This window comes from Ichthyophthirius multifiliis (assembly GCF_000220395.1).
Source record: "Ichthyophthirius multifiliis unplaced genomic scaffold scaff_1120509251414, whole genome shotgun sequence".
Classification (NCBI taxonomy): Eukaryota; Ciliophora; class Oligohymenophorea; order Hymenostomatida; genus Ichthyophthirius; species Ichthyophthirius multifiliis.
In genome coordinates this window covers 1-118,652 of record NW_004085897.1, presented here as the reverse complement: position 1 = coordinate 118,652, position 118,652 = coordinate 1, and the positions used below count along the sequence as shown (strand labels likewise).

Below are 118,652 nucleotides of genomic sequence, written 5' to 3'. Positions count from 1 at the left end.
ATATATATATATATATATATATATATATACATATATATATATATTTTATTTTAATATATTAATATTAGTTATTTTTAGAAGATAATCTATTAATATAAAGTGAAGGAGATATATAGATAAATACTTGTAATAATAATATAGTTTAATGTGAAAATTAATTAAAATTAATTATATAATAAAAAGAATAATAATAAGATATTAATATTTAAGATAATAAGGAATAAATAAAATTAAATATAAATACTATAGAAGAACAATAAAATATTTAAGAGAATCAATAAATATGTTAATTTAATAATAATTCTACATAAATTAATTAATAAAAGATTAAAGCATATAAGATGAAAATATTAATAGTGAAAATTTGTAAAAAAGAACAAAAGAATAAAGATAAAGATTATATTTTAAACTTTCATAAATGTCTATGGCAACAGCAAATATGATGAGCACTAAACTAGATTATAATTCTTTAAAAAATATAATTTAAGAATAATTTAAATGAAATAAATAATTGTAAATTTTTATATCTTATTTAAAAGAAAATTATAAATATACATAATATGGAAATATAAATTTATAAATTTAAAAAAAATAAAATATTATTAAAAATTATTAACAATAATATAAATAAAAATTATAATTATGATATGTTTTTAGATAAGTAATATAAATTATCTAAAAAAAAAATATAAAAAAAAAATATACATATTATAAAAAAAAATATAAATATATATATGAATAATATATATATATATATATTTATATATATATATATATATTTCTTTATTTATTATATACATTTATTAAATGATTTCTTTATGTCTTTAAAAACTTTTAGATAATTCTAAAATTTTAATACATTGTAATATTTATAAATTTATTTGTTTTTTCTAAAAATTTCTATAATATATATAAGTATTTTGAAATATTATTTATTCTTTTATATACTTATAAATTTAGTGCATAAATTAAATAAATATTAATTATTTACAAAGGAATTAAATTATTTGCTAAAGACTTTTAACATTTAAATTTATTAAAATCTTTTTTAATAAGTATATTTTAATTAAATGCTAATATCGGAGATTTAGTGTTTGTCGAAGTTTTAAATGTTATAGAAAAGTAATTATTATTTAAGAATTAAGTATATGATATCTGCGAATAAATTTTTTTCGTTTATTTTTTTCAAACTTAAAAAAAAATAAAAAAATTAAGAAATATTCTATAAATTTATAATTATTAAAATAAATATAATAATTAAACCTTTAATTGCGGAGGTATATATATATATTTTTTTTAATATATATATAATAATAATTATAATTTTTTTTTAATTAAAATAAAATAAAAAATATGATTTAAGGATAACATCTGAAAGCTTTGGTAATGAATGCGCTTTAAGATTTTTCTTTTTTAGAAGAAATTTTAATGAATTAATAATGGTAAAAATTTAAAAAAACTTTTCAAAAATTATTCTATATTATAAAGCAATACTATTAGTAGTTAAGAAATCACATGTATATAATAAAGTTTATAAGATAAACAGAAATTAAAATTAGTAAAATTTTTATTAGAAAGTTGTTCATTAACTAATTAAGATTAAATTTATATATCTAAAATATTATTAAATAATAATTAAAAAAGCTTTTATTTGAATATAGAAGGGTATATATTAAATATATATATAAAAAAAATATTAATAGTAATAAATTTAATTATAAATGAGCATCTTTCTTGGGGCAAGGAATTGCTAAATTTCAAAATTTATAAGATCTAACTTTATAATTAAATGAATTAAATAAATAAAAAGGAATAGCCATTTATTACTTTTTAAAATTTCGTAAAAAGTTATTCTATAGTGCGAAAAAGTAAATATATTTTTTAATATAATATAATTAATATTAAAAATTAAAAGAAATGAAACTAGAATATAAAATGAAGATTTTAAGTAATTAAAAAAAATATAAATTTTACTTAAAATAAATAAGTATAATAAAAATTAAATATAAAAAATATTAATATTATAAATATTGATATTATTATTATTATTATTATTATTTTTATTATTATTATTATTATTATTTTTATTATTATTATTATTATTATTTTTATCATTATTAGTATTTTTATTATTATTATTACTATTTTTTTACTAATAATTAATTATTTATTAAATATTTTAATTAATAATTAAAATATTATATTTAATGTTATTTGAAAATAAGAATAATTTTTAATATATTATATGATATTAAATTTTAATAAAAAAATATTATTTCTTTTTTTTATATAAAAATTAATATTTTTTTAAAAATATATACCTATTTAGTTTTTTTATTTTTTTTAATTATTTCATAATTTTTTTTAATTATTTCAATTATTTTTTTTATTTATTATTTATATATTTTATTTTTTATATTATTATAAATTTTTATTTATTAAATTTTTATTTTTATATCTTTATAATCTTTTTTTTTTTTGAATTATATTTTTTTTTTATTTAAACATTTTATTTTTATTTTTCTTTATTTTAAGAATATTAATTATACAATTTTTTTTTTATTAAGAATAATAATTATTTATATTATTAATTTTTATATAAATAATTATTAAATAATTATTTTAAATAAAATTATTTTCTACTTATCTTTAATATATAATATAATTTATTATTTTATCGATAAATAAGTATTCATTCTATTAAAATTTTAGCCATTAATTATCCGAAATTACAAAATGATTTAATAAATATTTTTTTTGTTTTATAAGCATTAAATTTTTTCATAAAAGAACTAATTATATATTTTCTATATGTAAATATATATATTTGTTCTTATATATTTATCATGACATAAATTTATTAAGATAAAATAAGAATTGCAAAAACTGCTTATTTATTAGGATTAGCAATTATAATAAATATTCAAACTTGTTTGTTTTATATATATTAAACACGATTATTAAAAAACTTGTAAAGGATTATATTTTTTATAAATTATATAAGAATAAATATGATTTAAATTTATATATTTATATTAATCTTATTAAATATTTTTATTAGATTTTATTTAAAAATAAAAAAAATATTTTTAAAAAATAAAATAAATTATTATAAATTAAATTATATTTATATTTAGTAAAAATATTTATATTTAAAATAAATTTAACAAATATTATAAATTGTAAAAACTTATAAAATAAATAAAAATAAAACAAAATAATAAAATATGTATTTAATATTAAATATAAGAAAAAAAAGTGAAATATAGGTATATAAACAAAATTAATAACAAAAATAAAAAAAAAATTAAAAATAAAAAAATTAAATAAATAAATAAATAAATAAATGAATATATAATATATAAATATATATATATTATATATTATAAATATAATAAACATATATATATTAATTCATTTATCATTTATTTTCTTTTATAACTATCTATAATTATACAAATATAGATATAAGTTTTGTTGTCGGCCATACTAATGTGAACACACCGGATCCCATTCGAACTCCGAAGTTAAGCGCTTTAAGGCTCGGTTAGTACTAAGGTGGGGGACCTCTTGGGAAGTCCGAGTTTTGACAGCCATTTTCTATTTTATTTAAATATAAAATAAATAAAAAATATATAATTATTTTTACTAATTTTTTTTTTATAAATATATGATAAAAAATGGGCTTTCGACACTTTGACTTTCCAGCGGTCCCATCCTTAATACTAACCGAGACTTAAGGCGCTTAATTTCGGAGTACGAATGGGATCCGGTGTGTTTACCTTAGTATGGCCGACAACAAAACTTATATCATTATTTTTTTATATAATAATAAACATATTATCAATATTTTTAATTTTAAACATTTTTTTTATTTATATTTAAAAATTTACATAGAAATAAAATATATTTTTTTTAAGTTAATGTTAAAAATAAAGGATTATTTTAATCTAAATTATAATTAGATTTTTTACGTCTAAAAATTATAATAATATTAAAATGGAATAATATTTGTGAGATAATAATATAAATAAAAATATTTTATTTTTATTATTATTTAAAATATCTTTAATAATTATTTTATTATATTATATTCTAATTTATATAAAAAAAATTATTTTTAATAAAAATATATATATAAATAATTTTTTCATTATTTAATAAATAAAAAATAAATGTTTAATTTTATAAAAATTAAAATTAAATATATAAAAGATTTTAATATTTTTATATTATAAAAAAATATAAATTTCAATATTTAGTCGATATTTTTAAATAAAATTCATTTACTTTAGAACAAAAGTTATTAACTCTATCATTATAATTCAAAGAAATTATTTCATCTAAAAATATTTTTAAAATATTATATATATAAATTAAATAAAAAATATAACCTTAAAGAAAAGTAATGATTTAATCTATTTAATCAATATTAGCATTAATTCTTTTTTCTTCAATCATTTTTTGTACAATAGATTCAGTCTATTATAAATATAAAAATATATATAAATTTATGTATATATATATATATTTATATATTATATATATATATTATATATATATATATATGCATTTATTTTAATTACATTTTCTTCATCAGATTATATTAATTAAGATAATTGTTTTATTGAAATATCTTCATAAATTTTAGAAACAGCAATTATATTATGTTAAAGTATAGCTTCGTCAAGAATTGTATAACCTTCTCTAATTTCTATTAATTAATGTTTTTTTAGACTTTTTTAGAATTTTTCTTTTTAATTTTTATTAATAATCATTTACATATACCTTTTTTTTTTTTTTGATTATTTATTATAATAAAATTAATATACGTCAATTCTAATATTTCGAAATTTTAAGTTGTATGAATTCTATCATCTTTATAAAACTTTGCCATTATTGCAGTTCTTTAAGGTCCTGCATTACCTAAAATTGCACATTAAACTGCACTATTAAGCAATTAAGAAACATCATCATGATCTATATTAGGTATTGTTGTCACACTATAATATTTTTGTGCAGCTTAAAGGAATTTTTTTTAATAATCTTAGTTTTTAGCAAATAATACTTCATATTATAATTTTAGTAATTATTGTTTTTCAGAATTAATTGAATTATAATTTATCATCCCTGCTTTAGTTACCCATGGATCAGCTGAAATATCATCATCGTCTTCATAAAAATATTATATTATTTAAATATATCTTTAAGCTTTTTCTTCTATTGTTAGTTTTCTTTATAATTTTTATAATTTAAAAGAAATAAATTTATATTTTTTTATTTATTATAAATAAAGAAAAGAAAAATAAACAAAAAATTACAATTTGGGTGATTCATAATTAATTTCTGTTAATATTTTTCCAGCTAAATAATGCTCTTGCAATGCATCATATACTTCTGCAAGTTAACATCTTATTTTATATACCTTTTTTAGTTATTTTTTTTTTATTCCTTTTTTTTATTTAAAAAAAAAAACTTCATCTTCGAAAAACATTTTCTCCTTGAATAATTTAACTAAAAATTCTCCTTGTGGCTTAAGTATTTTATTTGAGAAATATTTATTGTTATTTTTAAATGAGTTTATTAAACTTCTTAATAATTTTTATGTGTAAACTAACTTTTAATCATCTTTACTTACTTTATTATTAAAAATTATAATAAAAATAATTTATATAATTTGTTAATTTAAATATATATTAAATGATTTTATTTATTTATACAAATTTCTAAAGCTTATTTTAATAAATATAATTAGTCTTAATTTATTATTTGCTAAATAATATTATCAGTATCTTCATTACCTGATATTATTAAATTTAAATTAACCATTTTTTATTTATTTAAAAAGTTAACTTTTTATTTTTTATATGTTAATATACTTTTATAAAATAAAAATATCAAAAATAGATTTATTTATAAAATATTAGTTTTAAATTTTAGTATATTAAATAAAAAAATATATTTTTAAGAAATAAATAATAAAAAATGATTATATATTAAATTATAAAAAATTTATATATTAAAATATAAATTTGAAAAATTCAATCTAAAAATACTTTGGACTATAATCTAATTAATTATAAATTGTAGTTAAAAAAATATAATTAAAATAAAAAATAATAATAATAATAATAATAATAATAATAATAATAATAATAATAATAACAATAAAAATAAAAATAATAATAAAAATAATTATAAAAATAATAATAAAAATAATTATAAAAATAAAAATAATAATAATTATAATAGTAATTATGATAATAATTATGATAAAAATATTACTATACGTCTACAGAAAAACAATAACTAAGTATTTTATCTTTTTCTAATTCTGCTTCTTAATTAGGTAATCGAGGTAAATCATTAAATATTTATTCGGAATCTTATATATTTTTGAAAATTGTATTATTTTATTAAATTAATATATACAAAAAAATAAAAATACTTTTGTAATTTGCATATAAATTTCCGCAAAATGCACCTATTTTACAATTATAAATATTAAAATATTTATATAAATATATTTTTTAATACTTAAAAAAAGCAAAACTACTCTTTAATGATTAGCTGTTTTTCTTATTTTAAAAAAAAACATACTTGCAAAAGCAAATGCAAAAAATCCAGTGATTGAAGGTGTTTTATATTCCATAATTTTCTAAATTTTTTTATTATATTTTAATTTTTTTTTTATTTACTTATTTTATTATATTTCTAGTTTATATTTTTTCTTATGTTGTCGGTTCTATTTTGCTAAATTTTTTCCAAAATTCCATTTTTCTTCTTTAACATTTTTTATTTATTTCTGCATATTTTGCATAATTATCTAAAGTTTTATTTGATACAAAATGCTAATTAGCCCAATAAAAGTAATTAGGGAATATTTCTAAAATATTTTTTTTAATATTGCTTAATTTATTTATATTAAAAATAAAAAATAAACCTTCTTCTTCAAGTTTATTTTAAAATAATATTTCCCTATTTTAAAAATCTGTTTTTTATAAATTTCGATTTTGTAATCTTACCATCATATCAGAATACTCTTTTGCTTATGAAAATACACTTAAAGATGTGTAATAATATTCTTTTTTCCATCTATCTGTTATTATATTTTCGATATCGAAAGGATTATAATTCATTAATTTAAGTTTCTATTATACTTAAAAAAAATTTAATTATAAAAACTTGTAATAAATTGTTTTATAAAAAAAATTATTGAAAAAAAAATAAATAAAAATAAAATAAATTAAACTTAAAAAAAAAATAGATATAAATACTACATTTAAAAAAAATTAAAATATTTATAAATAAATTCTAAAAGATAAGATTAAAATAAAATTTAAAAAAAAATATTAAAATAAAATGATATTTATATATTATAAAAAAAAAAGTATAAAAGCAATATATATATATATATATATAAATATATATTTATATATATATTTAATTATATTAATTATTATATTTATATTTTATTATAATTATTTTTTATAATTTCTATATAAATAAAATAAATCAAAAATTTATTATAAAATGGATTCTATAAATAATGAAACCTAATAATATTTAAATTAACCAGATTAACTTGAATAAGAACAATAATTATTACCATTAGAATAAGAGTAAGAATATAATATGACTTTAGATTACATAATAGATAATTTTTTTTAATACGAAGATTAAAGAAGAAGATTTAAAAATGGTTTATAAATTAAATTAATATATTTCTTATAATATTAAATATTATAAATATATATAACAAGAATTAAGTATTTTACTAACAAATGCAGGTCAAAAAAATGTAAAAGTAGATTTAGAACATTCAGAAAATAATATTTCTATAATAATTGGCATTTAAACAGAATATTTTAGTTTTTGTAAAGAGTTAACAAATTAATAACTTATAAACTTCGAAATTTTTATTAATTAAAAGTTTTATCCACAAAAGGGGACAAGAATTTATTGTAGAACAAACGTATAAAAAAAAAATTATATATAAAAAAATAATAAAAGTTTCTAAATCCTTCGCTTTCAGATGGAAGAGATTTTTCAAATGATATATTAAACCATAAATGGAATAATTAAATAACTTTAATATATATAATTGAAAAATTAATATAATTTATAGAAAATATAGCTTAAAATAAAAGAAATAGTTTATACATTTAGAGATTGGGTAAATTTTATATCGGACATGATTATAAATTAGAAGATTTAAAACATTTTGACGCTCTATTTAGACATCCATGTGTATAATTTGAAGATAATTTCTTTCTAAAATTAAATGTTAGGTATTTTACATAAAAAGAATATATAAAAAAATAAATAATTACAAAATAAATAATAAATAAAATAATAATATATATATATATATATATATATATATATATATATATCAGAATTATTGGAATTACAGACGCTCATTTTAATTTTGATGCTGAAGAAAAGAACAATGGAAAGTAAAATTGATTTTCTGATTTGTAAAATTTGGTTGAAATAAAAGAAAAAAGAAGAGCCCAATAAGCTTTTATTTAAATGGAAAATTATTAAAAAGTTAATGGTTATTATTAATATTATGAATAAACATTTTAAATGGCAGAACCTGATATTATTATTAAATAAATTTTAAAAAAATTTAATAGTTTTAATTAATTAAAATATGGAGTAATTCCTACATGAATTTCGGATCTTAATGGGATATTAAAAAACAATAAATTGAAAAATTAACTTAAAGCGTTTATTAGTATGAAGAAGAAATTAAGCATAAATTCAATATTGAAAATGTATTGAAATTAATTGATTGCTATAATTAAGTTATTGAACATTATTCGGCTTTAAATGATTATTTAGCAGATATTTATTTAAATTCTTTACATAATTTGTTAAGTAGAGTAGATGTTTAATGCTTATTAAGTTTAACTTTCATAACATATATTATATTAATTAACTTTTTAAATATTTTTTAATTTTTTAATTATAATAATAAAATAGATTATAGATAAGAATAAAAAAATTCTAAATAAATTGAAATTAAAAGAGATGATAGTAAAGAAGCAATAGATTTATAAAAAAGCTAAGATTCTTTAAATTATAAAGATTCTATATAATAGAAAAAATGAAAGAAATAATTCGTTTTATAGATATAATTTAATATAATTATAATAAAATATAAATAAAATTAAGGAAAATTTTTTAATTTTATTCAATAAAATTATATATATATTCTTTTTAAAGAAATAAAAATAACTTAAATTAATTAAAAATAAAAAAAAATATTTTTTATAAACAATTAAAATTATAATATAATATAATTTAAAAAAAAAAATATAATAAATTAAAATAATAATACATATAAAGAATAAATATATATTTTTTTTATTTATATATAATTAATTAAATAAAATTAAAAAAAATATTATTATATATTAAAATATTATAATAGTTATATAAATACCTTATTTAATTAATAAAATAGTTTTAAATAAATATAATATATATATATAAAGATATAAACATATAAAAATATAAACATATTAACATATAAATATAAAAACATATAAATATAGACATATAACAATATAAACATATAAACATATAAACATATAAACAAATGAACATATAAACATATAAAAATATAAAAATATAAACATATAAACATATAAACATATAAACATATAAACGTATAAAAATATAAACATAAAAACAAATAAACAAATAAACAAATTAAATATAAACATATAAAAATATAAACATATAAACATATAAACATATAAACATATAAACATATAAACATATAAACATATAAACATATAAACGTATAAAAATATAAACATAAAAACAAATAAAAAAATAAACAAATTTAAATATAAACATATAAAAATATAAACATATAAACATATAAACATATAAACAAATAAACATATAAACATATAAATATATAAAATATAAACATATAAACATATATACATATAAACATGTAAACATATAAACAAATAAACATATAAACATATACAAATATAATCATATAAAAATATACTTATATAAAAATATAAAAATAAAAACATATAAACATATAAACAAATAAACATATAAAAATATACACATATAAAAATATAAAAAAATACACATATAAAAATATAAAAAAATAAACATATAAACATATAAACATATTAAATATAAACATATAAACATATAAACATATAAACATATAAACATATATACATATAAAAATATAAACATATAATCAATTAAACATATAAAAATATACACATATAAACATATAAAAATATCTCATATAAAAATATAAAAATAAAAACATATAAACATATAAACAAATAAACATATAAAAATATATACATATAAAAATATAAAAAAATACACATATAAAAATATAAAAATATAAACATATAAACATATAAACATATTAAATATAAACAAATAAACATATAAACATAAAAATATAAAAATATAAACATATAAACATATAAACATATAAACATATAAACATATAAAAATATACACATATACACATATAAACATATAAACATATAAACATATAAACATATAAACATATAAACATATAAACATATAAACATATAAACATATAAACATATAAAATATAAACATATAAACATATAAACATATAAACATATAAACATATAAAAATATACACATATAAACATATAAACATATAAACATATAAAAATATACACATATAAACATATAAACATATAAACATATAAACATATAAACATATAAACATATAAACATATAAACATATAAACATATAAACATATAAACATATACACATATAAACATATAAACATATAAACATATAAACATATAAACATATAAACATATAAACATATAAACATATAAAAATATAAACATATAAACATATAAACATATAAACATATAAAAATATACACATATAAACATATAAACATATAAACATATAAACATATAAACATATAAACATATAAACATATAAACGTATAAACATATAAACATATAAACATATAAACATATAAACATATACACATATAAACATATAAACATATAAACATATAAACATATAAACATATAAACATATAAACATATTAAATATAAACATATAAACATATAAACATATAAACATAAAAACAATAAACATATAAACATATAAACATATAAAAATATACGCATATAAACATATAAAAATATACACATATAAACATATAAACATGTAAACATATAAACATATATATTTATATATATATATACATATATTTATTTATAATATATTATTATTTAAAAATTGTTTTATAACATATATATCTTTTTAAATTATTATTTATACTTATATATTTCTAAATAAATGTAATATAATCTTTTATAATATTAAAATTTATAATATTTTGATGAATTATTATCTAATAAAATAAATTTAGGAAAATCTTAATATTTAATAACAAGTTCATTTTTTTGTTTATTCTTTTACGATGGTGCTGAATCTATTGTAGTAGCATTTATTCTTCCTATAATAAAAAATGAATGGAATCTTTCTTAGGAAAATATACAATTTATAGGTTCTATGATATTTTTAGGATGGGGATTAGGCTCTCTAACTGCTATATAACTTACAAATAAATATGGTAGAAAAAATATGGCTTAAATCTCAGTAATAATTTAAATAATAACCGGTTTAATATCTGCATTTAGTACAAATTATATTTAATTTACTATCTTTCGGTTCTTATTTGGAGTAAGTACAGGTTTAATAAGTCCTCTAATATCTTGTTACACAACTGAAATCGTACCAATGGAATCCCGTGGAAAAGTTATTACTTTAATAATGAATATGTTTGCTTTATGTGAATTATCTGTTATATTTTTAGCTATGATTTTCTTGTAAAGCCTTACAAAAGGTAACTGGTTATAGCTTATTTTATGTCACAAAAATACCTAATTGAAAGTCCAAGATTTTAACTTTGTTGCCAATAAGAGAATCTAAATGAGGTTTTTGAGAATTTAGATTTAATGGGAAAAATTAATAATGGTTAATTTTATATACCTTTAAGTTTGAATGAAAAGGAGAATTTAATTTAATAGTCAAAAACGATGTATTAGATGTAAAGTAATTAAAAAGATAAATAAATTATTTAGTTATTTAACAAATAGAACTTTTAGTTGACTATAAAATTAATGGTGATGTGGTTTAGTTTAAGTTTTATTTATTATGGGATCATGTATGTTTTGCCATTTATAATTATATAAATTAGAAAAAAAGAATAAGTATAAACTTAATAATAATAAGAAGAAAATATTGATTTTATGGGAATTTTTTTTTCCTCTTTTGCTTCTATTCCTTCGAATTTATTAGTCTATTTTACTATAGATAATCCTATATTTGGAAGAAAAAAAGGGCTTTTATTTAGTTATTCTTTATGTTCTTTAATTTCATTATTAATCTATTTTAACAATGATGTTGATTTTCTCTTTTTTACACTTATTGGTTTAGTCAAATTTTTTATTAATTATTGTTTTTGTATTATGTACCCGTTTACTGCTGAAATTTATGTAACTACATTAAGGGCTACTGGATCTGGGTTTAATAATTTAATTTGTAGGCTAGGAGGTGTTTTTATGCTTTGGATTACTTTTTGGTTTTTTAGTTTTGGAGATAAAGGACCGTTTTTGTCGTTTTTTATTGTCAGTGGGTTAAGTGCTATTAGTGTATTTTTTATTAAATATGATACTACTCATAAATGTTTGGATATTTATGGCAAAGAAGAAGAATAATAAATTGAAATTTAACCTTATAAATGATTGAAAATGTTAGCGATAAATTGATGGATATTTTTTTCTTCTTTCAGTTCTTTTATTTGTTTTTTATTTTGATTTTATTTACTTTATAGATAAATTAAGTTTGACTTTAAATTTAATTGTGTAAATTATGTTATAATTTGATAAATTTAATAATATAAATTATGAATTTTTTTATTTCTTTGTAAACAAAAATCTTTATTAATTGTAAATAAATAATTAATTAATATAAAATTTTATTTGACTAAAACTAATATAATTTATTTTAATATAAAAATAATTAATTTTTTTTTTTTTTTTTTTTTTTTTTTTTCGTATTAATTATTTATTTTAATGTAATTAATATTTTAAGCTTTAAATAAATAATAAAAATATGAAAAGACTATTATTAAAAGACAAAAACATATAGCTTTTTGATGAAATATTATCAAAAAAAATAGGTTTAGGAATAAGTTAATATCTAATAATTAGTTGTTTTTTTTCTTTATATTTTTATGACGGAGCTGAAGTAATAGTAGTTGCATTTGTACTTCCAATAATAAAAAACGAATGGAATATATCATAAACATAAATACAATTTATAAGTTCAATGATATTTCTAGGGTGGGGTTTAGGAGCATTTATATTTGGTTATATATCAGATAAATTTGGTCGAAAAAAGACTGCTAAATTTGCAATAATAATGTAAATTTTTACAGGTTTTTTAAGTGCATTTAGCAAAAACTACATGTAGTTTACAACTCTGAGGTGTTTGTTTGGAATAAGTACGGGGTTAGTATGTCCTTTAATATCATGCTATACAACAGAAATAATACCCAAGGAATCTAGAGGAAAAACGTTCACATTAATTTTAAATATGTTCGCTTTAGGAGAAATAGGGGCAATATTATTAGCTATGATTTTCCTAAAAAACCTCACATAGGGAAATTGGAGAATGATGCTAATATTAAGCACTATTCCATCCATAATAGCCTTTTTTTTGTCGTAAAAATATCTTATTGAAAGTCCAAGATTTTTACTATGTTGCAGATAGAATAATTAAGAAGAAGTTTTTGAGAATTTAGATTTCATGGGAAAAAAAAATAATCCTTTAGGGTATATATAATTAAGTTTAAATGAAAAATAATAATTAATTGAGTGGTCGAAAAATTAATATGAGGAATAAAAAAAATAATAAGAAAAATAAATTCTTTAATTATTTAATAAACAAAATTACGCTTTAACTATAAAACTAATGGTAATGTGGTTTAGTTTAAGTTTTATTTATTATGGTATTATGTATGTACTACCTTTTATTATTATTAAATTAAGAAATAATAATTAAGAATAACATACCTAAAAGAATAACTCGATTGATTTTTTCGGAATTTTCTTATCCTGTTTTGCTCAACTGCCTTCTAATTTGTTGGTTTATTTTACCATTGATAATTCTAAATATGGAAGGAAAAAAGGTCTTATTTTTAGTTATTTGTTATGTTCTTTAGTCTCTTTATCTATTTATTTTATTAATGATATTAATTTTATTTTCTTTACACTTATTGGGTTTGTTAAGTTTTTTATTAATTATTGTTTTGGGATTATGTACCCTTTTACTGCCGAAGTATATGTAACTGCGTTAAGATCAGCTGGGACTGGACTTAATAATTCAGTTTGTAGAATGGGAGGCGTTTTAATGCCTTGGATTACTTTTTGGTTTTTTAATTTTGGGGATAAAGGACCGTTCTTGTCGTTTTTTATTGTAAGTGCATTAAGTGCTGCTAGTGCGATTTTAATTAAGTAAGATACGACTAATATTAGCTTAGATGTTTATGGGAAAGATGAATATAGTGAAATGTAGTCACCTATTATTAATAGGTGAAATTATTTATAAAAGCATTAAATTTTTTCAATTTTATAAATCTATTAAGTTTATTTTTTAAAAAAATTAATAATTTTATTTATTTAATTTTTTATTATTATTATTATTATATTTGTTTATAGGCTTTTGTTTAAAAATAATAATAATAATTTCTAAATTTCTTATTTATTTGGGTATTTTAATAAAAATATATTTTTAAAAAAAAGTTATTTATAAAAAAAAGTTATTATTAAGATGATTTTAGATAATATTTATTATTTTTTTTTTAAGAAAATTTATAAATAATAAGCCAAAGCACATTTTTTTATCAAAATATCATAGCTATTATTTAATTATATAAAATCAATAAAAAGTTATAGTCAATTATACTTTAAAAATATATAATTTTTAAATAATTTATTCTTTATATTTTCTATTTTTATTATTTTTTTAAATTTTTTATTAATAATTCAAAATTTAAAAAAGGCTCACAAAAAATATAAAAATATAAATAAAACAATATTTTATATTATTTATATCTGCTTTGTATTTTAAATTTACTTAACATTTATTAAATAAAAAAAAAGAAAATCTAATATATAAAAAAAACACATTTTAAAAAATAAATAAATAATAACTTCAAGAAACAACATTTTTGTTTTAGTAAATTATTTAAAATTTCATTTTAAATAAAAACTAAATAAATAATATAAAATAGTGAATTTCAAACAAGTGATAAACTAATAGAAAATAAAATATCTATAAAATTGTTTAAACTAAGATATCACTCCGCATTTATCAATTTTAAACATATTTAAAGAATCATAAAATAGTAAAAAAAAATTAAATTTATAAAATAATTTTTTAATTAAATTAATTAAAAGATTAAGTAGTATACATTAATATTTATCTAGCAAATTAAAATCTTAAAGATTGTGATATTTATCCATTTATTTAAACAATATAGGTAATATTTTATTTTAAAAAAAACAAAACAAAATATATTTAATGTTTTTTATTTTTTTAAAAAAAAAAGTATGATTAATTTATATAATCACTTGATTTGAGTTAAAATAAATTAGAAGTAATTATAATATTATTTAATAGTAATGTTATATTTTTAATATATATATATATATATAGAAAATAGAATAAATTTTCGATTTAATAAATGATAATAATTAAATAAAATTGCTTAATTTATCTAAAAATAGTAATTTTAAACAAATATATTTGTTAAAAAAATAATTTATTTAAATATTTATATTTAAAAAAGATATAAACGAAAATTACATATAAACATTGAAAAAATTTGCATAATAAGCAAATAAAGATATAACAATAATCTCTAATAATAATTCATTAACACAAAACAATGATTAATAAATAAAAACAAAAAATATTAGTTTTTTAAAAAGTCAAATTTAAGAAAAAATTAAACTATCAAAATCTAAATAATAAAAATCTTTAGTTAGCCCAATAAATATTAAGTAAATAAATTCATAAAAACTATTCAAAAACATATCTCTTTCAGATAAAAATATAATAAAATAATAATAACAAAATATGGATAAGATGATGAGTAGAATAGATTGGTTAATATAAATTCGATAAATATTTTAATAAATATAAAATGATGGAGAAATATTAATAAATTAATTAATAAGCACATTATTAACAAATCAAGAAGTAATAAAAAAAAAATATTATATTTTTATATTATTTTAACTTTTATAAAATAAAAAAAAGAATATATAATTAATAGAAGAAGCTTAATATAGAAAAAAATATACGGAAATAGGATTAAGTCTAAAAGAAATAATAAATGAATTAAAATAACACACAAAATCATCAATAAATTGTAACTAGTTATTCGATTTAATAAGCAAAATAAAACATATAGAATAAAAACAATAAAAGCCTTAATTTTAACACAATCTATTAAATTCATAGGAATAATAAAGTGCTGAAAATCTTTATTATATTTAATAAAATGATTATTTTACACATTTTACTTTGGATAAAAAATCATGTCAATCATCAAAAAATTAATAAAAAAAATTTGAGTTTTTTGATTTTAGCGAAAATTTTAAAAACTTAAATAAAAATAATTCTTTTGAAAGATATAATACACCATAGTAATTCCATAAGGATGTAAATGAAAATAAAAACTTAGAGTAGGATATTAATATTGCAAATAACTCAATTGGAGAAGATGATAATAATAGCTAATAATTATAATTTGACCATTATAAACCTAATATCTTTCAAAATTAATTAATTTAATCCCAGAAAGAATTAAGTTCTTTAAAACATTAATAAAAACTGGTCAAAGGAGATGAAAATGATAATGAAACAGCTAAATTTATTAAAGAAGAATCGAATTTATAAGAATCTAATTGTGAGAATAAAAATTCACTCAATCATTCATTAGTTTAAAATTAAAAAAATAATAAATAAGTTGATAGTGAAATAAAATAAAAGATTTATTATGAAACTAAATAATCAAAATTAAAAGATAAAAATAATGTAAATATTATTAATAATAATAATATAAATAATAATAATAATAATAATAACAATAATAATATTAATATTAACATAAATTAATATAATAATCAATTTATTTTAGGTTAGGAATAAAAAGAGAAAAAAGAAGAAATAAAATAAAATAATGTTTTTAATTAATAAAATATCATACCAAAAAAATAATTAAAAAATAAAAAAATATCTATTAATTAATAGACTATAAAATAATTTATTTAAAAAAGTTTTTAAAATGATAATTAGAAATAATATAGATTATCTAATAAAAATAAATAAAAAACTGAAAGTAATTAAAAAAATTCTTTTTCATTTAATTAAGATTAAGGAAATAATATTTTTAATAATGCTATGGAAAAAAATGATAAGATAAATTAATAAAAATTAACCTAATGTATTTAAGTTTAAAATAAATAAAAACTTCTTAATTTAAAAATATAAATAAATTAAATCGAAGAAAATATAAATTAAGAAAAATTGTTTTTAGAAGAATAAATTAGCCCTAAAAACAAAAAAGAGTTTGTTTTTTTTGGAAAAATTAATAGCTAAAGTAGAATAAAAAAGAATTGATAAATACATATTTATTTAAAAAAAAATATATAAATTTTATATAAAATAATAATAAATTGTATATAAACTTAAAATGATATATTACTATAATTATTATATATATATATATATATATATATATATTTGTTTAATATATATATATTAAAAAATAAAATTTTTTTAATTAAATATAATAATGTATAAATATATTTAATATCTTATAATTAATTATTTACTTAATTAAAAAATAAATAAAATTAAAAAAAAAGGCTGTCGACACTCGGACTTCCCAAGCGGTCCCCCACCTTAGTACTAACCGAGCCTTAAGGCGCTTAACTTCGGAGTTCGAATGGGATCCGGTGTGTTCACCTTAGTATGGCCGACAACAAAACTTATATCACTATTTGTCTATTTATAGATAGGAAAAATTATAATCAAACAAAAAGATACATTTTTTTATTTAAAATTTATTTGTAAAAAATAAAAAATATAAAAATAAAATTTTTATAAAAAATATAATATTAATTTTTATAATTTTATATTCGTATTTATAATTAATATATATAATAATAATATAATTGTTTTACTAAATATAATATTTTTATAATAATTTCTTTAAACCATTTTATTTATTTTATGTATAAATTTTTCTTCTTATTTATTATTAATAATTATAAACTATATTTTTAATAATTCTTAAGATTGATAATTTAGTATTTATATTTATAAAAATAAAAATTATATTATTTATTTTTTAAATATATATATGAAAATTTTCAAAAACATTTTTATATATTAATAATTTGATATTTATATATTATTAATTATATATATATTTTAAAAATAAAATAAATATTTATAAAATATATTATTATATTTATTTGTTATATATTTTTTAATATAATTTAAAAAAAATATAAATTAAAATAAATAAAAAATTCTATAGATATTACAAGTTGTTAATTTATTAGGTTTTTTTTTTTTCTATATATTGAATATTATAGTTCATATTATATTTTCATTATTTATATCTTATTTATTATTATTTTTAATATATGTATTAGTACTTATAGCTTATTCAGATTAAACTCTATTATAATTAATTTTATTTGCTGTTTCTAAAGGATTTTATTTATTTAGTAAGTGTTAGTATTTTTCTTTGAATGAGTTTTCAAATTTTTACATTTATTAATTAAATTATAAGCTTTAATTCCTAATTTAAATAAAATAAAGAAAGATAGTAATATTTATTTATAAATTTATAATTATTACATTTAAATTTAATCATGAATTTATATTAAATCACCTTCTTGTTACATAATTTAATCTTATTAAGCAGATATTCTTTCTCTTAGTTCTTATATTTCTTTATTTTTTTTCTCTATTTCAACTTTTCTATTTTCAAGAAGTCTAAATAATTTATCTTTTTCTGTTATCATTGCTTTTTATTCTTATTCAAATTTATTTATTTATACATTTAAATTTCTAATTTATTCATCATTTAAAATTTATTATTCTTCTAATTCATACACATATTTTTTTAAATTTTCATATTCTTTTTATAAATTTTCATTATTATTTTCATTTCCACAACCATATTTTAACTAAAAAAAAAAAAAAAAAATTATAAAAAAAAAAAAAACTAAAAGATTTTTACTTTCCATTCTTCAATTTATTTTATTCTTTCTTTTGCTTATTTATCAAGTTCTTATTTTTCTTTTTCTAAAATAAATATTTGTTTTTCTAATTCTTTAACTATAATTTAAAATTGAGTAATTTCAGATTAATTTTTAGAATTTTCAATAATATATTATTCAATCATAGTATTCATTTTTATTTTTTATTATTCTATTTCTTACTCGAGATTTTTTTATTTATCATGGTTTTCTTCTAATTATAAACTTTATTATTTAAATTGGTTTTCTAATTAAATAATGCATATCACTAATTATTCTTTTTCATGATTTGATTATTCTAATTATTATTCAGCAGAAATTAATTGTTTTTTTACATTATCAATTTAAATATTCAAAGATTCATTAAATTATTCTAAATTATCGTATTATTATTAAAGAATCATATATTATTATTGTTTTTAGTCATACAATTGAGTTTAATGTTGTTATAAGAAAATGTTTTCTGAATAAAGTCTTTCTAATTCAACATTCGATAAAAATTGTTTTTCTAATAAAAATACTTTCATCTAAGAATATGTTTATAATGCTCTTTAACTTTCAAGCATTTCACTTTAGACACTTTAAGAGTGTTCATTTTCTTTTTGTATTAATTATGATTTTAAAAATTCATATTAATTTTAAAATTATTAATTCATTTGTGAAAGTTGTTATATTTATTCATCTTTTTAATATTGAATTTATTCATATTTTTATAATTTTTTATTTAAACGTTCATTTTCTGTAATTGACATTGTAATCTTTTTTTCATAATAAATATTAACAAAAATATTAATTTATATATAATATAAATGTATAATATTAATATTAAATATATATATATATATTTTATATATTTTTTTTTTTTAATATTTTATTAATTATATTCATTACTTTATTTTCAAATTTTATAATTTTTTCACATAAATCATTTTTTTTATTGCTTAATTCATTTATTTAATTTTATGACTAAGTAAGTAATTATTGTAATTCTTATATTGTTTAATTTTATTAGTTATACTAATTGTTTTATTTTTTTTTTAAAAAAAAAATATAAAATTAAATACTTAATTTTCTTTCATTTACATACATTCTATTATTTAAGAATTTTATTTTTTAAATCTTAAATTTCATTATCTTATTCTTATATTTATTTTTAATGCTATTAATTTCTTTATTATAATTTATTTTCTTAACTTCTGATCTCTTCTTCATATTAATGATTATTTTAATTAATTTAATTGTTTAAGTTCCCAATTTCTTTACAATGAATTTAATAATTTGTATTTAAATAAGTAACTTATTCATGTAAGAATTCTAAACAAGAGCACTTTATAACATACTATATTAAAAATGTATTATATCTATAAGTAAATTCCTCTACTAATTTATCTTATTCATTTAGCTATTTATCTTAATTTTTATTGTTTTATAAATCTTCTAAGTTTTTTTACAGTTTATAAAAATCTTCATTAGTACAATTAAGTTTGCTTTCTAATTAAATAATTACATGATTTTTTTCACTAATTTATTTCTCTAGTTATTGTTTCTCATTTTCTAGTAAATTTTTTTAATTTTTTATATTTTCTAATTAAAATTTTTCATTTTCAAATTAATTTTCTATTGTACTTTTTTAATTTACTAATTAAAATTTTTCATTTTCGAATTGATTTTTTTCATTTTCGAATTAAATTTTCATTCTATTAGTATTTTCTTCCAAATTATGAATTTATTCTTCTTTTTCATTTAGAATTTCTTTAAAATTAGACAAAGAAGTTTCATAATTATTAATTTCCTAATTCATTTATTCCAATTAAGAATTCAAAAAAATTATTTTTTCTTATTAAGATAGTAAGATTATATTTTATTAATTTAAATTTTCATTAAGATTATTTATTTCATTTTCATTTTAGATTATTTTTTATGATAATTCTTATATTTTCATCTCATATTAATTTTTCATTTCTTCCGAATAACAGTTTAAACGTTAAATTTCTTAAATAATTTTTTATACGTTTTACTCATATTATTGCATATTTTCTTATATTGTGACGTTTTTTTGTTCCAATACAAATTTTAAACGCTCAATTTCGCATGTTAATATTGTTATTTTTTCCTCATGTTTTTATACTTGTTTTTCGTCAGGATATCCTTGATTGATATTGGAATTTATTGTGCATCCTTGTACTTGATTTGAAGGATTTTTCGAAGAATTCATTGTTATTGCACGCTATTTTGCTACTATTTTTTAACCTAATTACTGTTAAATTTGTTAGTATGATATTTAAGCTATTCGTATAGAAGTGTCGGGTATGTCTATATTTGAACGAATTGGAAGGTCTTGTGAAGGAATGTTTTTTTATTTCAAATATTGACTTTTTGTTAAATGTCTTATGTTTACTTTCTAATTATTTACTTAATTATTCATTTTAGGTTATTTTTTTTACTTTATCTTGTTTTGTAATTAATAATTAATTTTTATGTTATGTTTAAATTTAAATAGCAAAATGATTTATAAATTTATTAATATTTTTTTTATTTTAAAGATAAAATTTTAATTTTTTTTTTTATTTAATTTCTTTTCCTCAATTCCTCCAAGTTCCTTAAACCTAACATTATATAAAATTTGAAATTAAAATAAAAAAAAACTATTAATATTAGAAATTTAATAATCAATCGAATTAATTATAAATAATAAACTAGATTATTATAAATATTGAATATTAATATTAAAATTAAATACATTTTTTTTTATATAACTAAATATATATTTAGTATAAAAATTAAGAATTTAAAAGTAATAATTTTTAAATTTTGTTAATTTAGAATATTAAAAAATCAAATTTATATATGATAAGAAGCTAAGTTTAAACAATGTATTTGATACATTATTATAATAATTAAATATTAATAATATTTAAAATATATATATATATATTTTTAATTTTTTATTTTTTTGTAATTTTTTTTTTTAAAAACACAATTTCTGAAAAAAAATGTATTATTTCTTGCTTATAAAATCAAATTAGACAATTAAAAAAATATACATATTAAAAAGTAATATATAATATATTATTAAAAAATAAATAAATACAAAAATTAATAATATTAATTAAAAAAAAAGGCTGTCGACACTCGGACTTCCCAAGCGGTCCCCCACCTTAGTACTAACCGAGCCTTAAGGCGCTTAACTTCGGAGTTCGAATGGGATCCGGTGTGTTCACCTTAGTATGGCCGACAACAAAACTTATATCACTATTTGTCTATTTATAGTTCCTATAAAACATGAGTCTAGAAGAATTATATAAATAGATTTACTGTTATTTTTATTTCAAATGACAAAGTATTAAATTAAATAAAAAAATATTATTTTAAATAAAATTTAAAATTTAATTTTTGATTTTGATATTTTAAATATATTTAATTTATATATAAATTATAATTTCTTTATATTTAAATATTGTTAAAATAATTATACTTGTTTTGGCTAATAATATCATTTTTATGAAAAAATATATTTAAGATATATTCTTTTTTTTTTCAGTTTTAATATAACTTTAATATTTAAAAATTTATATCATTAAACATTATAAAACAACAATAAAAATTAAAATAACCTTGTATATATTAATAATAATATTTGATAAAATAAATTTATTTATAATGATAATTAAATATTATATAAAAAAAAAAAATATTATTTATTTGTTTATTATATTATTAGATTTTAAATTTGAATTTCTTAAATAATTCAAAAATTTTAAAACTAATAGATTTACATAAATATTTTAAGTAATAATTATATGAATAAGAAAAACTAAATAAAATAAGAATGTAAAGTTAATACATAAAAAATAATATATAATAATTAATTTTTATAAATATATAATATATATTAATAATACTTAGTAATTAACAAACAATAATTAATATATATATATATATATATATATATATATATATATATATATATATATATATATATATAATATATTATATATAATTTATACTATATATAATTAAAAATTAAACTTAGTAAATTAATATAAAAAAAAATAAGTAAATAAAAAATTTATTACAAAATAATATAAATAATGGGAAACATATGCGAAAGAACCCAATAAAATTCTTTATAAATAAATTCTTCTTTACAACCAAAAAAAATATTATCTGAAAATCTCGAAAAAAATTTTATTCATTTAATAGTTAGTAATTGTGAGACAATAAATGAAACAAATAAAACAAATATTTCTTAAATAGGCATTTTAATAAGAAAATCAAATAGTTCCTGTAGTAGTGATTTTAAACCTAAAAAACTAACAATATAAGATTTTATAGTATAAAAACCATTAGGAAAGGGAGGATTTGGTTAAGTATATTTAGTTATAAAAAGAAATTCAACGAATAAATATGCAATGAAAGTCATAAAGAAAATCGATATATTAAATTAAAATTTAATTTAATCAACTATTATGGAAAAAAACATTTTAACAAATTCAAATCATCCTTTTATTGTTAAATTAAAATACTGTATATAGACTGAAAAGAAGGTTTATTTAATAATGGAATATATAGAAGGCGGCGAATTGTATAATTTGCTAAAATTTTATGTATAATTTTCTGAAAAAACTGCTAAATTCATTTTCGCAGAAGTTCTTTTGGCGATTTAATATTTGCATGAAAATCTCAAAATTACATATAGAGATATTAAACCAGAAAATATTCTTTTGTCAAAACAAGGACATATTAAACTTATTGATTTTGGATTGGTTAAAGAAATTTAAGATGATAAACTTACTTTCACTTTTGCGGGTACTACTGAATATTTAGCACCGGAAATTATTCTTAATTAGGGTTATAATAAAAATGTGGATTTATGGGCTTTAGGCGTTTTATTATATGAGTTAGTGGCTGGTTATCCTCCTTTTTAAGATCCTACTAGAAATTTCGATAAAATTTCGTAATTAATTATTTAGAATCAAATAATTTTACCTGAGTTTTTTTCACTAGATTTAAAAGATATTATATAAAATTTATTGCAAAGTGAACCTGATTAAAGATTAGGGGCTAAGAGTTTTGATTAAATTAAATAACATTAGTTTTTTTCGGATATTAATTGGAATGATTTGTAAAATTAAACAATTTAATCTCCTATATTGTAATATACTTCTATGGATAAAATTTCTAAAGTTACTAGACCAAGGGCTATTTATGAAAGTCCAATTAATTCGAATATTAAATTACCTCATTTTTAAGGAATGACTTTTGGGCAAGATGAAGATGACTTTGTAAAGAATTTTAACTAAATTGATTTAAATAAATGAAATTTTTAGTACTATATTTTTTTTTGTTATTTTTTTTTTTCTTTTTTTGTTATTATTTTTTTTTACTTTTTTTTTATTTGTAGCTTTTATAATATAATATTCCTAATAATAAGTATTTTATTTTGTTTTAAATATAGGGTGAAATGAAATATGTTAAAATAAGAAAATTGTATTTAATCAGATAATCTACTCAAGGTAAAATATTGAAATTTATAAATAATTGTATTATTAAAGTTATTTAAAATAAATATAACAAAAATTAGAATAAATGTATATTATATATATAAATTAAAATTTCTTATATATATAATTTAGAAATATTTTATAATAACTTAAGATTAAAAATTAATATAGATTTTTTGTATTTTTATATTGTCAAAAAATAATTTATTGCTATAATTAAAATATTATAGAATTTATTTTATAATTAGAGTAATATTAAAAAAGAATTAAGAAAAAGTCAATAAAAAAATAAATAATATTTTATATATATATATATTTTAAATTAATATAATAAGTTAAATATTTATTTTAATAAAATAATTTTTATATATTTCAGATTATATTTCTTTATAAATATACATCATTTATATTTTTATTTTTTATTTTTAATAAATGTATATATCAGAATATATTTTTTAAAATTTTAATTGTTTTATAATACAGTTTTAAATATAATCTAATAATTAAGGATTTCTTATTTAAAGAAATTTTAAATTTATTATAGTTAAATTTCTCTTTGATTTATTTAATAATTAATGTTATTATATCTTTGATTTATATTTTCTTTTACATATTTTTAATTTTCGAGGTATAAATTAATATTTAGATTAATAATACGTTTATTTTCGTAATTTTAAATGAATACTAAATTTCCAAAAGGTTTATTTTCATGCATTAAAAAATTATTTCTTGGTTTTAATCTTTTAATGAATTGTTAAAAATATTAATAAAAGAATATAAGAATTATTAAAATTATGTATTTAATTATTCTTCTTATTAATATTAAAGAAATAGAACCTCATCGAATAAAACTGAATAGTTAAAAAAAATATCTGTTTCACTCGTAATGTTTATTTTTATATATTCATATATATCTATTTAAATACTTTATTTATTTTATTAATATTAAACTAAAATTATCAATTTAAATTTATCTTAACAAATATTCTTTTCTATTTAATTATTTAATAAAATTCTTAATTAAGAATAAAATTCTTTTTCAAATACAATTATACATTTATCTTTTTAAAATGTAGTATTCATAAAAAAGAATAAAAAATTATAAATTTAATTTTAAAAATAAATTAAATAATTATTTACTAATAACATAATAATATTATATTAATTTTTTTATAAATATAAAGAAATATATATAAATAATATTTTTTATATTATTATTTTGATTACTATTTTATCTTATTATTATTATTATTAATTTTTCATATTTTTTTTGTCAGAAAAATCTATTGTTCTATTTTATTTTATTTAATTTTTATTTTAAGTTTATATTTTTTTTTAATCTGTTTTTTTTATAGCATTTTTATTAAATTAGTTTTATAATTTATTATCTGCAATTTTTTTCTTTATATTTTTTTCAGCTTTTTTATTTTCTTTTTAAGAAATATTCTTAAAAAAATTAAAACTATTATTTAATGCGAATTAATCTTATTTTTTATTCCTTATGTCATTTTTAATTTCCATAATTTTTATAGATTAATTTTTAAATGCATTTTTTCTTAAAAATTATGCATTAGATTCTTTATTTTAATAAATTATTTAAATTATATCATCATTAATATTTTCCATATATTATTGATATTTTAACATAATACCATTTTTATTATCTATATTAATTTAATCTTAAAATTTTAAGCTTTCCTATAATCTAATATCTATTTTATTATCAAAATACTAATTTTGATTATATATACTATTTAAAAAAATATCATCTATGTTTTAAATTTTAGAAATATTTTAATATATATATAATATATCCTATATTTCATTTCCTTTTTGTAAACTTTTTATTTTTTCGATTATTTCTCCTATAATCCTCTTTTTTCTGAAAAAGGCATATTTTAAGTATATTTATATTAGTTTAGAATCATGTTTATTTGATTTGTACTTTTTGCATTTTTTTATTAAAATTTTGTTTTTGTATTATTTTAAGGTTTTATTTTATTACCTTTATTTTATTTTATTAGATTTTTTGAAAGTATTTCATAATATGATTTTGAAGCAATATTTAATAGCGTAAATATGCTTTTTTATAATTTTTAGTTTTGGTCTAAGTCTAATAAATTTTCTTGAGATTAAGAAATATCAAATTATGATATAGATGGGATGAGGTTTAATCTTTTTTCTTTGTTTTTGATTATATTTTTAGTTTAATAATATACCGGAAGTGAAGAAAATTGCTATTTGTTTTTTTAGTTTATTTATGGTGATTTTTATTTGGACTATTTGAACTTTTAATTGGAGATATTTATTTGGAAAAAAAGGGATTATTTTTTTATTAAGGATTAAATCTTTTGTAAATTAAGTTTTTTTAAAAAAAGTTTTTCTTATTGTTTTTTTATTTGTTTATTTTAAGTTATTTTCAATTTTAATTAATTAATAATACTTTTTAACTTTTTTTAAAAAGGAAACTATTCCTTTTTAAATTAATCAATATATTACCTTTATTACAAACTGCTTTTATTAGAATTAATTAATTTATTTTTTGATATTTTTTTTTTAAACTAGAAAAAATAATTTTAGTTTAGTTTATATTTTATTAAAAATTATCTATTTTTTGAACGTTTTCTTTTATTTATTATTATTTTTCGTTTTCAGTTTTTATTTTTATAGTATCTTTTTCATTATTTGAGATTAATATTTAAACTTAACTTAGACTTCTACTACTTTATTAAGATTTTATTTTGTCATAAGATATTGTTTTTTATGATTTTATTTATTTTTAAAGTTCTAATTTGTTTGGAATTTAATTTATACTTAAAATTGATATAGAAGGTAAAACAGCTGCATTTGAAGAAATGCATTTTTAGAGTTTATTTTTAGATTTAAAATCAATTTTTTTTAAAGAACTTTTACATTTATTTTATATATTAGAATCCATACTTTGAGTATTTTCTTAATGGGAAAAATTTTGTAAACTTTAGAATTAGAATTATTTTTTTAAGTCTTATATGTATTTTTCAGATTTTGTTCTTTTTATTTTTTGGATACATTTAGGCTTTTTTATTTATTAATTGAATATATTTTTTTTATCTATTTATATTATTTCTTATTTTTTTTATCCAGAAGTATATGATTAAGTTTATGCTTATTGCAAAGTTTCTTGTTTATAATTATAAATTAGTTTATTGTTATAATTTTTCTCATTCTAATTCTGAGTTAAATATTCATCTTTTTTTATATTTTAATTAATTTCTATTTAATTTATTGGTTATTATTATTCTTTTAATTATTAATTTATTGTATTATTTATTTCTAATATATTTTATAAGCTTTTACTTTGTTAAATGTTTAATTCATTTACTTCTTGAGTTAATTTAATTTAGTTATTGTCAATATTTTTCTAATTATTATCTATATTTACCGAAATAATGTTGTTATATTTAAATTAAATTTTATTAATTTAATTTGGGCTTTTGTGTTTGTAATAATATTATTTTATAGTATTTCTTTGAAATGTAATTTATTTATTTTATTAAATTTTTATATTATTATTTTATAAGCCTTGTTTTGTAAATTAAATTTTTTCTTAATTAAAAAAATTTGGTTATTTATTTATTTTTACAACAAGAAATTTTTATTAATCGCTTTTTATTTAATTTATTTGTTATTATATTTATATATTTTTAATATCTTAATCTTATATTGTTTTTTATTAATTTTTATTTGAATTTTATTAATTATAAAAAGATTTGGAAAATTGTTTTTTGCATTATTAGCTTTTTAAATATATTTACTATTTTAACTTTATCAATTTTTCAGTATCAGTTTCTTCCAAATTTAAATTATATAAACTCAAAAAACATTTTTTTAATTGAATTTCAGCTATTTTACCTTAACTTTTTTAATAATTAAAATTATTATTGTCTTATTAAATCTAATTTTAATTTAAATTATTTAAGCTTATAGCATCAACCTTTGTATTTAACTACTATATACTTACTTTATTAAAAGATAAAGACTTTAATTTTTTTGGATTTTTAAATATTATACAGGCTCTCATTTTGTTTATATTTCTAAATCTAATGATAAATATTTTTATTATTTGTTTAAAAAAAACTAGCAGATCTTATAATATTTTACTTTTATTAATTATTTGATTATTCGTTTTCATTATATGAATTTTATAAAAAATTTTGAGTTGAATTAAATTGACTTTTTTATGTCAAGTAAAATAGCTTATTTCCTTTTAAAATATAATTTTTATTTAAATAATATTAATTATTAATCATATTTATTGTTTTTATTATAAAGTATAATAATAATTATTAATTAAAATAAATAAAAACCAAAATACTATAAATTAAATATTATAATTATTAATAATATTTTAAAAATAAATAAAAATTAATTTATACATAAATTAATAAAAAATAAGTATATTTCTTTAGGAGATATTAATTATTCTGAATATTATTACATTTAAAACAAAAAAAACCTAAAATAAACTATAATTATTTGATTATATAAATTTATTTACCAATATTTTTTTTTAAAAAAAAACTCTTCTTTAAGTAGCAAATAAATAGCTTCTAGTTATATCTACTCATTTATATTTAATAATATAATAGTTTAAAAATTATCCATAAAGGAGTTCCTTTAATATTTTTCTGAAATAAATCATGCTCAAGAGATCAATTTCAACGGATTTCGAATAATTTTTTATAAGACCAAGAAGTTAATATACATATTTTATTAATTCTAAAATAAAATAAAATTCAAATTTCAGAAGCAATATATTGTGTCTGGAATGAACTATTCTTAAGTATGATAAAAACCGTAATTCTTAGGCAAGATTATATATTAAATTTTTTTTAATAATTTTAAATCTTTATCAAATCGAAAATAATAATTATTATTGTAAATCAAAATATTTAATTAGATGTTTTTTAAAAAAATAAAATTTTAATTATTTACTTATTTTCTAATCCTTTTTTTATTCTAAGTATTTTAAATCATAAAATTAAGTAACTAATGATTATCCACAAAGTTCGTTAATTATCATTACGAAACAAATGATTTTATTCCATATTTTAATATATTACATATATTTTATTTGTCCTTATAATTCTTATATTTCGTATAATATTTGTAAAGAAAATATTAACAAAACCATATTTCTTTTAAAGTAAGATTAATGAGTGTCTAATTTTAATATTTATATTATAGTATATTTATCTTAAGTTTATTATTAACTCCTAAGCATACAATAATAAATATTACTTTACACAATTAAAATAATTTATTTTTTTAAATTAAATATTTTCCTATCAATTTAGTTTTTTTGGTTTTTTTTGTTTTATAATTTTTGAGAATCACAAAAATTTTAATATTCTTTGATAATATTACATTTATTTATACTTAATAATTTTTTAGTTACTTTTTTTGTATTTTTAAGAATAAATTTAATATTTTTTGGATTTTATTTTAAAGTAAATTTTTAATTATCTTAATTTTTATTTTTTTAGAACACTAGTTTAAATTATACAAAATCATATTTGATTAGTATTTATATATATTGAAATTTTAATTTATTTTTACATATTTTTTTTTAATGACTGTAAGCTATTTATTTATTATTATTTTTTATAATATTTATTGTTAATCTTTTAAAAAGAGTAAATATTTAATTTTAAAATAACCTTCTTATTCTATATATTTCAATTTATTTACTTTTCGAATTTGATAATCTTAATCTTTAATATCAATAAATTAAAATATATTTTTTTAAAGGTAAATGCTATCATATATCTTTGAAAAAAGAATGATAATAAATTAATCATCCAATATTAGTTTATGTACTATTTAAATGTTTAATATAAATTAAACAAAAATACATACTAAATTTATTTAAATGAAATTTAAGTTTTCAAAAATAAAAAAAATGGAATTCTTTAAAACAAAAAAAATTATAAAATAAATAATCATAATTTGTAAACAATTAATTAAATAATTAATATATTATTTATAATATTAAACTTTATACTAATCAAAATTTATACTAAATTAAAAAAATAACAATAAATTGCTTAGTTTAAATAAAAAATATATATAATAATCTCATTTTAAATATAAATAATTTATATAGAAAATAATAAAATATAGAAAACTTTATCTTAATATACAAATTCAATACAATTTTTATTTTTTTGTTGGAAAAAATATTTTAATTGAAATTAAAATAAAAAGTATTTTTTATAATAATTAAATTTCTTAAATATGAAAAATAATAACACATAAGTAATTTATAATAATAGTTCTTTATTTTCCTTAAGAAAAGGAGATAATTAACGAAAAATTTTATTTTAATCAAAAATAAACTTAGACAATTTCGTATAAAAGTATTAAAATAACGATTAAGAAATATTATATAATGAAGATACACTAAATAATAAAAGATAAAGAAGATAATCGTTTAATTATTAATCTAACTTTTCCACGTCCAACAAAAATCCATATAATAGTGAAATAATAATATTAGATAAAAAGAAAGAAGAATTAGAAAGTCAAAAATTAATTGAAAACAGATAAAATAAAGGATTTTAAGGAGTCTGGAAGAAAAAAGCATTGAAAATATTATATTTAGTTCGAAAATTTACAATGGATTTGAAAATTAATTCAAGTAAATGGAGATTGAAAAATTTTAATTTAAAATATTTTTAAATTATATAAGACAAATGTATTGTTAATGAAAATTTTTATATGAATTAAGAACAAAAATAGAATAGTATAATTAAAAATATTAAAGGATTTTTTTAGTTAATGTTATAGGATAAAACTACTATTAAACCAATTTCTGCATTTAAACTAATATGGGATGCTTCTATATTCTGCTTATTATTAATTAATATTTTTTACGCACCATTCGAATAAGCTTTTCTGTAAAGTTAAACATAAAAGAATAATGATGCATTTTCATTTTTTATAAGCGATTTACCTGGATGGGTATTATATATAAAAATATATATTTATATATATATATATATATATATATGTATATATATATATATATATATATAAATACTTTTATTTATTTATTTATATTTTTTATAATAATGATATATTTAAAATAGTTCTTTGTTATTGTACGTTTTTATTAAATGTAATACAGGATTTTACATCAAAGGTTAATTAGTAATGGATAAAAGCCGGATTTTATAAAATTATTATAAATAATATTTTCTAACTGATATAATTGTTTTAATTCCATTTATAATATCTTTGTATCAACAAACTCCTTATTTAAAAAGTATATTGATTTTAAGGACTAATCGATTTATTTAAATTAGTGCTAATTTTGAAGAATTGTTTAACTTTTCTTAAAAAAAGAACGCAATATTGTAATTATTAAAGTTGGTTTTTACAATTATATTTATATCACATTTTTGCGCTTGCATTTATTTCTTTGTTGGTATTTAATAGGCTTCTAATAAAAGTTGGGTAATTAAATATGAATTACAGAATGCTACGATTTTCGAATAATATATAACTTCTATTTATTGGGCTGTTGTGACTATGATTACTGTTGGATATGGAGATTTTACACCTTAAACATTATATGAAAAGATAACTGTTATTATTATTACGCTTTTCAGTTGTGGAGTTTTCGCTTATTCTTTGAATTCTATCGGATCTATTGTTTAGGAATTTACAAAAGAAAAATAGGCTTTGAAAACTAAAATGAATACTCTGATTTCTTATATGAATAAAAGAGGAATTTCAAGCGAAAAGTAAGTCTAAGTGAAAAAATATTTCGATTATTTACATTAAGAAGATTTAAAATATAATGAAGGGAGCGATATTTTTCATAATGAATTAAAAGGGTAACTCAAAAATGATATTTTGGCCGAAATTCATTTAAAATTGTTGAATTAAAATAAACTGTTTTATTTAAATTTTTCTTAAGAATTTCTTTAATAATTGGCGTATAAAATGGAAGAAAAGAGATTTCTTGGGGATGAAGTTATTATTGATATTGGCGAGTAATTTGATTTTTTGTATTTTCTAGTTAGAGGGTATTTTTTTATTATATATATATATATATATATATATATATATATATATATATATAATTATTTATTTTATAAATTATAGAAATGTGAAAGTTATATTTAAAGGTGGAGAAGTATTTGAGATTAATGAAAAAGGAAGTATTTTTGATGAAATACAATTTTTTAGTTAAAAATAGAGCTATTTATAATATAAAAGTAAAGAAATAGTAACTACTGCTTATATTTCAATGCCTAATTTTCTTTAGATAATAAAAAACTATTCCAAGGATTATGAAAAATATATGATGATGAAAGAAAAAATTACTCTGTATCAAAATTATAAAAACCTCGGACATAAATGTCAATTATGTAAAAGCTATAGACATATATTACTTAATTGTTTTTTTGTAAATCCTATTTTTTAGAGAAGGAAAATATTATATAAATATAATAAGGAAGATTATTAATAAAGAGATGAGAAATATATAAGAAAGTCTATGAAATTAAAGAATTAAAAAAAATAAAGAAAAGATATAAAAGAAAGTATAATTTAATATATAATAGAGTATAATCCTTTATAATAAGATGTAGAATAAATACTTGAAATTGTTTAAAGTAATATAGAATATGATATATAGGAGAATCGCATTCGCAGAAATACAGATTAGAGTGAAATTAATAATATAAATGTAGATGATTTGAATATTCATGAAATGGAAAGTGAAGATAAATAAAATTTAAATAAAATTAAAAAATTTAATTATTATTAAGGTTTTACTAAAAAAAAAACAATTCGGAATAAAATAATTCGTATAATAATGATAGTAATTGTTATGCTAAAAACATTTTTAATAATAATAATTTAAAAATATAAAGTAAATAGACTTATGATGTTTTAAATGACTTTGAAAAAGGTTAGAAGTTTTAATATTATTTTCCTGAGTATAATTTGGAAAATGTTATTGCTAAATATTCAAGAAGTGTTAAAATTAATATTAATTAATTAAGAAGATAAAAATAAGAGAAACTTAATATTTTAAAAAATAATATGTTTTAAAAAAGTAAATGGTTTGGCTTCTAAAAAAAAAAAACTACACTGATTATATGACAATGGGGAGAGATGAAATAAATACATTTTTTTAAATAATAAATCATATTTAAAATTAAATTTATAATTTTATTATTAAAATTTATACTTTTTTAATAAAAACAAAAAAAAACAAAAAAAGTAAATATTGTAAAAAATAAAAAATATTACAAAAATATAAAATTAATAAGAAAGATAAATTTAAATTAATATATAATTCAATTTTATTATATTTCTTATTATTTGTCTTAATTGTTTATTTATTCGAATAAGGCAATATTAGGTTATACTTTTGCATCCTCTTATTCTTATTAAATATTTAATTATTCGTTTTTTGAATTAGATGTCTAAATTTAAGTTGATTATTCTTCCATTTGTTAATTTAATTAATTATTTTATTCATTTTTTTACTCATCCTATTATACTTATTCTTATATTGTTTATTCTTATTATTCTTATTCTTATAGTTTTAATTATACTTAGTCTTATTATTATATTTATTCTTATTATTTTTAAGAAACTTCTTCTTAGATTTATAAATTTTCTGTAGTTTTTTATTCTTACAAAGTTTTATCTTCTTATTATTTTTAAGTACTTTTTAAAGTTTTTTTGTTTTATTAAGAATTCTTTTATTATTTTGGTACTTTGTTTTCCTTTTAAATTTGTTTTTTCGGTTAATATAATTGTTTTTCTTCTTATTTAGAAATAACTGAAGTACTTTCTTCTTTTTTTGATTAGCTTCTTGTTAATCTCATTTTTTAGTTATATTTTATTATTTTTATTTTATTTATTTATAAAAAAAAATTATTTTTATTAATAATAACTATTACAATTTAATGATTATTTTTTTTTTAAATTTAATTTTTTTGTGTTATTATGCGTATTTTTTAAAAAAATAAAGTGAAATTATAAAATAATTTTATATTTTATTTTCTTTTTCTTTTTTATTCTATATAAATAAATTTAAAATTCTTTGTAAAAAAATTTTATATTAAACATAAAAATATATATTTTTTAAAATTATTAATATTATATATTTTTTAAAATTATTTATATATAAAATTATAATATAATATAATAATTATAATTTTAATATTATTATTAATATTATAAATATAATTTTTATATATTTATAAAGTTAAATTATTTAATTTATACATATAAAAAATAATTAATTTTGATAATAATAAAAAAAAAAGATTTATATAGTTAAATATATATATTATATAATTTATATTATAATAATATTTATTTTAAGAAAATAATAATAAAGATATAATATAAATTAAAATATATATAACTAATATATTATAATATAAATATGGTTTTTACAGTAACTGAATTACATAATATTGAAAATCATTTAACAAGTCATAATTTTTTATCTGGAAAGGAAAAACCTAACAAAATTGATGCAAATATATTTTCAGAATTAAGGGGCATAATATTTATAAATAATTTTTTATTTTATTTTTTGTCATTTTTAATTAATCTTTTATTTTAATAGATAAGAAAGTCAAATTTACTGTTGATTCTCACCCTAATATATATGTTTGGTATGGTTGGATTAATACTTTTACACCTGATGCTTAAAAATCATGGGTAGATTTGTGATTAGAAAAAAACATTTAATAAATTAATAAAAATGAAATATATATTTTAAATAAAAATTAAATAAACATAATATTTATTACAGTTTGTTTATATTAATTTTGAATTTTAACTTTTTTATGTTAATTTTTGTTTTCTCTATTTTACTTTTTTAAATATTTGTTTTTAATGGTTTCGGTTTGTTTTCATTTATATTTTTTCAATATCGAATTATATATATATTTATTTATTTTAATTTTTAAATTGTAATAATTATTTTTAAACGAATTAAGAGAAAAATAATTTTTTAAAAATGTATTTTTAAGCAAATGCTTATCATTTTATATAAAATTAAAAATTATATTTTTATTTTATTGATGATATAAGAAAAGAATATTGTAAAGAAAAAAAAAAAAAAAAATATTTAAAGTATATTGCTAAAACAAAACGTTAAAATAAAAATAAATATAAAAAATTAAAGTTTATTCAATATAAAATATAAGAAATTAAAAAAAATTAAACAAATAAATATATACAAATACATATATATATATATATATATATATATATATATATATAATTTTATAAGTTAATTAATAAAAATAAAAAAAAAATAGTCATCAAGCAGTGAATGTGTAAAAGTAATGGTAAGATGTCGTCCTATGAACACAAAAGAAAAAAGTTAACAATGCCAAAAATGTATAGACATCGACATGTAAACAAACTAGATTTCTTTAACAAAAATTAACGAATAAGACAATTTTAAAACATTTACTTTCGACAATTTGTTTTCTTCGGACTGCACTTAATAATATATATATGAATAAAGTGCATTTTAGTTAGTAGAAAGTATTTTCGAAGGATATAATGGGACAATATTCGCATATGGACAAACCGGATGTGGTAAAACGTTCACAATGATGGGAGATCCTTAAAGTGAGATTATGAAAGGCATAATTCCTAGGTCTTTTAGTCATATTATGAATATTATACAGAGCGAAAATAAAAAAGAGTTTTTAGTTAGATGTTCTTTTATTGAAATTTATAATGAAGAAATACACGATTTATTAAGTAAAGATGTTAAGGCAAGGTATGAATTAAAAGAATCACCAGAATAAGGAATTTTTGTAAAAGATTTAAATAAAGTTGTGGTAAAATCAGTATAGGATATGGAAAATTTGATGAATACAGGAAATAAAAATAGATCTACAGGTATTTATTATATTTAATATATATATATATATATATATATATATATATATATATATATATATATATATATATACTGCTATGAATAAAGATTCTTCAAGATCACATTCTTTATTTACTATATATGTAGAAATTAGTGAAGAAAATGAAAAAGGAGAATATAAAATTCGAGCTGGGAAATTTAATTTAGTTGATCTTGCTGGAAGCGAACGTCAAAGTAAAACTTAAACATCAGGTGAAAGATTAAAGGAAGCTAATAAAATAAATCTATCTTTAAGTGCTTTAGGGAATGTTATTTCTGCATTAGTAGATGGGAAACATTCACATATTCCATATAGAGATTCTAAATTAACTCGTTTATTGTAAGATTCTTTGGGAGGAAATACCAAGACTATTATGATAGCGGCAGTTTCTCCTGCAGATTATAATTATGATGAAACTTTGGGTACTTTAAGGTATGCTTCGAGGGCTAAATGCATAAAAAATAAACCTAAAATTAATGAAGATCCTAAAGATACTATGCTTAGGGAATTTGCAGAAGAAATTTAAAGATTAAAAAAAATATTGGAGGGTTAAAATTAAAATAATGGAGGAGGAGGAGAAGGTGAAGGAGAAATTTAGAAATTAAAATAAGGATTTGATGCATTGAATATTGATAAATAAAGAATGGAATATGAATTAAAAGAAAGGGAACTTTAAGTTGAGAAAGAAAAAGAATAAAGAAGGCAAATGTAGGAATTATTAGAGTCTTTGTAATAGTAAAAATTAGTTGGGGGTGTTGGGAATTAAAATAAAGGCGAAAATGATGATAAAGCAAGGAAAGAATATTTAGAAATGAGAAAAAAACTAAAGAAATAATAAAAAGAACATGAAAAATTAATACTTAGTAATAAAAAAAAAGAAGAAGAAATTTTGTTAGCCGAATAAAATTATTAATCTTTATAAGAAGAAGTGGAAGCTTAAAGAAAAATAATTAAAAAATTAAAAAATAAATACAAATAATCAATAAACGAAATTAAAGATATTGAAAAGGAAGGGTTGGAAGAAAAAGAAGAACTTTTGGGAACTATTAGGATTTTAGAAAAAGAAAATAACCTTTTACAAGCAATTATAGATGTAGCATTAAAAAAAGAAGAATTCGATATAATAAAGGTTTACTATTATTTAAATTTAAAATTTAATAAAATATTTTAATTTAAAATTAAATAATTAATATTAATATATAAAAAAGAGTTAATGTGAATGGAATGATGATAAAAATACTTACAAAGTTCCTTAATTTTATTTTAAAAATAAAGAAATTAAATTTCCAAAAATTCCTTTATAATAAGGTAAATAAATTTAAATAAATAAATATTATAAATAAATATGAAAAATTATATATCTATATATTTATATATATATATATATATATATATATATATATATATATATTCTATATTTTTTACAAATAAATATATTTTTTTTAAAAAATATTTTTATAATTATCTATAAGCAATTGAATAAGTATAAAATGAAAAAGAATTAAGATAAATAGAATTCTAACATGATAAAAAGAAAAATAAAATAAAAGATAATCGCACTTAATATGAATAAAAATAAATTGAATAGTAACAAACTAAGATGACATCATTATTAGATGCTAATAAAATATAATTAATAAGTATAAATATAATATTTTATTTTTATAAATAATAAATTAAGATAATAGTTATAATATATTTGATAATTAAAATTTTATTAAGAATTTAAAAAAAAATACAAATGGTGTATTTTTAAATCCTTTAAATAATCCTAATGCTATAAATCTATTAGATAAAATTGAAAATAAAAAAAATGATTAAAATGATGAAAAAAAAAATTAAAAAAGTAAAATTAAAATATATACAATTATATATATAAATATATATATATATATATTAATTATATATATATATAAATATTATTATCTATTATATTCTTCTATTTTATTAAATATTTTTATATTTTACTTATATTATACATTTTAATTTTTTATTTATTTTTTTATTCTATATTTTTTTTTTTTAATTAAATCATTTTTATTTATATAATTAAGATTAATAACTTTAACCATTATAATATTATATTCATTGCTCAAAAAGTGTAGAATCTAAATGTTGATGATTATTTAACATTTAATCTTATTAATAAAATATAAATATATATATTAAAATATACTTAAAAACCTATAAATTTGTTCTATTTATATATCATTTTTTATAGTTTAAAATAATTTTATTTTTCTTTAAATATATATTTAGTAATATTTAATTATAAAAAAGTAATAGTAAATTAATATTATTATATAAAATATATATCTATAATTTATCATATATAAAATGTATTTTATTTAATTAAATTCTTATAATTTTTATTTAAGAATTAATTAAATTCTTAAATATTCATTTCTTTACTTTTTTCTTTTTTAATTTTAACAAATGCCTTTTTCTTTTATTAAAATGTTTTTTCTGTAAGAGTAACTACAAGAGGAATGTCATTAAGTTCAGCATAATTTTATTATTCTTCTTATGAATATTACTCATTTTTATAACTAAACATAAGAACATTAACTTTATTGCTTTAACAACATTATTGAAACCTTAGTTTTTCAAATAAAAGACCTGTTCCAACACTACAAATTATGCATTCATATTTAAAAAAGAGTTATTGACTAATTTATTATTTTTTTTCAAATTTTTATTAAATTATATAATTTAAAGCTTCATTTATTAAAGTAAAACCAGAAACTTGCTTCATATCCTTTAGATGAGCTTCTAGTATAATTTTTTATTTATAAATTTATTAATTTTCATTAATTTATTATAATTATTATTATTATTATTATTATTATTATTATTATTATTATTATTATTATTATTATTTGTATTTTTATTTTATGACGATGCTGAGTTTCCAGATTTTGAAAGATAATCTGTATTATTATTTTCTAAATTATTTGTTGTATTAAAATGATTATTATTAATAACAATTTACTTAAATTACGTATCCATTATAACATCGCATACATTAGAATATTTAGTCGTTTTAATATCATAAGTTCCTCCAAAAATAGGTGTCATATATGTTTAATTTTTTACTGTCGAGATATCTATTGCAAAAAAGAGCCCATCTTTAAAGCCAAAATCATTACATTAAAGATACAAGTCTATTTAGAATTCCGGGACTTTATAGAAATTCTAATTAGAATAATTTTTAGAGTTTACATATTAATTTTTGAATTCTTTTTCTACATATGAAAGCTAAGATAAATATTCCTAGCACATCGGGAAATAATGAGAAAGTGCATTTCTTATTTCTTCATTAGAACTATTTTTTATTGTTAAAAGTGTAATAATTTTTTCTAAGTCTTTTTCTGGTAATTAAAAATCTGTTATAATCTTTTTTTTAACATCACGGGAAGTTATATTTCCTAAAAATAGTATATTTTCTAGTTTTTTTATTTGTTCTTTTTTTAATTATTTAGATAAATAACTCCTTAGTATATTTATATCATTTACCCTTATTTTATCAACTAAAAAACCAGCATTTTCAATCAATTCTACTGCGAAAAATATTGTTTCGGCCCTTGTGTATATATTTAGGTCTTCTTATAAACATACACAATCATAGTCAGTGTTAAAATGGCAGGTTATTTTTTAGTCTTCTATGTATTTATATACATGGCCGACTTCGAATTTTTTAAAAAGGTGGCTTTTGAGGAATTTATTGTCTACTTTTTTAAGGTTTTTTTTGAAGCTTTCTCTTATATTAGATCTTAAATAGCAGATGTTTCCCGATTAAATCATAAAAGAAGGGTTTGTGAGGTTTTTTGCAATTTCAAACGATAAATCATTCCTTAATTGAACTTTTGGGGCTTATATAGTTTAAGGAGAGGGAAAATGAAGAACTTATTTATGAAAAAAATAATCATAAATATGCGCAGTGTAGAAATTGTTTAATTATTGGAAATTTTAAGGGAGATTATTATATAATTATTATTCTTAGTTATTTAATAAATGACTGCTTTTAAAAATCGCTTCGACTATTTGCTTAAAAAGTGGTCCTTCGGGATTTTTTATTGTCTTTAAAGCATCTAGGATGTAATTATCTTCCATTTTAGGCGGCATGAGGTCTGATTGGAGAATTTCGCTGACTTTCTCACATTTTTAGGCAGAGAATTATAATATCCATTGAATTAATTTAACTTATTTAGGATGACATTGTTCGAATTTTTTGGGAAAAGAATGATTATTTCTTAAAGTACAAAGGACTTTAAAACGCTCGTATTTAGAGGAAAACTCACACCACATTTCAAAAAAAATAATTCCCAAAGCATATATATCAGCTTGTTCTTCCTATATATAAGTTTCGGAAGGCCGGTAAAAATAAGTGCCTACTTTTAAAGTATGATCTATATTTTCGAGTTCTTTGGCTGTTAATTAGGGCTTATTTATAAGTTTGTTAAAAAGCTCGTTTTCTTGGTTTTATATATAGTATTGATGTTTGGTAAAAATTGAGTTTTTTTATGATTTTGCAAGCCCGAAATCGCCTATTTTATAATCTCCGACAGAATCAATGAATATATTTTCAGGTTTTAGGTCCCTATGGATGATATTTTGTTAATGAATATAGTTTATTCCTTCAAGAATTTAACGAAATTACTACCAAACAACCATAGGGTCAGAAGCGAAGTATTATTCTTTTATTCTCTAAGCAAGAGTAGAAGGACAGTATTCAGTTTAAATGAATAATATCATTAGTCTAGTTGCATTATTGAGTTATTAGTTTTAATTTTAAAGTCGGGATTTTTATATACTGTTGTCATCATAAGAATTTTTAAAAGAAGAAAATTCATAAAAGGATGAAGAATTATTATTGTTATAGTTTATATTTATATTATTATTAGGATTGATATTTGTATTATATATAGAAGAAGAAGATTAAAAGTTTTCATCAAAAGTCTTACTATTACTGTTGAGTTATTATTGGTTTGTTTCTTCGGTTAAACTGGATTCTTCTAACCAGGCTTAATAGTATCTTAATACATGTCTTTTTTTATTTATTTTTTATTCGGGTGTTTTTGTTTTGTTTTATTTTATAAAAAAAACCTGTGATGTAATTGGGATAATAAGGTTACTTCTCTCATAAGCTTCTAGATGTTTTATTCTTTGCGGATTTTTATTTTTTTTATAGCATAATATCTTCCATCTAACTTTTTTTTTATTATTGTTATTTAATATAATAATTATTATTGATTTTGTCATATTTTTTTTTTTTGGTTTACTTTGTTTTTAACTTTTACTACTTGGCCAAAAGCTCCTTATCCTAAAACTTTAATTTCCTCAAAATCTGTTAAATATCTACTTTTCTCAGTATTTGCTAATTCAAAATTTAATACATTATTGATTATTTTATTATTTTCTTAATTTTAAATAATTTGTTCTAAATTATTTTATTATTATTATTTTTCGTCTTTTTTTAATGTTTGGTTTTCTTTTTAATCAAAAGATTAAAAGTTTTAATTATTTTTATTTATGCAATTTTTACATTAAAATTGTTCTTTATAATATTAAAAAAGTTAATTTTATTTTATAAAATCACCCCCTATACCCTATATAAAGTCTTTAAGGAGATTTTAGGGCAAATTTTAAATTGAATTTTATACTTTTTTTTACACTTTATGCAATTTCTATTAAAAAATATGCTAAAAAGCCTATTAATATTCATTTTGGAGAGCTTTATTCATTTCTTTTACGAATAAATTAGTACTATTAATACTATTTTAAATAATATTGATTTCATATTTTTCAAAATTGAATACTTTAATCAAAATATTTAATAAGTTTACAATAAAAATATCTTTTTCATCGCAATTTTAATCAAAATATCGAATTAAATTTTTCTCTTTTGTATTAAAATAATATTAAAATTATTATTAATGAAATTCCTCTTATTATTATTAATTAATAATATTTTATTATTTAGATTAAACTTCCCTGCTATTAAGCCATTATAATCTTAATCAATGCTCATCATTATCATTCATTCTTAAGATAGACTAAGTTTTTTCCTATTCGATTACTTTTTTATTATTTTCAGCCATTTCGGCTTCTTTTTATTATTATTCTGCTAATATTTCTTTTCTTTTTTCTTCATATAATTACATTTAAATCATTTTATTATGTATCTTTTCCTATTTATATATATTTTTTTATTTTAAAATATTATTCTATATATTATTTTGTTTTGTATGTTTAAACTTTATCTAAATATTCTTAATGTATATTACTTATATAAAATTTAGCGAATTCTATTAAATCAAAAAACATTTCCTTACCAGTATTTTTTAAAGCAAACTCAAATAATTATTCCTATAAAAGCTAAATGTCGTATTTATCAAATCCTTTGTAAGTTTTAACTTGAATTTTGGGCATTTCTTCAGGATATTCTAGGGGAATATTAAAGCCTAAACATATGAAAAAATCTGCTTTATTTTATGATTCTTCATTTTATTCATCAATGTTTAATTATTCGGGGAATATGTTTATTTAAAATGCACGGTAATATGTGGGCTCTTGGGGAATTCCTATTATATTTTCCATATATATAGCCTTTAGTTTTTATAATTCGAGATTTAATGTTATGTTTTTCTCATTTTTGGTTTCAATTTATTTAGGACGGTATTTACGCTTTTGCATATTACTTTTTTTATTTTACTTTTGTATATATAGCAATTAAAATATAGATATTTATATTTATTTTTTAAAACAATAATTATTATTTCATAAAAATAATAATTTTATTTTAAATTTAATTAAAAAAGTGATTATTTTTTTTTTTAAATATATTTAGTAATCAATAAATATAATGTTATTAAATTGCGTTTAACATATTAATGCGCAATTAAAAAATAATGTGTATTACATTTAAATATAATATTTAATAATATATAAATATAAAAATATAAAAATAATAAAAATATAAAATATAAATAAAAATATATAATATATATTAAATAATAATAATAAGAAAATAGTATATATATATATATATAAATATAGGAGAAAACTATTTTTATTTTTTATTTTATTTTTATATCTTAAATTTATATTTTTCTAAAATAATTTAAATATTAGTAATCATTATTAATTAAATTAATATAATAATTTTTGAAATCAATATTTTTTATTGAATAATAGAAATAAATATATTGGGAAAATATATTAACATAAAATTATTATTATCATTAATTTAAAAAAAAATATATATAAATTTCATTTATTTAATATTTTTTATATAATATCTGATAACTATAATTATAATGACTAAGATTTCTTTTTTTAAACTATTCCTATATTTTAACAATTAGTATGAGATAATTTTTAAGGTATAATATTAAGTTATTAATCAATTAAATTCTAATTTACCTAAAATTCTTTATCTACCTATTCAATAATTTATTAAGTCTAAGCTAATTATTAGTCTAAATTGTTTTTTTATTGTGATTAATCTGTTTTATACATATCTAACTTATGCATAGTATGTGATTTTTTTCTCAACCTATTTGAATATTAATCATTAAGATAATCTAAATCATCATCATCATTATCTTATTAATTGATTAATTTTTATAATAAAACATCCATTTTGCTCATTCTATTATTTTACGATACCACAGTTTATTGCCCGTAAGTTTTTTTTTGAGAAAATTATTTATAGATTTATTATTACTTATTATTTTTTACATAAATATTTGGATATTTTTTTTAAAGTTTGATAATTATCGACTCAATATTATTATGTGAAAAATAGATCTCAAAAGACTTCATTACTTCAAATAAATCTTAATTATTTCTTTATAATTTACCATACATAAGAATATTTTCAACCCCTTATAAGGCTAGAATAGTATTATTTAATGTATTTTATCTTATTAATCCTCTTCGAACCTAAGAAAGTTTCCTTTTGTTGTTTTTACTTTCATTATTTTACATTGCCGATGATGAATTTATAGTCCCGGAAGTATTTTTTTTATTAGTATTTCGCTTTTCTAGTTTATCAAATATAATACTGTTTTTCTTAGAGATTGAATTTCTGATTAAATTTTCGTTATTGTTATTTACAATGTTTTCATTTTTTAATTTTAAAGAAATTTATGATTATTAAGTTGATTAATAACTAGATTAATAAGAAGGTTCTTTTGTTTCGAAATTTTCTGTTAAACCAGAAAGGGGTTATGGTTAAGATTTTAATGATTAATTTCTTAAAAAGAATTTATTTTCTTCTAAGTTTGGAAATATATTTAATTGAAGATTTTTTTAATTTAAACTATTTTATTTTTTATAAATAATATTATTTTCTTCCTATTCATGATTATTATTAAATTCTTTTAAACTACTTTAAACATTTATTAGATTTTCAGAATTTGTTTCATTGTTTTCATCATAATCTAAATAAACATTATATTCTAAATCTGATTTTTAGTATTCATCAAACCATTCTTAGTTCTATATAAATTAAATATTTCTATTAAATATTAAATTAGCTTCATATTACACTTTATCAATTAAAGAAAATGTATTATATTTTTAATGTCTCATATAACATGGAAATTAATCTCGAATTTAAAATATAGGTTTTTAATATATTTTTATTATCTATTTTTTTTTTTTATGAAAATATATAAATATATAAATATATAAATATATAAATATATAAATATATTAGATATATATATATATATATATAAATATTTACTTTATTTTAATTTGGTATATAATGTATATATGGACATTCATTAACAAAATGATAATCACTATCACAACTTAAGCATTTATTTCCTAAATTTTTATAATTTTTATATAAAACTAATTTATCTTTTATGTGACAATAATTCTCATAATCTATTGGAGATTCTTTTAGTATAGATATAAAATCTTACCTTTTTATCATTAGCAAAGTTGTAAAATCTACGCTTCTTATACTTGTTTCTCTTGGTTAACCTGTAAAAAAACTTTATTCACCCACACATTGACCTTTATTAAATATTTTTAAAGAATTAATTTTTTATTTTCCTAGATTATTATCAGAATCAACAAATAATTCAAGTTTACCTTATAAAATAAAAAAAATAGAACAATCATCCAAATCTCCTTCATAAAATAATATTTCTTCGGGAGTACAACGTATTTCTTGTATTAAAAAAACAGTTTTTTAAATAGTATTTTCAGTAAAATTATTCCTAAAAATAGGAGAATCAATCAAAGCAATTTTATTAGCCTATATCATGAGTTATTTTTATAAAGGCTCAGATAACATATTAATAATTTTACATTCTTTATCGTGATCATTTATAGTAGATTCTTTTAAATAATATTCTAAATATTCTCTTATTTATTATTATAAATCTTTATTAATATTTTTTTTAGACATATAATTATTTATGATTTATATAGTATATTTAGATTTTTCTTTTTCTTCAGATAAAAATTTAACTATAGTTCCTATAAAAATATAAAAAAGACATTAATAAGTAAAATATATATAAATATATAACAATATATAGAAACGGATATAAATATATAAAAATATATATGTATAAAAATACATGAATAAATACTATATATAATATATATACATATTTATATTATAAAAAAAAAAAAATGAATATATATATATTATATATATTATATATACATATATGTATATATTTATTTATATTATACATATATAAAATATATATATACTTTAAATTTTATTTTACTTTTAAATTATTACCTATTTGATTAATACAATAAGCAAAAACTCCTGTAGTTATTATTGTTATTGTAATTGCAATAGTTACTTCTAATTAATTTGTTGGTTTAATATCGCCATATCCTACTGTTGTCATCGTTATAGTTACAAAATATAGACTATATAAATATTAACTCAAAAATTAATCCTCTTGTATTTAAAAATTTGTAATCCAACTCATTTTTTCATTTTTAATTTCATATCGTGCAATAATAAGCCATATACATGCAAAAATATGTGCTATATAGAGTGCATATATTAATAAATTAAATAATTGCATTAAATATGTCAGTTTTTTTTTTAATATATACAATCTTCTAGCTTATTTTTTAAATTTGTTATATGAGAAATACGAATAAAAAATAAAATAGAAATAATGCTTTCTAAAATTTTTTTTTTATCAGTTAAAATGTTTTCTTTTCGGTCACTTTGGTCGTTTATAAACAATGGTAATAGTGATATTATGTCATATATAAACCTCTTTGACAAATAATTTGATATTATATTAATTCTATTGCCTATTATTTCTCCTTTAGAATAATAACTAGTATTTAAAGTGACTAGAATATCAAATATGATTATAAAAACACTTAAAAAACTAAAGGAATTGGAATATAAACCTAAACCAAACGTTATTTTTAATGGTATAAATAGAAAAAAATAAAAATTAGCTAATAAATTTAATAAGTCCCACATTAATTTAAATTAATTAGAGGGTTAAAAAGTAGGAATTTTTTGTATTTTTTTCCTTGTATTTTCAGTTAATAATTAAATATAGATTTTAATTAATTAAAAATTTAAATATTGATAGCATGAGAAGTTATTTTTAAGCAAAAATTATTCGTTTTTTTTATCATTAGTAAATATTTTTTAATCATTATGAACAAAAATAGTCTTGTCATTGAAAAATTTCAAATGTTATTAACGCAAATTTTAATATCTTCTACTCTATAAATTTTGAACTATTTAAGTGGCTAGTTTTTTTAGTTTAAGGGTGAAAAAAAAGCTGCTTTTTTCAATATTTTTACTTTAATTTATTATATTAAAATTCTTTTTTGAAATTATTTTTTAGTCTTGGCTTAAATTCAAATTGCGAATATCGAAATTTTAACTATTCTCGTTATTATTGTTTTAAGGAGAACAGTTTAATTTATATATTCTTTTCCTTTAATTTTAATTTTATTAAGAATCTGGAGTTTATATAATTTAATTTAAACCATTAAGTAAACAAATAGAATTTTATTAAAATACATTATTATGTTAAGTTTAACCTAATTGGCTTTTAATTTAAACAATTTATGATTTTTAATTGATGCAAGTTTTAGATTATTCAATTTAGAAAGATTAAGAAAATTATTTTTATTATTTATTTTAGGATTATTTACTTGAAAAATAAGATTTAGTTTAAAATATAGGAAGGCTGGAATTATCATCTTCTTTTATTTAACGCTATTAAAATATTTAAAAAATTTTTTATTAATCAAGAAATGAAGATTCATATTATAATTTAATTTTTTCAAGCATTTTATATATTATATATATAAAAAAAAATAAAAAAATATAATATATTAATTAATATATATATATAATATAAATAAAAAAATAAAAATAAATAAATAGATTATTATAGAAAAATATTTAATATTGTAATATATATATATATATATATATATATATATATATATATATATATATATGTATATGTATATAAATTCATTTAAATATTAAATATTTATATATTATATTTTATATCTTTTAATTTATACTATTTTTTTAATATCTTAAACACTTTGATATTATATATTTTTTATATATAGTATTTACTTATATATAATATTTTTTTTATAATATTTATTTATTATAATTTTTTATATATTAAATATTATATTTTTTATATATATTTTTTTATTATTATATAATTTTTTTTATTATTACAATTATTATTATTTTTTATTCATAAATTATTTGTATATTTATTTTATTTTATTTTTATATTATTTTATTTTATTTTAAATAATTTACTAAATTAATTATTATAAATATATTATATATTAATATATAAATTAAGCAAATTATTTTTAATTTTTATTTCATTATAAATTTATATCTAAATATAATATAATTTAAAAATATAATTAACCTTAAAATAATTTTTTTTTTTTATAAAATATTTATTATATATTTTTAATAATATATTTTAATATTTCGTTTTGTAATTTATTATTATATTTTAGTAATAAAAAAAAATTATTAAGATAAAAATATAATATATATTTTATTTTTTAAAAACTATTGTAAATATAATTAAATTAAATAAATAAAAAATAAAGAATTAATTCATCTTTTAGCAACTGTTTTTTTAAGAGCAGATTATTATGATTATTTATTGTCATTTGAGAATTTAACATAATTTTATTAGTTTTATTGATTTTCTGATAATTCTGAAATTCTTCTATTTAACCTTTCTATATGATTATCAAAATTTTCTTTAATATATGCAAGTTCCTAAAATAAATATAAAATATATATTATATTTAAATTTATATATATATATATATATATATATATATATATATACATTTTATTTTATATATATAAATGCTTATTATTTTTATTTTACTTTATTTTGTTTTTCAAGTATATACAATCTGTCAACTAAATGTTATTCATCTTATCTTGCTTTATCTAGTTTTTCTTTTAATTCTCTAATAAGTAATTCTTTTTCTTAGAATATATTATCTTTAAGTTATTCAGGTTAAATTTTATTAGAGATAGCATTATCGAGTGTATTTTTAGTTTTCATATTTTAAATTTTTAATTATTTAATACTTTGATCTTATTTAATTATATCTTCTTTTAGTTTATGAATTTCTATATCTTTATTTCTTACTGTATATTCTAATTTTTAATTCATTTCTTCCAAATTAAATATACTCTATTTTAATTAGGCTATATTTTCATCTTTGTATCCTCCTACTATAAATTAATCTTATTATTTATCATTATTATTATTTTTATTTTGGAATTTCTTAATTTAAACTTCCAAAATTTTACATTGTTCAGATTTTAAATTTAATTATTTTTAAAGTTTATCTTTTTCTTCTTTTTAATTTTAAATTTAGATTTTTAACATTTCATTTCTTTTTTACAATTCTTCTTCTTTTCTAGGGTTTTTGTCTTTATCTTATAAAAGTAAAAACCTTTCCTATTCGAAATTTGATTTTTCGCTGTTTTTATGATTTCCTTTATTTTAATCTTAGTTTTAATTAAATTCTGTTTCAGTTTATGCATCTGATAGGTTATATATAATACAAAAAAGCTTATTTATATCTACTTTAGTGTCTTAATTATTTACTTTATTTTCAATTTTTTAACTTCCTTGTATTAATTTTTGGAAATCTTCAGTCCTTAAATTAATATTTTTCAAATCGAAGATCTTCTTAAGGTTACTTGCAAAAATAAATCCTTATTTCTTTTCATCTTGCTACCTTATTTCTTTAAAAAGGTCATAATTTGGTGTATTTTGTAAATAAATCTTAATCGACTAACCTATATCTTAATAATTTTCAAAAGACATTTTTTTAATTGGTTTTAAGTAATTATTTGAATCATAAATTCCTTAATATTTTTCCTTTGAGAAATGTTTTATAGTTTCTTAAAATTCCTTATTTTATATATCTATTTATTTGAGTTTTTCTAAAGTTTTTGAATGTTCAGATTTCTCTTTATTTAATTAATGTTATAAATCTTATTCTTTTAAAGTTAATGCTAATTATTATTATTATTATATTTATGTTTTGTCAGAATCTTTTTTTTTTAAGTTTTCTTCTTTTTTCAAAAGGTCTTATATTTATAATTTTTATGTTTAGTTTTTTGAATTTTCTGCTTCTTTCATTAATTTATTTATTGATTCGAGTGAATCTTTTATTTGTCTTTCTAATATTTATTTATCTTTTTTTAATTAAAGAATCTTCTTTTTATATTCTTCTTCTTTATCAACATTTTATTCAACTGAATCTTTATATTCTTTACATAAAGCTTCTTTCTATTTCTTCAAATCTTGAATAATTCTATTATTTTCTTTTAGTAATTTTTATAAAGCCTTTACTTAATCTTCTAGATCTTAAACTTTATGGTTTTATCTTGAAATTATTAGTTCATCTTCTAATCTTTTTACAAGAACTTCAAGCTTATAAATATAAAAAAATTATATATATATATATATATATATATATATATATATATAAAAATAAATTATATTTATTTAATATAAATTACCTCATCTATTGTTTTTTGTTAAAGCTTACATTTAATTGATAATTAATCAACTTAACTTTCTAAATTATTTTTAGATTTATAGTTTTCTTCATCATTTTTTGAAAAGAAACTATTATTATTTTATATATCATTTCTAGAACCTGATGTAGAACATGCCTACATTAAAAGTTTTCGAATTTCAGCTGAATCTTTTTCTTTTTCTTATCTAAAATCTCTTTTCATTTTTTCAATAAGTAAATCTTTTCTTTCAATTTCGTAATTTTTATCATCTATAAGACCTTATAAAGTACTGATAGTTTTTTAAGCAGCTAAAGCTATTTTTTAACTATCTTCATTTATAAAATTATATCTATTTTATTCACTATATTCGAAATTATTGTTACTAGGAAATATATGAATTTAATTGTATTAATTAAAAATACAAAATATATATATAAATGTAAATATAAAAAAAAATAAAAAATATATGTATAAAAAAATATATTTAAATAAATATATATATATATATATATATATATATATATTTTTATATATATATTTATAATATATTATTTATATATATATTTTTATATTTATTTAATATTTTATTTTTATTTACTTTTTATTATTTTATTCATTTTTTAATTAATTTACAAATTCTTTTAATCTATCTATTTCTTGATATAAACTTGTTTATCTTTCTTTATATACTTCTATTTCTTTTTTTAGATTTTAAATATTTTCTTAATTTTCATTATCTTCTGCTTCTAATTCATTTATATACTTAACTCCTTTATGCATTACTGTATTTTAGTATTCTTTTTGATTTTTTTCTTTTGCATTTTCTTAAGTATTATTTAACTAAACAGTTCCTATTATTTTATTTGTTTTTCCTGCTTATCTTCTTAATCTATATATTGGATCATCATTTTTATCTTTTTCTTTCATTTCTTTATCATTCATAACTAAATTCATTGCTTCTTAATGTTTTTACCTCCAAAACTATTCTCTTTCATTAAACTTTTTATTTGTAAGTTCTGATTCTTATTCCAAAGCTTTCACATGTTCTAGATGTTATCGCGTAATTCTTTAATAATATTCTTCTTTTTCTTTTGCGATTTCCTAGTCTCTTTTAGCCTTCATTTCCATCAGTTTTTACTCTGATACTTATAAAGATAACTCTATTACTCTCTATTATAACTAATCGCTGTATTTTGTTTTTAAATCATTTTTTAATTCGTCAAATTATTACTCTAAAGCTTCAAAATAATCACATTTTACTAAAAAATAAAAAATAAAATTACTTGATTAAATATAATATATTTACTTGCTAATTCATGATTATCATCTCTTAATTTTTTATTTTAAATTTCTAAGTCAGTTTTTACAGAAGATAATTCATTTATTCTTCTATACATATCATCTATTTTTGACATAGTAATAGTTGGTAGTATTTTATTTCTTAAATCTGTAATATTATCTTCATAATCGTAAATTTTTTACCTTAAAACTTCTCGAGATTCAATTGAATCTTAATTAGCCTCATTTAATTCAAATTCTGTAATTTGTAATTATTATTAATATTTTTCTAAATCATGTATTAAATTATCGTATTTTATATTAGTTTGAGATTAATTGTATTTCGCAATCATTAAAGAATGCTATAATTTACCGACAATAGCCTTTTCATCAGAAGTAGATTATAATTCTTTAATTGTTTCTTATAAAGATTCTGTTTCAAATTTTTTTCTTTCATTTGATATTAATAATTCTTTTACTTAATTACTGGCAAATTCGTGAAGGTTTTTTAAATTTTTATTTTAAACTCTTAATTCCATAGCTTCTTTTTATAATCTTTTGTTTATTTTATGTATTTATTTACTCATTTATTTTGTTTCACATCCTTCTAACGTATTTTAAGCTCTATGATAAAGTTTTTATAATTCATTATACTTTTTTATTTATAATATTATTTCATTTTCTCTATCTTTTAATCTTTTATTTAATAATATTAATTTATATATTTTTTTAAAAAATAAAAATTAATAATAGTACTATAAATTTAGTTTAGCATTCATTTTTTCTGTTAAATTTAATTAATACATAAGTATATCACATCTACTATTTAAGTTTTTATCTTTTATTTCTAAGAGATTAATTTTTAATTCCAAGCGAGCTTCCTTTGGTAAATTTTATATATCTTAAGTATCTAATTCTCTTAGTTGTCCTTATTTTTACATAGCGTCTATTTTAGCACCTACTCTTTTCATTTTTTCAATTTTCATCTTTTCTACTTTCGCACTTCGTATATAATTTATTAATTCATTATATTCTATACTACCATTACTATCAATATCTATATCAGCAAATAATTGTCTTAATTCTTCATCTTAAACATTTAATTAAAGTTTAACAAAAAGGGCTATTATTAATTAAAAATATAAAATATATAAAATATTAATATATATATAAAATTATAAAAATATAAAAAATATTATATATAATATATATATATATATATATATATATATATATATATATATATATATATATATATATATATTATACATTTAAACTCTATAAAATCGATTTCATCGTCATCATTATTATCTAATAACTAATATAAATCTTTTATATATTAACCTTATGAATGTATTGCTTCATCTATTTTTAAAATAACTTTCTTTTACCAACTTAAATCTTCTGCAGTCATAAGTAATTATTATCTTTTATTAAAAATATATATATAAATTTTTATATTATAAACCTCATAACATCAGATATAATATTTTCAAAAAGAGAATGAAATTCACTGTAAGTAATTTTTCCATCTCCAGAAGTATCAGCCATATGGAAGACATAAGAAACTGTTTCTTCATCTATATTTTTTATTAAAGATTTCAAAGTTATGTACGTTTCTTCTTTAGTAACTTCTCCACTACCATCTTTGTCGAATGCTTTAAAAGTTTCACCTAAACTAAGTCCAGCTTATTAAATTTTTTCCCATAAATCATAAATTAACTATTCTTAGGATTTTCTTATAGTAACGCCTGATCTTCTTAATTTCCTAGTAAATTCTTTAATTCAATCTTATTACTTCCATCAAAATCCATAAATCTAAAAGTATTTAATAAATAAAAAAATTAAAAATAAAATACAATATATATATAAAATTAATAAATATATATATAATTACTTAAATAATATTTCAACTTCTTATTAATTAAAATCAACTTTTAAATTTCTCATAGCTTATAAAAATTCCTAAGGACCTAAAAATCCATCTCTATTGTCATCAATTTATTAGAAAATTTATGTTGGAGAAATGCTTTTATTTATCATTATATCAACTAATTTTTAATATGAGATTAAATATTTTTTATAATGAGGGTCTATTATTTCTAACATTTTTTTTGTCATTTATAATTCTAGTTATATTTCTAATGTTTCATCTTCTAAAATTCTTATTTTTTAGTTTTTTTCAAACAACATTCTTTCAGAATCTATAATTTTTGTATATTAATATTAAAAAACAATATATATATACTTTTTAATTTATGTATTTCAGATAACAATTGTGTATTTTTTTCTTTTATATTAGCTAATTCATCTTATTATTTATCGAATTTATTCCTTAATATATTAAATCGAGATTTATGTACAGAATCTTAAACTTCTTAAAGCAAGGTTTTTAAATAATGTTAAGATTTCTTTTTCCATTCAACTAAACCTTATATTTTTTCAATCAAGATAGTTTCTTTTTTGCAAAACTCGGCGCTATAATTCTTATAAGCTTCTGAAATTTCAATATATTCATCTTTTAAACAAGAATATTTTCTCGAAATTCTATTAAATAGTAATAAATTAAAAAATGAAACAAAATATATATATTTAAATATATAAATATATATATATATATATATATATATATGTATAAATACTTTATTAAATTAACATCTAAAATTGATGTTTTTTATGTCATTTCAGCAAGTTTTTATTTTAATTTATCTCTATCATTATTTTATGAAATTTAATTAATATTTTTGTATTCATAAAGTTCTTCGTTTAGTCTTTAAATTTCACAAGTTTTATCATTTAATTAATTTTCCATAATTTTAACTTTTTCATCTAATTTACTTTTCACTTCATAGTGTTTTTCATATAGATTATCCTATATAAGAAGACATTTTGTTAATTAATTTTTCATTTCTTCTGATTCTGACTATAAAATATTATATTCTTTCTCTTTTTCTGTTAATAATTTTATTATTTCGATATTCATTACTTATAGTTATGCTATTTAATATTTCGCTAAAGTCTAATTGAACCCTCCTTCACTATATAATTCGAATATTTCTGGAGGAATATTTTGTTTGAATTTATAACTTCTTACTTAGGATATATCATCCCAATTCCCAAGAGCACCAGGCAATGGTTAAGGTGGTTTGGCTAAATGTTATAAATATATAGGATATCCTTTATTATTTATATCTAATTCATTATTTTCTGAATCTATACTTGGTTTGTTTTATGTTATCGATTTATTACTTTATAATTAAGATAATTATTATGTTATTTGTTCTAACGCTTTCTTTAATTCGTTATTTTATTCTAAAATTAATTATATATCTTTATCATTCTATATATATAAATAAATATATTTATATTTATTAATTTTTACAAAATTTTTATTTTTTCGTTTTTATTTATCAGTATCTTTTTCTCTTTCTACATGTTCAATTTAACATCTTCTTACTTGATCTTCAAGTTCTTTTATTTATTTAATTAATTAAGTTTTTGTGTCATCTTAAGTAACCTTTACTCGAATTTTATTTTTTAAATTAGCAACAAATTCATCAACTTATTATCTAATTAAGTGTATTTAAAATAGGTGAAATAATATAAATAAATATATATATATTTATATATATATATATATATAAATATTTTTATTTAATTTAAATATATATTAATATATATTTTATATATTTTAAATATACAATTCATTTTAAGTCAGTCCTAAATATCTATCTCCTCTAGGATTCTAATCATATATATTAGAAAGTATTCTTAGTCTATTTCTTAATTACATTCTTTCACCTTCTAATTCTTCTACTTCTTTTTCTAAATATCTAACTTAAGCTTTATAGTCTTCTATTTTTTATTTTTCTGCTATTTTAATTTCTTCCAAATTAAACCCATAATTTTCTGACACTTTAGCTAATCTTCTTAAAACTCTATTTTCTGCTAAAATATTGTCCATTTTTCTGATAAATCATTATATTTTTATTTTTCTTTGTTAAGTTTTCTTCTTAAAGAAGTGGCTTCTTCCATTATTTCTTTTTAATCTTTTTCCCATTATTCTTCATCAAAATCTGCTCCTTCTTATTTTTTACTTAATTATTTAAATTCTGCTCTTAATTTTTTTATTTATAATTCTTTGTTTTGACTATCTTATTCTAAAGATTGAACTTTTATTAATAATTATTAGTTTTTTTCTTTATATAATTCCATTTCATTTAAGCTTTTTTAGAATTTCAATCTTTCTTCTTCTCTGGCTTTTTTTACTTCTTATTAGACAATTTCTTGTACTTTTTATTTTAATAATTATGCTTTTTAATATTCTTTGTAAAAATCTTCTCTTTCCTTTTTTGTTTTTGTTTTTTTTGTTTTATTATAAAAAAAAAGCATATTATTTTATTTTTACTATACGACATTAATGATATTGCTCTTCTAAAGATTATTTTTCAATTGTTAAATCTTTTACTCTTTCAAATTATACTGCTAAATCTCTTTTTAGCTTTTGAATTTCGCTATTGTATTATTCTTTCATTTAAAACTTATTTGTTTTTTTTTATAATAATATATACAAAATTTTATGTTTTATATTTATTTAAAATCAAATATTTATTTAAATTAATTAATTAATTATTATTATTATTTTAAAAAATAAATAATTTAAATATTATCTTATTTTTTTTTTATTATTTTTTTAAAAATTCATTCAAAAAAGTTTTATTTTTATTATATTTCTTTAAATATTAAATAATATTTTTTGTTTTGTTTCAATTATATATATAAAGTTAATAAATTTATAGAAGAAAATAATAAATTAAATCACATTATTAATATTTATATTTTACATCATATATCTTTTTATCTATTAATTTCTTTTACTTAAAATTAGATTTCATTTTTATAAAGAAAAAATGAAATTAGAAGAAAATAATGAGTTTAGATTAAAAGTAATAATAATGATAAAAAAATTGTTTATGAAAAATTAGAATTATACGAAAATATAATATATTTTAATTAAATTCAATTCAATTAATAATACATCAAAAATAAAACATAATATAACTAAAAGATGGTTAATTATTTGATATCTTATGTATAATAATTAAAATATTAGTTTAAATAAAATATATAACTCTTATGGTCTAATAAGAAAAAACACCTTAAGCTTGATATATTTTTTCCATTTATTATAAAATACTAAGATAATAATTAATATATTAAAATATTAATTATTAACATAAAATATATAATAATAAAAAGTAAATAAATATTGAAAATTATATTTAAGTATTAAATAATTATTTAAAGAAAATAAAAATTATAATAACATATTAAAATAATATTTATATAAATATTTTATTTATTTAATTTATAACGAAAATCAAAAGTCTTATTAATTTATTTGAAAATGTAAAACAAATTAAATATAATATTTTGAAGGATAAAATATTATAATTTTTTTAAAAAAAATTTAATAAATCATTATATATTTTATTTTATTTTTTTTAAAAAAAAACATTATACAAAAACATTTAAAATAATGAAAAAAAATTATTATTTTTATTATTTTTTAACTTAATCAAAAAAAAATAAAGGTTATTTTCTTTTAAAACTTCAAATAAATTAATATCAATTAGTTTTTTATTTTTTTAATATTTAATATAATATACAAATATCAATATTATATTATGTTTTATTTATTATTATTATTTTCTTTATTTTTATCTAAATGAATATTATTTATAAAAAATAAGTAATTACAATAAACTATCTTTATTTTTTTATTAAATATTTTATATATAATTTTTCTATTTTATTAATATTAAAGGTTAAATAAAATTATGTTTAAAATAATTAAATTGCCAACTTTAAACCAATATGTTTTCTCTTTTTTGAATTAAAATAAATCTACTTCTTCTTTATATAGATTTTCTTCAACAGTTTAATTGTAAGGCACTATAAATCTCAATAATTTAAAAACCAAGCCTTTAATAGATTAGAAAATAAATAATAAACATTATGATGTAGCAATTATTGGTGGAGGATCAGGAGGACTAGCATTCGCATTAGTAAATTTAAATAAAATATAATTAAAAATATATATATATAAACTAAAAATAGGAAGCTTCTAAACATAATTTAAAAACAGTAGTTTTTGATTATGTAGAATAATCAACATAGTAATAAATAAAAATTCAAAAAATTTATATAAATAATAATATATTTGAATATAAATAGAGGTAATACATGGGGATTAGGAGGAACATGTGTTAATGTTGGATGCATTCCTAAAAAACTTATGCATACATCAGGATTATATAAGGTTTTTTGAATTTAAAAATAAAATAAATTGAAAAATATAAATAATAAAAGGAAATTTTATTAAACTCTCCTGGATATGGATTTGATTTAAATTAATTAAATGAAGGAAAATTAGATAGCAAACATTTTATATGGGAGAACCTAGTATAAAATGTCTAATCATATATAAAAAGTATAAATTTTGGTTACAAAAAATAATTAGTAGATAAAAATATTGATTATGTAAATGCTTTAGCGACATTTTATGATAAAAACACATTAGTTTTTTCTCCAAAATCATAACATATATCATCTTATTTATAAGATAATAATTTAATTAATTAAGAAAAATAAGAAGATTTAGGAAAAATTACAGCTGATTAAATTGTTATTGCAGTAGGAGGTAGGCCTTTAATTTTACCAGATGAATAATGTAAAAATAGCTATAAATATGGTATTACTAGTGATGATATTTTCATGTAAAAATGTCCACCAAGAAAAACACTGGTTGTAGGGGGTGGATATATTGCAGTAGAATGTGCGGGTTTTTTAAGTACTTTAGGATATCATACTAGTATGATGACAAGATAATTATATTTAAGAGGTATTTTTTTTATTTATGTTTATATTTAAATAATATTCTTATATATATAAACAAATAATTATAAAAAATAGATTTTTTTATTTTATTTAATTATAAAAATAAATAAAATATCATTAAATTTTTTTTGAAAATATACTTTATTTTAATAGAAAAGTTTAAAAACAAAAAAATTTAAATGAAAAAATATTAAAATAAATTAAATTAAATATAATATATAATTAAATATATAAATATATAATTTATATATATATATATTTAAATTTATCTTTATTTTTATATAAACATTAGAATTTGATTAAGACATTGCATATAGAATCGTCTATAATCTCTAAAAAGAAAATGGTGTTAATATTGTACCTACTTCTTTACCTTCTTCAATTGAAAAAGTTGATGAAAATTTATTTAAGGTTAAAATTGTTAACTAAGTTACTTAATAAGAAACTGAAGATTGTATTTTTTTATATATTTATTATTTAATACATTTTATTATTATTATTAAAGGTTTTAATACTATTTTATTTGCAATCGGAAGATAAGCAAATACTTAAAAATTAAATTTAGATAGAATAGGAATATAAATAAATAATAGAAATAAAAAAGTTTTAAAAATAAAACATATATTAATATTTATAAAAATTAATAAAGATAAAGGAAGATTTGAAAACGAACTAGAGTAAACTAATATAAAAATATATATGCAATTGGTGAGGTTCTTGATGGTATTCCTGAACTAACGCCTGTAGCATAAAAACAAGGTTAATTATTAGCCAAAAGACTTATTTATAAAAGATAAAATAAAGATATTAATTGTGTATATTTCTAAAAATTAAAATTGGATGTAAATGATTTCCCTACAACCATATTTACTCCTACTGAATATTCATGCACTGGATTATCTGAAGAATAGTCAATAAAGAAATATGGAGAAGAAAATATAGAAGTCTATCATTCTAAATATACACCTTTAGAAGAATAAATTTCTCCAAGATATGATGAAGATTATAATTCTTTGCAAAGGAAAGCTTATGCTAAAATAATATGTAATAAATTAGAAAATGATAAAATTGTAGGTATTCATTATTTGGGACCTAATGCGGGTGAGGTTATGTAAGGATATGCTGTAGCAATGAAATTAGGTACGACTAAATTCGATTTAGATAGAACTATAGGTATTCATCCTACTACATCAGAGGAGTTTACGGGATTAAATATAACTAAAAGTTCCGGGGAGCCTTATGAGAAAACTTCTTGCTGAGCTTGAGTGTGATTATATTCTTTTTTCTTGAATTACTTTTTGTCTTATTTAATTTTAATGATTATTTTAAAAATAAAATAAACCTAAATGAAAATATTTAATCGAAATTACTAATAAGTAAAGATTTTATATTGAATTACAAAGTTTTTCTTGAAAAAAGATCAATTTAAGTATAATCAAACATATTTTTTAATTTTTTTCTAATAGTATAAAAATATATTTTTTTTTGAAAGGAGTTTTAATTATTTTTTATTATATTTTTTTTCAAAATAATCCTATATTATATATAAATTTGATTAATATTATATATTTATAGTTTTATTAAAATACGTTTTATATTTTTATTTGTTATTAATTATATAAAATATATATATATATATATATATATTGTTTATTAATATAAGAAAAATTAATTTTTTAGTCTTTAAAAAAATAAAAAATTATAAAAATAAAAAAAACATATATTTAATGATATCTAAAAAAATTATTAGATGTTTAATTTTTATAATAATATTTTAATAGTGTTTAGGTATAAAACAAAATAATAAATAAAATTCAATTATAAATGAAATTGAGTAAAATAAAAACAAAATCGATTAATTAAAATACTTTAATATTAATCAAAAAATATTTCAAATTGCTTAACAAAATTTTTTAAAAACATAAAAAACTGAAGATAAAATAGAAATATATGGTTTATTATACCTCTTCACATTCATAATAATATACTTTTTAGCACTTACAATAAAAAATTCAATAAAATAATCATTAAAATAAAAACTTTTTCTTTTAGTAAATAGCATATTAAAGTAATAATATAATTAATATATATATTTATAAATTTATATTAATAAAAAAAAAGAGATATTACTTTAATATTATTTATTTCAACATTAATGTTAATTTTAAATTATTTTGATGCATTATATTTTTTAGATGATTTTGTATATGTAGACTCTTTATGCATAGGGATTGCAATTTTTGCAATTATTTGGTTATTTTTAGGAGTTTTTAATATTTTTGTGCATTAAGCTTAAGCAAAAATATGGAGAAATTATGAAAAAGAAATAATAAATTAATAAAGTATACTAAAAAAATATGAAAACTTATATATAAATAAAAACTAACAACCATAAACATTCAATTCATAAAAAAATACTGAATTAACAATAAAAAAGGAATTGTTAGAATATTTTTTAATAAGGTAAGAATTTATTGCGCCATCTTTTTAACCTACAATAGCAGAAAATTTTTTAAGAAATGACTTCGATTTTTCTAATTATTTAACAAGGTAAAATATAAAAATAAAGATAAATATTAATAAAAAATGAAAAAAATATATATATAAATAAAAATAAATATATATATATAAGTATATATATTGATTTTTCTAATTATTTAACAAGGTAAAATATAATAAATAAATATTATAATATATATATAAATAAAAATAAATATATATATATAAATATATATATATATATATATATATTATATATATATTTATATTTTTATTAATATTTATTTATTTATTATAATATTTATTTTTATTATTTATAAAATAGATGTTTAGCTGAGGTTGGTAAGAAATCATTTGAATTAAATGCAGTTAGTATTTTCGTACTTTTAATTCTTATTAGTTTTAGATTATTAATTGCTCTTCTTGATTATGATAAAATTTATAATTTCTACATTATGAGTGTTTTACCATTTTTTGTTATGACTTTTCTTGTTTTTTTCTATAAAAAATTATATATGAATTATACTAAGTTAGTTCATGTAGTTGATAATCCTTACGATATAAAATTTATTTAATTTGAAAAACAAAGACATCCAATGGTTAATGTAGATAAAATTAAAGTCCCTGAATATTTAAATAATCTTTAAGATATTACCAAACCTTATAATAAACAAGAAAATCTTTTCTGGTTTAACAGCCCTAATATGAGTTATTAATTAGTTCATATTCCTCTTTTTATTTAGGTTATCTGGATTATTGATATGTTATATGAATATTATGTATCTAATATTTTTTTTTACTATATTATTATGAGTATTTCTATTGCTTTTACTTTTATTAATATTTTCGTTTTAGTTCCTATGTGTGTATATTAGCTTACTATAATAACAAATGTATACATAATATATATTTTTTTTGAGCATTTTTTTTATTTTTCTGTGATTTTTTTTCAAAAAATACAATATACTAAATCAAAATATCGTGTAAAAAAATGGTATTTTATACCTTTTTTTTAAATAGTGTTTATTTTTTTAAAAAAATACAGTAATATATAAAATAATTTCATTCTAAAAAGAAATAAATATATAATATTATTATTTTTTTTTAAAAAAAATTAAGATTTAAATGTTGAAAAAAAAAAAACTTGTATATAAAGTTTGCTTTGATTAAAAAAGAAGCAAAAATAAAATTTTATATAAATTAGTTCAGGTTTTAACAGATAGGGCTTATCATAAACATTAAGAATAAGTTGCTTTTAGAGAATATTATATTGAAAAATCATAAGAAATTGATATTATGGAATCTTTCGTTTTTCATTCATAACTTAATAACGAATAAAATAATTAAAATGATGAAGAATAAACACCTAAACGAAATGAATTACGTGTTAAATTAAATAATTTTGATAGCCTAGTTAAATAATTAGGTAGTAGATTAAATTATACAGCTTTTGCTATTTTAGTTAAAAGATGTTGTCTGGTATTTTTTTTTTAAAATATATAATGATAAATAAATAAATATAAAAATAATTTTTATAGGATGGTGAATATGTTACTTATAATGATTTTATTTCTTATTTAAGGTAGAAAGAAGCTTTTTTTTTAATTGATTTAAATAATCTTATTTAGGGAATTTTAAAGTTTTATGTGAATAATTAAAATAAATAAAAAAAAGATGATAATTATATTAGTAATTAACTTTTTAAAAAGAAAATTTAAAATTATGATGTTTTTACTCCTTAAGAAATAGATGAAATTATGTAAGAAGTAATTTTTTTATTTATTTTATTTTTTTGTTTTATTTTTATAAAAAATAAAAGGTAACTTATTTATATTCTGAAAATATAGATATAAATCTTGAAATTTTATCATATTTTTTATCTAATTCAATGTAATGTTATCCTAAATGAAAATAATAATATATATATATAAAAATTAATTAATAATAAAAAAAAAAAAAATTCACAAAAAAAAAAAAAAAAAAGTTATAATATTTTTACATAAAAAAATAATAATTTAAATTATAATCAATATAAGTTGTTTTCTTAAATAAATTAAAAAAAAATGTCATTATTAACAAAAAATATATATACAACATAAACTAACGATTAAAAAATCCATTTAGTAGATTTAACATAATAATTTTTATAAGACACCGAAAACTAAAAAAAGCCCAAAGAAATACCCATTTAAGTAAAACAACATATTTCATATTCTGGTGGTTTTAAAGTCCCATAGTAAATATTAATTAATAAAAGTTAAAAAAAACTTGAAAAAAGCTAGCATTTATAATAATAATAAGCAGACAAAATAGATAATAGTTAACCAAAAAAAAGCGATATATATAAAAAACTTGGAATATAATATGAAGAATAAGAAGAAAAATAATAGAAAGAAGATTACATAAATTATAACTAAAAATTCGGAATAAATAACCAAAATTTTCATAGCATAGAAAATCCTAAAGTAAAAATTTAAATGACAGATAAATTATTAGAAGAAATAAATTAAAAAGTCGATAAAATTCACTAAAAAAGAAATATTTTGGAATAAAGACATTAAAATTTAATATATGAAAAAAAAAAACATGAAGTAGGCATTTCACCATAATTAGAATAAAATTTAAGCGAAAAATAAAAAGAAGCCTTATATAAAAATATAGATAAAGATGTAGAGGAACTAATTTAAAAAGAATGGAAAAATAATACTCCTAATATAGATACTGTGGAAGATATATTAGAAAAACATAGAGAAAAAATGAAGGAATTAGAGAAAATATATAAGCAATCAAAGAATAATGATTTTATAGATTTCGAAGAAAAACCTATTTATATGTAAAATGATGTGCTTTAGCATTTAGTAGAAGGAAAAGTAGAATTAGGTAATTTAGATATGAAGTCTTTTAAAACTTTAAATCAGAATATTGTGAATTTGGCAGGGTATAATAATTAAGATCTCGAAATGTAGGAGGAAAAAAATATTGAAATAAAAAAAAATGAAACTTTATTTAATGAGAAAAAGAGAAAAATTTAACAATTAAAATAAGAAATTTAATAAATAGATAAAATGCTAGATGAAAAACCTGCTAAATTTGAAAAATAATATATTTAACCTACTAAATAAGTCATTTAAAATGCTTAAAATATACCTTTGGAATAAAAAATTTATAAATAATAATATGAAGAATATATTGTAGATAAAGAAATAAAAGAATAAACTAGTACTTACTTTAAATAATTAGAAAAACCCGATTTCGATAAATATAAAAATAAAGAATAATTCGAAAAATATTAAAAAAATAATACAGAATAAAAAATTTAATAATCTTAAGTAATTTCAAATAGACCAGTTCTAATAAAAAAAGAATTTTAAGACATTGTTAATGATAAATTAGAAGCTTAAACATGTATAAATAATATATATATATATATATATATATATATATATATATATATATATATATATATAATTTAATTATATTTTTTTATTTATTTATATAATTTTATATTTTCATTTAATATTTTATATAATAATTTATATTTAAATATTTATATAAAAAATTAATTTATAGAATTATTTGGTGAATAATTTGATAATGGTATAACTAGTATAAATGAAAATAAAGTTAATGATTTATATAAGAAAATTATTTATGAAAGTAAACAGAGTTCTTTTAAAAGGAAAAAGAAAGATGACGATTTTTTAATAAAATTTCTTTTTTAATAAATTGATGTATAAAAGTCTGGAATTATATCTTAATAAGAAATTTTCGATAATGTAAGTTAAAATAAAGATGCTATTGTTTATTTTGATTTATGTCCAAAAACTATTTTCGCGGATCTTAATAAATTTAAAACAATTAGAAAAGGTCTTTTTTGTTTATAAGAGTTTTCTGAATTTATTATTTAATAAAATGAAATGAGTAAATAAACTCTCTGTTTAGAAAGGGATAGATTAAAAAAAACTTATTAAGAAGAAACTAAAATAATTATTAAATTAAAAAAACTAATATTAATAACGAGGAATTATTCGAATAAATGCAAAAAGATCCACAACATACTTCAGGATTATGTGTTTTAAATGAAGCATAAATTGATGCTTTAAGAGAAGTTTTTGTAGATTTAGACAAACATAATGATTGTATTGTCAAAAGATAAGAATTTGTATAAAATTTAATAGATAATATAAGGATTTAAAAAATATTGAAATTTCCTGCAGTAAAATTGCCAATTGTAAATAAAATAATAAGTTTAGAATAAATATTAGAATAAATAAAAAAAGAAGAAAATTAAAATTAAGCAAAAGAATATATAAGCTGGAATGAGTTTTTTGATTATTTTAAAAATTATTAAAACCAGATTTTAAAATAAATGCTTAATTAAACAAAAAAGTATATATGATTATATAAATTATATCAATATATATAAAAAAATAAAAATATATTTATATTTATATTTATAAATATATTTTAAAAAATATATAAAAAAAAATTAAAAAATATAAATATATTAAAAATAAATAAGATTATATAATAATATTATAAATAAAATAAAAACATAATAAATTATATAAATTTTTTATATAAAAAATAATAAATAAATATAAAATATAAATATAAAATTTTAAATATATAAATAAATATAAATATATATATATATATATATATATATTATATTTATTTATTTATTATATGTTTTTAAATAATACTATTTTTTAATATATTTATAATTTAATTTTTTATACATATAAATTTATTTTTTATATTTATATTTTTTTTAGGATTCATAAGAAGAACAAATATATGATATTGATTAAAACTATTTATAATTAATATAAGATATATTTGACATGATTCCTAGAGTTAATTAAAATTTAGATTTTGTTTTTACTACAGATTTTATTCTTTAATGCAAAAAGGATCCATAAATTCGATCTATTGAAAATGAAATAGCTAGATTAAAATCTAATGAAACATAATTAGATAAAGAATCTATATGTTAAGTTTTAGATAGAATTCTTTAAGAAGCAAACGAATACACTGAATGGGAAGATATTCGCCCTTTTTTTTCTTTAAGAGGTAGACCTTAATAGTTTGATCATGATAAATAGACTCTTATGAAAATAGAAAAAGAATAAAACGAAAAATTAAATAAATAAAAATAAAAAGATAAAGAGGTGAGGCAAAAAAGGGATATTGAAAGGGAAAAATAAAGAAAAAAGATTCTTTAAATAGATGATAGTTTAGAATAATAATAATAGTAAAATAATGATTTTATTGAAACATAAAATCTTTAAAATAATATATAAAAATAATATTAAGTTAATTTAAATTAAAGTTAAGAAGAAATAGATGAAAATATTAATTATGAATAATTATATAGATTATGTCCTTAAACCGAATAAAAAAAAACTGAAAATGGGAAATAAGATATAAATCAATATTATAATAAAAAAAGAGTTTTAAAAAATTCTGATTAAGATAAAGGAAGTGAAAACATATTATAATAAATAGATGATTTCGATAAACATTATTAAGAATTATTAATAAGGTAAAAATAAGCTGAATTAGGCCCTTTATAAAGTCTTTAATAATACGAAGCAGTTTAAGAAAAAGAAGACTTTATTCAAAAAGGAGAACTAAAGAAAACAACTGTTGATTATGATAAATACTATACGTAGGTAATGAAGTAAAAAATAATAAATTCTAAAGATAAAATAAATATTACAGCACCTAAGCCTTTTAATCTTACTTAAAAAGACAGAGAAAATAGTATTACTTATAAGAAGAAAATACAAGACTTAGAATAATATATGAAAAGAGATGAAATTGAACTGAAAAAATAATTTCGAGTAATTAATTTTTTTAAAAAAATAAAATAAAATAAAATAGGCAAACGATATTCCTATAGCTGTAAAAGTTCCTATATTTAATAACATAATTTAAAAGACTAAAGAAAAAAGAGAAAAAATAAAAGAAGAGAACATTAAAATAACTATTGAAAATTCTAAACCTTTTTCATTTTATGATAAAGATATTTAAAAAAGAGAAGAAAAGAAATAAAAAATATAAGAATAAGTCCAGAATCAATTAAATTTGTAAAAACAAAAAGTTTTTAAAGCAAAAGAAATGCCAACAACTAGTAAAATAGAAATAATAAAATAATAGTAAGAAATTGAAGAATAAAATAGAAAAGAAAGAATAGAATAAAGAAAATAAGAATAAATTAAAGGGGTTAAGGAATTTACTAGATTAGCAGGTGCGTCTGATAAATGGAAAGAAACTTTAGAAAAAAGAAAAAATGCGAAAACTTGGGAAGAAGAAAAGTATTTTTTTTTTTTTTTCAAAATAATTTTTTGTTTTGTTTTTAAAGATGTACTTTTGCACCTTAAATAAATAAAGAAATTCCTACTACAAGTTAAAAATAAACACAAGTTAATTAATAAGCAGTTGATGCATTTAAAAGTTTAATCCAAAAAGGCCCTATAACAGTACCTAAGCCTTTTAATTTTTAATAGTCTGTATAAAAAAAGGCTATTTAAGATGATTTGGATTTGTAAAATTAAATCAATAAAGCTGATAAAATGAAAGTCTAGAATATTGTTTCAAGGTTAACTTAAAATAAGCAAAAATAATAATAATAAAATAAAATAAAAATGACGTTTAAAAATAATAATAGTCTGATTTAAATATATCTGAAGAAGAATAAGAAGAAAATATAGATTAATAATAATAAGAAAATATAGATGAAAAAGAAAATAATTATTAGTTTTCAAATAACTAAGAATTAAAAGACGATTAAGTAGCATAAATATAAGAAAATTAAATAATAAAAGAAGATTCATAAAATATAGTAAGTTAAAAAAATATAGGGAGTTAGAAAAATATAGGAAGTAATAATAATATATCTTAAAATAATAATAAAGGAAAGAAAACAAGCAATAAAGCCGAATAATTATTAAAATAATAAAGAGAAAAAGAAAAAAAACAGCAATAAGAAAATTAAGAGAAATTAAAAAAAGAAGAATTACAAAGATAATAGAAATTAAAAGATAGAGCAGGAGAGATATAGGAAAAATTTGGAACAAAAAAAACTAAATAATAAATCGAAGAAGAAGAAAAATAAAAAAAAAAAGAGGCAGCTATTAAGGCTAAATAAGATAGGGAATCATATCAATAATAAATATAATAAATTAATGAAAAAGTCACAAAAAAAAATCTTTTGATAGAAAATAAATAACATGGATCTTCTGTTTTAAATAAATATAGAAAAATGGGAATCAAAAATACTTAATAAAAAGAAGAATATTAGGAAGATTAAGAAGAAGATTATGATAATAATAATAAATATAGTCATGATTAAATATAAGAAAATCAATAAGATAATTAAATGTAAGATTAGTAGTGTAATTAAAGATTCTAAAAAGAACAAAAATAAATAAGTTAAAAAGAAGAAAACGAAAATTAAAATTAAAAAGATGAAAAAAGTTAAAACTATGATTTTGAAAATGAAGAAGAAGTTTAGGAAAATTACGATAATTAAGATATAAATTTTGATGAACTTTCTGATATATGATTTTTTTTAATATATATTAAAATATTATTATAATATATAAAAAAAATTAATAAATGTTTAAAATATCTTTTATATATTTATTTTATTTTAAATATAATTTTTTTAAATAATAATCAATTTAATTATTATATATTGAATATATAAATAAAATAAAAAAAGATACAAATTAAAAAAAAATCAATTATCATCACTATCTTGATTTTCAGAATCACTATTTTTCTTTTATTTCTATTTCTAACTTGAAGGAGGATTTTTACCAGCAAATCTTATCGCTATTTATTATTTAAGTATATCAACCTAAATATAAATATATATATATATATATATATATATATATATATATATATATTTATATATTTATATATTTGTATTTTTTTATTTACTGGATTTTATTACACTTGTTTTCCTGATGTATTTTATAACATTTTTGTTGCATTTAGACCTCCTTTTTCAATAGTAATAGTTTTCTTTAGTTTTATTCCTGGATTTTTTATTTAATCCAATAATGCACCACGGTTACTCGATATTTAAGTAGGATTTTGTAATTTAATATTACTTGGTGGAGGCGGTGGCATATTTACTACACTAGAAGGAGGTTGTATACTTATAGAAGGTGGTAATGGTATATTCATAGTAGGAGCTATTGGTATTCCATTATTTGTCATTGGTTAAATATTCCTATTATTTTGAGGTTATGATATTTAATTATTACTATTTGTAGGTGGCATATTAAAATTAATATTATTAGATTATTAAATTTATTTTTATAAGTTACAATTTTATTAATATTATTACTATTATTACTATTATTATTATTATTATTTTTATTATTATTAATATTATTATTTTTATTATTATTATTATTATTGTATAATTTATTACTATTATTAATATTACTATTATTAAATTTATTATTAATTTTCCTAATAATTATTATTTTACTAATTATTGTAATCTTAAATATTTTAATTAGTCCATGCTTTATTCGCATAAGGATCAGGAATAGATGGTTTAGTTTTTGTTGAAAGCTATACTTATTCTTCTGTAAAATTTCCTATTTCAAAATCTACTATATTATCAAAACCTTCTAGATTTTCAGCAATTTCTACTTCTCCTATTTATCTTTTCTTTTTATTAGGATTATAGTTTACTGTATTTTAATCATATTCAGTCAATTGTAATTTTATGGCCCCTGGTGCTACTTAGAGTTGTATTTAATCTTCCTTTATTTTAGGTTTATCATAATATTTTTTATTATTTATTATCAAATTATCTATTTATGTGTATTATTATTACTATTTATAAAATATATTTTTATTTTTTTAATTTTTTTTTAATATATTAAACTTTGTAAATATTTATGTTCGTATTGAATAGTAAAAAAGATTCTACATATTTTAAGTTTTTTTCGGGTTAGCCGATACCTTCTTTTCTTTCCTTTATATATATATTTTTTTTATATTTGATATTTAATAAAATTTTACTTTAAGTTTGAATTTTTAGTTTTCAAATAAATATTTTTCACGTGTCTTAAATTTATTATATTATAAATTTAAAATTTAAGGAATTTCGTCATATCTAACCTTAAATTAAAATAATTTTAAATAAATATATGCTTTATAAATTCATATATATTTGTTAAAAATAATATACTTCTAATTATTATCCTAAATCTTCTTTATTATTTTTTAAAGTATATCCACTTAATAAATCATATTACACTATATTATGTTTTTATTTATAGTCATTTAATAATGATTATTTATTATCGGAAGTAAATTTATATTTTTAAACAAATTATGATGGACTTATAAATGTTATAGCTTTAGAAACATTATTTAATGCTTGTATTTATTACTAACAAGTATGTATTCTTTAAATATATTATTGAATTTTATCATTATATATGTTTATTTAATTGTCAAATTTATTTTAAATATTAGAAAAAGTATCATCAATCATAGATAAATTAGATAGTGTACGGTCTAAACTTTCATACGAATACATTTCACATGAAGCTGGCTATATTTTATTATGCTGCATAAAAATAAAGTTTTTTGTTTTAAAAAATATATATAAAAAAAAAATTATTATATAAGAAGATAATATTTATATAAAACATAATTTATTTTATAAAATTTAAATATGTAAAAAAATAAAATTTATTTATTGTATAATAGAATTTAAAAAAATAGAAAATTTTTAAGATAATAAAAATATAAAAAAAAAAAAATGTCATAAAAATAATATATAAATATATAAATATATAAATATATAAAATATATATTATTTTATAATATATAAATATATAATTAATTTTTTATACAAATTTAATTTTTTATATTATTTTATTTTTCTATATATTTATTAAAATATTTTTATATTAATATATATTTATTATTTTTTTTTTATTAAATTCAATATATTATTTAGAAATATATATATATTTTTTCAATTAAATTAATTTTCTATATTATTTTAATTTAAATAAAAAAATTACAATATATATATTAATTAATTTTTAATAAATAAAATTATATATTTGATGATCTATTATTAAACATATTTCATTTAAATAAATATGCAATACTTAGACTTAGTTTATCAATTAATTCTTCTATATTTGATAAATTCAATTTATAAATATTAACAAAAGCATATTAATGATTTAAAATGAATTATATTAAATCCTACTTTGTCTCCTTATAAAAAATTGAACAACTTTTCTAAAGATAAAATTCGCTTTTTTCAATAATCCTATTAATTAAATAACACATTTCCATATTAAAAAAATTTGAAATAGGTTTCAATATTTCTTTAGCAACCAAATAGAAATCTTTATAATGGTAAGGAATTTTAACTAATTATTCAAAGTTTTATTAATTATATAATTAAATTGAATTTTAAATAAACTACTCTGCAAAAGTATGTTTATTAAAATCTATATTTGCCAAACAGTAATCGACGTTATTTTCATAAAGAAGTTTAGCTTTTAACAAATTTAATAAATGTTAAGGTTAAACATTTATTTAGTTGAAAAATTATTAGTTCAAAATTGTATAGCATTGTTTTTCTGAATGAAAAAAATTATGGAATTATTTATTTGTGTCACATTGTTTTTTCATTTCTTTAAAAAATGTTAAAAAATATGATTTTGTATATATATTGAATGTATCTTCATTTATTAGAATTTTTTAAACATTATTATCTTTTTCTTAATTTAATGATTCTTCTTCTCTATTAGGAATTAATGATATAGCATTTTATTATTAGTGTTTGTTTTTTCTGTGTGTATATAAGCTTTCGTTACTTAGGTATTTTGCGCCACATTCCATACATTAAAATTTCTTTTCACTTTAGTCTACTTTACGACGCTTTCTTATTTTTTCTTCCTTTACGGTTTAGTTTGTTTCAATAAATCTATCGATTTCACCATCGCTTTACATTTTTTTTTTTATAGTTCAATTAATATATTAAAATTATTATTTTTTTTTAAAAAAATATTAAAAAGAAATATTAATATAAAATTACATCGTATAATATAATACATAAGGGATTAAATATAGACGCAATAAAAGTAATTATTGAATAATTTTAAAAATATATATAAAAAAAAAAAATTAATAAAAAATATATAAATAGAGTATATTTATTGAAAAATTAAATATTAAATTTATTTTATTATAATAATTGATAAATTATTAAATTATTTTAAAATTCAATAAAATTATCTTTTTAATATTTTATTTTATTTTATAATTATTGTTAAAAAAATTTTAATTTTAAAATTCTATTTAATTATATAAAAAATTAAATTAACTTTGTTAAATAAAATTTAATTATTTATAAAGATATATTATAAAAAAATTAATATAAAATATTAATTTTTAAAAAATCTTGAATCTTTTACTTTATAATATAAAATTATATATATATATATATAAATTGTTATTAAATTAAATAATTTTATTATAATATATAAATATTTATTATAATTACTAATAAATAAAATATAAAGAAAATTACTAATATTTATTTTAAAAAATTTATAAATATTAAAAAATTAAGTATATATAATTAATATTTTATTAAAATTAAAATATTAAAATAATTGAAAAACGATAAAAAAAAATAATATGAAATAAAATATTAAGTGAATATCATATATATATATATATATATATATATATATATATATTTATTTTTAAATTATATATATATTTATCTAATAATACTATTAAAAATAAATAAATATATAAAAAATTTATATATAAATACTAATTTTATTCAAACATTTTTATTTTATTTCAATATTTTTTATTTTTATTAGATGGTAATTTGATAGTCTTTCTTTCTGTTTCTATTGCTTTTATAATATCAAAATCTCTTTTTCTTTATTTTTCTACAAATTCTTTTAATGTAATATGAATTTCATCTCCATTACTATTTTTTTCTTCTTTTCCAAATAGTTATTCTATTTCAGAATCTAGCTTTTCTCTTCCATATTTAACATATAATAACTCTAATGTGTCTTCAATACATATAGTTTTTTTTACTTTTTTATCATTTTTTATGGTCATCTATTATTAATTATTATCAATATCGCTTGAATTTATTAAATACATTAAAATTAAACTAAGTTATATAAGTTTCTAGACTCTAAACCTGTAGCATCATACCTACATCTATAATACATTAATTTAAATTCTTTAGAACATATTTTTCCATCTAAATTTTCGTCTACTTGCCATATCATTTATTCTACTTCAGCTTTAGTAGCAGGATAATTTAATTCTTATAATATATTTGCTACATCCTTAGTATTAAAGTAATCTTTGTTTTGTTCTACTTTCTTTTATATGTATTTTGGTGTTTTTGATTCATTTGAACTATACATTAGTTTATCACTTTATATTTAACTGATATTATTTTATATATTATGGTTATTATTTTATGAATTATTATTATATATTGTTCCTCTTATTAATAATTCAAATACTTTTTGTAGTTTTAATAATTCTGCTTATGATATTTATTTTTGCATGATTTATTCTTCATTTGAATTTTTTTTTTCATTGATTTTTATTGAAGATAATGTTTCTTATAAATTTTTACTTAAAAACGTTATTTATGTTGTATTTTAACTGTTTATATTTGTACTTTATGTTTGGTTTTATTTATTATTTTTCATTTTTATATTTTATATGTTTTAAGTTTGTTTATAGACTTATTTAATAATTATATTTACTTTTATATTTTAATATATGTTTCTTTTTTTAATTTAATAAATAAATATAAACCACAATTTTTGTTATATTTTATTTTATAAAAACTAATAATTATAGATTTTTGTAGAAATATATTACTATATTATAATTAAAAACTGAATGAGTTTTTTTAATATAAATATAATATAATATACAGTAATTATATATTATATTTAATAATTGAAAATTTATATGTATAAAAAAATATAATTGATAAAATTTTATAAACATAATAATTTTTATAACATAAATATATAAATTAAATAGTATATATTTAATATGATTTCATTATTAATAATTTTACATTTTTACTTTATATGAATCTAATTTTTATATTTAATAAAGATTTTCATTTTAAAATATTTTTTATTTTTATAAAATAATATTATTACTAGTATTATAATAATCGTTTTTCCACATATTAATATTTATCTAATTAGTATTTTAACATGAATTCCTTTCAGTTTTAATCATATTAAAATTTTTTAAACTATCATAATTTTGTATAGATTAGCCTATGTTATAATCTTAGTTTATCTAGTTCAAAGAATTATATTTATTTTATTAACTATTCAAATCATAGCAACTAGTTTATAACTTATTAGATAATTTGAACTATTAATATTTTGCATATATTTAGTTTTTTTAATGATATTATTATTATTAACATTTCAAATCATTTTAAATATAATTTTATGAAGTTTTATCGTTAGATATTAATTTTAAATAATTTTACTAATTTTAATTATCTAAGTCTTATTATGTTTAGTCATTAGAAAATTAAAAATAGTTTTTTTATTTAGATTTATTATTATTGTTATTTAAATTTAGATAATTTATATTATTATTAATTAAATCTTTATAATTATTTACTTATTACTTTTATGTTATTTTATATGAATTTAAAAGCATATTAATTTTTTATTTTTCATTTTAGTCTTTATTGACATTTTTTAATATTTTAATTTTTTTATTTTCTTAGGCAATATTTTTATATATAATTTCTTGTTATTATTAAATAAAAGAATTATTAAATTAAACATTAGCTTCCTTTTAAACACTAATGTTTATTTTTTCTTAAATTTTATCCTTTTTGTGAGTATAATTAATAATTGGATTTAAGTTTTAATTTTCATTAAAATTTTTTTAATCGTTTTCTGAAAGTTTATTTTTCAGCCATTCACTTATTTTGTCTAATAAATTATCTTCCCTTTAAATATTATGGTTTCCTTTTATATATTCAATAAACTTTTGTCCATTATATTTTTAATATAGTTCTTCTGTATGCTTGCATTGTATAAATGTATCCTCTTTAGAACATATAAAATAACATGGAATATATATATTGTATATAATTTATGTAATGTCTAATGTCTTAATATCAAGATTACATCTTTATATAATTTAGTCACCTATTAATGATAATATAGCGTTTATTAAAATATTGGGAACTGAAGTTTTTTCTTTGGCAATATCTAATGCTAGAGTATTTAAATTCGCAAATCCACTGTCAAATATAACACCTTTTATTTTTTTCATTGAGTTCGGTTTACTTAAGTATAAGAAATTAGTGACAGCGCCCATACTAAATTATATATATTTTTAATTAAAAAAATAAATAAAAATATATATAAAGATAAAAATAAATATGAATATAAAAATTAAAATTATAAAATTATTATATATAAATAAAAAATATAATTGCTTTTCAAAATATAAATATTGAAAATTATTATTGATTTATAATTAATATTTTTTAATTATTATTTTCTTATTTGTAATTAATAAATTACCTTCTACCCCATAAAGCAATATTTTTAATTTTCTCAATAGTTTTTACATAATTTATAATACATTCCAAATCCTCACTTTCATATTTACCTAAAGTAACATATTCCCCATCCGATAATCCACTTCCAGTAAAATCAAAAGTTAATAAAGCTAAACCTCTTTTAATTAAATGTGGAACAATTTAAGTTGATTCCAACCTTGATCCGCTATTACAATGACAATATATTACACAGGAATATTTTTTCTATATACCTAAAGGTTCATATAACGAATATTGTATTTTTTATTTTTTTTTATTAATTATATAAGAGTCTGTTCTCTTCATTTTAAATTATCCATATTGATTTTCTGGAGAACCTTATTTTTTTATTTATAAAAATAATAATAATTTTTTAAAGTTTATGATAATTTCTAAATATGAAAAGTTATTTTAATATATATGTACCTAAGTCAATTGTGGAATAGTTTTATCTAGGAGGTCTAATGAATAATTTCCATAATTAGCCAAATTATTTAAACATTTTTTTATAAATATAATTTATTATTTTTAATATATGTAGTAATATATATTAATAAAATTAATAAAATTATATAAAAATGATAAATACTATTTTATTTTATTTTAATTAATAAAATATATTAAAGTTAAAATATATATATCAATTGTACGTATAAAAAATATATATTGTTATACATATAAATTATAAAATCTATTATTCTATATTTTAAATTATATTTTATATATTAGAAATTCAATATAATGTCTTTTATTAAAATTATAATAATTATGTTTATTATATTTTTTAAAACTAAAAATATTAATTAAAATAAATTGATAATATTATTAAAAATAATGTATATTTATAATATATTAATTTTTATAAAAAATGTATTATTCTTATACTTAAAATGTTCTTTATAAATATTAAAAAAATTTAAGCTGAAAATAATAATTAAAAATTAATTAAGATAAAATTGAAAAAAATAAATAATTCATTACATATAATTATTACTTAATATGTTTATTATTTTTTTTACTAAAAATTTATTTATTTAAAAAAAAAAAAAAATTATCAAATTTCAAATTTATAAAGTATAATTATTTAAAGATTTATAATATATATTATTATTATAAAATTATTATTTTTTAAAGTAAATTTTATAAAGAAAAAAAATAATAATATTCTCTAATTAATTAAATAATATTTTATAAAAGAATATAAATTTAAATTAATTCAAATTTATAAATTAAAAATATTAATAATTTTAATTTATAAAAATATTTTTTTTTTATAAATAATAAATAATATAAGAAATATTTTACTAAAATATAAAATATTATAAAATTAAATAAAAAACTAATTATAATATAAATTTAACTATTTTATTTATTAGAAAAAGAAAGATTAATTTTTTTATAATTATTATATATAAATATATTAAAAAATATATATATATATATATATATATATATAATATTATTTTTATATATTAAAAAATACATTATAAATAATTTATTTTTATTATATAATTAAAAATAATAATAATTTTAACAAATAGTAAAACTATCTTTATTCATGTCATATATCCTAATTATTAATTATAATTATTTTATTATTCATATATTTTTTTTTATTATATTAATAATTCTTTTTATTACTATTATTTTTGCTATTATTATTACTACCACTATTACTACTACTAGTATTACATTTAGTGCTACTATTTTTATTATTACTTCCTTGATTGATCTGTTTTATATTATTACATTTCTCTATATTAGTATTATTTACTTTTTCCTTTTATTTACTTAAGTTTTTATTATGTTTAATTTCATAATCGTTAAAATAGTTTTTATCCTTCTAACTTTTATTATTAAATTTTTTTTTTTTTTTAAACTACTTATTCATATTATTTTATTTTTACTATTATCCAAAATCTTCTTATCTTTAAATTTAATAATTGCACATATATTATTATTAATCCTATTAGTTTTTGATCGGAAATCCATAACCTTCTTATTATACAAGATAAATCATTTAAAGTTAAAATTATTAATCAATCATTATCTATTGCATCATTTCTTATTGATTGTAAATGTTTTTATTATTTATTATTTGTTAGTTAGGGAAAAACATATATTAATAGAATTAATCTTAATTTTATTCTTGATTTCTTTTTTCGTTTCTCTAATTAATTGCGTTAATGATTTTTTTATCTAATTTAAAATCTATTTTATATTCAATTTGGAAGGTCTTAGATTATTTTCTTAAATTTTCTTCTTCAGAATTATAGTTATCTAGAGCGAATTATATGTCATAATCTGAAATTTAATTATATTATTCATAAGATGCTTACTAATATAATTCTTCTTCTTCATCTTATTATTTATTTTCTATATCTCCTTTAATAGCTATTTTTAAATTTTATTTATTTACTAATATGTATTAATTGTTTAATGCAATTATCTCATCTTACTTATATTGATGTTTTTGATAAATTTTTGGACTAGTTTCTATATAGTTTTGCTTATCTTAATTAATTTCTTAAGAAGTAAACATAAGTAGTTTTTATTTTAGTTTTTTATTAATATATAATTTTCTAATATAATTATTATCTTTATATAGTTTTTTATATTTATATATTATTAATTTTTTTATTTATTTATTTAAATTCCATTTTAAAGTTTTAAATTTATACATTATTGTGTGTCTTTAATTGTATTTTTAATATTTAATTGATTATTTAATTGACAATTGTTTTTTTATTAATTATAAATACATTTAATTTTATATAATATCAGCTTTTTCGTTGATTATAAATATTAAAAAAATAAAAAAATTAGTTTAAATAAAATATAAATTTAATATAATATATATATATATTAATATACAAAATTTTCATAATTATATCATAATATATAAATTAAAATTATAAATATATATTTATATATATTTTTTTTTTAATTTTAATTTATTTTTATATTTTAAATTTAAAATTTTTATAATATTTTAACGTAATTAAATATCTTTAAAAGTATTTTTTAAGATATTAAATATACCTAAAATTATATAGAAATAATTAAAAAATTAGTCAATAAAAACATAAAAATAAAGTTACATAATATATATCTTAAAAATATTAAAAAAACTATTATATTATATTTCATCCTTTTATTTTTTTAGCAATATTTATAAATTAAAATATAAGGATACTCAATCCAATACAAATAGCTCCAATCCACAAGAACTTTTCAATAAAATTAATTTTATTACTCAATAATTAATTAGAATTTTATTATTATTATTATTATTTAACTTCGGTTTCTATTAATAAAGAATCTTCATTATATGTTTCTGTATTACTATTTTTTTTTTTAGATTTTTTAATTCTAATTGCCAAAGGAATTATATAGACAATTAAGAAGCCACAAACTGCTCCATTTAATCCAATAACAATAGAAGGATTAATATTTAAAATTTAAAATCCTACACAAGAAAGTGAAAAAACAACATTAAAAATATAAAAATTTCTAGTAGAAATATCTTCATATTCATTCTAAAAAATATTAAAAAATTAAGCTCTAGAAACAAAATTAAGGATTGGAGTTGCGGTAAAAAGTTAAACTAAAAATAATAATTCAACAAATCTAGGTCTAATATCATCATCTTTAAAATAAGAGGAAATTGTGACTTTAGTTCCTAGTTCTTCGCCTCTTCCAAATACCCCAATACATCCAAAAACACCTATAAAAGTATATATTATATAAACTAGGCTATAACCAGCTTTTAAATCTCTCATATTTTTCTCTTAATTGAGATTATTAGTCATTATTTAACATATGATATTGTGTAAGAAATACGCTAAAGCAAAAGAGCCGGTTACCCCTGCAATATCGGATGTAAAAAGAGGCAATTTGTGAAAGTTTTCTTATAATTTTCCTGATACAATATTATCAATAAAAATATAAAAAATAAAAATTCCATAACTAAAAATTGCAAATGCCCCAATTTTGGAAAGCTTCATAATTATAGTTAAATTTTTTTGAGAGAAAACAATAAAACAAGGGATTATTAAAATCATACTTTGATATTAAATAGAAATTTTTGAAAATGAAATTTCGTTTACATTCGCAAAATTATTATTATTGCATTTTATCATTATATATTTTAAAATAGGATAAAGTACACTATTCATTAATAAAAAATAAATTATTCCTGTCAAAAATAATAATAAACAACTTGAAATAGAAAATAATTTGGACCATTTTTTACCTAATATACGTTCTAATACTTCCGAAAAGTCATTCTCATATGGATTTTTATATATAACTATAAAAGTGCATGTTTTATAAGAAACATAACCTATAATTGTCATTACAATAAAACTCATTATTATACCTCCATTAGTCATATTTGGAGGTAAAACAAGGGCTACACTACCTACCATAGTATTTACTATTCCTAATACGGTTTAAAAACTTGTCGTTTTACGAGTTTCAAGTAATGATTATCTTTATTAATGAATCGATTTATGAAAACTTTATCGCTTTATGTTTTCGTCTTTTATATCCTTTAGTTATTTACGGCAATTTGATTTTTCTTGCTCAATAATAACAGCCTCCTCGTAACCCCCACCTGGAATACGATTACTTTTTGAAAAGCCCATTTAACTTTTTAACTTATGTCCATTATTTTGTTTTTTTTGAATTTTATTTTTATGATAATTATGATTGCTACAATAATATTTTTATTTTTTTCAAAATGTAAATATGATATGTATTATTTTAGTATTTTTATTATTCAAATATATTTAGATTTTTTATTTTATTTTTTTCAAATTTTTATAAAAGAAATAATTATTAAAGTAAAATATTTTATTTTATTTTTTTTAAAAAAAAAATAATAAATTCCGAGACCGGGAATTGAACCCAGGTCTACTACGTGACAGGCAGGAATACTAACCACTATACTATCTCGGATTGAATACATATTTTTAATGAATTTAAGTAAGAAACATATTGTTTAATAATGAATAAAATAAAAAAAAGATAGTTAAATGATTTATCAAAATCAACTTTTAATTTCAAGTATTTAATAAAATTAATAATTTCTTTTAAAATTTTAATGCTAAATTTATATTTAAATTAAAATTAAAATCTAATATTAAAATTAATATTTTTACAAAATAAATATAATTATCCTTTAAAATAAATCAAAATATTTTTAATGGTAATAATACAAAAAAAAAAAAAAAAAAAGAATTAGTATTGTATTAAATTAAAATATCATTTTAAATATTCTTTTTATATATAAAAAAAAAATACAAAAATATCCTAATTAAATCTCATTAAATAGTTCATACAATTAAATATATAAAATATTTATATATAAAATTAAAAAAAAAAAAATCATTAAGAAGGTGTAAGTAAATTTAAAAGTTTTTCATAACCCATAATTAACTTCTCGACAACTACCTTAAGAGGTCCAGGAGTTATACTTCTAATAATATTCTTAAATTCATATTAGGCTACTTACATTTATTAGCTAATTTTACTTTTCATTGAAATGAACTAGAACATAAGGAATACATTAATAAAGCTAGAAAGCCCAAAAAATACGCCAAATATAGTATAAAAAAATAGGAAAATCTCGACTTTCATTTTTGCCAAAATAAGATGAGCTCTATTTGCTATAATATAACTGATAAATTATTTAAATTAAGGCTAATTCTAAATAATGGGGAAGCTAGGATATGCTTATATAAATCCACATAATCCACTCAAAAAATGGATATAAATTGGTAAATAAAAAACAAATGAATTTCTACCATGAGGAATACTTATTGTGAATATTATATTATGGAAAAACTCAGAAGTGATTACTAAAGCTAAATATTCTTTAGAGAATTTTATCATACCTTTGTTTCTTATTACTGCTAATACTGAAGATATTACAATACATATTTTTACGATGTATGGCTCAGCTAATACTGAACATGGAAATACAGCTATTTTTAATAAGTTCTCAAGAGTGTAAAGAGAATTGTTTTTGTAAGGTTATGGTTTTGGAGGTTCTTCATATTATTATTATTGTTTAGTTTCTTATTCTTTGTAATCAATGTCAAAAGATTAATCTATATTGTTTTTATACCATTTACGTTTGAATCTATCTACTTTATTAGTTGGAGGAATTGGAAATAGGTTTGTATAATATGTTTACCATTCATTACACTTTGAGAAATCGAAAGATTAATATTTTTTGAAAGCTTCGGCCATTATTTAGTTTTTTTTGTTTACCTTCTTTTTTTTATTTAAATATATGTATATTTTTTTTAATAAGATTTAGAGATAATTATTAAATATAAATTATTTTTTTATTATTTTTTTAAAAAAAAACCAAAAAAAAAAATTTAAAATCTTCTAGAAAGATAATTTTAAATTAAATTAAATAAGAAAAGTGGGCATATATAAATTTAATATATTTTTAAAATTTTGTTTTATTATATTTTTTTAATATATATATAATAATATTTTACTTTTTTATATTATAAAAATTAAATTTTAAACTAATTTAATTAAAATATTTTCATATTAAAAAAAATAAGTTATAAATAAAAATATATTTATAATATAAAAAAAATATAAACTTATTATTTTCAATTAAATAACTATAGTTAATTTTTTTTTTATTACTAATATGAAGAGGAAAATTAATTAAATATTAAATTAATTATAATTTTAATTTTATAATAATTAAGCATTTTAATAAAAAATTAAAATGACTTAAAAATTTAGATGAAAAAAAAATATTAATAGTTAAAATTTTTTTTCATTGGGTGTTATTTCTATAAAAAATTATATAATTTAAAAAAAATTAACAATAAAATTTTAGTAAACTAAAAATTAAAATTTAAAATAACATTTGATTTTATTAATAAATTATTAGAATTTTTAAAAATAAATATTTTTTTTTTATTAAAATGATTATTAAATAAATATATTTTTTAATTTTTTTTAAAGAAATTTAATTGTTTATTTTTTATTTAGAAATTAATAAAATTTTAAATTCTAACTAAATCATAAATATTTCATTAATATTTTAATTAAAAAAATAAATAAAAATTTAAAAATGTAAATATAATATATATGTTATACTCTATAAATTTAAAATTACAAAAAGTAAAAAAGACAATTATATAAATTAAAAACAAAATAACATGTAATGTATATATATATATATATATATCAGTTATCGCCATAATAATAAAATGAATATTTGAATTATTTATTATTTTAATTTTTACATAATAATAGATTTTTTTAATTATATTTCTAATTGGAATTTTAATTTTACATATTATTATATATATTATTTTATTTTTTCTTTATTTTAATTTTATTAGTTTTTTTTTTTTTTAAACGCTATATTTTTTTTTTTTCTGTAATAAAAAAAATGAATGATATTTAACTTTTACAAGGTTAATAATATTTTTTTTAAATAAACTATTATATTTTGTTATTTTATTAGATAAAGATTAACTTATAATTTAAATGAAAAGAAAGTTATCAGCATTATAGTTAGAAATGATAAAAGATAGAAATGAAAAATAAGAACTTAAAAAATAATTTGATTTAATTTTAAAGTAAAATGATTTAATTCTTTAATTCTAACAATAATATTAAGTTTAAAATGAAAAAAAAAATTAGCTTAAAACTCCTTTAAATGTAAACCTTAATTTATTTATTTTTAAAAATATTTAATGGTTTCTATTTTAATATATTTAAAAAACTGTTTTATTAAAAAAGTAACTAAAATTTATAAATTCGATAGAAATAAGTCCAATTAAGTCTGTGTAAAATAATATAAACCCTAATTAGAATTTTAATAATAATACAAACAATTCTTTAAATGAAAATTATAGAAGTAAAGAATTAAAAAGCTCAAATGCTTTATTATAAAATATTGAAGGGGTTTCTAAAATGCTAGCATCAGGATTTGCAAAGTTTTGTTATGCTGAAAAGTAATTAATTAATTCTGATAATTAAATTGCTTATTAGGAAAAATAATCGCCCATACTTTATGACTAATTAAATAATAATTTTAATGCAAATGCAAATAGTGCATCGACAAATAATACTAACAATGATAATAAATAATGTTTAATATAGCAATAATAGTAATTTAATTTAAGTGAAAAATAAGAAGATAAAAAATTAAATAAAACAATAGCTAGATTAAATAAAGAAATAAAACAAATTAAAAAATACTAACCAATTAAAATAAATAAATCATTATTATAAGTTTAATAATAAAAAGAAAACAACTTACAGAAATTAAAGAAATAAAACACTTTTTTATAAAAGAATTATATGAAATTAAAAAGAGATTATTTTGAATAAATTGAATTAGTGAAATAAACTAAAGATAATTATTAAAAATTAAAGAATACTAATTAAGAATTATAAGAAAAAATTAATGAACAATAGTATATTATATAAAGTCTTATTGAGGAAAAAGAAGATAATTTTATTACATTCTAGTTGATTAAATAAAATGATAAATAATAATAAACTTGTTAACTTATTTTAAGAAAGAATTTATTTGATTAATATTTGATTCATATTGAATCTGATTAAGATATTTAAATTTTAGTTGCTTAAGATATTACTGACTTTATTAAAAATGGCAATAATGAATTCTAACTTGAATATAAAGCATTCTTTTTTTATTTTATTATAAATATTTTTTTTATTATTTTATTTATTATAGGTTACTAATGGATAAAAAATTTTAAATATATTCTAAGTCTTAAATAAGGAATAATATTCTCTTATAATTTAATAAATAGAGTAAAAAAATATCTTTTAATTAATTAAGATATTCGTATATATATTTAATAAAAATAAAGGTAATATTTATTAAGAGCAAAAGTTTGTAAAAAGTTCAATAATTCTTCTAGTACTCATGAACTATAATAGCTTCTCAATTGTATATGATTAAAAATCTTTAAACGAAAAAAAACAATAAGATATATAAATATTAATTATATTTTATATGATATAAAAAGTTTCAACATTTTAATATATAAAATATTATGATTTTTAAAAATAATTTATTATATTATTCATATTATTCAAATTATTGTTTGGTAATATATATTTTTTATTATTATTATATAAAAACAATTTTTTTTAAACAAATTTTAAAAAGTAATTTACAAAAATATTAAAACAAAATATTTGTTTTTTAGAAGTAATATCACTAATTTAAATAATGTAATTTTAATTCTCAAAGAATTTATATGTTTTTCAAAAATTAATATAAAATTCAAATTCTTTTGATTTATTTATATTGAATAATAATAAATAATTTTATTTCTTTTATTATTATATAAAATATTAAAAATTATCTTTATTTTCTTATTCTTCATTTTATTTCTAATTATTCTCTTTATTTTTTAATAATTATTTGCTTTAATTTTCATAACTCTTAATTATTTCCTAATTTTATAATTTTATCAAATTAAAATTAAACTTTTAAAAACTAAAATTATTATCTAATATAATATCATTTTAAAAATCATACAATTTGTTTTATTCATTTTATTATGTATAAAAGTAATTATTTTTAATAATATTGTAAGCTTTTATATCTAAAATTTATTAGTTTTTAATGAAATTTTATTTATTTTTTAAATAATCTATAATTTTAAAATTATTTAAAATTTTATCTTGATTCGAATAACCAAATATATTATGATTTAAATTTTCTATTCTATGAACTCTATACCCATTATTTATTTAGATTTGTTTATATTTTTCTGTTTATTAAACCATATAAAATAAATATTAATTTTGATATAATTCAGCTTTAAATTAATTTTAATATTTATCTATATAATAATCTTATTAAATACTTTACATATTATTTTATAATTATTTTTAATATTATATAAATGGTTTGTTATTTATTTAAGGTATAATTAGCTTTTTATAGTTTTATTAATCAAAGAATTAATGTTTTAATTATTTATGTTAATAATAATCTTTAAAATTATTAAATTTATTTAAAATTAACTCTTAAGATTTTCTTTTTACTTAATAATTAATTTTTTTTGCTAAATATTTTCTGTTAATATTATTTAGTTATTAATTTTTTTAATTCAAATAGTAATAAAAATGTTTAATATCAAGTATACTTATATTTACATCATTTTCTTCACATATTTTATCAAATTCAAAGTCGAATTCTTATTCGTTTTTTTAATTTTAATTTGAATTAATATTTTTAAAATTTTTATCAATAAAAAAATTATTAAATCGATTATTAGCTATATCTCTTACACTACTTATTAAAGGGCTTTTTTTAATTTAATGCATTTCTAAATTTATTTATATATCATTATTTTATGTATTATTATAATTTTTCTATTTCTTGTTATTAACATCTTTCAATTCTATAGATATGGCTTATTTATTTTATTTAGTTTAATTTTTTAGTTAATCATTTTTAGTTTTGCTTATATTTTAATTTTTATTATATACATCTGATTAAATTTTATGTAATTTTATTTAAAAATTATCATTTTAAATAAACTTATTCATATTAGGTTCTGATTTGTTTTTCTTTTTATGAGTTTTATACTCTTCTTTATCATTTATTATGATTTTTTCGTTAATTAAAGTATGTTTTTCTTATGAATTTTTTTTAATATTATTCGTGTTTTCTGAAAGTCTTTTTTCAAATTTTATGGAATGTAAATCATCTTTGGATTTAATTAAAATCTTTCCTTATTCCTTTTAATTATTTTTAAGGATTAAATTTTATAGACTATTTTTATTTTTTATATTTAGCATAATTTTTGATTCATTATCTTTTTATTACGGAGATCTAAGAATAAGAATCCTTTTATTATTTTGATTCAATTATTTATATAAATTGTTAATAATTTCTTTATTTTAATTGCAATCATGTCTACTTTATTTTTTTCCTTAAGTAAACTTTAATTAACTATTTCTTGTTGGGCTTTTATGTTCTACACTAATAGAACATTTTTTTTTAAATGATTTAATATTTTAATCTTAAATTTGATCAATATTATTACTTTTATTATTACAATCTATTTTATAAAAAAATTAAATTCAAAATAATAAATATAGTGAGTGTGTTTATTAATTTTTTACTAAGAGATTATTAGTTTTACTAAACTCTTCTATTTTAATATAATTTGCTCGATAATTAGATTTTTACAGTTGTAAAAAATTTAGTTTAAGTAATTACCTATTCAAATTATTTACTTTTTTGAGAATCCCCTAGTTTGAGTTATTAAATCTCAATATTTTCCTTTAGAATTGTATTACAGAATATATTCCATTCTTTTTCTTTAAATTAATTAAAAATAATTATTTTTAAAATAAATTACTTAAATGTCTATTATTCTATATGATATCTTATATTATTTAATTTTCTATACGCAAAGTTTCAATTAAATCAGCAATTTTTATAATGTAGCCCATATTTGGTTTTCTAATGATTGCTTTTTTGATATTTGGGCATTATAAATTTATATTAATTGTATTTGCTATCAAATATTTACATATATCAATATCTCTTACAATCTTTTATTTTAATATAAAATAATATTTATATATAAAAATTTTGTATTTTTATTTTATTCACATATATTAATAATTTATAATTAGCTGAATTATGTTAATTAACAAATTTCGACAAATAAAAAATTATATCATAAACTAATTAATGTAAAATATTGTTAAATTAACATGAAAAGAAATAAAAAAGTATTATTTAAAAATATTCTTAAGATATTAATTAATAAGTTATTTAATCATAATTAAGTTTTATTAACTAGTATATTAATTCTATAAATTTTAATTTTTAAATTCCAAAAATCTATATATGACTACAATATTATGTATTTAAAATTTTATTTTAATAATTTTAGCAAGATAAAATATTTTTTAAAGATCCCATTTCTTACATAAAATATTAAAAAGATATACCTTAAATTAATTCTATAAATAATATTAAAAAATATGTATATACAATATATATATATTTTATAAATATATATATATATATATATATATATATATAATATATATTTTAACTTACTATTTTTTATTTATTCTTTGATCATTATATGTACATAATATATTTATAACTATATCACATAATACATATTATTTATATATTAAATTTGTCTATGAAAAGCACTTTATAATTTTTATTGTATTTTAAATAGATAATGCTATTTAGTAAAACTATTAAAAATAAATATTTGTATAAATTTCTTATATTATATTTTTTATTATTATATAAGATATGTTTCTAAATTAATATTCGTCTTGTGTTTTTAATAAATGCTTTATCGTTTCTTAAAGAAAATATTTTACCTTTATACACATTAAATCTAAATAATCTTAATTATATTAATTGTAATTTTTGAATGTATAAAATAATATTTATTCTAGAGTTTGGGCAACTATTTCATTATCTATACTTTGCAATATATTTTAAGAAAAATCATTTTCTTGTAATATATATTGTTAAATCTTTTTTTTTATATATTTAATTTTACTTTTTTTTTTTATTTACTTTTTATGGTTTAATATTCATTAATTACTAAAAGATTTATCTAAAACTATATTATATACATGTATCAGAAATATTATCTGATAAAAATATATTAAAAAATAAAGGAAATATATTTTCACTTTATTAAATTCCATTATATTTTACATATTATGAACTAGTTATTTTTTCATCACTTTCAATATTTGAAAAAGTGTTTTATTTAACAAGTTTTTCACCAAAAAATATAAATATAAATTCTTAATTATTTTCCATGCAAAAAATATTTATTATATTTTACAAAATCCTATTTTTTATTTATTTAATAAAATAAAATATTTTAAAAATAAAAAAGGATTTAAATGATTGATTTTAATGTTTTTTTTATATACTCCTATTATTTTTGATTTTCTTGACTTTAATTCTATTTATAGTTTGAAATGAATTTAACCATTTTTTTTATAAACTCAGTTTAATATAATCTAAGTTAAACTTTAATATTTTTGCGCAATTTTAATATTAAAAATATTACATTTATAGCGTTTTTTCATCCTTTTAATTTATTTATTCTAAAAGATCAGGTTATAAAAAAAAAAATTAAAATTTTCAGTATTTATATAATTATTTGAAAAATATTAAATTTCTGTCATTATTTTGTTATATTTTATTATTATAAAAATTTAGAAACAAAACAAAAATATGTTTTGGATAATAATTAATATATTTAATTAATGCTAATTTATTTTTTTATATTAAAAAAAAAAATATATTATTTTATATTTATTTATAATATTTTATGATATATATATATAGAAATTATTATTTTAGTCATTTAAAAATTAATATAAATTCTATTTTATTTTCCTATAAAATTATATTTTTTAGTTATATTATAGTAAGAATTGAATAAAAAAAAATTAGAATTTTTTTTATTTTATTTTTTCCATTTTTTGTAATAATGGAGAATAATTAATTAATAAATTAAATATCAAAAAATAATTAATATATTACTATTCTTATATATAGTAAGTATTTTTATATATATTAAAACATTTTTATATTTTAAATTTATTTATTAAAAGTTTTTAACTCAATATAATGTACATTTATTTATAAAAATATTAATAATTATCTCTAATTTAATAAAAACTGGAAAAAATGATTTATATTATATTTTTTTATTTTATAAAACATTCATCCTTTTAATTTTTTTATTATGGAGCCTATAAAAATCGATATTATACTAAGAAAAATTAAATTCAATAAAGATATTCCATTTTATGATGCTTTATTAGTAAAAATAAATATATTTTCATTATTTAAAAAAAAAAATTTAAATATATATATATATTTTTTATTTTAACTATTAAATATATTAAATTAATAAATAAAAATAAAATAATTGATTTAATGAAAAAATTAATAATATGAATTACCTTTATTTTACATTTTTAAATTAGAAGATTTTTCAATCCTATGAACAAACTCTAATTTGTTGATTTCAGATTTTAAATCCTAAAGTTTTTACATTTATTCATTTATATTTTTGCCAAATTATTATTCTCTTTTATATATATATTCATATTTATCTTTCCAAAAAATAATTTATGATTAATTATTATAGTTAGACTAATTTTATTAAAATCTATTATATAAATATTAATAATTTAAAAAAAAAAAATAGAATTGCATATTAAAATCTACTTATCAAGAGTTATAAAATTTGAATTTTTTATGTCTTTTTTATTTTAACCTAATGGGCTTTCAAATTCTTCATTTTTAATTAATAATAAATCTAACCTTTAAATAATTATATATATATTTAATAATATATTAAAGACGAAAATTTTTACTAATTTGTTTTTGATTATTTTTATGTTTATTAAAAATCATAATCATGATTAGTTTCTTTTTGATCACTATAATCCTTTTCTTTTTATTTTTAAAAAATATTGCTTAATACTTTCTTTTATATAAATTTTGATTATAATTATTATTTTTATCATTATAACCTTAATTTTTAGTTAATTATTCAAAAACATCTAACTTAGAACATGTTAATTATTTGTTTTCCTATTAATTATCAGATAAATCGAATTGTTCAGTATCAATTAAACTTGTTTATTATTTCTAAATATTATCATCAATTTTTTAATTCAATTATTAATATTCGATATTTTATTTTTCATAAAATGCAATTTATTATTAAGTTTAATTTGCAAATGATACAAATTAAGATTATTAATAATGTTATACCGATAAATTTTAGTTTTATTGTAATTGTTGGGCTTTGTAATTTCTTTCAAACATACTTTATGATAATTCGAAACTTGCAAAAGACTAATATTCACAAGTTGAAATTTAGAAATTTTTATATTAATATAATTTATTTTAATCAAAATAATTTTAAATATGATTTTTGTCAATAATCTTCTTTTTTAAAAAAATAAATAAAAATATATTGCTAAATATTTATACTATTTCATTTTGTCTAATAAGCGAATATTTCAAACTTATTTTTTAATTAAAATTACCATAATCAAATTCCTTTATTTATTAATTTTTTTATTTATATAATTTTATTTATTTTATTTTTACTAATTCAGTCTTTATTCTTATATTTAGTTCCTATTTTGGATTTATATATCCATATTTAGGTTCGAAAATAAAACCGTTTTCTATTTAATCGAACTTATTTTTATTAAATTTTTATAAAATATATAAGTAAAATCAATAAATACTTAAAATAATAGAAATATTGCTGTATTATTTATAATTTTTAAATTTGATGAATATTCGTTGAGTATATTCTAGTCTTTTAAAAATTCTATAGTATCATCAGGATCAAAAATCAAATTCCTTTATTTATTTAAAATAATTAAATTATAAAATAAAAAATTATTGTACTCTTGTTATATTTATTAATAAGACATTTTGAAAAAATAAATATATTATATTAAATATATATATATATATATTAAAGCTTAATTTTATATATATTAATTATTATTGCAATTTCTTATAATATTTAAAAATAAAATAAAAAAATATTTTTTTATATTTTAAGAATTTATATTTATAAAATAACTTATATAATATTTATTTTTATTATAAATTAAAATATTTGAATTTTTAATAAAAAAAATTAAAAAGAATTTAATTTTTTAATTATTATTTTTAAAAAAATATAGCGAACTTAACCATCATCAATCATCAAATTTTTTATAAAAAAATAATAAAAAATACAAATTAAATAATTGTAAAAATGTCTAGTATTTAAAATCAAAAATAATATATATAAACATTATAAAAGAGATAAAGAAGTTTAAATTATGATATTTAAGAAATATAAAAAAGCAATAAGAAATATAAAAATAATAAGCATTAATAACATAACAAATCAATAACAATAGAAATCGAAAGTGACAAATTTTAAAATATATATGGAAAAAGTTTTTAAAAATATAAGAAAAATATAGAAAGCAAAAATAATGAATTTGATATATCGGAAATAGAAAGAAAAAATATGAACTATATATATAATAATGCAAATAATAATACTAATTAAGATATAAATAATAATACTAATTAAGATATAAATAATAATAATAATAATAATAATAATAATAATAATAATAATAATATTTATAATAATCATTTGAATTTTTCTTGTTATAGAAATTCTAATTAATTTAGATATAAAAATTTTGAATCTTCAAGAATTTAATTATTTGATTTTTCTTGCGAAAACTAATAAAACGTTTATAATAAATAGTGTTAAATTTTATAAAAAAATAATTAAAATAATTAATGTAAAAAATAATTTACATAATCAAAAAATATAATGTAATAAAATAATATTTAAAATAATCAATAATAATATAATAATAAATAAGATTATGATAGTAAATTTAATATTAATTAAGATAATGATTGTGTTAATATCAATAATTACAATTGTTATAAAAATTATAAATATCATAGATACAATATTAAAAAAGATACATAAAAAGAAAATATCAATAGTTAATAATTATAAAATTAAAGAAATTCTTTTGAGTATAATTTTTCTTAAACAAATCCCTATTTAATTTCTATAAATACTTCTAAATATAATTAGTCAAATATTTGTAATGTTTCTTAAGATATATAAGATGTTAAAATAAAATATATTGATAAATTTTTACCTAATTAAAAAAAAATAAATAATAATGCACTTAAAATACTTAAAAGTAAAATTCTATAAAAATAAAAATAATAACTATTTGAATGTAGTTAGTTTTTATATAAAATTAAAGATGAATTAAATTAATTATGATTTTATATATTTTAATTATAAGGTATATTTAATAAAATATATATTAAATAAAATATTTTATTATTGTTTGTCCATTTTGTTAATTATTGAAAAAAACAAAATAATGTTTATATGTTTTAATAAAAAAAATCTTATTTATTAAATTTATTATTCTTGAAATTTAACTATTAAAAATAAATAAATAAAAATTATTAAAAAAAAATATGAATTAAACTTAAAATAATGATACCTTTGAAATAACTTTAGCTACAAACGATAATTAAATAAAAGAACTAACAGAATCTAAAAATCTAAAAAAGTAACTTCTACAAGAAAATAATATATAAGAATTAGATAATGTAAATTTAAACAATAAAAAATAAATTTAAATAAATGATTTTAATATATAAAAATATTACAATTTATATGTTTTTTTTATATTATTATAAAAAAATATAAATCTAGTAATTAAAGTGGTATTAAAAATTATATTAATATTTTTTTGGGATTAAAATTTCTTAAGAACATAGAATAATAAATATTGATGGAACAGTTAGTCCCCCGAATTATTTCAAAAATATTATAAAAAATTAAAAATATACAACAATAACTTTAATACCAATAGTCCTATATAATGAATTTAAATATTTCTTTAATCTATTTTTCTTATTAATAGCTATATCTTAATTTATACCAGTTTTAAAAGTAGGTCTTCTATTTAGTTATGTAGCACCTTTATCATTAGTATTATTTTTAACTATATTAAAAGAAGCATATGATGATTATAAACGTTTTAAAAGAGACAAAGAAGCTAACAGTTAAGAATATATGTATAAAATATATATAAAAAAGTATTAATTTTTTTAATAAAAATATATAGGGTAATATAAAAAGAAGGATAATTAATTTCATTAAAAAGCTCAGAACTGAAAGTAGGGCATATAGTTTAAGTTTAGGCAAATTAAAGAATTCCTGCAGATATGATACTTTTATCTACAAAGTAAAAATTAAATTGAATAATTTTAGTATAGAAATATTTATTTTTATATTTATATTAATATCAATCATAAAAAAAGGCAAAATCATTTTAATAAAGCCTTTTTTTATAAGATTAGATTATTTAAAATAATATAGAAAAAATAAAAAATTGCAAATTTAATAAAAAAATTATATATAATTAATGTATAAGTATATATAATTATATATTTATATATTTATATATTTATATATTTATATATTTATTATTTTTTAAAGTGATATTTCAGGAGATGTATTTATAAAAACAGATTAATTAGATGGTGAAACTGATTGGAAATTAAGAAAGCCTGTTTTTAAAAGTTAAAGTTTATTTCATTAAAAAGGTATATAAGGTATTTTTGAATCTAAAGGTGAATTTTAAATTGGAGCTCCTATTGAGAACATTTATAAATTTTAAGGATTATATATATGTAAAGAATAAAATTAAAATTTGAGAGAATGTTTGAGTTTAGAAAACAGTTTATGGTCAAATACTGTACTTGCATCAGGTAAAATATGGGGTATAGTTATATATACAGGAAAAGAAACTCGAGTAGCATTAAACTCTAGAAGTGCAGTTTGCAAATTTGGTTAATTAGACAATGAATTGAATTATTTATCTAAACTTTTATTTGTTTTTATGCTTGTATTGTCTATTATTTTAGTATTTTTAAAAGGAATTATTACTGAATTCAGTACTATAGTAATAATTTTTAGATATGTTCTACTTTTGAGTAGTATAATACCGATTTCTATGAGAGTTAATTTGGATTTCGCGAAACTTATTTATTGTTATAAAATTAATGTTGATAATCAAATACCAGGTACAGTATCTAGATCAAGCTAAATTCCAGAAGAATTAGGGCGAATTAAATTTCTTTTAACTGATAAAACTGGAACATTAACTTAAAATTATATGATTTTTAAAAAATTGTCACTAGAATAAGGTGTTTTTACTTCAGAAGAAATTTCTTTTATTTCAAATGTTGTAAAGGAATAATGTGAAAAATAGTAAAAAAAAAAATTAATAAATAATTAATTATATTTTTTTTATAGATTAGGACCGATGTGGGATATTCAATAATTATATAATAACTAATAGAATGATTAATAATTTAATATTAATAATAATAAAGTAGGAAAAATTAAAAATATTAGAAGAGATAAAGATGCTATTTTAAGAGATTTAATTACTGCTTTGGCTGTTTGTCATAATGTAATACCTATTTATGAAGATGGAAAAGATAAAAATTATCAGGCTAGTTCGCCTGATGAGGTTGCGTTGGTTAAAATAGCAGAAAGTATGGGTGTTTCATTAGATAAAAGAACTTAGGAGTTAATAACATTAAAAAATGGTAATGGAGATTATGAAAATTATAAAGTTTTAGCAAATTTTCCATTTTCTAGTGAGAGTAAGAGAATGGGAATCGTTGTTAAATAAATAGAGACTAATAGATACATTTTTTATTTAAAAGGAGCTGATACAATTATGAAAAGTAAAGTAAAAATGTTTTATTTATTAATTTTATATTTATATATTTATTTAAAACTATTTAAAGATACCTGAATATTAAAGAGGTTTTTTATTAGATGAATCAGAAAATTTATCTAGTGAAGGTTTAAGAACATTAGTTATATGTTAAAAGTACTTAACTGAAAAAGAATTTAATTAATGGAATTTATAATATGAAGAAGCTCGTTAATGTTTAGTTAACAGAGATGAGAAAATATAAGAAGTATTAATTTAAATAGAAAAGAATATGGAATTTTTGGGTATAACAGGTGTAGAAGATAAACTATAAGAAGATATTTGTAATACACTTGAATCTTTAAGAAATGCTGGAATAAAAATATGGATGCTTACTGGAGACAAAGTAATATAAATATATGTATATGTATAAGCATTTGTATATGTATATGTATTTGTATATTTATAAATGTTATTTAATTTTTAGATTGAAACAGCTGTATGTGTTGCTATTTCTTCTGGTTTAAAAAGTTAATAATAGAATAAATATTTAATAAAAGAAATAGAAGACCCTTTGATTTTATAAAACGAGATTAATAGATTTGAGACCTTTAATAATTGTATATTAATTATTGATGGTATTTCTTTAAAATTGGCTATATAATCATATGAAGAATTATTTTTTAGAGCAACTTCTAAAGCCCCAGCTGTTGTTTGTTGTAGGTGATATATTTTTTTTTAAAAAAAAATATTATAATATTTAAAAAGGTGCTCTCCAACATAAAAATCTGAAATAGTTAAATGTATAAAAAAATATACAAGACAAAAAACTGCAGCCATAGGAGATGGTGGAAATGATGTCGCAATGATTTAAAGTGCAGATGTTGGCATAGGCATTGTGGGTAAAGAAGGTATGTAGGCTGCTTTAGCTGCGGATTTTTCAATTTTTTAATTTAAATATTTAAATAGATTACTTTTGTGGCATGGGAGGTAAAGTTATAAGAGAAGTTCGGTTTTATCTTAGTTTGTTATACATAGGGGACTTATTATTTCTGTTATTTAAGCTATTTTTATCATTTGTTTCTTCTTTGTTCCTATTCCGATATATAATGGTATTTTAATGTTAGGATATTCAACTATTTTTACAATGTTTCCAGTATTTTCACTTATTTTTGACGAAGATGTGGATGAAATCACAGCTATGAATTATGTTTTTTTTATTTTATATTATATATTTATAATAAAATTATATAAAGCCTCCTTTATATAAAAGTTTGTAAAAAAATAGAGAATTAAATACTAAATCATTTCTTGGTTGGATATTTATTAGTATTTATTAGGTATATAGATATAAAAATATGATATATAGATAATATATTATTATATATATTTACACATATATTTAGGGTACTTGTATTATGATACTTTCTTTTCTTATTTTTAATGATGCATTTATTTCAATTTAAACTATTACTTATTCAGCTTTAATAATTTTGGAACTTTTAAATATATTAACATCAGTATTTATATTATATATATATACATATATTATACATATTTTTTTTTTCTATATAGATTCATAAAATTCATATTGTTATGATTATTTCGATTTTATGTTCTATTGGAATATATAGCTTAACTTTAGTTTTTTTAAAAAATTATATAATTATTAGTGAATGGGATATAGATTTTATTCTTAAACTATGTATTATTGTTTTTGTTTGTTGGCTTCCCCCTTTTATATTTTAAATCATTAAAAAAAAAATTGATCCTAATGATTTTGAGAAAATAATGAAAAATAAAAAAGACAATTTTAAAATTAATTTTAAGATAAAATGAATAATATTTATAAATTATTTTATTTATTTATTTATAAAAAATAAAAATTTAATAAATAATAAAATATAAAAAGAACATAAATAATAAAAAAATCATAAATCTGATTATTTCTTATATTTTTTATAAAATTCATTACAAAAATTACTACTTGGAAATACTTTCTTTTTATTATTATTTCCTTATATTTTATAAAAATCATTAACTGGTTTTGAACTAATAAGTCCTAATTCTCCGTTAAAACAAAAGCTCATCCAAGTTAAATTACTTTGATTATTTTATTCTTAATTTAATACTAAAGGTGGGTAAAATAAGAATTATTCATATTCATTTTCTGGTAAATAGACTTTTAATAAAAGTTCTGATTAAAGGAAATCTTTATTATTATCAAAACTTAATTAATCTTTATTTTTGATATTTCCTTTTATATTTTCTGCTAATTCCTACTCTGATTCATTTAATTAAATTTTAGTGACAAAAAAAAGGTGATTTTTTTTCAAAGTATAATCAAAAGTAATCGCCTATCCGAATTAATGTTTAAAATATTAAAAATCAGCACATTTTCTATTAATGAAAGATACTAAACATTCCCTATTTTCATCTATTATACTACTCATTCCTAAAGCCACGCCTGGATTTTATTAAGAATGTTCAAGAATTATTACTCCTCGTCCTTTTTTATCTTCTTTTTTTACTATAATGGCATTTATGGTTAATATATCCTCTTTTATATTTTAGAGACTAAATTATTTACAATATAAATGATATTCTTCATTCATTTATATTTGTAAAGTATAATCTCCTAAATTCTAATTGTAAATTTTCAAAACTCCCTAGTCATTAGTTTAGCTGATAAAATGAGGCTTTTCTTAAATTCTGTTTTAGCAATTTATATGGTTTTTATATAAATGAACTAATGCAGATTAACCCTTTGTGTTTTAGATTATGTCTAAGACTTATATTTGGATTGTTTTGAATTTTATATCTTGTATTAGTTTATTTTTTTCATCATCAGTTAACTTTTTTTCTTGTTAATATATTAATTATTGGGGTATTTTTTATTTTTCTGCTAAATATAATTACTCTAAAGGACAATATCTATCGTTTAAATTTTTTAAAGTCTAATAATCATTACAAGCATTATTTATTTTTTAAAATTTTTCCTTTTAGTATATATTATTATTTTTTTCATTTATTTCTTCTTATTAAGCATTATTGTTGTTTTACCCATTCTTTTATATATTTTTGTTTTATTCTTTTTTTTATATATATTTTTTTTTTTAGGATTTTTATTAATTTTTCTTTTTGAAAAAAAGCCTTGTATTGGGTTTACATTTAAATTATGGATTTAAATCATTTTTTCCGAAAAAGTTAGTCAAATGCATAACTCCTAAATTCATATCTATATCATCATTAATTCCTCCTATTTAGAATTTTCTACTTACAGGTTAAAATTATTCGTTATTAATATATAAAATAGCTTAAAACTCTTATTAATTATTCAATACAGGCGAATTTATTTTAAAAATTCCATTTATATTATCAGTTTTACCTGATGCAAGTTCTGTTTCTTCCCCAACTTCGTTCAAGACTTTAATTTAAACATTCTAATTACAAACAGGAATATATTTATCATTATCAAGAACTGTTATTTTACCTAATATATTTTATTTAGGGAATTCTTTTTTTAACTCAGGTTTTGTAATAAAAGAAAAAGAACCCTTTCTAGTATCTACTTCTCCTTATAAATAAAAGCATTTTTCTTATCTTAATTATTCTTATTTTAATTATTAATTACAATCCTCGTTGGCTTATTTTTTTTCTTATTATAATGATTAAAAAAGAATACTATTATAATTATTATTGAAGAATAGTTTTTTTTTAATATTATAGAATTTAAAATAAGATGACTTTTTTGATAAAAAAGAACCGGAATTATTCAATAATAAAGAAGGCATATTAGTGACATAATTTTCAATTAAAAAATATGGAATATTTTTAGGATTTGAGCCACAATAATATAATTCTTAATTAAGAAATTCATTTACATCTTTTGGGAAACCAATTAATGAAATAAAAGGTATTTTTTTATTTAGGGGATTTTTCTTTAAAAAATCGAAAATTTCAAGCATTATATTATTTGTTTTAGCAAAAAATAACTTTTCTGAGTTTTTATTTTCATACGTGAAATAACCTGAAGGTGCCAAAATACTCACTCGGATGCCTTATTATTTTATATTGTCAGTTTTTCCTATATCAAAGTCGAAAGTACCTTTAAATTTTGAATCGGAAATTAAATTTTTTAATAATTAACATTCTGTTTCAAATATTTTATTCTTTGCAGTTTATATATTTTAATTAAATAAGCCTTTTAAATTATATTTATTTTCATAAAAAATCAAATCTTAATCAGTATTTTCTTATAAAAAATTTGTTTTTTATTATAAAAAATTAATTTTATTCAAATTTTTAGTCTCTAGAACTTATGGTTTTTCAATATTTTTTGATATAAAAAAGCCTGAAAATATAAAAATTAATAATAAAACGAATACTAAAATATCTATAAATTTTATTTCATGGATACTTTTATCTAAATTGAAGTTTTTCTCTTTTCTTGAAAGTTAAAAGTGTACAAATGTTAATAAAAATCCAACAAAAGTTAATAAAATTATTACATAAGGTAATTAATATGATTAATATAAGTATTTATTATTCATAATATTGCAACAATTTATATTTAAACAGGCATTATGTTTCTCATTTCCTTCTATTTTATGTCCTTTTTCAATTTTATCCTCCCAAGCGAAAACATAAAGGTTTTTATTTTCTTTAATACAACTTTGATTGTAACTTTTATCTACTTAAATTAAGTATTTTTCACAACCTAATGCACTTAATTATCTTCTAGATACTTAATCAAGGTTCTATGGACAGTTTTGATTTAATTAAAACTTATTTTATTAGGTATTTCTAACCAAATAATGAGAATATCCAGCCAAAAGGGTAACAATCAATAAAAGGAAAGTTCCATAAACAAAATGGAAAGTTCTTCTTTTTAAAAATAAAATGAAATATGTAAGAAAAGAGAAAACACAGGTACTAATAAATATCCAAAAAATAACATTTAATTAATTTTCTGAAAAAAAAGATTTATAAATATTATATTCATTATACAATTAATAATTTTAGTAGAAAACAAAAAATCCAAAAACACATAAAAAACTCCATAAAAACTAAAAAAAAAAATATAAAAAAAAATAATTATTATATAAAAATATATATAAATATATAAATTAAATAAAAAAATAATATATTTATATTTATATATATAAATAATTAATATATATTTTTATATTAATATATATCATACATTATAAAAATAATCAAAATATCTTAAAGTTTTCAGTGACAAAGAGCAATGATATGTGGAATATATAAAAAAAGATATAAATATTGATATTATAAAAAGCAAAAAAGCGAAAATTAAATTATAAATAAAAAAACTATTTACTATTTAATCATAATTACTATTATTATTTAATATTTATAAATTAATATCATATTCTTAAAAAACAAAAATTTATAATACAAGTATTGTATTAAGCATTATTTATAAACATCCGTATCCAAATATTGTTTCACCGATCGGATTATAATAAACTGTTATGTCTTATTCATCATATTAAGAACCGTAAATAGATATTTCTTGATTTATAATTTTCCTTGAATAAGACCATATTATAGCTATTGTTGACAAAATTAGATTACTTACACCACCTATTATAATTAGAGAATATTTCTAGTATTTAGATATGTCAGGAAATAAAAAAATGGAAGTATTAATACACTTATGGAGAATATAATGGATACTATACTCAATTTTTAGACTATGTTAATACTTTTTTGCTTTAATTTAAAAGACAATTCAGGTTCATCATAAAATGAAGACTAATATTATTATTTTATTTCCATTTTTAAATATTATTTATTTTTTAAATTATTAATAGAAAAATAAATATTATATACTTTTATTGAAAACAGTTTTTTTTATTTAAATAATAATATACAATATACATATAAATAAATATATAAAAGAATATATATATTGATATATAAATATATGTATATTTATATATATTTATACATATTTAATTTTATTAATATATTTAAAAATAATTTTATTTTAAATTTATTTCTTTTTTTAATTTAATATTAAGTTATACTCAAAATATTTAAATACAAAAATAAAAAAATTAATTAATATATTATTTGCATTATTATTTTAAAAAAAATATTATAATATTATTTTATTTTTTCAATTATAAATATAAAATATATAGTTTTATTCTGTTATTTTTATATATAAAAATTAAATTTTAGAAAATATATTTCTAATATAAAATAATATATTTTATTTAAAATTATTTTTATTTTCAAAATAAATTATATATATCTTTTATAAATATTTTTTTTAATTTTATATCTATACATTATATCAAATAACCTGTATTACTTGGCGTGAAATTGTTAAGCTTTAAAATAAATAAAATATATATATATATATATATATTTATATATATTTATATTTTATTTACAGAATATCATCATCACTATCATCATCTTTTATTAATTAAAAAATAAAATATAAAAAAACTATTTATATATTTTTACTATCTTCTTTATCAAGAACAAATCCTAAATCTAATATATTTTCTAAAAATATTCTATTTATTGAAGGCATGGTTTATGCCATTTTTAAAGATATTTCATTATTTGCATATTTATTTCTTTTAAATTATTTTAATAGTTTTTTTTTATAAAAAATACTATTTTTATATACTCTAGATAATTTGAATAATTATAAATATTAAGCTTATTAAAGTTTTATTTGAAATTGTTATTAAATAGATTTTGTTTTCCCATTTTTTAAATTTTTTATGCAGTTTTAAAAAAATTTCTGCCAGCAAACATTTTTTGTTTGTTTTGAAAAATATTTTTATTTAATATTATATATTTTATTTATTTCTTTTAAAATATTTTTAGATATTAAAAAAACAATCTAAATATAATTAAAATAAAATATATATTTTTATTCATTTATTTATAATAAAAAACAAAAATAAACAAAATTAAATAAAAAATTTTAATATAAAAATTCTATTTAAAAATATCAAATAAAAAAAAATATCTATAAATTAATAATTAATATCAATATAAAAATAATAAAACTATATTATATAAACACCTTAATAAACTTAAAATAAAAACGAATAATAAAATATATAAATAAGAATTCATTAAAAAAGTTTACTTTAAAATTTAAATACAAAATTAATAGGTAAAAGCATAAAATAGCTTTATTATGTTATAATTTATATATATATTATTTGAAAAGTAAAATCAAGAAATTTATAAATTAAATTCATTTTAAAAAAAAAAATTACAAAATATAATTAAATTTCAAATATTATTAAAATCAAATATAATATATATATAAAAAAAAAAATTAAAAAAGAAAATATATTTAATTAAAAAATTAAATTTAGAAGTGCTATTCTTAATATATTTAGTTTTTTTACAAAAAAATAAGATAATTTAATTATTCTAATTTTTAATTTTTTATGTTCTCTTTAAAAAAGAATTTATGGTCAAAAAAATAACATAAAATATAAATAAATAATAAATAGATAATTATAAATTAAGAATTAAGTATAAAATAAAAAAAAAATGAATAATGAAATTGAAAACACTGATTCTACAAATTCAAGTTTAGAAAACAATATAGATTTAACTGAAAACAGATGTCGAATAATCATAATGAATTAATATTATAGAAAGAAAAATATTTAAATATAAATAAATTAAATTATTAATAATATAAATATAAGATTGAACAATAACTAATAAAATATAAATGATAATTAAAATATTTTCATTTAATAAAATAATAATAATATATAATATTAATAATAATAATAATAATAATAATAATAATAATAATAATATCAATTATAATCAAAGTTAATTAATTAATAATTAAATTAGTTTTCTATTTATTTTTTGTAAAGTTAAATAAATAATATTATATGTTTTATTTATAATATATCATATTTTAATTTATTTTTCGTTTGCAATTTATTTAATAATTAATTTTATTAAAATTTTTGAAGTTTTATTAAAGAAATAAAGCATTTAAGATCTATATTGGTATTTTACATTTTCGAGCTTTTTATTTCTAACTTTGAGAATTACATACATTTATTATTTTAAACATTATAAAATAAACATTGGTATATATATATTTATATATATTGAAGTTTTTTTGTAAATGAAGATATGAATTATAATTTCACATTTTAAAGAGAATAATAAAATAATTTTAATTAATATAATTTTTAATAATAAAATGATATTTTATATACCTATTAAAATCAAAGATATAGACGATAATAATATTTAATAACTTAAAACTTTTAGACAATATTTCTAAATAGAAATCGAAACCTTATAAATTATTCACAAAGAAATAATCATTAATAATTTATTTCTTAAATTAGAAATAATATTGCAAATAAAATTAGTTACAAAGGTTTGAATAGATATTAATTTAATTCTTTGTCAAAAGTTTATTTCAAAGATGTTAGCAATATTAGTAGTTCACAAAAGTAATGTGCTATTTGCCTAGAAAAATATTAAGATGAATCTTTTTTAATATATCTTCCTTGTAAGCATTACTATCATATAAAATGCATTAAATCATGGCTTATTAATGATAAAAAATGCCCATTATGTCGATAAAAAATTATAGTTTGATTTTTTGTGGTTATATTTTTATTTATTTTAAATAATTATTTATTAATATAAATATATATTTTTTTATTTATTTATAATTTTCTTTTATTATAAATATATATAAAAATATATTATCAATTATTTAATCTTTTAATAATTACTATTTTTATTTTATTTTTCAATCAATAAACTTGAAAATATTTTAATTTTTTCAAAATCCAATCTTTAAATATGAAATAATATATATAATATTAATATTGATTTTTTTTTTAAAAAAAAAAAATATTACTTCTTTACAGTAATTTAAACATTCAATAGTATCTTCAGATGCATCATGATTTTAAAGCACTTAAATAAGTTCTTAAAAAAAGAAAATATCTTATTATTTTAAATTTTTCTTTCCATAAAAATTACAAATATCGCAAACTAAACATAAACAATTTCTTAAATATACCTATTTTTTTTATTAAAATAAATAAATAACCTAAAACATTTTTATGTATTTAATATATATACAAAAGTAGGATGCAAATCTTATCTACAACTAAATTTAATAAACTCAATAATTTAAGGAATATATTATATATAATTTTTATCTTAGTTTTTATTGTTAGATAATCCATGTAAAATGCAAGTGTAGGAAATAATTAGTTTTTCATTAACATATTCCTATTACTCATTCACAAATCCTTCATTAAAATTAATTGTTTAAAAAAACTCATTAAATTCAATTTAAAATTGTATAATTATTCTATCCAAAAATTTTCTATATTTTTCTTTTCCAGCTAAAAATAAATCCCCTATAGTATTAAAAACTGTACATCTTAAATTTTTATCTAATAATTACTTTTCTAATAAAACTAATAAATCTTCCAAAACGAAAAACTTATCGAATTTTTCTTCTAAACATCGAGCCAAATCTCCTATTGAGCTAATACAAATATTTAAAAGATCTCTATCTTAGCTTTAAGAAGTTAATCCATGTGATAAATAAGTCCAGTAAGTATCTAAAAAAGGAATAAAATTTTTACCTAGACATTAACATAAACCGCTTATTATATAAATTCCACCACAATCTATTCCTTTTATAAGATTAAAATGTTAAATAATCAAACCAAAAATTTACTAAGAAAATCTTTAATCCAAATTTTCATTCAAAACCAATAAGCAAGACTAAAAAGATAATAAATTATATAGTTTTTAAAATATAGTTTTATAAAACTTAAATAGAAGATAATATTCCGTCTTATAAATGAATTTTATATTCTTTATCTTGTATAGAATATGTGTTTTCTAACATTTAGCAAAAAAGAAGAAGATATTTTTAAGAAATAAATATATTTCGAGAGTAAGTAATTAAATTTATAATGGTTACATAAATATTATCAACTAAACTTATAAATTCTATTTTTTTAAAGTCTTTGGTTCTTTAACCTATAAAAAAAATATGTATAAATATATATATATATATATATATATATATATATATATATATATAATTATTTAATTTTTTATATATTTTAATTTATACTTGTTTCAATTAAAATTTAAATTATTTAATCTATATGTTAATAAATACTTGAATTATTATATATAATTATATTTTCAGCTAAAAAACTTAACATTTAGCATATATTTATTGCTATTTCTAGGCTATCCTTTAACCCTCTACATATTACATTAAGTATATTTTCTAGATCTTCTCTTAAAAGTAAACATTATGGTTGAAACTCAGCTATTTTATTGAATAATTTTGCTGTTTCTTCCCTTATTACTTTATTTTAATCATTAAATTATTCTAAATAGAAGGGAAGGCTATTATTAATTGCTTTTGAAATTTCCTCTTCACTAATTCCTTATAGGACACATTCTAAAGCTAAAATAGCACTTTTTCTATAAATTAAATTTTCACTAGTAATTGTATTATTAATGAAACATTAAAATAATTAAAAACATGAATCTCCTACAATTTCGACAATACTGGAAAGAGCTTTTAATGCGCTTTCTTATATATTTTCGTTCGGGATTAATAAATCTGTCAAAAGTACTTAAATTAGATTTAAATGATAATTATTTAAACATATGAAATTTACATTATTCATATAATTTTTTGTTATTCTTAATTATTCTTTGCCATTATTATTTAATTTTTTTCTTTCGATATATTCAGTAGCTAAAGATGTCCATATTTCGATTGCTGGAGAAGCTAACTCTTCATTGGGATTAGTTAAAAAAGGTTCTATTATTTAAGAAAGGGGCTATATGTAAAATTCAAGAATTGTATATATTGTTTTAACATAATCTATTGTTATTTACAAAGCTTTTTTTTAAATTTCTATATTTTCGTGTTTTAAAGTTTCAAAAAGTTAGGTTGTACATAAATCTGATATTTATTTAGTTTTCAAAATTGTTTCTTACATAAAATCTAAAGAGTCCCCTAAAGCTGTTAAACTGTTTTTTTTTATTTCTAAATCGTTTTGATTTTACATTAAACCTAATAATATACCTGTTAGTATTTATTCTTTATCTTCATCTTTTATTATATTACCTTTTTTTTTTTTAATGATTTTTTTTTATTTATTTTTTACCTAGTTTATATAATTTGAATTTATCACATATTTATCCTAGTGTTAAAATTGCAGCTTTTCTTATTTATATATCAATTTGTTATTATGTACTATTTGAAAGGTCTGAAATTAGGTTTACCCATCTGTTTTCGGGAATTTCTATAGTACATATTTATGAAATAACCTATTTTTTTTATTATATATATGTTTTTTTTTTTTACATTTGCACATGTTTTTTATATTAATGGTTCTTTTGAAATCATATTTTATAAAAGAAAAATCTTAATTTATTCCCTCTATGTATTTTCTACTAGATTCCAAAGAAATTGATTTTATTCAGTCTTTTTATATATGTATATATTAAATATTATTTATTTAATTTTTTAGAAAAAAAAAACTTAAATTCTTATTGATGCCTATATTAATGTTCCTGAAAATTGTCTGAATAAAATGTCATTTTATTCATTATTAAATTATTGTAATAAATTAATGAAAAACTATGAGGGAAATTTCAAACAATATTAAATTAATTCTTATTCGGCGTTTTATCTTTCTTAATTGTTTTAAGAACTAAAACATAATTTTAATATTTAAAGCATTTCCATAATTTTTTTTTTTTTTTTTTTTGATACTTTATTTTATTCTTAATAAATTAAAAAAATTATTAAAAATAAAATAAAAAGCAAACTAAAAAATAGCTAATAATAAAAAGTATATTTAAAATTAGCAAATAAATGTATTTATTTATTAAATTATATTAAAGAATTATTAAAAAAAAAAAAGATTCTAAAATATTAAATTTAGATATAAAAAGATATATATATATATATATTATATATTATAAATTTTATTATTATTTTAATTTATTTTTTTTATATTTTTAATCTAAATTTATATATATAAAAAATAAACATTAAAATTCAAATAAATAACACACAAATCAAAAATGATTAAAAAACTTTTAAATTTTTTATTTTTATTTAACTTTATTTAAAGCCTTATCAGAAAGTCTTAATTTTTTATTAATTATTTTATCTTTTTTTTAATCATTTTCATCATCATTATCATTATCTTCTTCTTCAATATCACTAAATTCGCTATCATTTTCTTCTATATTCTTACCTCCTTTCTTACTTTTATTTTCCTCATCAATTACACTATTACTTTCATTTTCATCGCCACTAACATATCCTTCCCAAGTATTTTGTCCAATTTTCATTCTTTTATTAACAAATTGTTAAACATCATAAAATTTTATACTGTTATCATGTGAAATCGATGCTAGTATATTTTTACAATGCGACAACGCGATTTTCGTGATTGGGAAATTGTCATCTTCTTCATGTTCTCCTAATATTTATAATTGCTTGTTTGGAAAAACACTCACTCCTCTCACAAATCCGTCTTCCCCTCCTGTAATAAGCGTATTTTCATCCAATTTAATCATCGTATCAATTGATGCTGTATTCAATAATACCCTATCTTTAAAATCTCCGAACCAATCCCATTTAAATAATAAAATATTGCCTTCAGAAGATGAAGTAGCAACAAATTTGCCATCTTTAACTAAACATATGGAAGTTAAATCTTCCTCCATACAATCACTTAATGCATATAATTTATCTTTTGAACTATTTGCTTTACGAATATCATATACACTTAAAGATCCATCTAATCTGCATTTATATAATATATATATATATATGTGTATTTTTTTATGTAATATATATAATTTTTACGAAGTTGTTAATAAAAAATTAAAGTCTTAAGAAACTGTTACTCCTGTAATTGTTTCTGTTTATTCTTTACCTTCATATACGCATTAGGAACTTTTTAAATCCCAAATTTTTATAGTACCATTGTCATCTCCGCTTATTAATACATCATCATTTAGGAATTATACTAAGTTTATTGGCTCTCTATTTTATTTTTTTTAAGGTTTAATTTATTTTTTTTAGTTTTTTATTTTTTACTTATGAGCATTTTTTTAATGCAATACTATTTAGCCATTAGTATCTATTATTGCTATTGAATTATCTTTAGAACCTGATGATAATACTATTTTTATTTTATTTTATATTATTTTTATTTTTAATTATTTTTATTTTATTATTTTTATTTTACGTAAACCATTAGGAGAAAAATTGCATGAACGAGTAGATTATGTATGATGCTTTAAAATTAATACGTCTTTTACATCGTCAGAATTATATTCCATTCTTTTTTTTTTTTTTTGATTATTAATTTGTTTATTTTAAAAAATTTTTTACACTTTGACCCAACCATTTACCATTGAACATGATAAAAGATTTTTATTTGGATGAAAATTTAAACCAAAAATATGGTCTTCGGCAAAATATAAAGGAGGCTCTATTACTTAGTTATCCATTGGTATTGAATTTTTAATAATAGTGTTATTTTAAATATTAAAATTGTTAAATTTTATATATTAATATAAAATTATGTTTTAGTTTTTTTAATAAAAGATTAATTTTATATTATTTATAGTTAATATTTTTATTCTTTGTATTTATTTTTATAATTTATAAAACTAAAATAAATAAAAAAATTAATTCATATCTATTTTTTTAATAAATTTTATATTTTAATATATATATATATTTTTTTAAGAATTTTATTTTATTAATAATTCTTTATTTTTGAGAATAAAATTTTAAAATTAAAAGTAAACAATTATATATGTATTTTATTTATGTAATTTAATAAATTTTAATATATAAAATAAAAGAAAATTATTACTTTAAAATTAATATTTATTTTAAACATAAAATAATAGAAATTTTAATAAAAATAAAACTTAATTTTAAAATTATATGAAAATAATTTTAAAATAAAATAATTATATTTATATTTAATGCTAATGTTATTAACCAAATCCTTATTTTAGTTTTTAAAATAAAAAATTTATATCAAATAAAATTATTTTTTATTATTGAATAAAAAAAATATTATAATTCTTTCAATCTTAATGCCTCTTTATGTTTAAGGTATAGATATTTTGATTATTTTATTTTTATTTTTTTTAACTTATCATTGATCAGCAAAAACTTAGAGATTATTTTATTAACTTATATATATATACAAATATATAAATACATATATATATTTTTATATATTTTATATTAATATTTTTTAAACTAAAATTTATAGTCTTTTAAATTTATTTCGAAATTTTAAACATTTATAATAAAATAAATAAATTAAAAATGAATATTTCTTATACAAAAAATAGTTATTTGATTATTTTCTTTATAAATAAGAATAATTATTGATATATTATTTTTATAATAATTAATTATATTATATATTCAAAAATTTAAATATATTTTTATACTTATTTTATATTATAAAAATTGTAAAAACATTTTTTTTATATAAAATAAATAAAAAAAATATTCATAAAATAATACACTTAATTTATTTAAAAAAAAAAAATTATATTATTTTATTAAATAAAATACTAATTTATAGAAAAATTAAATTATTTATTATTTTACATTAGAAATAAAATTATTTATTAATCTTTATTTTCATAATTATATTTATTATTTAAAAAATATATAGATCTCCATATCTTTATAAATTGTATATTCTTATATTATTAATATTTATGCATAATAAATTATTTTAATAATATGGAAAATGTGACTAAAAGTTTTATAAAGTATTATCTATATGAAGTAAAAAGTAAAACGAAAAAAAGTAAAATAATAAACTAAATAAATATTACAAATTTGAATAAAATTATAAATAAATATAAAAGTATATAAAATATATTGCTTAAAAAATTTCTTGTTATAAATATCTTATAAATAAGAAAATATTATAAATATATAAATAATATGAAATATCATTCTTTAATTTAAATATAACATTATAAGATAAAAAATAATATAATTTTTTAAAACTAAAATAAAAAATAACTAAAAAGATTAAATAATTATTAATATAAATATATATTTTAATAATTTTTAAATAATAATATTAATAATTTATATATAAATAATTTTTATTATATGTAATGATACTTATTATAAATTTTTTTGTATTAATAATATTTAAATATTATATTATATTATTAAGATTATTTATTTTAATATTTATTTATGAAAATGTAAAAAAATATATATATTTTAATAAAACTCATATTTTTTTTATTGATTATTAATTTTCAAAATTCTTATTTAATATTATGTTTAATTTTTTTTATTTTTTCTTAATATTCTTCTATGTAGCTTTTGTTTGTATCATTTTAATTTTCTGATTTTTAATATATTTATTATCTTTTAATATTTTAAGAAAATACGTTTTTTCCAATATTAATACTTTATTTTGGTGAACTATTTTCACTGAATAAATTACTTTCATTATTAATTATAATTTTTAAATTTTTATTATTACCATTTGTAATATTTTAAATATTATTATTATTTTAATATTATTGATTTTATAATTATGTATATTTTTCATTTAAATATTATTATTATAATTGTTATCCTTATTATTTTTAATGAGGAATATATTATAATTATTATTAGCTCTAAAGAGCATACTATAAATAAACACCTTATTAAAATTAAATTGGGGTTGAATTTCCATATATTAAAGTATTCATATATTATTATGGATATAATGGTTATTATTATTGAAAATATTCATGATTTTATTACATATATTTAATTTATGAGAACGGTTATATAATTTTAACATCAGGTATATTTTTTGCATTTTAATAATATTATTGATATAAATTATTTTCATTATTTTTTTCGAAAATTTAATTTTACTATAATTAAAATTGATTATTATTATTTGTGTTATTAATTTATTAGTCGTTTATTTTTATAGTTTTTTCAATTTTTAAATTTATATCTTTTTCAGAATTTATATAATTACTTTAATTTTATTTATTTATAGTTTAATTATTTACATTTTATAAAAAATTAAATTAAAATTATTAATTATTATTTTCATTTATACTTTAATCTTTTTATATATTTAATTCTTAACTTTCTACATAGTTTGAGTTTTTAAAATCGTTTAGAATTCCTTGAATTAGAACATTATTTTCCTAATAATTTTTCTTGATTTTTTCTACTTCGAATTTTCTATATTCTTAATTTATATCAATGTCTATCTTAGGATGAAATCTAAAATATTTTCTTTTATTTCCATTTGATTCCATTTTATTTCTTTCTTAATTTTTTTTTAAGTGCATTTTAGGAGCTTCGATTTTTAAAATATTCAAAATATGTTATAGAAATTCTTTTGAAATGAAGTTTTCATGAAATTATTCTAAATTATTTAAACTTAATGAAAATGATACATAAAAATGTTCCCCTCCTTTGTCTTTATTATCTTTTTCTGTTATTATAATAAAAAAATATTTTATTAAATTTTTAAATAATTATTTTTAAAATAATAAATTATAATATATATAATAAAATTTATTTTAATTTAGTTATTTGTTTACCATACAAATTTTTATATAATATAAAATTTACAATATTTTAATTCTCTAGTTTCAGAATTCCATTATATAAAATTTATAAATTCCTTTCTTTTAGATTAGTCTTTTAATTGTTTAAACAATTCGCTTATTTTAATAATATTTTTTTATATTTATTCGACTAGAAATCCCTCACTTTTAATTGAGTTATAAATTGGTTATTTTGTAATTTCTTCTTAATCTAATTTTTAATTTTTAATAATTTAATTGAAAACATCAAATAGTTTTGATAAAGATTATTATTCATCAATAATTTTTTTGTAATGTTTTTTTAATTATATCAATTTTAAATCATTTAATTATTTTTTGCATTTTTTTAAATTTAGCAACTAAGAATTAAACTTTTCTATACTATTTTATCCGCAAGAAAATCTTAAAAAATCTATAATATTTTGTTAAATTTCTTTTAATTATAAACTATTTTGATCGTAAAAATCTTTAAAGTATTTTTAAGCTTAGTCCCTTTATTCAAAATATATGATCAATTTTTGTTTAAATAAACTAAAATTATTACTGATTTAAGTCGCTAAGTTTTATATATTTTATTAAACTTAAAAACTATCATCGAATTTCTCATTTACTTAGTTATTTATATCGGCAATAAAGTCACTTAAATTTATTACTTGTTCTTGGTGCTTCTTATGAGAGTCATCAGAACAAGAAGTACAAGCTAATTGATAGCCAAATTGACATTCATCATTTGTGCAGAGAAATAATAAAGGTTTATTGTGCAATTTACATGTAAAACATTGACTTTTTATTGGTAAAATTGTTTCTAATGAAATATTCATCAAAAGTTATTTTTTTTATTATGATTATGGTTATTACAATTAATTTTAAATGTTTAATATAATATAAAAAAATTCGTATTTACAAATATATACAGATAAATAATTATTTTCTACTTTTGTAATAATATTTGCATTTGAAATTAAAAACAATTTTATTTTTTTTTAAAAAATAAAATAAATTTAAATTTAAATTAATCTTTATTATTATTATTTATATTATTTTATATAATATTTTATATTTTTTAAAAAAATATATCAATGTATTATTAATTTTATTTAAGAATGGAGAAAAAAGTTAATAAATTAAAAAAATAAGAAAATAAAAAAATAAAAATAAAAATAATAAAAGAAATGAATACATATATTGTAATAAAAATTTTTGAATAAAAATAAATTATATTATTATATATTACTAAAAAAATTAAATTTATGTGTTTAAAAATATTAAAAATAAAATTTATATTTCAGGACAAATATAAAAATGATAAAAAGTTATAACGTAAAAATATAAATAATTAATATAAATAATTTTATTATATTAAGCATTAAATATAATAAATTAATGATAAATATTATAAAAAAAAAATATATAATATTATTATTAATAAATTAATAATTGTTTAATATATAAATTATTTAATACATATATTTTAATAAAAAATTTAATTTAAATGTATTTTTAATATAAAAAAAATCTATTTAAATTATGACAATTATAAATTAAAAATCTAATAAATATAAATAAATATATATTAAAAAAAATATTAATAAATATAAAATTATATAAATTTGTTTAAAAAAAATTTTTTAAATATATAACTTAATATTTATATTAATAATAAAATTAAATTATAAAATTTTTGATAGACTATTTAAAATAATTTTATATATTTAAAAATAAAAATCTATTGATAAATAATAAAATAATTTTATTAAATATAATAAATTTTTTTCTAAATTATTAAAAATATTTATATAAAATAATATATAAATAAAAATAATAATTAAGGTGATTAATATAAAAAAAAATATGATAAATATATTAATATAAATAATATAATAATAATAATAATAATAATAATAATAATAATATTTTCATATTTTATTTAATATTTTTGTTTTATTTTATTTTTTTAAATTATATTTTAATATTTTTTTTCTTTAAGGTTTTATCATTTTTTGATATTTTATATTATCTTAATAAATTAATATTAAATATTTTTATAATTTTTTTAAAATAAATATGAATAATAATATAAATATAAATTCCATTATTAATTATTAAATTTAACTTAATGAATAATTTCCAATTCAATCCTAAAGAGATTATTTTTTTTAAACATAATAACTTAAATTTGGTCAAGAATAAGTTAATTTAGATTATTCGAAAGAAAATGTAATATTTGATAATATCGAGAAATTAATTTAAAAAAATAGTTAAATATTTGATATAGAATCATTTTAGAATATTTATTTCGATAGTCTATTAAATAATAATTTACTTATTAAATAATAAAGTGTTGTTAATTCGCCAAATTTTTATAAAAAAAGGTAGAATATTTTTATAAATTAATTATCTTTTACTTCAAAATATTTATCACCAACATTATTAAAGTCATCTAAAAAACTCATTAAAGAATAACAATAATAATATTAACTTTAATAGTGAATAAAATAATTAAGCTAATAATAGTAAAAAAATTTATAATAATAATCAATATAAAAATAATAAATGAAAAATTTAGTCAGCATTTTTGAAATTCAGGAAATTCATAGAATATTTTAATTATAAAATAGCGAATAAAATAACAAAATGTATCTAAATTTATAAATAAATTATTAAATAAATATAAAACGAGAAATATTAAAGTTCTAAAATAAAACGAATTTGAAATGATAAATGATTTGATATATATTTATGTAAAAGATTAATACGTTAGCAAAATAGAATTATAAATAAACCAACTCTTTAAAAAATATAAAATTACTTTTAAATTTAAAGTTTTTTATCCTACGGATAAATTTACAATTATATGGAATTCTTTCTATTTAATATTAGCTTTTGTTTTTTTATATTCATATTCGATTAAAGTATGTTTTTATAATAATAATTAAGATACCATATATAGTAATTTTGCAATGATATTTTTTTTATTTTTAACTATATTTGATATTTTAATTACTTTTAATAGTGCTTTTTATGAAAAAGATTCAGTTATTACTTAGAGATATTAGATTTTTAATAAATATTTAAAGTCTTTTTTTATATTAGACTCAATCGTAATTATTTTAATTACTTTAAAAAGTATTAACACACATAACTTAAAGTAGAAAAATTAGTAAAACACTTATATTGAATATTTATATAATACAGTACATTTAGTAAAGTTTTTAAGCATTTAATCTAAAAAAACGAAATTTTGAGCTTAATTAATTTTTTGAATTAAATGAAGCATTTAGTTTAATTATTTGAATAATTAATATTAGTTATAATTGTGGCTCATAAATGTAAATTTATAAATTAATATAATTATAAGTATTTTATATGTATTTATTAATTTAATAAATAAAAAAAGCATGTATTGGATGGCACTAAATTGCAATTTTAGGAAAACAAAGTATTTTTAAAAAACATGGATGTAAAAAATTAGTATAATAAATTCATATTGGTTTGATTAATATATTTATTCATTTTATTGGTGAATAACCACTAAGACTACTAGTTAATAAATAAATAAATATATATATATATATATATATATATATATATAATTATATATATTTATATATTTAGTTTTTAGTTATTAATTTTTTAATATTTTTAATTAGTATTAATTTATTTGTTTTTTTGAAAAAATAGTTGGATATCGGGATATTGTGCCTACAAATACTTACGAAATATTATATGCAACTATAAATATGATACTAATGAGTTGTTTATTTGCATATTCAATAAATAATATTGGAAATATTATAAGAAATTTACAAATAATCATTAGAATTAAATGATAATATAAATACTTTAAATAGGTAAATAAATAGAATAATCAAAATATTATTTCTATTTATTTATATATATTTAATATTTTTTTTTTAAATAGATATTTAAATCCTAAAGGAGTTAATTAAGAATTTAAAAGTCGTGTTATAAATTATTTACAATTTTTATCTTAAGAATAGAAAAATAGAGATAAAGAAAATGAAGATATAAATTATTATACAAATTATCTAATAAACTATAAGAGGAAATAACAAAGGAAATAAATTCTAAAATTATAAATAATTGTAATATTTTTAAATAAAACTTTTACTAAAAAACCTTATATAGAATGATTTATATAATGAAGGATGTTCTAGTTTCTCCAAATGAAATAATTTTTAAAAATGAATATTATGATGATTCGTCTATTTATTTTATTGAAAATGGTATTATAGAAATTTTTTATAATACATTATCATAAAATAACAATGGAGGGTTTGTAAAAGCACTCGGACCGAATCAAATTTTCGGAGAAATTTCATTTTTTACAGGACTTGCTAGATCGGCTTCTGCAAGAAGTGTAAAATTGTCTACTTTATATAAAATTTCAAGGAAGGACTTTATAGATATTATAAAACAAAATTAAATTGATTTCGAAAAATATTAATAGATTAAAGAAAAAATAATATTCTAAAGAGATATAAGTGATATTAAATTTAAATGTTATTTGTGTAATTAAAATGAACATTAAGCTTAATTTTGTAATAATTCACATTATAATCCAAATAAATAATTTTTAGTTTTAAAAAAAATTATTCCGAATTTCAAGAAAGAATTTTATTTCAAAGAAAAATAAAATTTAAAGGAGGCTTTCTTTGTATTTTTTTTTTTATATTTATTTTATTTTTTGTATATATCAATATTTTTGTTGTTTATTAAATTAAAAAAAATACATTTTCAATTAATACATTAAGTTATATGAAACTTTTATACTCAGAGTTAATTAAAAAAGATAAAATATTAAAAAAATCATCTTTATAGAGAATCAAGTCAAATAGTATTGCTTAATTAATCAGAAAAAATTTAAGATTAGGTAGTTTAAATGGTGTAAAATAATATAGAATAACATTTTAAAAATGCTGTAAATGAACTATAATCAAAAATGAGCTTATCATAGAATTAAAATTAAGAAAATAATTTAAATTATTTTGATAAGTTAAAAATTTATAAACATTTTTTTACACATAATAACCTTGATAAGATTATTAATTAATAAAAAATTATTAATCAAATAATGATTAAAAAAAATATCCAATTACAAAGAAAATAAACAAATTAATGTGGAAATTAAAATATTAATAATTAATAAGAAATATATAAGAAAATATCAAATGTTAAATATGGAGTTGGTTTTATTAAAAAAAATTAAATAATAAAACAATAAAAATGATATATATGTATATATATATATAATGATATATTTATATATATATTAATAAATATATATATTTATAGATATTTTAATTTATATATATTTATTTTTATAATTATCCTATTATAAAATATACTAATTTATTTTTATTAAAATTTTTAAAATAAATAATAATAATATATTTTATTTTATTAGTTAATATGTATTATTTTAGAATTATTTTACTATTTTTTTTATATTTATTTTTTTTAGAATTTTTTTTTATATTTTTTGTTTTTTATATGATTTTCTGTTTTATTTTGTAATAGATTTTTTTTATTTAATAATTATTTATTTTATATTATTTTTTTATTTATTATTTTTATTTAAATATCAATCTTTTGCTTAATAATATATATATTTATCTAACACCTTTAATTAAAAACAAAAACAAAAATTATATTCATGATAACTTTAGCATTTTTTTTCTAATTATTACAAGGATTCAAATTAAATCTTATAAAAAATAGAATTCAAATAATTTTTATTTTTTAGAATAACTTACTTTTAAATTGTGTTTTTTAAGTATTAAAGTTTTTATATATTAAATATATTCAATTTATATTAATATATTATCTTTTATATATAAAAACATGTTTAAATAATTTTATTATAAATATTTATTTAATGTATTTTATTTGTTTTTTTTTAAGAAGATGTATTAGATTTTCAATTTTATTTTACTTAACTAATTGATATTAAGAAAAAATATATTTTATTTATTTATGATTTTTATAGTTTTTTTAGTATAATTTAAGATAATATATTAAATATATATTATTATATTATTTATTTTTAAAACATTAGTTTTTAATAATATTTTGGATTTAAATATGTTATTAAGATAAAAATTTTATAATTTATGTTTCTATTAATTTTATTTAATTATTATATAATATTTATTAAAAAAAATCTTATATAAAAATTATAAATTTTTATCATTTATTTTTTACATTTCTAATATAAGAAAAAAATGATATTTAAATAAAATTTACATTTTTAATTATATATAATAAATATTTATAATATATATATATATATATATATATATATATAT

At 15.8% G+C, this 118,652-nt stretch overlaps 16 protein-coding genes and 3 non-coding genes across 19 annotated transcripts, besides 238 other annotated features; 5 read left to right on the top strand and 14 right to left on the bottom strand. All coding sequences in view use genetic code 6, as the record gives it.

Moving 5' to 3' along the window:
* Positions 1 to 44: a microsatellite.
* A 206-nt stretch (positions 45 to 250) lies between these two features.
* Positions 251 to 290: a microsatellite.
* Positions 291 to 676: 386 nt separating this feature from the next.
* Positions 677 to 704: a microsatellite.
* Positions 678 to 735: a microsatellite.
* Positions 687 to 758: a microsatellite.
* Positions 688 to 755: a microsatellite.
* Positions 721 to 779: a microsatellite.
* A 1,209-nt stretch (positions 780 to 1,988) lies between these two features.
* Positions 1,989 to 2,037: a microsatellite.
* Positions 2,011 to 2,055: a microsatellite.
* Positions 2,035 to 2,146: a microsatellite.
* Positions 2,147 to 2,159: 13 nt separating this feature from the next.
* Positions 2,160 to 2,200: a microsatellite.
* A 56-nt stretch (positions 2,201 to 2,256) lies between these two features.
* Positions 2,257 to 2,309: a microsatellite.
* A 23-nt stretch (positions 2,310 to 2,332) lies between these two features.
* Positions 2,333 to 2,437: a microsatellite.
* Positions 2,335 to 2,395: a microsatellite.
* Positions 2,336 to 2,441: a microsatellite.
* Positions 2,361 to 2,454: a microsatellite.
* Positions 2,378 to 2,419: a microsatellite.
* Positions 2,379 to 2,450: a microsatellite.
* Positions 2,380 to 2,457: a microsatellite.
* Positions 2,458 to 2,517: 60 nt separating this feature from the next.
* Positions 2,518 to 2,579: a microsatellite.
* Positions 2,570 to 2,611: a microsatellite.
* A 409-nt stretch (positions 2,612 to 3,020) lies between these two features.
* Positions 3,021 to 3,073: a microsatellite.
* A 206-nt stretch (positions 3,074 to 3,279) lies between these two features.
* Positions 3,280 to 3,320: a microsatellite.
* Positions 3,286 to 3,348: a microsatellite.
* Positions 3,294 to 3,368: a microsatellite.
* Positions 3,324 to 3,410: a microsatellite.
* Positions 3,327 to 3,397: a microsatellite.
* Positions 3,351 to 3,410: a microsatellite.
* Positions 3,411 to 4,499: 1,089 nt separating this feature from the next.
* Positions 4,500 to 4,569: a microsatellite.
* Positions 4,570 to 5,972: 1,403 nt separating this feature from the next.
* Positions 5,973 to 6,031: a microsatellite.
* A 62-nt stretch (positions 6,032 to 6,093) lies between these two features.
* Positions 6,094 to 6,195: a microsatellite.
* Positions 6,101 to 6,281: a microsatellite.
* Positions 6,116 to 6,268: a microsatellite.
* Positions 6,282 to 6,664: 383 nt separating the features above from the next.
* Positions 6,665 to 6,714: a microsatellite.
* A 490-nt stretch (positions 6,715 to 7,204) lies between these two features.
* Positions 7,205 to 7,247: a microsatellite.
* A 47-nt stretch (positions 7,248 to 7,294) lies between these two features.
* Positions 7,295 to 7,364: a microsatellite.
* Positions 7,327 to 7,364: a microsatellite.
* Positions 7,365 to 7,401: 37 nt separating this feature from the next.
* Positions 7,402 to 7,443: a microsatellite.
* Positions 7,402 to 7,471: a microsatellite.
* Positions 7,403 to 7,477: a microsatellite.
* Positions 7,403 to 7,493: a microsatellite.
* Positions 7,413 to 7,485: a microsatellite.
* Positions 7,448 to 7,505: a microsatellite.
* An 803-nt stretch (positions 7,506 to 8,308) lies between these two features.
* Positions 8,309 to 8,361: a microsatellite.
* Positions 8,359 to 8,396: a microsatellite.
* Positions 8,397 to 9,287: 891 nt separating this feature from the next.
* Positions 9,288 to 9,356: a microsatellite.
* A 142-nt stretch (positions 9,357 to 9,498) lies between these two features.
* Positions 9,499 to 11,243: a microsatellite.
* A 1,845-nt stretch (positions 11,244 to 13,088) lies between these two features.
* Positions 13,089 to 13,117: a microsatellite.
* Positions 13,118 to 14,838: 1,721 nt separating this feature from the next.
* Positions 14,839 to 14,895: a microsatellite.
* A 2,264-nt stretch (positions 14,896 to 17,159) lies between these two features.
* Positions 17,160 to 17,260: a microsatellite.
* Positions 17,174 to 17,258: a microsatellite.
* Positions 17,182 to 17,237: a microsatellite.
* Positions 17,261 to 17,774: 514 nt separating the features above from the next.
* Positions 17,775 to 17,822: a microsatellite.
* Positions 17,823 to 17,849: 27 nt separating this feature from the next.
* Positions 17,850 to 17,897: a microsatellite.
* A 108-nt stretch (positions 17,898 to 18,005) lies between these two features.
* IMG5_198872 lies at positions 18,006 to 18,121 on the bottom strand. Its single transcript has one exon. It is a non-coding gene; the product is annotated as a 5S ribosomal RNA (ribosomal RNA).
* Positions 18,122 to 18,214: 93 nt separating this feature from the next.
* Positions 18,215 to 18,268: a microsatellite.
* Positions 18,269 to 18,631: 363 nt separating this feature from the next.
* Positions 18,632 to 18,667: a microsatellite.
* A 524-nt stretch (positions 18,668 to 19,191) lies between these two features.
* Positions 19,192 to 19,251: a microsatellite.
* Positions 19,252 to 19,267: 16 nt separating this feature from the next.
* Positions 19,268 to 19,316: a microsatellite.
* A 765-nt stretch (positions 19,317 to 20,081) lies between these two features.
* Positions 20,082 to 20,137: a microsatellite.
* A 58-nt stretch (positions 20,138 to 20,195) lies between these two features.
* Positions 20,196 to 20,264: a microsatellite.
* Positions 20,204 to 20,264: a microsatellite.
* A 713-nt stretch (positions 20,265 to 20,977) lies between these two features.
* Positions 20,978 to 21,027: a microsatellite.
* A 23-nt stretch (positions 21,028 to 21,050) lies between these two features.
* Positions 21,051 to 21,107: a microsatellite.
* Positions 21,108 to 21,271: 164 nt separating this feature from the next.
* Positions 21,272 to 21,331: a microsatellite.
* Positions 21,332 to 22,344: 1,013 nt separating this feature from the next.
* Positions 22,345 to 22,380: a microsatellite.
* A 153-nt stretch (positions 22,381 to 22,533) lies between these two features.
* On the bottom strand, positions 22,534 to 22,649 carry IMG5_198871. The gene has a single exon. It is a non-coding gene; the product is annotated as a 5S ribosomal RNA (ribosomal RNA).
* A 167-nt stretch (positions 22,650 to 22,816) lies between these two features.
* Positions 22,817 to 22,868: a microsatellite.
* A 468-nt stretch (positions 22,869 to 23,336) lies between these two features.
* Positions 23,337 to 23,425: a microsatellite.
* A 1,322-nt stretch (positions 23,426 to 24,747) lies between these two features.
* Positions 24,748 to 24,806: a microsatellite.
* Positions 24,749 to 24,805: a microsatellite.
* Positions 24,750 to 24,810: a microsatellite.
* Positions 24,811 to 25,910: 1,100 nt separating this feature from the next.
* Positions 25,911 to 25,951: a microsatellite.
* Positions 25,952 to 26,206: 255 nt separating this feature from the next.
* Positions 26,207 to 26,254: a microsatellite.
* Positions 26,255 to 31,730: 5,476 nt separating this feature from the next.
* IMG5_198870 (hypothetical protein) lies at positions 31,731 to 34,062 on the top strand (the record flags this gene model as incomplete). Its single annotated transcript, XM_004024130.1, has 3 exons — positions 31,731 to 31,916; positions 32,045 to 32,986; positions 33,066 to 34,062. Exons 1-3 carry the CDS (start codon positions 31,789 to 31,791, stop codon positions 34,060 to 34,062), a joined length of 2,067 nt encoding a protein of 688 aa, XP_004024179.1. The 5' UTR covers positions 31,731 to 31,788.
* Positions 31,921 to 31,990: a microsatellite.
* Positions 32,999 to 33,042: a microsatellite.
* Positions 34,063 to 34,127: 65 nt separating the features above from the next.
* Positions 34,128 to 34,171: a microsatellite.
* Positions 34,172 to 34,192: 21 nt separating this feature from the next.
* Positions 34,193 to 34,232: a microsatellite.
* Positions 34,233 to 34,466: 234 nt separating this feature from the next.
* Positions 34,467 to 34,514: a microsatellite.
* Positions 34,467 to 34,560: a microsatellite.
* Positions 34,490 to 34,557: a microsatellite.
* Positions 34,561 to 35,053: 493 nt separating the features above from the next.
* Positions 35,054 to 35,105: a microsatellite.
* Positions 35,091 to 35,134: a microsatellite.
* Positions 35,099 to 35,145: a microsatellite.
* Positions 35,111 to 35,185: a microsatellite.
* A 125-nt stretch (positions 35,186 to 35,310) lies between these two features.
* Positions 35,311 to 35,368: a microsatellite.
* Positions 35,369 to 36,016: 648 nt separating this feature from the next.
* On the top strand, positions 36,017 to 38,220 carry IMG5_198860 (kinesin motor domain protein; the record flags this gene model as incomplete). The annotated part of the gene is made up of 3 exons (XM_004024129.1): positions 36,017 to 36,851; positions 36,979 to 38,000; positions 38,080 to 38,220. The coding sequence occupies 3 exons, from the start codon at positions 36,017 to 36,019 to the stop codon at positions 38,218 to 38,220; spliced, it is 1,998 nt and encodes a 665-aa protein (XP_004024178.1).
* Positions 36,168 to 36,218: a microsatellite.
* Positions 36,868 to 36,924: a microsatellite.
* Positions 37,401 to 37,441: a microsatellite.
* Positions 38,010 to 38,057: a microsatellite.
* Positions 38,181 to 38,218: a microsatellite.
* A 5-nt stretch (positions 38,221 to 38,225) lies between the features above and the next one.
* Positions 38,226 to 38,282: a microsatellite.
* Positions 38,283 to 38,739: 457 nt separating this feature from the next.
* Positions 38,740 to 38,791: a microsatellite.
* A 23-nt stretch (positions 38,792 to 38,814) lies between these two features.
* Positions 38,815 to 38,870: a microsatellite.
* Positions 38,852 to 38,894: a microsatellite.
* Positions 38,895 to 39,197: 303 nt separating this feature from the next.
* IMG5_198850 (hypothetical protein) lies at positions 39,198 to 43,569 on the bottom strand (the record flags this gene model as incomplete). Its single annotated transcript, XM_004024128.1, has 5 exons — positions 43,034 to 43,569; positions 42,154 to 42,865; positions 41,978 to 42,081; positions 39,873 to 41,918; positions 39,198 to 39,801 (listed from the first exon to the last, which is right to left on the bottom strand). The coding sequence occupies exons 1-5, from the start codon at positions 43,522 to 43,524 to the stop codon at positions 39,198 to 39,200; spliced, it is 3,957 nt and encodes a 1,318-aa protein (XP_004024177.1). The 5' UTR covers positions 43,525 to 43,569.
* Positions 39,687 to 39,751: a microsatellite.
* Positions 39,699 to 39,765: a microsatellite.
* A 54-nt stretch (positions 43,570 to 43,623) lies between the features above and the next one.
* Positions 43,624 to 43,674: a microsatellite.
* Positions 43,675 to 43,799: 125 nt separating this feature from the next.
* Positions 43,800 to 43,929: a microsatellite.
* Positions 43,814 to 43,871: a microsatellite.
* Positions 43,930 to 44,424: 495 nt separating the features above from the next.
* IMG5_198840 (hypothetical protein) lies at positions 44,425 to 46,761 on the bottom strand (the record flags this gene model as incomplete). Its single annotated transcript, XM_004024127.1, has 4 exons — positions 44,425 to 44,429; positions 45,268 to 45,376; positions 45,627 to 46,372; positions 46,647 to 46,761. The coding sequence occupies 4 exons, from the start codon at positions 46,759 to 46,761 to the stop codon at positions 44,425 to 44,427; spliced, it is 975 nt and encodes a 324-aa protein (XP_004024176.1).
* Positions 45,546 to 45,622: a microsatellite.
* Positions 45,548 to 45,622: a microsatellite.
* Positions 46,404 to 46,463: a microsatellite.
* Positions 46,536 to 46,614: a microsatellite.
* A 1,451-nt stretch (positions 46,762 to 48,212) lies between the features above and the next one.
* Positions 48,213 to 48,283: a microsatellite.
* A 30-nt stretch (positions 48,284 to 48,313) lies between these two features.
* Positions 48,314 to 48,374: a microsatellite.
* A 20-nt stretch (positions 48,375 to 48,394) lies between these two features.
* Positions 48,395 to 48,447: a microsatellite.
* A 10-nt stretch (positions 48,448 to 48,457) lies between these two features.
* Positions 48,458 to 48,527: a microsatellite.
* Positions 48,458 to 48,563: a microsatellite.
* Positions 48,464 to 48,618: a microsatellite.
* Positions 48,493 to 48,567: a microsatellite.
* Positions 48,504 to 48,670: a microsatellite.
* Positions 48,626 to 48,675: a microsatellite.
* Positions 48,626 to 48,676: a microsatellite.
* A 325-nt stretch (positions 48,677 to 49,001) lies between these two features.
* Positions 49,002 to 49,467, bottom strand: IMG5_198830 (hypothetical protein; the record flags this gene model as incomplete). Its single annotated transcript, XM_004024126.1, has 2 exons — positions 49,002 to 49,169; positions 49,285 to 49,467. The coding sequence occupies 2 exons, from the start codon at positions 49,465 to 49,467 to the stop codon at positions 49,002 to 49,004; spliced, it is 351 nt and encodes a 116-aa protein (XP_004024175.1).
* Positions 49,186 to 49,241: a microsatellite.
* Positions 49,204 to 49,276: a microsatellite.
* Positions 49,468 to 50,377: 910 nt separating the features above from the next.
* IMG5_198820 (hypothetical protein) lies at positions 50,378 to 56,184 on the bottom strand (the record flags this gene model as incomplete). The annotated part of the gene is made up of 14 exons (XM_004024125.1): positions 50,378 to 50,385; positions 50,697 to 50,853; positions 50,943 to 51,291; positions 51,541 to 52,201; positions 52,249 to 52,916; positions 52,977 to 53,343; positions 53,490 to 53,647; positions 53,689 to 53,800; positions 53,836 to 54,038; positions 54,118 to 54,424; positions 54,469 to 54,767; positions 54,863 to 55,560; positions 55,603 to 55,789; positions 55,922 to 56,184. 14 exons carry the CDS (start codon positions 56,182 to 56,184, stop codon positions 50,378 to 50,380), a joined length of 4,437 nt encoding a protein of 1,478 aa, XP_004024174.1.
* Positions 50,873 to 50,910: a microsatellite.
* Positions 51,366 to 51,465: a microsatellite.
* Positions 51,396 to 51,435: a microsatellite.
* Positions 51,400 to 51,445: a microsatellite.
* Positions 51,421 to 51,506: a microsatellite.
* Positions 51,421 to 51,514: a microsatellite.
* Positions 51,435 to 51,536: a microsatellite.
* Positions 51,458 to 51,552: a microsatellite.
* Positions 51,489 to 51,565: a microsatellite.
* Positions 51,504 to 51,556: a microsatellite.
* Positions 53,355 to 53,412: a microsatellite.
* Positions 53,413 to 53,488: a microsatellite.
* Positions 54,803 to 54,857: a microsatellite.
* Positions 55,821 to 55,910: a microsatellite.
* A 274-nt stretch (positions 56,185 to 56,458) lies between the features above and the next one.
* On the bottom strand, positions 56,459 to 56,754 carry IMG5_198810 (hypothetical protein; the record flags this gene model as incomplete). Its single annotated transcript, XM_004024124.1, has 2 exons — positions 56,459 to 56,512; positions 56,629 to 56,754. 2 exons carry the CDS (start codon positions 56,752 to 56,754, stop codon positions 56,459 to 56,461), a joined length of 180 nt encoding a protein of 59 aa, XP_004024173.1.
* A 1,306-nt stretch (positions 56,755 to 58,060) lies between these two features.
* Positions 58,061 to 60,379, top strand: IMG5_198800 (thioredoxin reductase, putative; the record flags this gene model as incomplete). The annotated part of the gene is made up of 7 exons (XM_004024123.1): positions 58,061 to 58,288; positions 58,341 to 58,399; positions 58,458 to 58,542; positions 58,593 to 59,124; positions 59,413 to 59,574; positions 59,770 to 59,797; positions 59,914 to 60,379. The coding sequence occupies 7 exons, from the start codon at positions 58,061 to 58,063 to the stop codon at positions 60,377 to 60,379; spliced, it is 1,560 nt and encodes a 519-aa protein (XP_004024172.1).
* Positions 58,551 to 58,586: a microsatellite.
* Positions 59,324 to 59,385: a microsatellite.
* A 1,296-nt stretch (positions 60,380 to 61,675) lies between the features above and the next one.
* Positions 61,676 to 61,748: a microsatellite.
* Positions 61,676 to 61,751: a microsatellite.
* A 39-nt stretch (positions 61,752 to 61,790) lies between these two features.
* Positions 61,791 to 61,888: a microsatellite.
* Positions 61,849 to 61,938: a microsatellite.
* Positions 61,849 to 61,939: a microsatellite.
* Positions 61,874 to 61,933: a microsatellite.
* A 1,449-nt stretch (positions 61,940 to 63,388) lies between the features above and the next one.
* Positions 63,389 to 63,423: a microsatellite.
* A 132-nt stretch (positions 63,424 to 63,555) lies between these two features.
* Positions 63,556 to 63,601: a microsatellite.
* Positions 63,602 to 63,826: 225 nt separating this feature from the next.
* On the bottom strand, positions 63,827 to 64,207 carry IMG5_198790 (hypothetical protein; the record flags this gene model as incomplete). The annotated part of the gene is made up of 1 exon (XM_004024122.1): positions 63,827 to 64,207. The coding sequence occupies one exon, from the start codon at positions 64,205 to 64,207 to the stop codon at positions 63,827 to 63,829; it is 381 nt and encodes a 126-aa protein (XP_004024171.1).
* Positions 64,208 to 65,033: 826 nt separating this feature from the next.
* Positions 65,034 to 65,086: a microsatellite.
* Positions 65,073 to 65,146: a microsatellite.
* Positions 65,147 to 65,655: 509 nt separating this feature from the next.
* On the top strand, positions 65,656 to 68,300 carry IMG5_198780 (hypothetical protein; the record flags this gene model as incomplete). The annotated part of the gene is made up of 3 exons (XM_004024121.1): positions 65,656 to 65,781; positions 66,398 to 66,695; positions 68,296 to 68,300. The coding sequence occupies 3 exons, from the start codon at positions 65,656 to 65,658 to the stop codon at positions 68,298 to 68,300; spliced, it is 429 nt and encodes a 142-aa protein (XP_004024170.1).
* Positions 66,054 to 66,091: a microsatellite.
* Positions 66,075 to 66,128: a microsatellite.
* Positions 66,092 to 66,188: a microsatellite.
* Positions 66,198 to 66,283: a microsatellite.
* Positions 66,205 to 66,285: a microsatellite.
* Positions 66,214 to 66,285: a microsatellite.
* Positions 66,245 to 66,293: a microsatellite.
* Positions 66,326 to 66,382: a microsatellite.
* A 159-nt stretch (positions 68,301 to 68,459) lies between the features above and the next one.
* Positions 68,460 to 68,523: a microsatellite.
* A 96-nt stretch (positions 68,524 to 68,619) lies between these two features.
* Positions 68,620 to 68,671: a microsatellite.
* A 698-nt stretch (positions 68,672 to 69,369) lies between these two features.
* IMG5_198770 (hypothetical protein) lies at positions 69,370 to 69,857 on the bottom strand (the record flags this gene model as incomplete). The annotated part of the gene is made up of 2 exons (XM_004024120.1): positions 69,370 to 69,489; positions 69,576 to 69,857. 2 exons carry the CDS (start codon positions 69,855 to 69,857, stop codon positions 69,370 to 69,372), a joined length of 402 nt encoding a protein of 133 aa, XP_004024169.1.
* Positions 69,494 to 69,557: a microsatellite.
* A 114-nt stretch (positions 69,858 to 69,971) lies between the features above and the next one.
* Positions 69,972 to 70,109: a microsatellite.
* Positions 70,103 to 70,138: a microsatellite.
* A 1,118-nt stretch (positions 70,139 to 71,256) lies between these two features.
* Positions 71,257 to 71,330: a microsatellite.
* Positions 71,331 to 71,437: 107 nt separating this feature from the next.
* Positions 71,438 to 71,504: a microsatellite.
* Positions 71,505 to 71,520: 16 nt separating this feature from the next.
* Positions 71,521 to 71,558: a microsatellite.
* Positions 71,550 to 71,592: a microsatellite.
* Positions 71,593 to 72,788: 1,196 nt separating this feature from the next.
* Positions 72,789 to 72,823: a microsatellite.
* A 280-nt stretch (positions 72,824 to 73,103) lies between these two features.
* Positions 73,104 to 73,188: a microsatellite.
* A 161-nt stretch (positions 73,189 to 73,349) lies between these two features.
* Positions 73,350 to 73,413: a microsatellite.
* A 59-nt stretch (positions 73,414 to 73,472) lies between these two features.
* Positions 73,473 to 73,516: a microsatellite.
* Positions 73,517 to 74,672: 1,156 nt separating this feature from the next.
* Positions 74,673 to 74,710: a microsatellite.
* Positions 74,711 to 75,036: 326 nt separating this feature from the next.
* IMG5_198760 (hypothetical protein) lies at positions 75,037 to 76,771 on the bottom strand (the record flags this gene model as incomplete). The annotated part of the gene is made up of 4 exons (XM_004024119.1): positions 75,037 to 75,074; positions 75,851 to 76,044; positions 76,253 to 76,607; positions 76,696 to 76,771. The coding sequence occupies 4 exons, from the start codon at positions 76,769 to 76,771 to the stop codon at positions 75,037 to 75,039; spliced, it is 663 nt and encodes a 220-aa protein (XP_004024168.1).
* Positions 76,078 to 76,121: a microsatellite.
* Positions 76,187 to 76,229: a microsatellite.
* Positions 76,772 to 77,508: 737 nt separating the features above from the next.
* Positions 77,509 to 77,553: a microsatellite.
* A 122-nt stretch (positions 77,554 to 77,675) lies between these two features.
* Positions 77,676 to 77,742: a microsatellite.
* Positions 77,743 to 77,842: 100 nt separating this feature from the next.
* Positions 77,843 to 77,909: a microsatellite.
* Positions 77,910 to 78,855: 946 nt separating this feature from the next.
* Positions 78,856 to 78,915: a microsatellite.
* A 48-nt stretch (positions 78,916 to 78,963) lies between these two features.
* Positions 78,964 to 79,000: a microsatellite.
* A 203-nt stretch (positions 79,001 to 79,203) lies between these two features.
* Positions 79,204 to 79,245: a microsatellite.
* Positions 79,206 to 79,240: a microsatellite.
* Positions 79,210 to 79,245: a microsatellite.
* A 960-nt stretch (positions 79,246 to 80,205) lies between these two features.
* On the bottom strand, positions 80,206 to 80,517 carry IMG5_198750 (hypothetical protein; the record flags this gene model as incomplete). Its single annotated transcript, XM_004024118.1, has 1 exon — positions 80,206 to 80,517. One exon carries the CDS (start codon positions 80,515 to 80,517, stop codon positions 80,206 to 80,208), a length of 312 nt encoding a protein of 103 aa, XP_004024167.1.
* Positions 80,518 to 81,159: 642 nt separating this feature from the next.
* Positions 81,160 to 81,231, bottom strand: IMG5_198740. The gene has a single exon. It is a non-coding gene; the product is annotated as a tRNA-Asp (tRNA).
* A 150-nt stretch (positions 81,232 to 81,381) lies between these two features.
* Positions 81,382 to 81,429: a microsatellite.
* Positions 81,419 to 81,479: a microsatellite.
* A 181-nt stretch (positions 81,480 to 81,660) lies between these two features.
* On the bottom strand, positions 81,661 to 82,527 carry IMG5_198730 (hypothetical protein; the record flags this gene model as incomplete). The annotated part of the gene is made up of 2 exons (XM_004024117.1): positions 81,661 to 81,779; positions 82,080 to 82,527. The coding sequence occupies 2 exons, from the start codon at positions 82,525 to 82,527 to the stop codon at positions 81,661 to 81,663; spliced, it is 567 nt and encodes a 188-aa protein (XP_004024166.1).
* Positions 82,528 to 82,843: 316 nt separating this feature from the next.
* Positions 82,844 to 82,888: a microsatellite.
* Positions 82,889 to 83,190: 302 nt separating this feature from the next.
* Positions 83,191 to 83,257: a microsatellite.
* Positions 83,258 to 85,659: 2,402 nt separating this feature from the next.
* Positions 85,660 to 85,709: a microsatellite.
* Positions 85,687 to 85,738: a microsatellite.
* A 2,568-nt stretch (positions 85,739 to 88,306) lies between these two features.
* Positions 88,307 to 88,377: a microsatellite.
* A 450-nt stretch (positions 88,378 to 88,827) lies between these two features.
* Positions 88,828 to 88,874: a microsatellite.
* A 2,520-nt stretch (positions 88,875 to 91,394) lies between these two features.
* Positions 91,395 to 91,435: a microsatellite.
* A 351-nt stretch (positions 91,436 to 91,786) lies between these two features.
* Positions 91,787 to 91,822: a microsatellite.
* Positions 91,790 to 91,826: a microsatellite.
* Positions 91,827 to 92,186: 360 nt separating this feature from the next.
* Positions 92,187 to 92,228: a microsatellite.
* Positions 92,229 to 92,396: 168 nt separating this feature from the next.
* Positions 92,397 to 92,501: a microsatellite.
* A 136-nt stretch (positions 92,502 to 92,637) lies between these two features.
* Positions 92,638 to 92,738: a microsatellite.
* A 449-nt stretch (positions 92,739 to 93,187) lies between these two features.
* Positions 93,188 to 93,220: a microsatellite.
* Positions 93,188 to 93,224: a microsatellite.
* Positions 93,225 to 93,569: 345 nt separating this feature from the next.
* Positions 93,570 to 97,467, top strand: IMG5_198720 (phospholipid-translocating p-type flippase family protein, putative; the record flags this gene model as incomplete). The annotated part of the gene is made up of 8 exons (XM_004024116.1): positions 93,570 to 93,973; positions 94,024 to 94,143; positions 94,398 to 95,669; positions 95,720 to 96,034; positions 96,397 to 96,838; positions 96,885 to 96,968; positions 97,035 to 97,148; positions 97,204 to 97,467. The coding sequence occupies 8 exons, from the start codon at positions 93,570 to 93,572 to the stop codon at positions 97,465 to 97,467; spliced, it is 3,015 nt and encodes a 1,004-aa protein (XP_004024165.1).
* Positions 94,310 to 94,389: a microsatellite.
* Positions 94,335 to 94,390: a microsatellite.
* Positions 96,039 to 96,097: a microsatellite.
* Positions 96,045 to 96,096: a microsatellite.
* Positions 97,468 to 97,496: 29 nt separating the features above from the next.
* Positions 97,497 to 97,531: a microsatellite.
* Positions 97,529 to 97,567: a microsatellite.
* A 1,657-nt stretch (positions 97,568 to 99,224) lies between these two features.
* Positions 99,225 to 99,256: a microsatellite.
* A 1,400-nt stretch (positions 99,257 to 100,656) lies between these two features.
* Positions 100,657 to 100,705: a microsatellite.
* Positions 100,706 to 100,729: 24 nt separating this feature from the next.
* Positions 100,730 to 100,799: a microsatellite.
* Positions 100,750 to 100,829: a microsatellite.
* Positions 100,768 to 100,819: a microsatellite.
* Positions 100,830 to 101,561: 732 nt separating the features above from the next.
* Positions 101,562 to 101,615: a microsatellite.
* Positions 101,616 to 101,846: 231 nt separating this feature from the next.
* Positions 101,847 to 101,897: a microsatellite.
* A 115-nt stretch (positions 101,898 to 102,012) lies between these two features.
* Positions 102,013 to 102,050: a microsatellite.
* A 580-nt stretch (positions 102,051 to 102,630) lies between these two features.
* Positions 102,631 to 102,690: a microsatellite.
* Positions 102,691 to 102,909: 219 nt separating this feature from the next.
* Positions 102,910 to 102,951: a microsatellite.
* Positions 102,952 to 103,401: 450 nt separating this feature from the next.
* Positions 103,402 to 103,469: a microsatellite.
* An 823-nt stretch (positions 103,470 to 104,292) lies between these two features.
* Positions 104,293 to 104,378: a microsatellite.
* A 1,069-nt stretch (positions 104,379 to 105,447) lies between these two features.
* Positions 105,448 to 105,477: a microsatellite.
* A 224-nt stretch (positions 105,478 to 105,701) lies between these two features.
* Positions 105,702 to 105,754: a microsatellite.
* A 1,054-nt stretch (positions 105,755 to 106,808) lies between these two features.
* Positions 106,809 to 106,842: a microsatellite.
* An 893-nt stretch (positions 106,843 to 107,735) lies between these two features.
* Positions 107,736 to 109,041, bottom strand: IMG5_198710 (WD repeat protein; the record flags this gene model as incomplete). The annotated part of the gene is made up of 4 exons (XM_004024115.1): positions 107,736 to 108,499; positions 108,563 to 108,742; positions 108,797 to 108,881; positions 108,948 to 109,041. The coding sequence occupies 4 exons, from the start codon at positions 109,039 to 109,041 to the stop codon at positions 107,764 to 107,766; spliced, it is 1,095 nt and encodes a 364-aa protein (XP_004024164.1). The 3' UTR covers positions 107,736 to 107,763.
* Positions 108,883 to 108,945: a microsatellite.
* Positions 108,886 to 108,946: a microsatellite.
* Positions 108,891 to 108,945: a microsatellite.
* Positions 109,042 to 109,399: 358 nt separating the features above from the next.
* Positions 109,400 to 109,472: a microsatellite.
* Positions 109,405 to 109,485: a microsatellite.
* Positions 109,409 to 109,449: a microsatellite.
* A 428-nt stretch (positions 109,486 to 109,913) lies between the features above and the next one.
* Positions 109,914 to 109,950: a microsatellite.
* Positions 109,951 to 110,793: 843 nt separating this feature from the next.
* Positions 110,794 to 110,854: a microsatellite.
* Positions 110,855 to 110,899: 45 nt separating this feature from the next.
* Positions 110,900 to 110,952: a microsatellite.
* Positions 110,953 to 111,254: 302 nt separating this feature from the next.
* Positions 111,255 to 111,298: a microsatellite.
* Positions 111,299 to 113,341: 2,043 nt separating this feature from the next.
* Positions 113,342 to 113,383: a microsatellite.
* A 65-nt stretch (positions 113,384 to 113,448) lies between these two features.
* Positions 113,449 to 113,497: a microsatellite.
* A 151-nt stretch (positions 113,498 to 113,648) lies between these two features.
* Positions 113,649 to 113,674: a microsatellite.
* A 54-nt stretch (positions 113,675 to 113,728) lies between these two features.
* Positions 113,729 to 113,786: a microsatellite.
* A 408-nt stretch (positions 113,787 to 114,194) lies between these two features.
* Positions 114,195 to 114,236: a microsatellite.
* Positions 114,232 to 114,299: a microsatellite.
* Positions 114,243 to 114,303: a microsatellite.
* Positions 114,245 to 114,279: a microsatellite.
* Positions 114,304 to 115,882: 1,579 nt separating the features above from the next.
* Positions 115,883 to 115,934: a microsatellite.
* A 1,068-nt stretch (positions 115,935 to 117,002) lies between these two features.
* Positions 117,003 to 117,039: a microsatellite.
* Positions 117,040 to 117,569: 530 nt separating this feature from the next.
* Positions 117,570 to 117,663: a microsatellite.
* Positions 117,574 to 117,643: a microsatellite.
* Positions 117,600 to 117,659: a microsatellite.
* Positions 117,604 to 117,661: a microsatellite.
* Positions 117,664 to 117,775: 112 nt separating the features above from the next.
* Positions 117,776 to 117,828: a microsatellite.
* Positions 117,782 to 117,839: a microsatellite.
* Positions 117,840 to 117,866: 27 nt separating this feature from the next.
* Positions 117,867 to 117,919: a microsatellite.
* Positions 117,883 to 117,924: a microsatellite.
* A 675-nt stretch (positions 117,925 to 118,599) lies between these two features.
* Positions 118,600 to 118,652: a microsatellite.